The following is a 144,179-nucleotide window of genomic DNA, read 5'->3' as shown; positions in this document are numbered from 1 at the left end:
CTTGGAACTATGATGTAGTTGCCATTACAGAGACAGAGGGAAGGATTGGCAACTAAACGATCCAGGATTTTGATGTTTCAGGCGGTTTAGAGGGGGATGTAAAAGTGGTGGCGGAGTTGCGAAAATGGTTAGGGAAAATATCACAGCTGTCCTGCGGGAGGACACCTCAGAGGGCAGCGAGGAGATATTGGTAGATATCTGGAATAAGAAAGGTGCAGTCACAATGTACAGGGTTTATTACAGGCCTCCCAACAGCAGGTGGGACATAGTGGAGCAGATAGGTAGACAGATTTGGTGTGATAGGAGACTTTAACTTCCCCAATATTGACTGGGACTCACTTAGTTATGGGGGCTAGGAAGGGGCAGAGTTTGAACGGAGCATCCAGGAGGGCTTCTTAAAACAATGGCAGCACGGTAGCACAAGTGGCTAGAACTGTGGCTTCACAGAGGCAGCGTCCAGGTTCGATTCCCTGCTGGGACACTGTCTGTGTGGAGTCTGAACGTTCTCCCCGTGTCTGCGTGGGTTTCCACCGGCTGCTCCGGTTTCCTACCACAGTCCAAAGACGTGCAGGTAAGGTGGATCGGCCATGCTAAATTGCCCTTCGTGTCCAAAATGGTTAGGAGGGGTTACTGTGTTACGGGTTTAGAAGGAAGTGAGGGTTTAAGTGGTTGTGCAGTTTCTATGGACCGCATGGCCTCCTTGTGCACTGTATCTTCTATGCACTCTATGTAAATGGTCCAACTAGGTAAGGGGCTGTACTAGACCTGTTAGTGGGGAATAAGACCATAAGAAATAAGAGCAGAATTTGGCCACTTGGCCCATGGAGTCAAATCTGCCATTCAATCATGGTCAATATTTTGTCATCTCAATTCTCCTGCTTTCTCCCCATGACCACTGATCCCCTTATTCATCAAGAACCTATCGATCTGTCTGAAAGACACTCAGTGAATTGGCCTCCATAAAATTCTGCGGCAAAGAGTTCTACCTATGAGAACAGCCAAGTGGTAGAGTTTCAGGAGAGGAGCACATCGGGAACAGTGACCACAATTCATCAAGATTTTAAGTGGTGGTGAACAAGGATAATTGTGGCCTTGGATTGATTGTGCTATATTAGGGGAAGGCAAATTAGAACAATATTAGGCGGGAACTGAAGAACATAGATTGGGGGCAGATGTTTGAGGGTAAATCAACGTCTGACATGTGGGCGGCTTTCAAATGTCAGTTGAATGGAATTCAGGGCCGGCATGTTGCAGTGAGGAAGAAGGATATGTAACGCAAATTTCCGGATCCTTGGATAACGAAAGATATTTTAGGCCTTGTCAAATATAAAAATGAGACATTTGTCAGGGCGAGAAAGCTGGAATGTATGGAAAGTCGGAACGAACTTAAGCATGGTGTCGAGGGGGGGCTAAAAGGGGCCACGAATTGTAATTGGCAAATAGTGTGAAGGGAAATCCCAAGGCTTTTTACACGTACATAAAAAGCAAGAGGGTAGCCGGTGAAAGGGTTGACTTACTGAGGGACGGGGGCGGGGGGGGGGGGGGGGGGGGGCGGGGGAGGTAATCTATGTGTGGAGCCAGAGGGAATATGCGATGTACTAAATGAATACTTTGCATCAGTATTCACCAAACAGAAGTAATTGGTGGATGTTCATTCTCGAGAAGAGTGTGTAGATAGCCTGGGTCAGATTGACATCCAAAAAGACGAGGTATTGCGCCTACTGAAAAGTATTAAGGTGGACCAGTCCCCAGGGCCTGATGGAATCTTCCCCAGAATACTGAAAGAGGCTAGAGAGGAAATTGATGAGGCCTTGAATGAAATCTTTGGATCCTCGCTGTCTTCAAGTGATGTTCCAGAGGGCTGGAGTATAGCCAATGTTGTTCCTTCATTGAAGTAGGGGAGCAAGGAAAATCAATGGAACTGAAGGCCAGTGAGCTTTACGTCAGTGGTAGGGAAATTACTGGAGAGAATTCTTCGAGACAGGATCTACTCCCATTTGGAAGCAAATGGACGTATTAGCGAGAGAGAGAGCACGTTTTTTGAAGGAGAAGTCCTGTCTCACTAAATTGATAGAGTTTTTAAACGAGGTCACATTGACGATTGAAGCAGGTAGCTCAGTGGATGTTGTCAATATGGACTTCTGTAAGGCCTTTGACAAGGTCCTTCATGGCAGACTGCTACAAAAGATGATTTCACACGGGATAAGAGGTGAGCTGGCAAGATGGATACAGAACTGGCAATGTCATATAAGGCAGTGACTAGCAACGGAAGGGTGCTTTTCTTTTTTTTTATAAATGTTTTTATTCAGTTTTCATGTTTTATATTGAACAAATTACAAATTGTTAGAGAGAGAGAAAAAAAAAGAACTCGCAAAAATTAACATATATATTTACAGGTGAGCATCTTCGTAGTAATAACTGTGGCCTCCCCCTTTTCGCCGGCATACATATTTTACATTCCCCAACATGTTTATTGGCATTTATTTAGTTTGGTTTTGGGCCTTAGCTAGCCATCAAACCCCCGTAACGAGCCCGTAGCCCCCCCCCCCCCCTCCCCGCCGGCTACCTTCCCCCGACTATTCTTCCTCTTGTACGTTGGCCACAAACAGGTCCCGGAACGTTCTGTGGAAGCCGTCGTCCGACCCTCGGATGGCGAATTTAATTTTCTCCATTTGGAGAGAATCCGAGAGGTCGGACAGCCAGTCTGCAGCTCTGGGCGGTGCTGCTGACCGCCAGCCAAACAGGATTCTACGGCGGGCGATCAGGGAGGCAAAGGCAAGGGCGTCCGCCCTCCTCCCCAGGAATAGATCTGGCTGGTCTGAAACCCCGAAGACCGCCACTATCGGGCATGGCTCCACCCTCACCACTTTGGACATAGCCTCGAAGAAGGCTGTCCAGTACTCCACAAGTCTGGGGCAAGACCAGAACATGTGGGCGTGGTTGGCCGGGCCTCTTTGGCACCGCTCACATCTGTCCTCCAACTCCGGGAAGAACCTACTCATACGGTTTCTCGTTAAGTGGGCTCTATGTACCACTTTTAGTTGCGTGAGGCTGAGCCTTGCGCACGTGGAGGTGGAGTTGACCCTATGCAGTGCTTCGCTCCAGAGTCCCCACCCTATCTCCATCCCCCGGTCGTCCTCCCATTTCCTTCTTGTTGCGTCCAGTACGGTGTCGTCCCTATCTACCAGTCGGCCATACATGTCACTACAGTTCCCTTTCTCTAGGATACATGCGTCCAGTAAGTCTTCCAGTAGTGTCTGTCGTGGCGGTTGTGGGTACGTCCTTGTCTCCTTTCGTAGGAAGTTTTTGAGCTGCAGGTACTGTAGCTCGTTCCCCCCAGCTAGCTGAAATTTCTCTGTCAGTTCGTCCAGTGTTGCGATCCTGTCGTCCGTGTATAGGTCCCTGACTGTCAGTGTCCCCCCGTCCTGTCTCCACCTTTTGAAGGTGGCGTAAGTCAGTGCTGGTTTGAACCTATGGTTGTTGCAGATGGGAGCCTTGTCCGACATTTTGTTCAGGCCAAATTGCTGCCGCTGTTGGTTCCAGGATTGGAGGGTGGCTGTCACCACTGGGCTGCTGGAGTGTTTTTTGGGTGGGGATGGGAGTGCGGCCGTGGCGAGGGCCCGGAGGGAGGTCCCCATACAGGAGGCCTCCTCCGCACGCACCCACTCGGCTTCTGGCTCCTGGGTCCATCCCCTTACTCGCTCGGCTGTTGCCGCCCAGTGGTAGAATTGTAGATTCGGGAGGGCTAGCCCCCCCCCCCCCCCCCCGGATTTTGTTTTCTGTAGGACCTTCTTTGGGATCCTAGCATTATTACCCCCCCCCCTCCCCCATACGAACGCCATGATAAGTTTGTCCAGCGCTATGAAGAAGGCCTTGGGGATGTAGATCGGAATGGATCTAAACAGGAAGAGGAACCTGGGCAATACGTTCATTTTGATCGTCTGGACTCTTCCTGCGAGGGAGAGTGGGAGTGTGTTCCATCTTTGCAGGTCCTTTTTTACTTCCTCCGCCAGGCTGGTGAGGTTCCATTTGTGGATCCCTTTCCATTCATGGGCTATTTGGATCCCCAGGTAGCGGAATTTATGTCGGGCTTGTTTGAACGGCAGCCCCTTTAGTGCTGCCCCCCCCCCCCCCTTGCGGGTGTACTGGGAAGATCTCACTTTTGCTCATGTTGAGTTTGTAGCCCGAGAAGGCTCCAAACTCTTTCAGGAGCGCTATGATTCCGTCCATGCTGCTTTGTGGGTCCGAGATGTAGAGGAGCAGATCGTCTGCATAGAGTGAGACTCTGTGCTCTCTGCCTCCCCTTCGGATCCCCCTCCAATTTTTTGCTGCCCTGAGCGCAATTGCTAGCGGTTCGATTGCTAGTGCGAACAGCAGTGGGGACAGTGGGCATCCTTGTCTGGTGCCACTGTGCAGCTGGAAGTATTGGGAGTTGGTATTGTTGGTCCGTACACTCGCCATGGGGGCGTTGTATAGGAGTTTTACCCACGCGGTGAACCCTGTTCCAAGCCCGAACTGCTCCAGTACCTCTATGAGGTATTTCCATTCGACTCTGTCGAAGGCCTTTTCTGCGTCCAGGGAGACGATCACCTCTTGTGTTCTCTCCCCGGAGGGGGTCATTATCACGTTCAGCAGGCGCCTGATGTTCGAGGTGAGCTGTCTACCTTTGACGAAGCCCGTCTGGTCCTCTGTGACCACCTCAGGGGCACTGTCTTCTAGCCTTTTGGCTAGGATTTTGGCCAGTATTTTGGCGTCTGCGTTCAGCAGAGATATGGGTCTGTATGACCCACATTCCGTTGGGTCTTTCTCTTTCTTAGCTATCAGCGAGATTGAGGCCTGTGCTAACGTGGGTGGCAGTGTGCCCCTAGCTAGCGAGTCTGTGAACATCTCCCGCAGGTGCGGGGCCAGCGCTGTCGCAAACTTTTTGTAGAAGCCCGCCGGGAATCCGTCCGGTCCCGGCGCCTTCCCCATCTGCATGGAGCTGATACTGTCCATGATCTCTCTCAGTGCTAGTGGTGCTTCCAGGTCCCGTTTCCTGCCCTCTCCCACGACTGGTATGACCAGTCCATCAAGGAACCGGTTCATCCCAGCCGTCCCCGTTGGGGGCTCTGAGGTGTACAGCTCTTGGTAGAAGGCCTTGAAGGTTTTGTTAATCCTCTCTGGTTCTGTTTCCAACATGCCTCTGGTACCCCTGATTTGCCCAATTTCTCTGCTGGCTGCCTGCTTTCTCAGCTGGTGTGCCAACAGGCGTCTGGCTTTGTCTCCGTGTTCGTACAGGGTCCCGCGCGCCTGGCGGAGTTGGTGCACTGCTTTCCTGGTGGAGAGCAGGTCAAAGTTCCTTTGTAGCTCTTTTCTCTCCGCCAGGAGCTCTCCGGTCGGGGCCTCGGAGTATTTACGGTCTACCTCCAGTATGGAGTCGACCAGCTTCTGCCAAGCCACCCTTTCCTCCCTATCTCTTTGCGCTTTGAAGGCAATAATTTCCCCTCTTAGTACGGCCTTAAGCGCTTCCCAGAACGTGGAGGATGATACCTCCCCGTTTTGGTTGTTCTCCGTGTACTCCGCTATGGCCCGCGCTATCCTTTCGCTGAAGGCCTTGTCAGCTAGTAAGGCACCATCCAACCTCCATGTGGGGCGCTGGGCCCTTCCCGTCTCCAGCCGCACGTCCATGTAGTGTGGGGCGTGGTCTGATATCACAATTGCGGAGTATTCCACCTTGTCTATCCCTGGAAGCACCGTTTTCCCCACCACAAAGAAGTCAATTCTGGTGAACACGTTGTGTACTGGGGAGAAGAAGGAGAATTATTTCTCCCCCGGGTGGGCGAACCTCCAGGGGTCCACAGCTCCCATCTGCTCCATAAAGTGACCGAGTTCCCTTGCCATGTTTGAGGTTTTCCCCGTTTTGGGGTTTGATCTGTCCGTCTTTGGGTCCTGTACACAGTTGAAGTCTGCCCCCCCCCTCCCCCATGATTAGTCGATGCGTCGCTATGTCTGGGAATTCTGCCATGGTCTTTTGGATGAAGCTCGTGTCGTCCCAGTTGGGCGCGTACACGTTGACTAGGACTACCGGCGCCCCATTCGGGGCCCCGCTGACCAAGACATATCGCCCCCCTGGGTCTGTAACCGTCTTTGTCGCCCTAAACATTGTCCTCTTGCCGATCAGTATCGCCACCCCCCTGGCCCTTGTCCCATAGCAGGAATGGTAGGTTTGTCCCACCCAGCCCTTTCTTACCCGCAGTTGGTCCTGCTCCCTCAGATGCGTCTCTTGGAGGAAGTCTATGTCGGCCCTCATATTTCTGAGGTGGGTGAGGACTCTAGATCTCTTCACTGGGCCGTTAAGTCCCCTTACGTTCCAGGTGATTATCCTGGTGGGGGGCTTCTGCCCCCTCGTTCCTGTGGGATTAACCATGTTTGTCTGGTGGACGAGCCCCTGCCCTCCGGGGTTTCCCTTTGTTAGGGGGCCGTCCAGGATGGCCGCTACCACTGCTATCCCCATGCGTTCGGGTCTCTGCGCTCCGGGGTTTCCCCTTGTCTTGGGGGCACCCGCCATGGCCGTCCACTGTGTGTCCGCCACGCGGGTAGTCCCCTGCACTCTGGGGGGCCCCTTTGCCCACAGACCGTACTGGGTGGGTGCTTGCAGCGGTTCCTTGTTCCGAGCCCTTGGTTGTGGTACTTTGTAGCCCTGTTCCTTTTCTGGCCTCGTTTGTCCCTTTGACCCTACCTTTCCCCTCCCTGTGTGCCCCCCCCCCCCTGGTCTCTCCCTCTACCCTCCTCCCCTGTGTACCCCTCCTTTGCTCCTCTATACCCTATTCCTGTCCCCGTTTGCTCTCCCGACTTTGGTGGGTGATCTCCCCCCTCCCCTGCCTGGCGCCTTCCCCCCTGTTGGGGGTGCGCAGCGGCCCTGCTTTGTTGCGTGCCCCCGGCGCTAGCTTTCCTGCTATTACGGTGGCTCCCCTCTCGGAGGTTGTTGTCTCGCTTCTCCTCTACCTGGCCTCTACGGTTTTCTGCCTGCTCTTCCCCCATCCTACCCATTGGCGTGTCGTTGCTCCTTGCCAGGGGCCCCTCGTCCCTACCTCCCCTGCTGTTCTTCCAGCCCGTGCTCCTCGACGAATCTATTCGCCTCAGCAGGGGCTGTAAAGAAATATTCCTTGTTTTGGTATGTGACCCAGAGCTTCGCTGGGTACAGCATACCAAAACGCACTTTGTTCCTGTAGAGAGCCGCTTTCGCTCTGTTAAACTCAGCCCGTTTCTTAGATATATCCAATCCAAGGTCTTCATATATTCGGATGGTGTGCCCGTCCCATTTGCTGGCTCTATTTTCCTTGGCCCAGCGCAGGATTGCCTCCCTATCCCCGTACCGGTGCAGTTTGGCTATGACTGCTCTCGGTTGATCCCCTTCCCTGGGCTTCGGGCGCAGCGACCGATGTGCTCTGTCCAGATCCGGTGGTGTGGGGAAAGCTTTCCTGCCCACTAAGTTGCCCAGCATTGCAGCCACGTATTCTGTGGGATTTCTACCCTCGGTCCCCTCTGGCAGGCCCACTATCCTAACATTTTGCCTTCTCGAGCTGTTTTCTTGGTCGTCTACCCTGCCCTTCAGGCTCCCCTGTGTTGCGCCCAGTCTCGCCACTTCCCTTTCTAGGGCCGTGACCCGGTCGCTCATGTCTGTCGCGGCTTTCTCTAGCTCCTTAATGGTTGCCTCATGGGCTTCCAGTTTCCCCCCCTTGAGCTTCCAGTTTCTTCCCTTGAGCTTCCACTTTCTCCTCCAATCTGGTCAGAGCCTGCTGCACCCCTGACATGGCCCTGCCCACTGCTGCCTGTGCTGCGGCCTCTGCGTCTGCTTTCAACTCTGCCTTGATTGCCTGCAACTGCTCCCTCACCACCTCAGTAAAGGCTTCCTTCCAATTCACGCCCCCTCTAACCCCAGGGGAGAGGGCACCTGTCTGTCTGGCTCTTTTTGATGCGGCGGTACATCCGTCCCGCCGCTTCGTGTGCTAATCCGCTCGCGTGAGCTGGCTTACCTTTTGTCCCGTCTGCTTTTGGTGCCCCCTTTCCCTTGGCTCCCTTCTGGCTTTTTTTTCTCCCCCTTCCCTTTCATCTTTTCTTCTCCCCTTGTTTTTCTGTTCCCCCTTTTTCGATGCCCGATTTTTATTTTATTTATTTGTTTATTAATTATTTTCTCCCACCTCCTTTTATGCAACTCCCCTCAGGTGGGCTTGCTTTGATGGGAGTGGGTGTAGAAAAAGAGAAAATAATCTATATATCCCTCCCCCTTTTTCTTTAACAGTGTTCTTTTTTTTAAATAAAAGTCCTTCTTTTTTTACCCCCCCCCCCTCACTTTTCCCCTCCCTCTCTCACGCAGGAGAGAGAGAGAGAGAGTGAGAGGAGTCTGTCCAGTCCTTTGTTCTTGCCACGTGGTGGCTGCTGCCGGATTTTTTTTGGGGGGGTTGTATGTGGAGACTCCGCTCCGGGCCTGCTGGGGGGGGGGGGAGAGACTCCGCTCCGGGCCTGCTGGGGGGGGGGGGGAGACGCCGCTCCGGGCCTGCTGGGGGGGGGGGAAGAGACTCCGCTCCGGGCCTGCTGGGGGGGGGAGAGAGACTCCGCTCCGGGCCTGCTGGGGGGGGGGGAGACGCCGCTCCGGGCCTGCTGGGGGGGGGGGGAAGAGACTCCGCTCCGGGCCTGCTGGGGGGGGGGAGACGCCGCTCCGGGCCTGTTTGAGGGGGGGAGAGACTCCGCTCCGGCCTTGGGGGGGGGGGGTAGACGCCGCTCCGGCCCTTGGGGTGGGGGGGTATGGACGCCGCTCCGCTCCGGCCCTTGGGGGGGGGGGTATGGACGCCGCTCCGTTCCGGCCCTGGTGGGGGGGGGTAGGCGCCGCTCCGCTCCTTAGGGGGGGGGGGTGTAGGCGCCGCTCCGGCCCTTGGGGGGGGTGTAAACTCCGCTCCGGCCCTTTGGGGGGGGGGGTATGGACGCCGCTCCGCTCCGCCCCTTTTTTTTTGGGGGGGGGGGTATGGACGCCGCTCCGTTCCGGCCCTTGGGGGCGGGGGGTATGGACGCCGCTCCTTTCCGCTCCTTGGGGGGGGGATGTAGATGCCGCTCCGCTCTGCCGCCGCTTGGGCCCCTCCCGCTGCCGCCGCCGCTTGGGCCTCTCCTGCTGCTGCTGCCGCCGCCGCCGCCGCCTGGGCCTCTCTTGCTGCTGCCGCCGCTGCCGAGGATCCCTCGATGACCGGTTTGTTTGGGGGGGGGGGGGGTGTGCGCGTCCTTTCCCTTCCCTTCCCTGTTCTCCACCGCTACGGGAGCCCCTCACCTTGCGACCGCTCCGCTTGCTGACCGGAAGCCCTCCTCGGAAGGGTGCTTTTCTGATTGGTGGGTTGTGACTAGTGGTGATCCGCTGGGATCAGTGCTGGGACCATTGCTGTTCCTAGTATGTATAAATGATTTGGAGGAAAATGTAAACGGTCTGATTAGTAAGTTCCCGGACGGCACAAACGTTGGTGGAATTGTGGATAGCGTTGAGGACTGTGAATGGATACAGCAGGATTTTCATCGTTTGTAGACTTGGGCGGCGTGATGGCAGATGGAGATTAATCCGGTCAAATGTGAGGTAACGTATTTGGAATGCCTAATACAGGTAGGGAATATAGAGTGAGTCATGAACGCTCATGATTATTGATATTCAGAGAGACCTTGGTATACAGGTTCACAGGTCACTGAAAGGGTCAACACAGGAGGAGAAGTTAGGCAAGGGGGCATACGGTATGCTTGCCTTCATTGGCCGGGGCATTGACTATGAAAATTGGCAAATCATGGTGCAGCTGTAAAGAACCTTAGTTTGGCCACATTTGGAGTAGTGTTCAATTCTGGAAGCCAAACTACCAGAAGGATGTGTAGGTTTTAACGAGGGTGTAGAAGATATATACCAGAATTTTGACTGGTATGGAGGGCATTAGCTGTGAGAAAACGTTGAATACTCTTGGTTTGCTCTCATTAGAACTAAAGAGGTTGAGTGGCGTCCTGATAAAGGTCTACAAGATGATAAGTGGCATAGGCAGAGCGGTATAGTCAGATGCTTCTTTCTGCGTTAGAGGGGTGAATTACGAGGGGGCATAGGTTTACGGTGCGAGGCATAAGGTTTCCAGCAGATGTACGGGGCAATTAGTTTACACAGAGAGTAGTGGGTGCCTGGAAGTCGCTGCCGGAGGAGGTGGAGGAATCAGGGACGAGTTTGCCGGTTAAGGGGCATCTTTTGAAATACATGAATAGGATGGAAATGGGATTTATAGGACTCCGGAAGTGTAGAATAGTTTAGTTTCGAAGGGCAGCATTGTCGGCGCAGGTTTGGAGGGCCGAAGGTCCTGTACCTGTGCTGTACTTTTCTTTGTTCTTTGGAATCCAGTCATTGTTTTTTTGTAAATCTCCATCACACCTCCTCGAACGCCAAAACATTCTTCCTGACATGCGGTGCACAGAACTGTTCCGACTATTCCAAGTGAGGTTTAACGCTTGTGTTGTACAGCTGCAACATAACCCCTGTGTTTTTATTTTCCTCCTTCAGATATGTAATCTAACATCCCATTAGCCTATTTAATTATTCTCTGCGTTTGTTCCTGCAATTTTAAGGACAAATGCAACTGAGCCCCAAGTCTCCGGATATCCACTGTCCCCTCCTTGTATTGTATTGGAGTGCCCACCAGTGGATTCTAACGAGCTATTTCCCTTCGGAATTGTTCGCTGGCAGCTTTCTCTGTGCCTTGGAAAAGCAACCTCAAGTCCTCCTGGATATCAAATGTCCCAGTTATACACATAAAACAAATACTCCCTCTGCCTGCCGAATAAAATTAATAACCTCTCCTCCATTTTCGCCACTTTTCAACATGATACCCATGGATTTCACCAATTTGTACCTCTTTGCAGCAAGCTCACAGCGTAAATCCGATAAGGCTGTCATCAGATTTGGATATATTACTCTCTGTGCCGTGCTCCCAATCGCGGTTTGACGACTGATATTGAAATTAGTTCCCGTAAGTCAAGGATAAGGCATCGATGATGGCAGGAGTGAGAATCATCATTCACTATCGGCATTAATTCTCTAATCAAAGAGATCCCGTGAATCAATTAGAGTCAGAATGTGGTCTGGGGGTATGTTTTGTTATAATTTGGAACAGCTCGGGCACTTTAAAAGAAAAAAATATCAGTCCTCGCAATAGCCATATATTTTTCTTTAAATTTAGTGCCCCAATAATATTTTTCTCAATTAACTGTCAATTTAGCGTGGCCAATCCACCTAACCTGCACCTGAACTTTGGGTTGTGGGGGTGAAACTCACTAAGACACGGGGGGGGGGGGAATGTGCAAAATCCATACAGACAGTGACCCAGAGCCGGGATTGAAACTGGTTCCACGGCGCCGTGAGGCAGCAGAGCGTACCGCTGTGCAACCGTGCCGACCTCACACATTTTCTTTGAGCAAAACAACGGGAGCTAACAGACGGGGAGAGTAATGTTGTACTTCTCTTTTTCCCCAAAAAGGTTAGAAGGGTATTTACAGACTTCAAGAAGATTGTCCAGGCCAATTCATGAGGCCATGTTTCACTGATACGCGATATTCTGTTCTGGAGATCCATCCAATATTCTCGGGACAGGTGTTGCATTGCAAAATGTTGGAATCTCAATTCAATTGATATAAATTGCAAAGATAAGGATTTTGTTTGTAATGGTTAACCAGAAAGCGTTCATCTATTGCCTTAACTATCGTTCAGTGGATAGCAGTGCTGCCTTACGGCACTCCCGACCCGCGTTCAATGGTAATCGTGAAAGCTGTCACCAATGGCCGTTACTGCAGTTCAGTGGGTAGCAAAGCTGCCTTACAGCGCTGGCGACCCGGGCTCAATGGTCAACCTGAAACCTGTCATCAATGGCCGTTACTGTAGTTCAGTGGGTTGCAGTGCTGCCTAACATTGCTAGCGACCCGGGTTCAATGGTCAACCTGAAAGCTGTCACCAATGGCCTTTTCTGTAGTTCAGTGGGTAGCAGTGCTGCCTTACAGCACTAACGACCCGGGTTCAATTCCACCTTTGGCTCACTGTCTTTGTGTAGTTTCAACGTTGCCCCAACCACTCACGCCCCCCCCCCGCCTCGTGTCTGCGTGGGATTCCTCTAGGTTCTCTGGTTTCCTCCCCCATTCCAACGGTGTGCAGGTTAGGTGTTTCGGCCATGTTCCAATTACCACTTTGTGTCCAAAGGTTGGGTAGGGTAATGGTAATACGGTGGGAGACTAGGCCTGGGTGGGGTGCTCTTTTGGAGGGTCGGTGCACACTCGATGTGCAAATGGCCTCCTTCTGCAGTGTAGTGAATCAATGATTTGGTTCTCTGATACCCTGAATGAAAGACATCTGACACACTTACGTTTTCTGACCTAAACGTTTTTCGGGACAGGAAGTTTTGGAATGGCCTGGCCTTCCCAGCAACGTCGCATTATTTAAGATAATGCGGTAACACGCTGATTATCAGGAAATATTCTGCATAGAGTGTGGACTGACCCTGTCGATGACAACACCGATGAATCCATATCTCATCCTCAGAATTTCTATTTCATTGCCAGTTTGCAGTTTGCTGGCATTTCTGGTTCACAGCCTGTGAGGGAGAGGAAATCATTGATTATAGAACCAGAGCAGCTGCAGAGCTGATTTGCATACACGAAGTTTCCACTAGATGTTTGTGTCAGTGAATAACCTCCGCGGCCTTGAATGCAGCATAATTGATGACATTGTTATATTTATAAACGCTGTAGGTCGGAGGTTTCCATATTGAAGAAGTTTAGTTAAGGTCAACCAATGATCCGACAGAGAACGTGGGGAAGTGAAAGTTCTTGCGATGGTGAAAGGGTAACTGAAAGAACAACACACAGTTTGATCACATGCATCAGGCTGTGGGTTTTACAGACAAACTATAAATGCACACTGCAGCTGATTGTTTGCACAAAGTAGAATGTTTTTTGATTACGTTTGATAACCACAGATCCCACAGCTGATTGGAGTGGCTGCCTTGTTTTTCTAGCGTTGTTCACAGCCGCCCATTTTGCTGATTGAAACGATGAAGTGTTAGTAATGAGAAGTGGAATCTGGTGTTGGAGCAGTGCTTGGATCTGATCCTTATGCTCATTTCGATTGTCACTTCAAAGCTGCTGCTAAGATTTGAGGCCTTCGTTTACATTTTCTCTGACACAATTAAAAGTTGCCAGTGCAAATGAACAGCAAATATTGTGTTGTTCATTGTAGTATCTGTTTCTATTAGAAACGCCCGGTAATGATTTGAGATTAAATAATTTCCCAGTTTTCCGATTGAAGCGAGTAGACTTCAAAATGTGCTTCAAATGACAGGTTCGTCGGCCTGAAGTTTCTGGTATAGATAATGTCCCAACTGACTCATTCAGAAGCAATGCGCTATGTGCAATGTCGATTTATAATTTCAGGATTATTAAAGTGATAATACCTTCGTTAGAAATGGTTTACGCAGCAGAAAGTTAACCATGTCTGGGAGGAAGAAAATGGGCGACACGATGGCACAGAGGTTAGCAGTGCTGTTTCACAGCACTGAGGACACGTGTTTGATACCGGCCCACGCTGACTGTCCGTGTGGAGTTCGCACATTCTCCTGTGTCTGCGTTGGTCCCACCCCACATACCATCGATTTAGATGTTGGGGATTGCTCACCGTAAATTCCCCTGAATTGGAAATAATAAATAATTACGTAATTAAAATTTTAAATAACGAAAAAAAAACATTGCTGACTCAAAGCCTCGGGCGAATCTCTATCTGGGTGCAGTTTGCACGTCCTTGCGGAGTCTCGGACCACATACCAAAGATGTGCAGCTTAAAGTCGTCACTTGCTGTCTGAAAATATGCAGGTTATGTGGGTTACAGAGGAGTGGGACTAGTTACGGTGCTCTTTCGGCGTGCGGCTGAAGACTCGATGGTTGTATGGCCTCCTTCGGCATCATATGGATTGTATGATCAGAAACAGTAGGAGGAGGCAATTCTACCCTTGAGGCTGCACCGCCATTCATATACTTCTTTAATTATCGACTTGACTTTCATCCTGCCCATCAATCTCTGCACATCACAAATTCTGCCTATTCTGGGAGGCAATCACTACTGAAACCTGGGGCTTGGATTGAAACTTTTACGGCCATCTAATTTAAGAAAGTTCTCCACATCATCCTCTGATGTGGCCTTAGGCCACTCAATTCTGCATTCCTCCAAAGGGGAACGTTCTCTCCCTATGTTTCACATTTCAATAAGAGTACCATCAATTCTCCGAAATGAAAATAAAACGAACCTGCACAACCAATCTTCAAAATACAGGTCTTCCCCCTCTCCCCCCGCCGCCCCTCCCCGTGAAAATAACGAGTGAACGCTATTTTAGTTGCCTCAATTAACATTTATCCTTCAATCAGGAAGGGGAAAACGGAACGTTCGGTGTGGTTTCTCAATTGGCAGATGCCAGAGTTATAATACTGCTATTCTTTCTACCCCATCACACTTGCAGTGACCATTCTACTTGCCTTCATAATTTCTTTCTGCCCCGGTGACATTTAGCTATCTTGGAGGTGGAGATCCAATCCGTCTGCAAAATAATATTCGAGTGGAGAGAATCAGTGCAATGGTCTCATATTGTCTGGGCCTCTCAAACATCACATCTGTTCATGTAATCTTCTCTCGATTCTGTGTGTGACATGGAAGCATTGAATGTATAAGGCGGATTAGGTCATTCGGTACTTCCTGCCTTCTCCACCATTCAATATAAAGATGGTTGAATCTCGATATCAATGCCATATTCCTGCTTACCCCCCAAACCCGTGTATGCCTTTAGAATCTCAGAAAATCTGTCTCGTTACTGAATACAGTGACTCGAGATTCTTCTGCTTTCGGTAACTTCATCGTGACACCACCGGCCCTGTGAAGACGTATTTACTCACTGACACCTCTAAATACTGAGATTGTGTCCATTGTGTACAAGGCAGCTAATCTCTCCAGCTCTGTTGCATTGTAATATCTTTCAATCAGATTGCCTCTCATATTTCTAAATCCAATGAATCCATAAAATCTGACCCTGGAGATTCTTGCCAAACCCGATATCAGCCTGCTGAACGTGCGCTGCGCTGTCTGTGACAATTATATCCTTTCTTACAGAGCGAGAACAAAGCTGTGTGCAATACTCCCTGTGTTATCAATAGCCCCTGTATAACTTCACAAAGCATCCCTATTTTTGATATCAAAACCACTTGCATTAAAGGGCAACATGCCATTTCCATGGCATCTGCCTCTCCTCTTTCATTGACTCTTGCACAAGCGCACTTGGATCCCTTTTTATACATCCACATTTTCAAACTTTTCATCATTTATGTAATATATTTCCTTTCTGTTCTTCATGGGAAAGTGTATAACTTCAGATTTATACATGTTCTACTGCATCTGCCGTTTGTCTGGCCATTCCGCACCTTTGCATAAATTACAATTGCGCCACTTTTAATCCTCCACACCACTCACAATTCAGCCCAGTATTGAGTGGTCAGTAAATTTGGAAATGTTGCGTCATCTCGGCCTTTGGTATAAATCCTGAATAACTGTGGCCCAGGCTATGATCGCTGAGTGATCCCAACAGTAAGTGCCTGCCATTGGAAAAATACGCATTTAATCCTACTTTCTGTGACTTGTCAACTAACCAATTCGCTATTTTTGCCAATATATTTGTTCAGATCATATGTGCTTTTCCATCGACAAAGAACCAGTAGTGAGGGATCATATCAAAAGCCTTTTCGATGTCTAAATACTACACACCCAGTTGTTCTCCCTCATGTAATTTGCGAATCAGCCTTTTTAAGCTCCAGTAGATTTCTTAAGAATTATTTTCCTTTCGTAATTGCATAATTAATTTGACCCATCCCGTTAACCTTTACAAATGGATTTATAAAAATGGAAAGGTGATGCAGTGGGGAAGGTAACACTGACAAAGAAGAGTACTTGCAGGCAAGGAGATGGGTTGAAGTGTATATACTTAAACGCAAGAAGCATCAGGAATAAGGTGGGTGGACTTAAGGCATGGATACGTAATTGGAAATACGATGTGGTGGCCATCACGGAAACTTGGATAGAAGAGGTGCAGAAATGGTTGTTGGAGGTCCCTGGTTATAGATGTTTCCACAATATTAGGGAGGATGGTAAAAGAGGTGGGGGTGGCATTGTTAATTAGAGATAGTATAACAGCTGCAGAAAGGCAGTTCGAGGAGGATCTGCCTACTGAGGTAATATAGGTTGAAGTCAGAAATAGGAAAGGAGCAGTCACCTTGTTGGGAGTTTTCTATAGGCCCCCCCAATAACAGCAGAGATGTGGAGGAACAGATTGGGAAATAGATTTTGGAAAGGTGCAGAAGTCACAAGGTAGTAGTCATGGGTGACTTCAACTTAACAAACATTGAGTGGAAACTCTTTAGATCAAATAGTTTGGATGGGATGGTGTTTGTGCAGTGTGTCCAGGAAGCTTTTCTAACACAGTATGTAGATTTTCCGACCAGAGGGGAGGCCATATTGGATTTGGTACTTGGTAATGAACCAGGGCAGGTGATACATTTGTTCGTGGGGGAGCATTTTGGAGATCGTGACCACAATTCTGTGACTTTCACTTTAGTAATGGAGAAGGATAGGTGCGTGAAGCAGGGCAAGTTTTACAATTGGGCGAAGGGTAAATACAATGCTGTCAGACAAGAATTGAAGTGCTTAAGTTGGGAACATAGGCTGTCAGGGACGTGTCGCGTCTTTTCGTCCGACGTCACTTCGTCCAACGACACTTCGTCCACGTCTTTTGGTCCAACGTCTTTTTGTCCGCCCGTCTTTTGGTCCAACGTCACTTCGTCCAATTATCCAATTACAAATTAACTCCGTATAAAACCATTTAATTGATAAAATGCAAGTACAATACAGCAAGGGAATTTAATTGCTAAAATGCAAGTAATTGATAAAATGCAAGTAAAATGCAAGTTGAAAAATGCAGTTAAAAAGTTAAAAAATCTAAAAATGCAGTTAAAAAATCTAAAAGTTTACTAATTACTTAAAATTCCCGAAATTACTTAAAATTGATGTAAATTGTAAATTCCCGAAATTCCCTAAAAGTTAATAATACCTGCAATGTATGCCCCACATTCTCGAAATGTCTCCATTCTTTGTTTATCTGATGCCTCGTCTTTTTCAGGTTTAAAGCTCTTCGGATATATTGTAGAATATCCCGAAATTACTTAAAATTGATGTAAATTGTAAATTCCCGAAATTCCCTAAAAGTTAGATTTCCAGAACTGTACCCGAGAGAGAATAATGGGGAGAGGACAAGATGATTTGATATTCTACAATTCCGACAGACACAGATATAAGTGGGAGTCTAATTGGATTTAGACAATGAGTGCAGTTCTGAAAGAAGCAGATTTAAACTCGATTTTCGTCGAGTGATTAAAACCTCTGGTTGGCAGTGGGTTCTGACATTACAGGTCTGAAATGATCATATATTCCATCAGATACAATGGCTCTCATCACGCTGGAGCATACATGGGTGAATATCCTGCAGCTTATCTTAATAATGTCTGAAGATCAAGCAGCACAAATGCAGAACTCAACCTCAAGAGGCGAAATAGGTGGAGAGGATCCTTGAGCAGTAACATTGAAAAACTAAATTAAACTATTTGTAATTGGATAATTGGACGAAGTGACGTTGGACCAAAAGACGGGCGGACAAAAAGACGTTGGACCAAAAGACGTGGACGAAGTGTCGTTGGACGAAATGACGTCGGACGAAAAGACATAGCACCCCCTTCAGCGCCCTGTCTGAACATTGTTTCCTCAGTCTTACGTAAGTCTCCTTCTGCCTCTTAACAAGACATTCAACCTCTCTTGTGGACCATGGCTCCCTCACTCGACCATCTATTCACTGCCTGACAGGATATACCTATCAAAGACTCGCAGTATCTGTTCCTTGAACAAGTTCCACATTTCACTTGTGTCCTTCCCTGACGGTGCTATGTCTTTTCGTCCGACGTCAGGCAGTGAATAGATGGTCGAGTGAGGGAGCCATGGTCCACAGGAGAGGTTGAATGTCTTGTTAAGAGGAAGAAGGAGACTTACGTAGGACTGAGGAAACAATGTTCAGACAGGGCGCTGAAGGGATACAAGATAGCCAGGTTGGAACTGAAGAAAGGGATTAGGAGAGCTAAGCGAGGGCATGAGAAATCTTTGGCGGGTAGAATCAAGGAAAACACCAAGGCCTTTTAAACATATGTGAGAAATATGAGAATGACTAGAGCGAGGGGTAGGTCCGATCAAGGGCAGTAGCGGGTGACTTTGTATTGAGTCTAAAGAGAAAGATCTTGAGCAAGTACGTTCCTTCAGTATTTACAAACGAGAGGGGCCATATTGTTGGAGAGGACAGTGTGAAACAGACTGCTAAGCTCGAGGAGATACATGTTAGGAAGGAAGATGTGTTGGGCGTTTTGAAAAACTTGAGGATAGACAAGTCCCCTGGGCCTGAAGGGATATATCCAAGCATTCTATGGGAAGCAAGAAATGAAATTTCAGAGCCGTTGGCAATGATTTTCTAATCCTCGCTGTCAACAGGGGTGGTACCAAGGAATTGGAGAGTGGCGAATGTCGTGTCCCTGTTCAAAAAAGGGAATAGGGATAACCCTGGGAATTACAGGCCAGTTATTCTTACTTCAGTGTCAGGCAAAGTAATGGAAAGGGTACTGAGGGATAGGATTTCTGAGCATCTGGAAAGATACTGCTTGATTAGGGATAGTCAGCACGGATTTGTTAGGGGTAGGTCTTGCCTCACAAGTCTTATTGACTTCTTTGAGGAGGTGACCAAACATGTGGATGAAGGTAAAGCAGTGGATGTAGTGTACATGGATTTTAGGACGGCATTTGGTAAGGTTCCCCATGGTAGGCTTATGCAGAGAGTAAGGAGGCATGGGATAGTGGGAAATTTGGCCAGTTGGATAACGAACTGGCTAACCGATGGAAGCCAGAGAGTGGTGGTGCATGGCAAATATTCAGCCTGGAGCCCAGTTACCAGTGGAGTACCGCAGGGATCAGTTCTGGGTCCTCTGCTGTTTGTGATTTTCATTAGCCACTTGGATGAGGGAGTTGAAGGGTGGGTCAGTAATTTGCAGATGGTACGAAGATTGGTGGAGTTGTGGATAGTGAGGTGGGCTGTTGTCGGCTTCAAAGAGACATACGTAGGATGCAGAGCTGGGCAGAGATGTGGCAGATGGAGTTTAACCCTGACAAGTGTGAGGTTGTCCATTTTGGAAGGACAAATATGAATTCGGAATACAGTGTTCACAGTAGGGATCTTGGCAATGTAGAGGAGCAGAGAGATCTTGGGGTCTATGTTCATAGATCTTTGAAAGTTGCCACTCAAGTGGATAGAGCTGTGATGAAGGCCGATTGTGTGCTAGCGTTCATTAGCAGAGCGATTGAATTTAGGATCATTGAGGTGATGATGCAGCTGTGCAAACCTTTGTTAGGCCACATTTGGAGTACTGTGTACAGTTCTGGGCACCTCATTTTAGGAAGGATGTGGAAGCTTTGGAAAAGGTGCAAAGGAGATTTACCAGAATGTTGCCTGGAATGGAGAGAAGGTCTTACGAGGAAAGGTTGAGGGTGCTCGGCCGTTTCTCATTAGAACGGAGAAGGATGATGGGTGACTTAATAGAGGTTTATAAGATGATAAGGGAAATAGATAGAGTAGACAGTCAGATTATTTTTCCCCGGGTGGAACAAACCATTACAAGGGGACATAAATTTAAGGTAAATGGGGGAAAATACAGGGGGGGTTGTCAGAGGTAGGTTCTTTACCCAGAGAGTAGTGGGGGCATGGAATGCACTGTCTGTGGAAGTAGTTGAGTCAGAAACGTTAGGGACCTTCAAGCGGCTATTGGATAGGTAGATGGATTAGGTTAGAATAATGGTGTAGGTTAATTTCTTCTTCAGGGCAACACGGTAGCATTGTGGATAGCACAATTGCTTCACAGCTCCAGGGTCCCAGGTTCGATTTTGGCTTGTGTCACTGTCTATGTGGAATCTGCACATCCTCCCTGTGTGTGCGTGGGTTTCTTACTATTACTCTGGTTTCCTACCACAGTCCAAAGATGTGCAGGTTGGGTGGATTTGCCATGATAAATTGCCTTTAGTGTCAAAATTCTACGAACTATGATTAACCTTGGAAAAATGTTCAGCACAACATCGTGGGCGGAAGGGGCTTTTATTTGCTGTATTTCTCTTTAAAAATGTTCTGTTTTCACGGTTTTGATCAATGATACCTGCATCTTCCCTGCCACTGCTACAGTATAATTTTTCTTTGACTGTAAATTTTCCCACCCGCCCTTTTTAAATAGTGAGCTTACGTTTGCCCATTCATATCTGAAGGAACTGGGACCGATTTAATAATTTAAAAAAAATATCCACCATTGAATCCAGTATTTCCAGGGCCACTTGTTTTCCACTGTGAGATGCGGATTTTTCGGCCCAAGTGATTTGTGAGCCTTTAACCTCATTAGTTTATACAGCACCATTTTCTAATCTAACACTGATCTCCCACAGTTCCTTCATTTCACAAAGCCATTGCTTCGCTAATATTTCGGAAAGTTTTTTGCGCTCTGGTCAGTGAAGACAGAACCACAGGAGGTGTTTTATTCTTCTGCTATTTCTTTGTTCCCCATCATACATTCCACAGCTTTTGCGTTTGTCTGTACTAATCTTCTTCGCTTCAACGTTTTAACAGGGAACGACAGGTGCGTATTTCCGGTTGTTGGTGATTCTAAATGTGGGATACACAATTTAGAAAATAGCGCGCGACCGCTCAGGGCAGATTTTGGAAGAACCGCTTTACTCAAAGGGTGGTCGATGTTTGGAACCCTCTGCCAGAAATAGCAGCTGAAGAGAGATCAGTTAAATTTGAATATAAGATGCTATATTTCATTAACATTTTAAGGGATGTGGGTCAAAGGAAGGCACATAATGTTCGATCTCATGTCAGCCATGATATCATTGAATGGTGGGGTAGTCTCAAGGGACTAAACGGCCTCCACCTGATCAGATGATCCTCTGTTTTTTACATATTTTCAGAAGGTGTAATGGCCAGCATCCACCGACCGTTCAATTATAACCTCATTATCCATGTTATCTGCTCTTGATCCTTTTTGTCCTGTTTTTCTAAATTCTAAAATCGCCCAATTCTCAGGGTGCTGTTTTTTTCTGGCAAAGTTCAATGTCTCCTCCTTGGATTTGATATTGCCCATAATATCTTATGTGAGCCGTGCTTGAGCCACCTTTCCTCGTTAATTCTTTCATGGAATTTACAGTGCAGAAGGAGACCATTCGGCCCATCGAGTCTGCTCCGGCTCTTTGAATGAGCACCCTACCCACACCTCCACCATATGCCCATAACCCAGTAACTCCAACCAACACTGAGGTAAATTTTGGACACTTGGGTTTCCTCCGGGTGCTCCGGTTTCCTCCCACAGTACAACGATGTGCAGGATAGGTGGATTGGACATGCTAAAGGCAATCCACCTAACCTGTACGTCTTTGGACTGTGAGAGGAAACCAGAGTCCTGGAGGAAACCCACGCACACACGGGGAGGATGTGCAGGCTCCGCAGACATTGACCCAAGCCGGGAATCGAACCTGGGACCCTGGAGCTGTGAAGCAATTCTGCGAGACGCTATGCTACCGCGCTGCCTTATTTCTAATCTCTATGTAAATTGAAGCCACTCATGTGTATAGTCGTTCCCTTATGAATACATCTGTTTTATTAGTTTTCAGCCTCTCTCATACAAGCACGTTTGTTTGAGGGCATATTGCGTGTCGCCAGCAACGTGCTCTTCTCTTGGTGTTTCTAATGGCAAGCCATATAAATTCCACACCCTGATTTCCCGACGCAATAAGTTTTCTCACTATTGGATTCATGTTCTTCTTAACAAACAGAGCTAACCCACCTCATTGCCATTTATATCTGTCCTTCCTAAATACTGACCATCACTGGTGTTTTAGTTCAAATCCTTAGTCTCCTCGAGGCCACCTCTCTGTCATTGCAACTTTAGCATGACCTTTTATAACTATTTCCATTTTAAAATCAGCTACCTTATTCTGAATATTCTGCAAATTATGGCACGGATCATTCAGACTTGTTGTTTTACAGTTCTCCGCCGCCACCTCAGTATTATTTTGCGATATGGCCATACCATGTTTTTTTTAACAAATATTTTTGTGATTCAGACACGTCGTCGTTCTATATATCTTCGTTGATTCACTGTGTCCTTCTCATCACATAATCAGACCTTAAGGCACAGCAGCAGAATTAGGCCATCGAGTCTGCTCCGCCATTCAATCATGTCTGATATTTTTCTCATCCCCATTCTGCTGCCTTCTCGCCAAAACCACTGACGTCCTTATTTATCAAGAATCTATCTTATCTCTGTCTGAAAGACACTCAGTGAATTAGCCTCCACAGCCTTCTGCGGCAAAGAGTTCCGAAGATTCACCACCCGCTGGCTGACGACATTTCTCCTCATCTCTGCTTTAAACAATTGTCCCGTTCGTCTGAGATCGTGTCCTCTGGTTCTAGTTTTTCCTACAAGTGAAAACATCCTCTCCACGTCCACTCCATCTGACTTCGCAGTATCGTGTTAGTTTGAATAAGGTCCCCTCCCCCCACCCCCGCCCACTGCATTCTTCTGAACCCCAACGAGTACAGACCCAAAGTCCTCAAGTGTTCCTCATATGACAGGCTTTTAATTCCAGTGTTCATTCCTGTGAACCTCCTCTGATCCTTTCCAAGACCGGCAGATCCTTCCTCAGATATAGTGCCCAAAACTGCTCACAATACTCCAAATGAAGTCTGACCAGACTCTTATACATCCTCAGAAGCACATTCCTGCTCTTGTATTCTCGCCCTCTCGACATGAATGTTAAATAATAATAATAATAACAAGCTTTATTAGTGTCAACATTAAGTTTCCATTACACTGCAGTGAATTTTCTGTGAAAATCCCCGAGGTACCATATTCCGGCGTCTGCTCTGGTCGACGGAGGGACACTTCGGAATGTCCAATTCACCAAACAGCACGTCGTTCGGGACTTGTGGGAGGAAACTGGAGCATCAAGGAGGAGAACGTGTGAACATGGGAAGAACATCCATACACCAAACATATATTCACCCACGCCAGGAATTGAACCTGGGTACCTGGTTCCGTGAAGCAACAGTGCTAACCACTGTGCTACCGTGACGCACTTTTCAAAGACTAGCACAATTCAGGAGAAGCCCGTTGCCCATCAAGTCTGTACCGATACAAGGAAAACACCAATCCTACCTACCGAATCCCATTTTCCAGCGTTTACCCTGTGCTGGATTCACATTCCTAGAAACGATCCCAGTGATCCAGGCATTTTAAAACGTCTCTCCTGTGCCGACTCGTAAGCACACATTCCTCTGCACTTTGCCCTATTTTTGTGCTCGCTAGTACCCGGCTTTGGGACTATTCCAGAGATTTCCACGCTGCGTTTTAGTCTACTGCCTAGCTCTCTGAATTCGTGATGAAAAACCTCATCTCACTTTCTACCTATGTCATTGGTAACAACGTGCACCATGACCTCTGCTTTAGAATCTTCGCTCTTCTGGATTCGCTGCAGCCTTTCAGAGACACCCCGTATCCTGGCATCAGGGAAACAACGCAACACCCTGCGGGAACGCTGAGTGCATAAGTAGCGCCTCTCTTTTCTGTGGACTATAGAATCTCCTGTTTATATTTCTCTTCCTTCCCTCCTGTACGGACAGGCTGCGTTTCGTGCCTGCTGCGTGTGGTGCTAGTAACTTGGTTCTTTCTCAATTTCCCGGAGGAATGAGAGGTGATCAGCCTCCATAATGGAGGACGAAGCTGTGACAATGATCGCAGGCGCCTCCTCAACTGCCTAATTGTTAATGTTGGACGTCTGGTGCTCACCCATTCCTCGGTCGTAAAAAAAGCGTGGGCCAGTAACGCACTGAGCGATTGGTTCTATTTTTAAATAATACTGGATTATTGATTCTAATAGTGAGAAAAACCTGGAACTCGACTGAGTCAGATAGTGCGTTACAACGAACAATAACAATACAGCACAGGAACAGGCCCTTCAGACGTGCAATCCTGTAACGGTCATGATACAACCCTGAGCCAAAGCCCTCAGCACTTCCACTCCTAATCTTGAAGACCTCTATCAGTTCACCCCTCAATCTCCGACGTTGAATGAAAACAGTCCGAAACTGCTCAGCCTCTCCACATAGCCCTCGAGACCAGGCAGCATTCTATTAAACCTCCTCTGCACCTTCTCCAAAGCCTCCACATTCTTCTGGTCGTGTGGCGACCAGAATTGTGCGCAATATACAAAGTGCGGACTTACCAACGTTCTAAACAACTGTAACATTATTTGCAAGTTTTTATACTTGATGCCCCTTCCAGTGATGGTAAGCATCCCGAAAGCTTCCTTGACTATATTGTCCACTTATGTTGACAGTTTGAAAGACTTTACCACCTCACATCCGTGTGACTTCAACTTTTGTACCAGTCTGCCATGAAGCACATTGTCAAAGGCCTTACTGAATTCCATGTAAACAGCATCCAACGCCTTTCCCTGATCGATCATCTTTGTAACCTCGTCAGTAAACTCGCTCAAGGTAGTGAGGCACGACCTCCCCTTCAGAAATCCATGCTGTCTTTCGCAAATGAGTCCATTTCGTTTCAAATGGGTATAAATTATGTCCTTAATAATTCACCCGAATAGTTTACCTGCTAACTGCGTGAGGCTCGAGTGCCTACAGATCCCAGGATTATCCATGCTACTTTCTATAAACAGCGGTACCACATTTGCTATTCTTCAGTTCTCTGGGATCTCCCCTGTACCCAACGGAGATGCCCAATGCCAGTTATGGATCCAGCATTAGCCTCCCTTGCTTCCCTGAGTATTGTCGTGTAAATCCCACCCGGCCTCGAAGACATTTCTACCTTAATCTCTTATCATGGACCCAATAACTCCTCCTTTTAGATGTCGACATGAACCCGACTATCCAAACACCAAATCCAAGAATCATCTTCCCCAAAGTCCTTTTCTTAGTGATCACTGATGCAAAGTACTTATTTAGTACCTCGCCCATTTCCTCTGGTCCAACACAAATATACCCATCCCCACTATTCTTAAGTGATGAGAACCTTTCCCTGGCCACCGCCTTGCTTTTAAGTACCAATATACCGCTTTGGAATTCACCTTAATCCTACCAAGAATGTTTAATGAAACCTCCAAGCACTCTCAATATCAATTGTAACTACCATCCCACATTTGGTGGCGGCACGGTAGCACAAGTGGATAACACTGTGGCTTCACAGCGCATGGGTTCCAGGTTCGATTTCCCGCTGGGTCACTGTCTGTGCGGAGTTTGCACGGTCTCCACGTGTCTACGTGGTTTTCCTGCGGGGGCTCAGGTTTCCTCCCACAGTCCAAAGACGTGCAGGTTAGGTAGTTTGTCCATGCTAAATTGTCCTTAGTGACCAAAAAAGGTTAGGACGGGTTATTGGGTTAGTGAGGGCTTAAATGGGTCGGTGCAGACTCGATGGGCCGAATGGCCTCCTTCTGCACTGTACGTTCTATGTATGTTCTATGTCTCCTCTTTACACTCTTCAAGGGTTCGACTGCCCCCACCCTTCTCGACGTTGTAGACTTTCTGAATCCTAATCAACTGTCGCTTGATAGACTCCCACATGTCCGATTTTGATGTACCTTCCAAAAGCCTCACCCAATCCAAATTCTTGAATTCCTGTCTAATGTTATCGTAATTTCCCTTTCCCCAGTTTCGCACATTAACGCGATGGTTACAGTCATCCCTATCCACAAGTCCCCGAAAACATACGCAATTGTGGTCACAACTCCCAAAATGTTCCGCTACTGAAACAACCAACCATCCGTCCAGGCTCATACTTCTAAACCAGATCCAGTACTACACCTTCCCTGATTGGCTTATCTATGTATTTCATCAAGAAGGCTTCCTGGATACGGCTTACAAACTCTGCCCCATCCAAGCCCCCAACACGAAGTGAGTCCCTGTCAATATAGGGGAAATTAAAATCCTCTGCCACAACAACACTGTTACTTTAACACCTATCCTAATTCTCTCTAACTAACTGTTCATCTATCTCTCGCCAGTTTGTGGGCCTGTAATAAACGCCGAACATTGTGATTGCCCCCTTCCAGATCCTGAGCTCTACACAGATTGCCTAATTGTATGAGCCCTCCGAAGTGTCCTGCGGCAATACGGCTATAATATTTACCTTAACCAGTAATGCAACACCCGCATCCCTCTGACATCCCCCTCTATCTCTCCTGAAGCATCTACAGCCTCCAACGTTCAGCTGTCAATCCTAGCGCTCCTTCAACCACGTTGCATTTCGTGTCTCAAGATTATTAAATTGATGATTCAAGTAAAGATGATCATTCTGGTTAAAATCATTGCAGCCCTCTGAGGACATCTCGACATGCATCCTGGGAGTTGATCGCTACATTTGCCTTAGCTGAGCACACTTAGTGCCCTAAGTTAGTGGCGGTTATATCCCTTCAAATTCCCTATCTACCGTTGCAAATGTCACACACAGTAAATAACGTTTGACTGGTCTCCCCTGGTAAATAAACACCAGAGCAGTCGCAGCGAGACTCGTCTCTTCTTTAATGGCAGAGGGTTTGGTTGCAACAAATCCTAGTTGGAACAGCTGCAGGAATGTATGTAACACAGACTCCACCCATCCCCTTCTGAGAAGGCTGCAGTACAAACCTTGCAGGCAGAGTTTGCTAATCAGCTCGGGGGTGGACTCGCTCGATGCATCCGGTAGAATTTCCTAGTTTTGATCATGTGGTCAGCTCATCACGCCCGCGCAGTTCCCTCGGCGATGAGGAGAGATTTGCAGCAGCCCTGCTCTGGGACATCTGACTGAGCCTCGCTCTGCTCAATGCAAGAAAGTGCAGGTACTGAATTATTCTAAATCACTGCTTTTCTGTTTTACGCGATAATGGGATGCAAGTGCAAAGTGAAACCCGCACTGACATGGTACGGAACTGCGATCAATTGACTAAAACTGTAGCCTCAGTGCGCCAGGGATCTGAGTTCGTTTCGGACCTTGGGTAACCGTCAGTTTTGAATTTGCACTTTCTCCAATTGTCCGGGTGCTCCGGTTTCACCCAGATGTAGGCAGATTAGGATAGGTTAAGGGTCTAGGGCGTTTGCTCTTTCAGACGGCCAGTCGAGACTTGAAGGGCAGAGTGGTCTCCTTCTGCACTGCAGGAAATCTATGAGCCATCTTACAAAGTTCTGAGAAAGGCTCGATGAGCGAAATTCCTCATTCTTCCCCTCCTAAAACCATGATTCTGTTTGCCAGGTAACCCGGAGAGGGAGAGTTGATCTCAGTGTTGTTCGGAATTAAGTCCATCACTCTCTTCAAGATATTCTGTGAGTGACTGTCACAAATCAGCGTTATATTTTAACTGATTGAATTACCGCGAATCGCAATCAGATTTAAACTTTTCATTCTCGAACAGGGATGACAGACCGAAGAGGTTGTGAAAGGTAGATAACTAATCATATTGTACAGAAACATCGCAGACACTGGAAATGTGAAGTAAACGCAAAAATGATAAGGTGGTAGGACCTCAAATTTCGATAGAGTAAAAAACAGCATTTTGTCAGGTCGGTGACGTTGGATTTCAAACATCGACACTCACGTTCCGGATAGTGATGCTTAATTGTAACAAAAGCTCGAGCACTTTTAGCTTTAATTGATAAGTTCTAGTAAAAGCCGAAGCACTCACCCAAAATTGAAGCCTCCTTGAACACTGCGGGACCTAATGCTGTCATTTATTTGCGTTAATATTGCTAATTACCAAATTAACACGGTGGGCTCTTATTGGAAACGCAATAGAACAGTATAATATATAGCCTGCGAACAGGGTCAGGTCGGGGACCAGGATTCCGTCACATGTGTTTAAACAAGAGTTTCTTAAAGCCTGTCAGTCGTCTATTAAACCTGCACTGGAGGCTGGGAGAGACGGGAGCACGGAATTGCGCTCGTAACAACATCCACATGGAGTAACTGACAGCACCTCCGTAACCGGGGGTTTAAAGGCAAAACGGAGAGCAGCGAAGATCGGGATGGGACTATAAAACCGGTTTCGTCTGGCGTAAAAGTACCAAGCGCAACGGTGTTGCCTGGTGAGGGAGTTGTCGGACAGGAAGGGCTGTTCGACCGCACTGGGCCTGGGACACAAGAGGCAGATTAATTCTGGAGGAGAGGGGGAGACTGGAAGTTGGCAGGAATACTCGGCAGTGAGCATCGCTCTGCGATGGGGGTGAGTTCGGGGAGGGTGGGGATCATTTAGTAGGTGGCGAAGTGTACTGAATGGAGGCTCAGACGGGCAGGGGATTTCATTTTTAGACGGGGAGCCAGTCGTGGAGAGTGACGACAGTCTGGGAGGGTTTACTTAGTCCAGGAGGTGGTTAGAATTGGGATGGGAGGTGTGACGTCTGAGGAAGCGGCGGATGAAGGGGGAAACGTTGTGATGGAGTTGCGAATCACAACCGGGTGGCGGACCAGAGCAGGGGGAATCAAACTGATGTCGTCAGGTTGCCATGAACGGAGCGGGAGGACGGTGCTCAGAAAGGAGGGCGTTGCAGTTCAACCAGGAAGAGGAGTTTGAGCAGGGACTTGTGGTCGGACCTTGACGTGTGAGGGTCGGACTGTAGTGGATGAGCGGCAACGAAGTGATGGGGTCGGACGGGAGCGATGGCTCTCTGACCGGAATGAGTGTCGGCCAGGAGAGACAGAGACAGAGAGACAATCTCTTTCTCCTCCTCCTCATTCACCACCTGCTTCAGAAAATAGTGAGGAATTATTAAAAATGTTAGCCCAGTGGGTAGCACTGCTGCCTCCCAACCAATTGGTCCCGGGCTCAATTCCTTACTTCAGTGATTGGCTTTGTGAAGTTTTCACGGTGTTCCCGTGTTTTCAATGGTTTCCTCCGGATATTCCAGTTTCCTCCCACATGACAAACGTTTGCAGATTAGCCGGATTGTCTCTCCTAAATTGACCGTCAGTGTCGAAATGCTACTATCATAGCATCATAGAATATACAGTACAGAAGGAGGCGATTCGGCCCATCGAGTCTGCACAGGCCCTTACAAAACGCAGCCTACTGAAGCCCACGTATCTAACCTATCCCTGTAACCCAGTAACCCCATTTAACATTTTTTGGACACTAAGGAAAATTTAGCCTGGCCAATCCACCGAACCTGTACATCTTTGGATTGTGGGAGGAAACTGGAGCACTAACTTCTTCTTTACTGCGTGGATGGAAATATCAGATCAATACCCATTCAGTTGACTTGACCAGGAACTAATACACGAACTGAAAACGTGAAATCTAGATAATGGTCCAAAGTCTCGGCAGTTTGATATTGTTGAAGGGATAAATTATTTGCAAGCGATTGATTTGGAACCATAAACAGCAGCAATATGAGTAATTCGTCGATATTTGCAAGTCGATCGAAGCAGATAGCCCAGTGGCCTTGTGGTCAGAACTGCTCTCGCACAGCGCCAGGAACACGGATTCGAGCCAGACTGTGTGAAGTTTACACATTCTCCCGGTGCCTGCGTGGCTTTCCTCCGGGTGCTGCCGTTTTCTACCAATGGTAGACTATCCCTTAGTATCCGAATGGTATGTAGGGTTACTGGGTGACGGGAATCGGGTTGGGTATGGGCCAAGATCGGGTGCTGTTCGGGAAGGTCGGTGCACACTCGATGGACTTGAATGGCCTCCTTCTGGACTGTGATGATTCTTTGCCTAAAGAGGATGGCACTGATAATAATTTCTGTGCAGTTCCGTAACAAAGGAATCATTCAGAGGTCGGAACAAATAGTGTCCATTTGAAAATTACGACAGTCAGACCACTTGGGCAGTTTCTTCAAACATCCTATGCAAATGGAACATAGATAGAACATAGAATAGGATAATGAGGGTCCGGGGCGAGGGCAGTGCTGGTAAGATAATAAAATTATCAACATTGATGAGTCAAAAACATACTGCCATGAATGTACATGTAGTAAAGCTGTTATATCTGTTCATGATGTCAGTGAGAGAATTAATCGATTCATATCACTCACATCTAGTAACTGGAATATAACAATGCATATAAAATTACAAATCTAGTGCACACATGTTTCATCATATTGTGTGCAAAGCGTGGACCAGGCACGCACTGAGCGGCTGCATCTAGTTAAAATAATATGAGATCAATGTTTCCAATATGAGACAAATTTGGAACTGGACTGAGTCAGATGGCATGTTGCATGTGGTATCCCCACGTGAGTAAGTTGATAATTAAAGGTGATAATTCTGCTTAAAAATCATGATACCGGTCATCTCTGAAGCATTCTCAGATTACATCCTGGGAGTTGATCATTAATTTTGCCAGATTTAAACACATTCAGTGCCCAAAATTCATGACGGTTTACTCCCTTCAAATTCTCTATCTATCTTTGTGTAGGATACACACAGTAGACACAGTGTGACAGGTCTCCCCGGTCGTACATAATATCTCTATTTTAAAGCTGGACATTCTGGTGACAATACGTCAGAGATGGAACAGATGCAGGGATGTGTGTGGCCGAACCCACCGGTCCCCTTCCGATAAGGCTGCACCTCAAATCTTGCATGCAGAGTTTGTTTTATAGCTCGACGCTGGAGTCGGGTAGAATGTCTTCATTTTGCACTGTGGTCAGCGGTCATCGATTCACACCCGCGCAGTAACCTCGGGGCTCAGCAGTGAGATACGCCAGCCTGACCTGGGGCATCTGAATGAGCCTCGCTCTCCTCAATGCAAGAAAGTTCAGATACTGGATAAATAGGAATAATTTATGTTAGTTTCCTCGCGAATAATGGGATGCACTTGCAAAGAGCAACTTGCACTGAAATGGTACGGAACTGCGATCAATAGGTTGGCAATGCTGCCGCACAGCGCCAGGGACCTCGGCCCGTTTCAGAACTTGGGTGACCGTCAGTTTCGAATTCGCACTGACTCCACGTGCCAGTGCGCTCCGGGTTCACCCACAGTCCCAGATATCTGCATCTCTGGTTGGGTTGAGGGGAGTGGGTCCAGGGCATGTGCTCTTTCAGAGGGTCACTGCGTCCCCGACGGCAGAATGGACTCCGTCTGAACTGTAGGAATTGTGTAACACTGAATTTTTCAAAGTCCTTGGAATGACACGAGGAACTTAAATTCCTAAATCTTCCTCTCCTAAATCTATGATTCTACTTTTCAGGTAACCAGTAGAGGGAGCGATGATCTGAGAGTTGTTAGGAATGAAGTCCATCGGCCTCTTCCAAATCTTCCGTAAGTGATTGTTTCATTTACATAGAACATAGAACGATACAGCGCAGTACAGGCCCTTCGGCCCTCGATGATGCACCGACATGGAAAAAATCTAAAGGCCATCTAACCTACACTATGCCCTTATCATCCATATGCTTATCCAATAAATTTTTAAATGTCCTCAATGTTGGCGTGTTCACTACTGTTGCAGGTAGGGCATTCCACGGCCTCACCACACTTTGCGTAAAAAACCCACCTCTGACCTCTGTCCTGTATCTATTACCCCTCAATTTAAGGCTATGTCCCCTCGTGCTAGCCACCTCCATCCGCGGGAGAAGGCTCTCCACCCTATCTAACCCTCTGATCATTTTGTATGCCTCTATTAAGTCACCTCTTAAGCTTCTTCTCTCTAACGAAAACAACCTCAAGTCCAGCAGCCTTTCCTCATAAGATTTTCCCTCCATACCAGGTAACATCCTGGTAAATCTCCTCTGCACCCGTTCCAAAGCTTCCACGTCCTTCCTATAATGAGGCGACCAGAACTGTACGCAATACTCCAAATGCGGCCGTACTAGAGTTTTGTACAACTGCAACATGACCTCATGGCTCCGGAACTCAATCCCTCTACCAATCAAGGCCAACACACCTAAATGACCTAAATTCACAACCCTATCAACCTGGGTGGCAACTTTCAGGGATCTATGTACATGGACACCGAGATCCCTCTGCACATCCACACTACCAAGAATTTAACCATTAGCCAAATATTCCGCATTTCTGTTATTCTTTCCAAAGTGAATCACCTCACACTTCTCCACATTAAACTCCATTTGCCACCTCTCAGCCCAGCTCTGCAGCTTATCTATGTCCCTCTGTAACCTGCAACATCCTTCCGCACTGTCTACAACTCCACCGACTTTAGTGTCGTCTGCAAATTTACTCACCCATCCTTCTGCGCACTCCTCTAGGTCATTTATAAAAATGACAAACAGCAACGGCCCCAGAACAGATCCTTGTGGTACGCCACTCGTAACTGAACTCCATTCTGAACATTTCCCATCAACTACCACTCTCAGTCTTCTTTCAACTAGCCAATTTCTGATCCACATCTCTAATTCACCCTCAATCCCCAGCCTCCGTATTTTCTGCAATAGCCGACCGTGGGGAACCTTATCAAACGCTTTACTGAAATCCATATACACCACATCAACTGCTCTACCCTCGTCTACCTGTTCAGTCACCTTCTCAAAGAACTCGATAAGGTTTGTGAGGCATGACCTACCCTTCACAAAACCATGCTGACTGTCCCTAATCATATTATTCCTATCCAGATGATTATAAATCGTATCTTTTATAATCCTCTCCAAGACTTTACCCACCACAGACGTTAGGCTCACCGGCCTATAGTTACCGGGGTTATCTCTACTCCCCTTCTTGAACAAAGGGACCACATTTGCTCTCCTCCAGTCCTCTGGCAATATTCCTGTAGACAATGATGACCTAAAAATCAAAGCCAAAGGCTCAGCAATCTCTTCCCTGGCTTCCCAGAGAATCCTAGGATAAATCCCATCCGGCCCCGGGGATTTTTCTATTTTCACCTTGTCCAGAATTGCCAACACTTCTTCCCTAAGCACCTCAATGACATCTATTCTAATTGCCTGGGTCTCAGCATTCTCCTCCACAATATTATCTTTTTCTTGAGTGAATACTGACGAAAAGTATTCATTTTGTATCTCGTTTATCTCCTCAGCCTCCACACACAACTTCCCACCACTGTCCTTGACTGGCCCTACTCTTACCCTAGTCATTCTTTTATTCCTGACATACCTATAGAAAGCTTTTGGGTTTTCCTTGATCCTACGTGCCAAAGACTTCTCATGCTCCCTCCTTGCTCGTCTCAGCTCTCTCGTTAGATCCTTCCTCGCTTCCTTGTAACTATCAAGCGCCCCAACTGAAACACCACGCCTCATCTTCACATAGGCCTCCTTCTTCCTCTTAACAAGAGATTCCACTTCATTGGTAAACCACGGTTCCCTCGCTCGACCCCTTCCTCCCTGCCTGACTGGTACGTACTTATCAAGAACATGCAATCGCTGTTCCTTGAACAAGCTCCACATATCCAGTGTGCCCAACCCTTCCAGTGTTTAGTATTGTTATTTTAACTGTGTAATTGACCGCGAATCTGCCATCAACTTTTCGCTGCCGAACAGGGACTTACAGACCAAACTCGGATCCGTGTTACCAGCACTGCCCTCGCCCCGGATCCAGATTATCCTATTCTATGTTCTATCTATGTTCCATTTGCATAGGATATTTGAAGAAACTGCCCAAGTGGACACTATTTGTTCCGACCTCTGATATCTCATTGCACAGTGCTATTCCGGAAATATTGCAGATTCGGGAAATGTGAAGTAAATGCCCAAATGATCAGCTGGTACGTTCTCAAAAGCAGACTGGAGAGAACGGCAGTAGGAACGAGGTGAGCCTGGGTAGGAAGGACTGATCGAATCAGACAGGGTGCGTGTTGGACCATCGCGAATTGTCTCACCGGAGTGGCTGGGATTAAAAGGGAGATTTGGAGGTCAGACTGGAGAGAGTGCCGGCACAAAGTGAACGTTGTGAGTCCAGGAGTGTGGCTCAGTAAAAGAAGGGTGGACACTCCAATTGGAGGTGTGAGTTGAAGTGGAGAGGGCCAGTCCCGGAGGGAGACTGGCCAGAGGTGGGATATTCAGTCAGAGAGAAAGGGTCACTCACAGGCGAATGGTCAGAGTGGGAAGGGTAGTGAGTTCGCGAGAAAAGATCAGTCCGGGGACGGAGCTGATTCAATCCAAGAGAGGAAGGTGTGTGTTGTAAGGGTGTTCAGTGCGAGACGAGAGGTCAGTTCGGGAGGGTAATTGAGTCTGAAACGGGATGGTGTGTCCAGAGGTTTCCCTGGGAGAAGTCACTCCGTGAGGGTAATTCCGCCTCAGTGGGGAAGGTATGTGCTGTAAAGGAGTTCACTGGGAGAGAAGGCGTCTGTCCGGGAGGGTAATTCAGTCGGAGAGGGGGTGCTGTGTCTAGTAAGGGGGTACAGAGAGAGATGTCAATCCGGGAGGGAATTCAGTCTGAGAGGGGATGGTGTGTCTAGTAAGGGGGTTCAGAGCGAGACGTCAGTCAGGGAGGGAATTCAGTCTGAGAGGGGATGGTGTGTCTAGTAAGGGGATTCAGGACGGAGGTCAGTCCGGGAGGGCTGCTATGTCCGGAAGGGTAATTCAGTCTGAGAGGGGATGGTGTGTACAGTAAGAGAGTTCACAGAAATATGTCACTCAGGGAGGGTAATTCAGTCTGAGAGAGGATGCTGTGAACAGTAACAGGGTTCAATGCGAGAGGTCAGTCCTGAAGGGTAAGTCCGTCTGGAGGGGTGGTGTGTCTTGTAAGGAAATTCATAGCGAGAGGTCAGTCCGTGAGCGTAATTCAGTCTGAGGCGGGATGGTGTGTCCAGTAAGGGGGTTCAGAGCGGGAGGGCCAGGAGGGCCATTCGGTCTGCGAGGAGATGGCGTGTACAGTCAGGAAGGTGAACTCAGTCCGTGAGTGGGTTGTCAGTCCAAGAGAGGGTCAGCCCGGAAAGCGTGATTAGTTCTTGAAGACAGAGTTCTCCAGGAGGAGGGTTAGTCTGGGTGAGGTCCGTAAGCCTTGGAGTGGGACACAATCCCAGGGGGGCATGAAGCAAAGACGTGTGTTTAGTGCGATAGGAGGAGTCAATCTGAGAGGGCTTGATCTGTTCAGGAGGACAGTTCAGTCTCAGAGAAGATGTCAGTCCAAGAGAGTCAAAGTGCAAGTCACAAGCCAAGAGGCGGGAGAAAGAATACGTTAGACAGACTCAGATCGAGAGGGCTGGTCAGTCCACAGAGGAATTCAGTCCTAGAGAGTGTACCCAGTCCGAGAGAAGTGGGCATCCAAGAAGGCGCTGTCAGTCCCAAGTTGTGTGCCAGATCAAGAGAATGGGACCTCGTAGAAGGCGTTGTCAGTCCTAAATTGTGTGCCAGATCGAGAGAATGGAACCTCGTAGAAGGCGTTGACAGTCCCAGAGTGTACTTCCACTCCGAGCGAAGGGGACATCCGAGCAGGCGTTGACAGTCCCAAAGTGTGTGCCCAGTCCGAGAGAAGGGGACATCCGAGCAGGCGTTGTTAGTCCCAGAGTGTACTCCAACTCCGAAAGAAGGGGACATCCGAGCAGGCGTTGACAGTCCCAAAGTGTGTGCCCAGTCTGAGAGAATGGGACATCCCAGTAGGCGTTGTTCGTCCCAGAATGTACTCTCACTCCGAGAGAAGGGGACATCCGAGCAGGCGTTGACAGTCTCAGAGTGTGTACCGAGTCCGAGAGAATTGGAATCCCAGTAGGCGTTGTTAGTCCCAGAGTGTACTCCCACTCCGAGAGAAGTAGGCATCCGAGCAGGCGTTGACAGTCCCACAGTGTGTGCCCAGTCCGAGAGAAGGGGACATCCCAGAAGGCGTTGTTAGTCCGAGACAACAGTTCATTCCGGAATCGAGTCTGAAACTATTACGATGGATCAGACCGGCAGAGCGGGTGGTCAGTCCATGAGGAGGGCTGAGTGCGAAGAAGGGTTCACCCAATGAGGAGGGGTCAGTGTCTGGGGTCTGCCCATGAAAAGGGGACTGTGCGAGGTGCAATGTCAGTGTGAGGGGAGTTCTCCGTGTGAGAGGAGTCGGCAATGTGAGAGGAGAGTTCACTCGATGAGTAGGGGTCACTGTGATGCGAGGGTCACTGTGAGGGGAGGGCTCAGTGTGAGCGAGGGCTGAAGGTGAGGGGAGGCGTCAATGTGTGGAGAGTTCAGTCCATGCGTAGGTGTCAATGTGAGGAGAGGTGTCAGTGTGTGTTCAGTCCATGAAGAGGGATCAGTGTGAGGGGTCAGTCCATGAAGATGGGCAAGTGTGAGGGATCAGTCCATGAGGAGGGGACAGTGTGAGGGAACGGGTCAGTGTGTGGGGAGGGGGTCAGTGTGAGTTTAGGGGTCAGTGTAGGGGGAGGGGTCAGTGTGAGAGGAAGAATCAGTGTGAGAGGAGGGGACAGTGTGAGAGGAGGGGACAGTGTGAGAGGAGAGGTCAGTGTGGGAGGGGTGGTCAGTGTGAGAGGAGGGGTCAGTGTGAGAGGAGGGCTCAGTGAGAGAGGAGGGGTCAGTGTGAGTGGAGGGGGTCAGTGTGAGAGGAAGAATCAGTGGAGCGGATGCTTGTGTGAGAGAAAAAGCGTCAGTGTGAGAGGCGGAGTCAGTGTGAGGGGTCAGTTTGAGAGGCAGAGTCAGTATGAGAGGAGAGCTCAGTGTGAGAGGAATGGTCTGTGTGAGGGTAGATGTCAGTGTGAGGGGAGTGATCAGTGTGAGGAAGGGATCAGTGTGTGGGGAGTGGTCAGAATAAGGGGATAAGTGTGAGATGAATGGTCAGTTTGAGAGGTGACTGTGAGAGGCGGGGGCAGTGTGAGAGGAAGAATCAGTGTGAGAGGTTTCAGTTCATGACGTGGGGTCAATGTGAGAGGAGGAGTCAGTGTGAGCGGATGCTTGTGTGAGAAAAAAAGCGTCAGTGTGAGAGGCGGAGTCAGTGTGAGGGGTCAGTTTGAGAGGCAGAGGCAGTATGAGAGGAGAGCTCAGTGTGAGAGGAATGGTCTGTGTGAGGGTAGATGTCAGTGTGAGGGGAGTGATCAGTGTGAGGAAGGGATCAGTGTGTGGAGAGTGGTCAGAATAAGGGGGTAAGCGTGAGATGAATGGTCAGTTTGAGAGGTGACTGTGAGAGTCGGGGGCAGTGTGAGAGGAAGAATCAGTGTGAGAGGTTTCAGTTCATGATGTGGGGTCAGTGTGAGAGGAGGAGTCACTGTGAGGGGAAGGTCAGTGTGAGAGGAGGAGTATTTGTGAGCGGATGCGTGTGTGAGATAAAAAGCGTCAGTGTGAGAGGTAGAGTCAGTGTGAGGGGTCAGTTTGAGAGGCAGAGTCAGTATGAGAGGAGAGCTCAGTGTGAGAGGAATGGTCTGTGTGAGGGTAGATGCCAGTGTGAGGGGAGGGATCAGTGTGAGGGAGGGATTGGTGTGTGGGGAGTTGTCAGTATAAGGGGGTGTGTGAGACGAATGGTCAGTTTGAGAGGTGACTGTGAGAGGCGGGGGCAGTGTGAGAGGAAGAATCAGTGTGAGAGGTTTCAGTTCATGATGTGGGGTCAGTGTGAGAGGAGGAGTCACTGTGAGGGGAAGGTCAGTGTGAGAGGAGGAGTATTTGTGAGCGGATGCGTGTGTGAGATAAAAAGCGTCAGTGTGAGAGGTAGAGTCAGTGTGAGGGGTCAGTTTGAGAGGCAGAGTCAGTATGAGAGGAGAGCTCAGTGTGAGAGGAATGGTCTGTGTGAGGGTAGATGCCAGTGTGAGGGGAGGGATCAGTGTGAGGGAGGGATTGGTGTGTGGGGAGTTGTCAGTATAAGGGGGTAAGTGTGAGACGAATGGTCAGTTTGAGAGGTGAGTGTGAGAGGCGGGGACAGTGTGAGAGGATGAATCAGTGTGAGAATAGTGGTCAGTGTGAGGGGTCAGTGTGAGAGGAGGGGGTCAGTGTGAGTGGTCAGTGTTACAGGCGGTGCAAGTGTAAGAGGAAAGGTCGGTGTAAGAGTAATAGTCAGTGTGAGAGGAGGGGTCAGTGTCAGCTGAGAGGACATTGAGATGGGAGGCATCAGTGTGAGGTGAGGTGTCAATGTGAGAAGAAGGATCCGAGTGAGGCGAGTGGTCAGTGTGAGGTGTCAATGTGAGAGGAGGTTTCACTCCATTAGGAGGGGTCAGTGTGTGTGAAGGGGTCAGTGTGAGATGAAGTGTCAGTGTGAGGGCTGGCGTCAGTGTGAGAGGAGGGATCAATGTGAGAGGAGGAGTCAGTGTGAGAGGAGTGGTCAGTGTGTGGGGTCAGTGTGAGAGGCGGGGTCAAAGTGAGAGGAGAGGTCAGTGTGAAGGGACGGGTCAGTCACAGAGGAGGGGTCAGTGTAAGAGGAGGGCACACTGCGAAGGGAGGGGTCATTGTGAGAGGAGGGGTCAGTCTGAGAGGAGGGCTCACTGTGAGAAGTGGGGTCAGTGTGAGGGGAGAGGTCGGGGTGAGGGGAGGGTTCTGTGTCAGTGAATATGACAGTGTGATGGGAGGGATCAGAGTGAGGGGAGGGATCAGATTGAGGGGAGGGGTCAGTGTGGGGGGAGAAACCAGTGTGGGGAGGGGTCAATGTGAGAGGAGGGATCAGTGTGAGGAGAGGGGTCAGTGTGAGGAGAGGGATCAGTGTGAGGCAAGTGGTCAGTGTGAGACGAGTGTTCAGTGTGATGGGAGAATGTTGAAGGAGGGGTCAGTGTTGGAGAAGGTTTCAGTCCATTAGGAGGGGTCAGTGTATGTGGCGAAGTCTCTGTGAAAGGCGGGGTCAGTGTGAGAGGAGGGGTCAGGGTGCGAAGAAGGGTCCGTGTGAGAGGAGGGGTCAGTTTGAGACGATGGTTCAGTGTGGGAGCAGGGGACAGTGTGAGATGAATTGTCAGTGTGAGGGCATGCGTCAGTTTGAGATGACGGGTCAGTGTGAAAGGAGGTTTCAGTCCATGATGAGGGGTCAGTGTGAGAGGCGGCGTCAGTGTGAGAGGCGGCGTCAGTGTGAGAGGAGGACTCAGTGTGAGAGGAGGAGTCAGTGTGAGAGGAGTGGTCAGTGAGGGGTCAGTGTGAGAGGCGGGGTCAGTGTGAGAGGAGCGGTCGGTATGTGGGGTCAATGTGAGAAGCGGGGTCAATGTGAGAGGCCGAGTCAGTGTGATAGCAGGGGTCAGTATGAGGAGAGATGTCAGTCACAGAGAAGGTGTCAGTGTGAGAGGAGGGCTTAGTTTGAGGGGAGGTGTCAGTCAGAGAGAAGGTGTCAGTCTGAGAGCAGGCGTCAAAATCAGTCGAGTGGTCAGTGTGAGGGGAGAGGCCAGCGTCACGGGAGGTCTATTAGAGGAGGGGTCAGTGTGAGGAACCGGTCTGAGAGGAGGGCGTCAGTGTGTTAGGAAGGGTCAAAATGAGTGGAGGGGTCAGTGAGTGGAGTGGTCATTGTGAGAGGAAAGGTTCAGTGTGACGGGAGGTGTCTGTCAGGTAGAAATGTGAGAGTACAGGTCAAAATAAGTCGAGGGGTGAGTGAGAGTAGTGAGGTCAGCGTCACGGGAGGTGTCAGTATGAAAGGAGAAGTCAATGTGAGATGAGGGGTCAGTGTGCGAAGACGGAACAGTTTGATAGGAGGGTCGTTTGAGAGGAGGGGTCAGTGCGAGGGGAGGAGATAGTGTGCGAGGAGGATTCGGTGTGAGAGGAGGGGTCAGTGTAAGTGGAGGGGTCAGTGTGAGAGGAGGTATCAGTCCAAGATGAGGGGTGAGGGATCAGTGTGAGGGGAGCGGTGAGTGTGAGCGGAGGGTCAGTATAAGTGGAGGAGTCAGTGTGAGAGGAGGGATCAGTGTGAGAGGTGGGATCAGCGTGAGAGGTGGGATCAGCGTGAGACGAGGGGTCAGTGTGAGAAGAGGGATCAGTGTGAGAGGAGGGGTCAGTGTGATAGGAGGGATCAGTGTGAGAGGAGTTCGATTCCCGGCTGGGTCACTGTCTGTGTGGAGTCTGCACGTCCTCCCTGTGTGTGCGTGGGTTTCCTCCGGGTGCTCCGGTTTCCTCCCACAGTCCAAAGATGTGCGGGTTAGGTGGATTGGCCATGCTAAATTGCCCGTAGTGTAAGGTTAATTGTTGGGTTACAGGTATGTGGGTTTAAGTAGGGTGATCATTGCTCGGCACAACATCGAGGGCCGAAGGGCCTGTTCTGTGCTGTACTGTTCTATCTATGTAAGGGGTCAGTTTGAGCGGATGGGTCTGTCTGAGGGGTCAGTGAGAGAGAAAGCGGTCAACCTGAGAGAATGCGTCAATGTGAGAGCAGTTGTCAGTGTGAGAGGGGTCTGTTTGTGGGGCTAGAGTGAGGAGTGGTCAGTGAGAGTGGAGGGATCAATGTGAGAGGGGTCAATGAAAGAGTAGGGGTCAGTGTGAGAGGAGAGTTCAGTGTGGGGTGAGGGCTGAATGGCCTCCTTCTGCACTGTAAATTCTATGATATCTATGAGAGGGTCCAGTCTGACATGAGGGGCGATTTTGAGAGGTCAGTGTGAGATGTAGTGTCAGTAGGAGAGGAGGGGTCAGTGTGAGTGGCGCGGTCATTGTGAGGGGAGGGTTCAGTGTGAGGGGTGGAGTCAGTGAGTGAGGTCAGTGTGAGAGCGGGTGTCAGTGAGATGGGAGGGGATAGTGTGAGGGAATTGGTCAGTGTGATAGGAAGGGTCAGTAAGGGAGGTCAGTGTGAGAGGAGGGGTTAGTATTAGAGGAGGGGTCAGTATGAGTGGCGGGGTCAGTGTGAGAGCTTTGGTCAGTGTGAGATGTGGTGTCAGTATGAAAATAGGCGTCAGTGTGAGAGGAGAGGTCAGGGTGAGGAGAGAGAATAGTGCGGGAGGAGATCTCAGTGTGAGAGGAGAGGTCAGTGTGAGAGAAGGGTTCAGTGTGTAGGAGGTCTCAGTGTGAGAGGAGGGATCAGTTTGAGAGGAGAGGTCAGTGTAAGAGAAGGGTTCAGTGTGTGAGGACCTGTCAGTTTGAGAGGAGCGGCCAATATGCGGTCAGGGGTCATTATGAGGGGTCAGTGTGAGAGGAGGAAACAGTGTGTGAGGAAGTGTCAGTGTGAGAGGATGTCAGTATGAGGGGTAAATGTGAGAGGAGGTTCAGTTTGAGAGGATGGTTCAGTGTGAGAGGAGGCGTCAGTGTGAGTGGAGGGGTCAGTGTGAGAGGAGGGGTCAGTGTGAGAGGACTGTTCAGTGTGGTAAGGTCAGTGTGAGAGAAGGGGTCAGTGTAAGGTAAGCGGTTAGTATGAGAGGAGTGGTCAGTATGAGAGGTGATCAGAGTGGGGGGGGGCAGTGTGAGAGGATGGGGCAGTATGTGGAGGGGTCAATGTGAGAGGAGAGGTCAGTTTGAGAGGAGAGGTCAGTGTGAGGGGAGATGTCAGTGTGAGAGGAGGGGTCAGTGTGAGTGGAGTGATCGGTGTGACAGGATGGGTCGGTGTGAGTGGAGGTGGCAGTGAGAGGAGGTGTCAGTGTGTGAGGTGGTGTCAGTATGAACATAGAACATGGAACGATACAGCGCAGTACAGTCCCGACAGCCCACGATGTTGCACCGACATGGGAAGTAAAAAACTAAAGGCCATCTAACCTACACTATGCCATTATCATCCATATGCTTATCCAATAAACTTTTAAATGCCCTCAATTTTGGCGAGTTCACAACTGTTGCAGATAGGGCATTCCACTGCCTCACCACTCTTTGCGTAAAAAACCTACGTCTGACCTCTGTCCTATATCTATTACTCCTCAATTTAAAGCTATGTCCCCTCGTGCTAGCCACCTCCATCCGCTGGAGAAGGCTCTCATTGTCCACCCTATCTAACCCTCTGATCATTGTGTATGTCTCTATTAAGTCACCTCTTAACTTTCTTCTCTCAAACGAAAACAACCTCAAGTCCATCAGCCTTTCCTCATAAGATTTTCCCTCCATATCAGGCAATATCCTGGTAAATCTCCTCTGCACCCGTTCCAAAGCTTCCACGTCCTTCCTATAATGAGGCGACCAGAACTGTACGCAATACTCCAAATGCGGCCGTACTAGAGTTTTGTACAACTGCAACATGACCTCATGGCTCCGGAACTCAATCCCTCTACCAATAAAGGCCAACACACCATTGGCCTTCTTCACAACCCTATCAACCTGGGTGGCAACTTTCAGGGATCTATGTACATGGACACCGAGATCCCTCTGCTCATCCACACTGCCAGAAATTTTACCATTAGCCAAATATTCTGCATTCATGTTATTCTTTCCAAAGTGAATCACCTCACACTTCTCCACAAGAGAGGAGGAAGTGTGAGAGGAGAGGGTCAATGTGAGTGGAGAGGTCAGTCAGAGATGAGGGGTAAGTGAAGGGAGGGGTCAGTATGAGAGGAGGGGTCAGTGCGAGATGGGTCGGTGTGAGAGGAAGGGTCATCGTGAGTGGACTGGTCAGTGATAGGGGAGGGGATAGTGTTAGAGGAGATGTCAGTGTAAGGGGAGGGGTCTGTGTCAGAGGAGGGATCTGTATGGGAGGCGATGTCAGTGTGGGGGGCAATGAGGCAATGAGTGGTCTGTGTGAGAGTAGTGTTCTTTCTGAGGGGTCAGTCTGAGACCAGGGGCCAGTTTGAGAGGAGGATCAGTGTGAGGAGTGTTCTGTCTGAGACGAGGGGCCAGTGTGAGACGAGGGGTCAGTCCATGAGGAGGGGTCAGAGAGAGGGGTTAGTATGAGACGAGGTCTCGGAGTATGAGGGCACACTGAGACGAGGGGTCAGTGTGAGAGGAGGGTCACTGTGAGTGGATGGGTCAGTGCGAGGGGATGGGTCAATGTGAAGGCAGATGTCGGTGTGAGAGGAGAGCTGTGTGATGGGAGGGTTCAGTATGAGAGAAGGGATCAGTGTGGGAAGGGGTCAGTGTGAGAGGAGGAGTTATTGTGAGAGGAGGCGTTATTGTGAGGGTAGAGGTCAGTGTGAGAGTAGCGATCGGTGAGAGAGTAGGAGTCAGTGCGAGAGGAGCGTTCAGTGCGAGGTGATGGGTCAGTATCAGAGGAGGGGCCAGTGTCAGATGAGGTTTCAGTGTGACGGGAGTAGTCAATGCGATGGGAGGGGTCAGTGTGAGGGGAGTGGACAGTGTGAGAGGACGGGTTAGAGTCAGAGGAGAGGTTAATATGAGGGAGGGGTCAGTGTGAGCGGATGGGTCAGTCTGAGCGGCCAGTGAGAGAGAAAGGGGTCAGCCTGATAGAATGCATAACTGTGAGAGCAGTGGTCAGTGTGAGAGGAGGGGTCTGTTTGAGGGGTCAGTGTAAGGAGTGGTCAGTGAGAGTGGAGGAATCAATGTGAGAGGGGTCAGTGTGAGAGGTCAGTGTGAGAGGAGTGTTCAGTGTGGGGGAAGGGTCAGTGAGGGAGGTCAGAGAGAGAGGAGGGGCCAGTGTGAGAGGAGGAATTAGTGTGAGAGTTGGGGTCAGTGGGAGGTGAGGGGTCACAGTGAGAGGAGGGTTCAGTGTGAGAGGAGCGATCAGATTGAGAGGACGGGTCTGTGTGAGAGGATGGGTCAGTGTGGGTTGCGGGGCGAATGTGAGAGGAATGTCCAATCTGAGAGGAGGGGCCAGTCTGAGAGGAGGGAGTCAGTATGAGAGGATGGGTCAATGCGAGGCAAGGGCTCGGAGTGCGGGAAGGAGTTCGTGAGAGAGGAGGGGTCAGTGTGAGTGGACTAGTCAGTGAGAGGTGAAGGGATTGTGTTAGAGGAGTGGTCAGTGTAAGGGGAGGGGTCAGCGTGACGAGAGTGTCCAGTCTGACAGGAGGGGCGAATTTGAGAGGTCAGTGTGAGATATGGTGTCAGTAGGAGAGGAGGGTTCAGTGTAAGTAGCGCGGTCATTGTGAGGGGAGGGTTCAGTGTGAGGTGAGGAGTCCGTGAGTGAAGTCAGTGTGAGGCCGGGTGTCAGTGAGAGGGGTGGGGATAGTGTGAGGGGAGGGGTCAGTGTGAGAGGAAGGGTCAGTAAGCGACGTTTGGTCAGTGTGATACGTGGTGTCAGTGTGAAAAGAGGCGTCAGTGTGAGAGGAGTGGTCAGTGTGAGGTGAGGAGATAGTGCGGGAGGAGGGATCAGTGTGAAAGGATAGGTCAGTGTGTAGGAGGGTTCAGTGTGTAGAAGGGCTCAGTGTGAGAGGAGGGATCAGTTTGAGAGGAGAGGTCAGTGTAAGAGAAGGTTTCAGTGTGAATGGAGGTGTCAGTTTGAGAGAGCGGCCAGTATGAGGTGAGGGGTCATTATGAGAGGATGGTTCAGTGTGAGAGGAGGGGTCAGTGTGAGAGGAGGGGTCAGTGTGAGTGGACGGGTCAGTGTAGCAAGTAGGGGTCAGTGTGAGAGAAGGGGTCAGTGTGAGGGGAGCGGTTAGTGTGAGAGGATGGGTCAGTATGAGATGCGGTGTAAGAGTGGGGGGGGGGTCAGTGTGAGAGGATGGAGAAGTGTGTGGGGGTCAATGTGAGTGGAGAAGACAGTTTGAGAGGGTGGGATAGTGTGATAGTAGGGGTCGGTGTGAGAGGAGGGGACGGTGTGAGAGGAGTGGTCAGTATGAGAGGAGATATCACTGTGAGCGGAGATGTCTTTGTGAGGAGGGGTCTGTGTGAGTGGAGTCGTCGGTGTGAGAGGATGATCAGTGTAAGTGGAGGTGGCAGGCAGAGGAGGCGTCAGTGTGTGAGGAGTTGTCAGTACGAGAGGAGGAGTCAGTGTGAGAGGAGGGGGTCAATGTGAGTGTAGAGGTCAGTCAGAGAGGAGGGGTGTCAGTGAGGGGAGGGGTCAGTATGAGAGGAGGGGCCGGTGCAAGAGGGGTCGGTGTGAGAGGAAGGGTCAGCGTGAGTGGACTGGTGAGGGGAGAGGGGATAGTTTTAGATGAGGGGTCAATGTAAGGGGAGGGGTCAGCTTGGGGAGGAGGTCAGTGTGGCAAGGAGGGGTCAGTGTGAGAGAAGGGGTCTGTGCTAGGGGAGGGATTAGTGTGAGAGGGGTCAGTATGAGAGGCGGTGTTAATGTGGGGGGTCAGTGTGAGAGGATGGGGCAGTGTGTGGGGGTCAATGTGAGAGAAGGGGTAAGTGTCAGAGGGTGGGTCAGATTGAGAGTAGGTGTTGGTGTGAGAGGAGGGAACGGTTTGAGAGGAGAGGCGAGTTTGAGTGGAGAGGTCAGTGTGAGACGAGTCGTCGGTGTGAGAGGATGGGTAGTGTGAGTGGAGTGGTCGGTGTGAGAGGATGTGTCGGTGTGAGTGGAGGCGGCAGAGGAGGCCTCAGTGTGTGAGGAGGGGGTCAATGTGAGTGGGGAGGTCAGTCAGAGAGAAGGAGCCAGTAAGGGGAGGAGTCAGTATGAGAGGAGGGGTCAGTGTGAGAGAAGGGGTCAGTGTGATGGGAGCGGTTAGTGAGAGGAGGGGTCAGTTTGAGAGGCGGCGTCAGTGCGGGGGGGGGGTCAGTGTTAGAGGATAGGGCAGTGTGGGGGGTCAATGTGAGAGGGTGGGCCAGTGTGAGAGGAGAGGTCAGTGTGAGTGGAGTGGTCGGTGTGAGAGAATGGGTCGGTGTGAGTGGAGATGGCAGTCAGAGGTGGCGTCAGTGTGTGAGGAGCGGTCAGTGTGAGGGGGCGGTCAGTGTGAGAAGAGGGGTCCTTGTCAGAATATGTGTCAGTGTCAGCGGAGGTGTCAGTATAAGAGGAGGAGTCAGTGTGAGAGGAGGGGGTCAATGTGAGTGGAGAGGTCAGTCAGAGAGGAGGGGTCAGTGAGTGGAGTGGTCGGTGTGAGTGGACGGGTCGGTGTGAGTGGAGGTCGCTTTCAGATGAGGCGTCAGTGTGCGAGGAGGTGTCAGTATGAGAGGAGGAGTCAGTGTGAGAGGAGAGGGTCAATGTGATTGGACATGTCAGTCAGAGAGGAGGGATCAGTGAGGGGAGGGGTCAGTATGAGAGGGGTTAGTATGAGAGGAGGGTTCAGTATGAGTGGTGGGGTGAGTGTGAGATGTTCGGTCAGTGAGAGACGTGGTGTCAGTATGAAAAGAGGCGTCAGTATGAGAGGAGGCGTCAATGTGAGGGGAGGGGATACTGCGGGAGGAGGTATCAGTGAGAGAGGAGAGGTCAGTGTGAGAGAACGGTTCAGTGTGCAGGAGGTATCAGTGTGATAGGAGAGGGCAGTATGAGGTGAGGGATCATTATGAGAGGAGCGGTCAGTGTGAGAGGAGGGAACAGTGTGTGAGGAGGGGTCTGTTTGTGAGGATGTCAGTATGAGGGGTAAATAAGAACATAAGAACATAAGAACTAGGATCAGGAGTAGGCCATCTGGCCCCTCGAGCCTGCTCCGCCATTCAATTAGATCATGGCTGATATTTTGTGGACTCAGCTCCACTTTCCGGCCCGAACACCATAACCCTTAATCCCTTTATTCTTCAAAAAACTATCTATCTTTACCTTAAAAACATGTAATGAAGGAGCCTCAACTGTTTCACTGGGCGATGAATTCCATAGATTCACAACCCTTTGGGTGAAGAAGTTCCTCCTAAACTCAGTCCTAAATCTACTTCCCCTTATTTTGAGGCTATGTCCCCTAGTTCTGCTGTCACCCGCCAGTGGAAACAACCTGCCCGCATCTATCCTATCTATTCCCTTCATAATTTTAAATGTTTCTATAAGATCCCCTCTCATCCTTCTAAATTCCAACGAGTACAGTCCCAGTCTACTCAACCTCTCCTCATAATCCAACCCCTTCAGCTCTGGGATTAACCGAGTGAATCTCCTCTGCACACCCTCCAGCGCCAGTACGTCCTTTCTCAAGTAAGGAGACCAAAACTGAACACAATACTCCAGGTGTGGCCGCACTAACACCTTATACAATTGCAACATAACCTCCCTAGTCTTAAACTCCATCCCTCTAGCAATGAAGGACAAAATTCCATTTGCCTTCTTAATCACCTGTTGCACTTGTAAACCAACCTTCTGTGACTCATGCACTAGCACACCCAAGTCTCTCTGAACAGCGGCATGCTTTAATATTTTATCGTTTAAATAATAATCCCGTTTGCTGTTATTCCTACCAAAATCGATAACCTCACAATAGTCAACATTGTATTCCATCTGCCAGACACGAGCCCATTCACTTAACCTATCCAAATCCCTCTGCAGACTTCCAGTATCCTCTGCACTTTTCGCTTTACCACTCATCTTAGTGTCATCTGCAAACTTGGACACATTGCCCTTGGTCCCCAACTCCAAATCATCTATGTAAATTGTGAACAATTGTGGGCCCAACACGGATCCCTGAGGGACACCACTAGCTACTGATTGCCAACCAGAGAAACACCCATTTATCCCAGCTCTTTGCTTTCTATTAATTAACCAATCCTCTAGCCATGCTACTACTTTACCCTTAATGCCATGCATCTTTATCTTATGCAGCAACCTTTTGTGTGGCACCTTGTCAAAGGCTTTCTGGAAATCCAGATATACCACATCAATCGGCTCCCCGTTAGCTACTGCACTGGAAATGTCCTCAAAAAATTCCACTAAATTAGTTAGGCATGACCTGCCTTTTACGAACCCATGCTGCGTCTGCCCAATGGGACAATTTCTATCCAGATGCCTCGCAATTTCTTCCTTGATGATAGATTCCAGCATCTTCCCTACTACCGAAGTTAAGCTCACTGGCCTATAATTTCCTGCTTTCTGCCTACCTCCTTTTTTAAACAGTGGCGTCACGTTTGCTAATTTCCAATCCACCGGGACCACCCCAGAGTCTAGTGAATTTCGGTAAATTATCACTTGTGCATCTGCAATTTCCCTAGCCATCTCTTTTAGCACTCTGGGATGCATTCCATCAGGGCCAGGAGACTTGTCTACCTGTAGCCCCATTAGCTTGCCCATCACTCCCTCCTTAGTGATAACAATCCTCTCAAGGTCCTCACCTGTCATAGCCTCATTTCTATCAGTCGCTGGCATGTTATTTGTGTCTTCCACTGTGAAGACCGACCCAAAAAACTTGTTCAGTTCCTCAGCCATTTCCTCATTTCCCATTATTAAAACTCCCTTCTCATCCTCTAAAGGACCAATATTTACCTTAGCCACTCTTTTTTGTCTTATATATTTGTAAAAACTTTTACTGTCTGTTTTTATATTCTGAGCAACTTTACTCTCATACTCTATCTTACTCTTCTTTATAGCATTTTTAGTAGCTTTCTGTTGCCCCCTAAAGATTTCCCAGTCCTCTAATCTCCCAGCAATCTTTGCCACTTTATATGCTTTTTCCTTCAATTTGATACTCTCCTTTATTTCCTTAGATATCCATGGTCGATTTTCCCTCTTTCTTCCGTCCTTCCTTTTTGTTGGTATAAACCTTTGCTGAGCACTGTGAAAAATCGCTTGGAAGGTTCTCCACCGTTCCTCAACTGTTCCACCATAAAGTCTTAGCTCCCAGTCTACCTTAGCTAGTTCTTCTCTCATCCCCTTGTAATCTCCTTTGTTTAAACACAAAACAGTAGTATTTGATTTTACTTTCTCACCCTCCATCTGTATTTTAAATTCCACCATATTGTGATCGCTCCTTCCGAGAGGATCCCTAACTATGAGATCATGAATCAATCCTGTCTCATTACACAGGACAAGATCTAGGACCGCTTGTTCCCTCGTATGTTCCATTACATACTGTTCTAGGAAACTATCGCGGATACATTCTATAAACTCCTCCTCACGGTTGCCTTGACCGACCTGGTTAAACCAATCGACATGTAGATTAAAATCCCCCATGATAACTGCTGTACCATTTCTACATGCATCAGTTATTTCTTTGTTCATTGCCTGCCCCACCATATCGTTACTATTTGGTGGCCGATAGACTACTCCTATCAGTGACTTTTTCGCCTTACTATTCCTGATTTCCACCCAAATGGATTCAACCTTATCCTCCATAGCACCGATGTCATCCCTTACTATTGCCCCGATGTCATCCTTAAATAACAGAGCAACACCACCTCCCTTACCATCCACTCTGTCCTTCCGAATAGTTTGCTACCCTCGGATATTTAACTCGCAGTCGTGACCATCCTTTAACCATGTTTCAGTAATGGCCACTAAATCATAGTAAGTTACGATGATTTGTGCCATCAACTCATTTACTTTATTCCGAATACTACGAGCATTCAGGCAAAGTACACTTATGTTGTTTTTTTTACCTCTGTTTTGAATCTTAACATCAAATGTGAGAGGAAGTTCAGTTTGAGAGGATGGTTCAGTGTGAGAGGAGGGGTCAGTGCGAGATGTGGTGTCAATGTGAGAGGGGGCCAGTCTGTGAGGAGGGGCGAGTTTGAGAGGACGGGGTCAATGTGAGAGGATGGGTCAGTGTGAGGGGAGGGTTCAGTGTTAGGTGAGGTGTCCGTGAGTGAGGTCAGTGTGAGAGCGTGCGTCAGTGAGAGGGGAGGTGATAGTGTGAGGGGAGGGGTCAGTGTGAGGGGAAGGGTCAGTAAGGGATGTCATTGTGAGAGGAGGGGTTAGTATGAGAGGAGGGTTCAGTATGAGTGGTGGGGTCAGTGTGAGAGGTTCGGTCAGTGAGAGTCGTGGTGTGTAGCCATCTAAGATGGACACTGGGCTACAAAATGGAGAACTGCTAAGACTACAGGGAAAAACAGTCATAGTGAGGACAAACAGCTTGCAGAAGACTGTTTTGCATTTTGCACGTACAGAAGCCAGGTGCAAAGTTTCAGCCAAAGGTGCAAATGGGAAACAGACCTGCATAGTAATGAGGTGATCCAGATCCAGACCCCGAACAATAGAAACATTTAAGTATCGATGGACACTTTTCCATAGACGCCCAGACAGAATGGCGCCAAAGCAACCAACACAAAGAGCCGTAGGGACCGCCCCACCCATCGAGGAACGACCCTCAGATTGGGGAGTTTGAAAGATATCGATTGGGAAAGACCCAATCGATGAGGGAGCCGTCCCAAGGGGGCCTGAACCTCCTGGGACCTATAAGAGTAGGTCCCGCACATGGTTCGGTCTGTTTTGCCCCAGATCACCGGCCGTTGAGCATCAGCCATCAAACTGTAAGTGCCAACACAACGATCGCTACGTGATCCAGACCTTACTAGATCTTGACATCTTTGCCGAATCAGTAAGTTACAGACCAAGAACGGGACGAAGGACTTGCTCCCTGACCTTGCCTGTTCCTGTCTAGATAAGTATTTAGTTGTTTAGTATTAGAAGTAAGTTAGTCTATTTAGCGTATGCATGAGTATTTATTATATTTGTTATAATAAACACCAATCGTTTGGACTTACTAATCGGTGTACGGATTTATTACTTTGAACCTGACCTTGATATGCTTGTGACGGTGCCTCAATAAGCACCTGGCGACTCCGAGCATAATTACACATACAGAGCCATAGTGGTGTTAAGCACACGGCCTTTAAACGGAGGCGTGTTAAACACACTCCAGTAAAACGAGCAACAGGTGTCAGTATGAAAAGAGGCATCAGTATGAGAGGAGGCGTCAATGTGGAGGGGATACTGCGGGAGGAGGGATCAGTGAGAGGACGGGTCAGTGTGGCAAAGAGGCGTCAGTGTGAGAGAAGGGGTCAGTGTGTGGAGAGCGGTTAATGTGAGAGGAGGTGTCAGTATGAGAGGCGGGGTCAGTGTTGGTGGTCAGTGTGGGAGGATGAGGCAGTGTGGGGGGGTCAATGTGAGAGGAGCGGTCAGTGTGAAAGGGTGGGTTAGTGTGAGAGTCGGGGTCGGTGAGGGAGGAGGGGACGGTGTGAGAGGAGACGTCAGTGTGAGAGGAGAGGTCAGTGTGAATGGAGTGGTCGGTGTGAGGGGATGTGTCGGGGTGAGTGGTGGCAGTCAGAGGAGGCGTCATTGTGTGAGGAGCGGTCAGTGTGAGAGATGCGATCAGTGCGAGAGGAGGTGTCAGTGTCAGAGGAGGTGTCAGTGTCAGCGAAGTTGTCAGTATGAGAGGAGGAGTCAGTGTGAGAGGAGGGGGACAATGTGAGTGGAGAGTTCAGTCAGAGAGGAGGGGTCAGTGAGGGGAGGAGTCAGTTTGAGAGGAGGGGTCAGTGTGAGAGGTGTCCCTGTGAGAGGAAGGGACAGCGTGGGTGGACTGGTCAGTGAGAGGTGAGTGGATAGTGTTAGAGGAGTGGTCAGTGTAAGGGGAGGGGTCAGTTTCAGAGGATGGGTGATTGTGAGAGCGGTCAGTGTCAGAGGAGTGGTTAGTGTGAGATGAGGGGTCATTGTGTCAGAGGAGGGTTCAGTGTAAGGGAAGGGGTCAGTGGGAGGAGTGGTCAGTGAGAGAGGTGGTGTCAGTGTGTGAGTAGGGGTCAGTGGGAGAGGTTAGAGGTAGAGGAAGGAGCAATCTGAGAGGATGGGTCAGTATGAGGGGTCAATATGAGACGAGGGTCAGTTTGAGTGGATGGGTCAGTGTGAGAGGAGCGGTCAGTGAGAGAGGAGGGGTCAGTGTGAGGGGAGGGGTCAGTGTCAGGAGAGGGTCAGAGTGAAAGTAGGTTCATTTTAGTTGATCTGTCAGTGCGAGGGTTCAGCGCGAGAGAAGTGGTCAGTGTTAGAGGAGGGTCCAGTGTGAGGGGAGGGTCAGTGAGAGGTGGGCTCAATATGAGAGGAGGGGTCAGTGTGAGAGAGGGGCCAGTGTGAGGGGAGGGGTGTGTGAGTTCAGTGGTCGGTGTGAGAGGAGGGGTCAGTGTGAGAGAGGGGCCAGTGTGAGGGGAGGGGTGTGTGAGTTCAGTGGTCGGTGTGAGGGGAGGGGTCAGTGTGAGATGAGTGGTCGGTGTGAGAGGAGGGGTCAGTGTGAGGAGGAATCAATGTAATAGTAGGGGTCAGGTTGATTGGAGCAATTAGTGTGAGGGGAAATTTTAGTCCATGAGGATGGTTCAATGAGAGAGGAGGGGTCAGTTTGAGAGCTGATTTCAGCGTGAAAGGAGCGGCCAACATGAGGTGAGTGGCCCGTGTGAGTGTAGGGGTCAGTGTAAGAGTTGTAGTCACTTTGAGAGGAGGGGTTAGTGTGAGATGACGGGTCATTGTGTCAAAGGAGGGTTCTGTGTAAGGGGAGGGCTCAGTGAGAGAGGAGTGGTTAGTGTGTGAAGAGGGGTCAGTGTGAGAGGTTAGTGTGAAAGGAAGGAGCAATCTGAGTAGATGGGTTAGTATGAGGGGTCAATATGAGACGAGGGATCAGTGTGAGAGGAGCGGTCAGTGAGAGAGGAGGGGGTCAGTGTGAGGGGAAGGGTCAGTGTCAGGAGAGGGTTCAGAGTGAAATTAGGTTCTATTTTATTTGATCTGCCAGTGTGAGGGGTCAGCGTGAGAGGAGGGGTCAGTGTGAGAGGAGGGGCCAGTGTCAGGGGAAGTGTCAGTGTGAGAGGAGGTGTCTGTGTGAGTGGAGGTGTCAGTGTGAAATGAGGGGTCAGCGTAAGAGGAGGGGTCAGTGTGAGGGGAGGTGTCAGTGTGAGAGGAGGGTTCAGTGTAAGTGGATGGGTCAGTTTGAGAGGAGGGGTCAGTGTGAGAGGAGGGGCCAATGTGAGATAAGGTGCCAGTGTGAGAGGAGGTGACAATGTGAGTGGAGGTGTCAGTGTGAGAGGAGGGGTCAGAGTGAGGGATCAGTGTGAGAGGAGAGGTCAGTGTGAGAGGAGACGTCAGTGTGAGAGGAGGTGTCAGTCTGAGAAGGACCAATTTAGAGATGCGTTCGTGAGTCCCAGAGAAGTGATATGTTCAGACAGGGGACTGAGTCCGAGTCCGGGGGGTCAACCTGACTGGAGGCTCTGTACATGAGGGGACTTACTGCTTGGTTTTCCGAGAGGAGGAGTCATCCCCTCATGAAGCAGTCTCGGATGGAGGATCGAGACAGATCACACTGTGATGGGTGTGGTGGGGCAGTTTAGGGTTATTGGAGCGGGAACGAGTTCCGCTCTTCCTGGACGTAAGTGTGCCATGATGTGTCAATGTGAGTGTTGGAGATGGGGTCGAGTTATGGAGTCGGCGGGTTGGGGTTCGTGTTGATTTCCGGAGTTGGGTTTGCATCCGTAGGGGTTGGCTCGATCAGGGTCGCTTAGGTCTGGCCGGTGATAGTGTAGGTCGGGACTGTCGGTGAAGTGATGTGTCCCTTGGGTGGTTGTGTGTCAGTTCCTGGGCTGGGTGGCGGTGTAGAAGACAGGCAGTGGGTAGTGGGAGGCTGCATCTGGCGTCTGGGGAGTTAGAACTCTCTTTTCCCCCAAACTCTTTCAGTGTAAAACTGGCAGCCATGTCCCAAGTTAATGTTGACCATGATGTGGAGATGCCGGCGTTGGACTGGGGTGAGCACAGTAAGAAGTCTTACAACACCAGGTTAAAGTCCAACAGGTTTGTTTCAAACACGAGCTTTCGGAGCACGGCTCCTTCTTCAGGTGAATGGAAAGGCTTGTTCCAGAAATGTTTATATAGACACAGTCAGAGATGCCCCGGAATGCGAGCACCTGCAGGCAATCAAATCATCAAAGATGCAGAGAGAGAGGTAACTCCAGGTTAAAGAGGTGTGAATTGTCCCAAGCCAGTTCAGTCGGTAGGCCTCTGCAAGTCCAGGCTTGTTGGTGGGGGCCGAATGTAATGCGACATGAATCCCAGATCCCGGTTGAGTCTGCATTCATGCGTGCGGAACTTAGCTATAAGTTTTTGCTCAGCAATTTTGCGTTGTCGCGTCTCCTGAAGGCCTCCTTGTAGAATGCTGACCCGGAGATCAGAGGCTGAATGTCCTTGACTGCTGAAGTGTTCCCCAACTGGAAGGGAACAGTCCTGCCTGTTGATAGTCGCACGATGCCCGTTTATTCGTTGTCGCAGTGTCTGCATGGTCTCGCCAATGTACCACGCTTCGGGACATCCTTTCCTGCAGCGTATGAGGTAGACTACATTGGTCGAGTCGCACGAGTATGCGCCGCGTACCTGGTGGGTGGTGTTTCCACGTGTAATGGTGGTGTCCATGTCGATGATCTGGCATGTCTTGCAGAGATTACCCTGGCAGGGTTTTGTGGTGTTGTGGTTGCTGTTCTGAAGGCTGGGTAATTTGCTGCAAACAATGGTTTGTTTGAGGTTGCGCGGTTGTTTGAAGGCCAGTAGTGGGGGTGTGGGGATGACCTTGGCAAGATGTCCATCCTCGCTGATGATGTGTTGGAGGCTGCGAAGAAGATGTCGTAGTTTCTCCGCCCCAGGAAAGTACTGGACGACGAAGGGTACTCTGTCAGTGGTGTCCCGTGTTTGTCTTCTGAGGAGGTCGGTGCGGTTTTTTGCTGTGGCGCGGTGGAACTGTCGATCAATGAGTCGAGCGCCATATCCCGTTCGTACGAGGGCATCTTTCAGCATCTGTAGGTGTCTGTTGCGCTCCTCCTTGTCTGAGCAGATCCTGTGTATACGGAGGGCTTGTCCATAGGGGATGGCTTCTTTAATGTGTTTCGGGTGAAAGCTGGAGAAGTGGAGCATTCGTGAGATTATCTGTGGGCTTGCGGTAAAGCGAGGTGCTGAGGTGACCGTCCTTGATGGAGCCGAGTGTGTCCAAGAATGGAACTGAATTTGGAAAATAGTCCATGGTGAGTTTGATGGTGGGATGGAACTTATTGATGTCATCGTGTAGTCGTTTCAGTGATGTCTCGCCGTGGGTCCAAAGGAAAAAAATGTCATCGATGTATCTGGTGTATAGCATCGGTTGAAAGTCCTGTGTGGTGAGGAAGTCCTGTTCAAACTTGTGCATGAAGATGTTGGCATATTGAGGTGCAAATTTGGTCCCCATGGCTGTTCCGTGCGTCTGGACGAAGAATTTGTTGTCGAAGGTGAAGACGTTGTGTTCTAGAATGAAACGGATGAGTTGCAGAATTGCGTCTGGAGATTGGCAGTTGTCGGTGTTGAGGACTGAGGCTGTTGCAGCAATGCCGTCGTCATGGGGGATGCTGGTGTAGAGTGCCGAGACATCCATTGTGACGAGGAATGTTCCTGGTTCAACTGGTCCATGGGTGCTGAGTTTCTGTAGGAAGTCCGTCGTGTCGCGACAGAAGCTGGGTGTACCTTGTACGATGGGTTTCAAGATGCCCTCGATGTGGCCAGAGAGGTTCTCACACAGGGTCCCATTGCCTGAAACGATAGGACGGCCTGGTGTGTTGGCCTTGTGTATTTTCGGGAGGCAGTAGAGATCTCCAATGCGGGGATTACGTGGGATGAGAGCACGTAGGGTGTTCTGAAGGTCTGGATCTAAGGTCTTGATCAGTCTGCTGAGTTGGCGGATGTGTTCCTTGGTTGGATCTGGCTTTTCCTCATTTGTCTTCACGTGGAATCATCCTTCAGAGATTCCCCAGCCCATTATCTGGAGACCCGACACATGTGACTCCTGGAATACAGGAATTTATGGGACAATGTAAAATGTGTTGAGTTTTCTGATGAGAGATGGAGAGCTTCCGTGCCATGTAAACTCTTACCGAGTGAGAGAGAGAAAGGAGGCAGTGGTTTTCAGAGAGACAGAATCATTCACCTCCTCCTCTTTTACCACCCACTTTTTCAATGGGTGCGGCGTTATTGTAAATCGCTGAGTTAAAACGTTGTCCTCGCTCACCGCATTAAATGCATTAATATTCTATGTCATGGTCACATCAGCCGCGGGAAACATGTTTTCTTTGGCTTCTGACCTAAAATCCACGCACCCACTCTGGCTTAGACATTTCTAACCCTTTGACTAACGTCCACATGTTTCCGAACGGGTGTTGACAAGAACTGGGCACCATGGTCTGACTGAGAATGACTTTCTCGCCATGTTGCCCAACTGCTCGGTTCACTTTTTTGAATAATAACATTCTAATTAGGATGTACAAATCGCCCATTGCTTCCTTCCTGCAAGCTCAATGTTATCTTTCCCCTTCTAACATAAAACCACAGTCCTTCATACCTAAACATTCCTCGACTTAAAATTGATAAAATGAACAAAATATGCATTTCAACTCCTTCTGTTTTCCAGTTCACGTGGGATATCAAGGGACCAGCCAAGGTAGGATCAAATAAAAATTCCTCATTGATAAGAACTGATCTTGTTTAATGATTTCCTACTATTAATTGCTGGGTTAAATAGAGGACAATGCATAGATTTGGCATCGGCTTTGTGGCGAGTCACAACATATCGGATTGTCCTGGCTGGAAGAATGGCCACCTATTAATTTTCTATTGAAAACGTGACAGGTAAATCAAGTGGTATGGGCCTTCATGGACGAATTTGCACGGAGTTTTCAATTCACTGCTGTGCAGTAAATGGAAAATGAATTTCAATTGAGGTGTGAAAAGATTGGCGATGAGTTCTAATAGCTGGATTAATAATTCCCAGTCTGGATATGCAAGGCTATGATTATGAAGTAATGTACAGTCGCCATGGTCCTCGAGGACCATTGGAAGATTTAGCTTCGTCCGAGGAGAACTGGCAGGTGGTGTTTTGATGGAGAGATGGCTGCACCTCAGGCAAGGGGCAACGTCGAGGAGGCGCAAACTTCATGAATAACGTAGCCAATCCTCGAATTCAACCCGCATCATGAACCAACTTTATTTGCCAAAAAGGGAGGTGAAACCAGTTAATGAGTTCTTTGCTGTGTGCACGAACTTTAAGAACTCAGAGGCCAAAGCTTCAGTAAATGTTGTGGGAATTGTCGTGAAAAGGTATTGCTAACGAGGGTTAAACAAACGATTTGGAAGAGGTCCTAATTTATATTTAACATATTTCTTTTCGAAGAGACCACTCAACCGGGATCTGCGATGTGGTCGCCACTTTCACAAATGAAATTTCAGATAAATATTGATGATGTTGTGCAGCTTATTGAATATAATTCCGACTGCAAGAGATAATATATGCTGCATGCGGACTGATTAATCGGTAATATTAAAACAAACATTACGGGCAGCACGATAGCACAGTGGTTAGGACAGTTGCTTCACAGCTCCACAGCCCCAGGTTCGATTCCCGTCTGGGGTCACTGTCTGTGTGGAGTCTGCACGTTCTCCCCGTGTCTGCGGGGGTTTCCTCCCGGTGTTCAGGTTTCATTCCCCAGTCCAAAGATGTGCAGGTTAGGTGGATTGCCATGCTAAAATTGCCTTTAGTGTCCAGAAAAGGTTGGCTGGGATTACTGGGGCACTGTTGCTGTGCGATTGGGTGGGTTGCTCTTTCCAAGGACCGGTGTAGACTTGATGGGCCGAATGACCTCCTTCTGCGCTGTAAATTCTGTGATTATATGAAACTGTTGCCTGCTGCGAAAGGACGGAATGGATAGGCATAGGAACATTAATGTTACCATGGGAATGTTCAATAAGCCATAATGAACATTTGACATTGTCATGCATCTGCTGAGTAACAATAGCAACACAAATTTCACAAGTCAGCATAGAACTAGATATCTGTTGATTGACAGAAGGAGTACAGTGTACAGGGTCAGATGGGAATCTCCCAGCATTAAGATTAGCAGGCACTGAGGAGGTGTCCGGTGTAAATCGAATTATCAGAACAAACAACTGCTCAAGTCGATTGTGAGATCTGTGGAGGTAGAGGTATGCTTATCTGTGGTGGTAGACAGATGCTGATTTCTATATTCAAGCTGTTTCAGAGATGAAGACAGCCAAGCGCACATATCGAAGATTCAATTTGGAAAACTGGTATAATTGAAAGAACCCTCAGAATCATGCAAAGTCTGACAGCCAGAGAGGCAAGTCTTCGTGTAAATGTCCCAGAGGTCAGTCCCCAACTCACAGACAGAAGGCGAGGCCCATTTTAAAAAGTGGAGACCAGATACCTTTATACATGGTGACTAACTGATCACAAAGAAGCTTGTTGGGATGGGGGTTGGGGATTAATTTGCATGCCTTTACAGTGTAGATTTACAAGCATGATACCAGCACTGCAAGGGTTCAATTGCAAGTTGGTGAAATAACAGAAACGACGGTTGCCTTTGTTGGAATTTGCAAGGATCACGAGACGAGTTGATAATGTTTTCAGAATAATCATGGAAACTGGTAGTTGTATAAGAGCATTAACATCTCCTCCAATCCTACCTTGGGGTGAACGGTGGTTAAAACTTCTTCTTCACAGCGATAGAAAATTCGATTGCACTCTCGGGTGACTGGATTTTTAGATTCTCTCCGTGTATGCACAGGTTTCCTCCGCATACTGCGGTGTCCTCCCACAGTCCGGTGATGTGCAGGTTGGCATTGGAGTGGAAGGCATTAGGCCACTCAGCCCATCGTGTTTGGCGCACCATTCAATCAGGGATGATTTTTTTTTATCCCTTCACCCTGATTTTCTTATTACTCAAAAGCTTATCCATCGCTGTCTTAAAGACACTCAGTGATTCGGCCTCCTCAGCATTCTGCGACAACGAGTTCCACAGATTCGCCGCCGTCTGGCTCAAGAAAACCCTCCTGATCACAATTTTAAAGGAACGTCCTTTTAGTCGTAGATTGTGTCCTCTGGATCTATTTTTTTTCCTGCAAAGTAAACATCCTCTCAACGGCCACTCTATCTAGGCCTCGCAGTATCCTGTAAGTTTCAATAAGATCCTCCCTCATTAATCGAAACTCCACCGAGTACGGACACAAAGTCCTCAAACATTGCCCATACTACAAGCTTTTTATTCCAGGGATCATTCTTGTGAACCTGCTCTGGACCCCAAGCCCGGCACTCCCTTCCTGAGATACCGGGCCCAAAACCGCTCACAATACTCAAAATCCGGTCTAACCATTGCCTTATACAGCCTTGTACTCTTCTAATCTAGTACTTTCGGCAATAATGCCAACATTGCATTTGCCTTCTGAACTGCCGACTGCACGATATTCTGAGAGAATCTTTCACATGGTGTCTTACGACCCTTCTGCTTCTGATTTCCTATGTATTTTCTCATTAAGAAAATAGTCGAGGCCTCCATTCTTCCGAGCAAATCTGAAGAGCTGGTCGTTGACGTCAGGAAGCAAAGTGTTGTACACATCCCTGTCTGCATTAACGGGGCAGAGGTGGAGATGGTTGACAATTTCAAATTCTTAGGGGTACAAATCTCCAAAAATCTGTCCCTCCACCCACTTCGTAGCTGCCACCAAGAAAGCACAACAGTGCCTATAGTTCCTAAGGAAACGAAAGAAAATCGGCGTCCACATTCGTTCTAATCAACTTTCAGATGCGCCACAGAAAGCATCCTCTCGGGCTGCATTGCAGCCGGATATGGCAACTGCTCGGTCCAAGACAGTCAGAAACGTCAGAAAGTCGTGGAGACAGCCGGTCCCATCAAACGAACCTGTTTCCCACCCATTGAATCCATCTACATTTCCCGCTGCCTGGGGAAAACGGGCAGTATAATCAAAGACACCTCCCACTCGGCTTACTCACTTTTTGAACTTCTTCCTTCGTTGCAGGAGATACAACAGCCTGAGAACACGCACAAACAGATTCACAAATAGCTTCTTTCCCGTTGTTAGCAGACTCCTAAATGACCCTTTTATGGACTGGCATGATTAATATTACACTCCTGTATGCTTCCCCCGATGCCAGTGTCTGTGAATTTACATTGTGTACCTCGTGTTGTCCTATTACGTGTTTTTTTTTTCATGTACTTAATGATCTCTTTGAGCTGCTCGCAGGAAAACACTTTTCACTGTACCTCGGTACACGTCACAAGAAACAAATCCCATCCAATAACTACTTACTGTTCCACGTTGCATTCCTTCTGACACGACTTTGCCCACTCTCCAAGTCTGTCCAAGTCATTGTGCAGCCCGCCGCCCGCCGCCCACGTCCACAATGCTACCTACGCTCTGCATATTTTGTATCATGTGAAAAAGAGCAACAGTTCCTTCTTCCATTTCGTTATTTTTTTTCTTGTGACAAGCTGTGGTCCCAAAACCGACTATTGAGGCACACCACTAGTCAGTGACTGCCTTCCTGAAAAATATGCCTGTATCCCCACTCTCTTCTTAGAACGTAGAACATAGAACATCACAGCGCAGTACGGGCCCTTCGGCCCTCGATGTTGCGCCGACCTGTGAAACTAACTGAAGCCTATCTGACCTACACTATTCCATTTTCATCCATATGTCTATCCAGTGACCACTTAAATGCCCTTAAAGTTGGTGAGTCTACTACTGTTGCAGGCAGGGCGTTCCACACCCCTACTACTCTCTGAGTAAAGAAACTGCCTCTGACATCTGTCCTATATCTACCACCCATCAATTTAAAGCTATGTCCCCTCGTGTTGGTCATCACCATCCGAGGAAAAAGACTCTCACTGTCCACCCTATCTAACCCTCTGAATATCTTATGTATCTCCATTAAGTCACCTCCCAGCCTTCTCCTCTCTAACGAAAACAACTTCACGTCCCTGAGCCTTTCCTCGTAAGACCTTCCCTCCATACCAGGCAACATCCGAGTAAATCTCCTCTGAACCTTTTCCAAAGCTTTCACATCCTTCCCATAATGTGGTGACCAGAACTGCACGCAGTACTCCAGGTGCGGCCGCACCAGAGTTATATACAGCTGCAGCATGACCTTGTGGCTCCAAAACTCAATCCCCCTGCTGATAAAGGCTAGCACACCATATGCCTTCTTAACAGCCCTATTAACATGGGTGGCAACTTTCAGGGATTTATGTACCTCGATGCCGAGATCTCTCTGTTCATCTACACTACCAAGAATCTTGCCATTAGCCCAATAGTCTGCATTCCTGTTACTCCTTCCAAAGTGAACCACCTCACACTTTTCCGCATTAAACTCCATCTGCCACCTCTCAGCCCAGCTCTGCAGCTTATCTATGTCCCTCTGTATCCTATAACATCCTTCAGCACTATCCGACAACTCCACCGACCTTCGATTCATCTGCAAATTTACTAACCCATCCTTCTACACACTCTTCCAGGTCATTTATAAAAATGACAAACAGCAGTGGCCCCAAAACAGATCCTTGCAGTACACCACTAGTAACTGAACTCCAGGATGAACATTTGCCATCAACCACCACCCTCTCTCTTCTTTCAGCTAGCCAATTACTGATCAAAACCGCTAAATCACCTTCAATCACATACTTCATTATTTTCTGCAATAGCCTACAGCGGGGAACCTAATCAAACGCCTTACTGAAATCCATATACACCACATCAACCGCTTTACCCTGATCCACCTGTTTGGTCACCTTCTCAAAAAACTCAATAAGGTTTGTGAGGCATGACCTACCCTTCACAAAACAGTGTTGCCTATCGCTAATCAACTTGTTCTTTTCAAGATGATTATAAACTCTATCTCTTGTAACCTTTTCCAACATTTTACCCACAACCGAAGTAAGGCTCACAGGTCTATAATTACCAGGGTTGTCTCGACTCCCCTTCTTGAACAAGGGGACAACATTTGCTATCCTCCAGTCTTCCGGCACTATTCCTGTCGACAAAGACGACATAAATATCAAGGACAAAGGCTCTGAAATCTCCTCCCTGGCTTCCCAGAGAATCCTAGGATAAATCCTATCTGGCCCAGGGGACTTATCTATTTTGACATTTTCCAAAATTGCTAACACCTCCTCCTTTTGAACCCCAATTCCATCTAGCCTGATCGACTGAACCTGAGTATTCTCCTCGACAACATTGTCTTTCTCCAGTGTAAACACTGACGAAAAATATCCATTTAACGCTTCCCGTATCTCCTCTGATTCCACATACAACTTTCCACTACTATCCTTGATTGGCCCTAATCTTACTCTAGTCATTCTTTTGTTCCTGATAGACCTATAGAAGCCCTTAGGGTTTTCCTTGATCCTATCCGCCAACGACGTTTCTTGTCCTCTCCTCGCTCTTCTTAACTCTCCCTTTAGGTCCTTCCTGGCTAACTTGTAACTCTCAAGTGCCCTAACTGAGCCTTCATGTCTCATCCTAACATAAGTCTTGACAAGTGCTTCAACTTCCTTAGTCAACCACGGTTCCCTTGCTCGACAACTTCCTTCCTGCCTGACAGGTACATACTTATCAAAGACATGCAGTAGCTGTTCCTTGAAAAAGCTCCACATTTCGATTGTACCCATCACCTGCAGTTTCCTTCCCCATCCTATACATCCTAAATCTTGCCGAATAGCATCATAATTACCTTTCCCCCAGCTATAATTCTTGCCTTGCGGTATATACCTATCCCTGCCCGTTGCTAAAGTAAACATAACCGAGTTGTGATCACTATCACCAAAGTGCTCACCTACATCTAAATCTAACACCTGGCAGGGTTCATTACCCAGTACCAAATCCAATGTGGTCTCGCCCCTTGTTGGCCTGTCTACATACTGTGTCAGAAAACCCTCCTACACACACTGTACAAAAACTGACCCATCTATAGTACTCGAGTATAGTATAGTATAGTATTTCCAGTCAATATTTGGAAAGTTAAAGTCCCCCATAACAACTACCCTGTTACTCGCTTCTGTCGAGAATCATCTTTGCAATCCTTTCCTCTACATCACTGGAACTATTCGGAGGTGTATAGACAACTCCCAACAGGGTGACCTCTCCTCTCCTGTTCCTAACCTCGGCCCATACTACCTGAGCAGACGAATCCTCAAACGTCCTTTCTACCACCGTAATACTTTCCTTGATTAACAATGCCACACCCCCCCCCCCCTCTTTTACCGTCTTCTCTGTTCTTACAGAAACATCTAAATCCTGGAACCTGCAACAACCATTCCTGTCCCTGCTCTACCCATGTCTCCAAAATCGCCACAACATCGAGGTCCCAGGTACCAACCCATGCTGCAAGCTCACCCACCTTATTCCGGATGCTCCTGGCGTTGAAGTAGACAAACTTGGGGCCTCACGGTAGCCTGGTGGTTAGCATCAATGCTTCACAGCTCCAGGGTCCCAGGTTCGATTCCCGGCTGGGTCACTGTCTGTGTGGAGTCTGCACGTCCTCCCCGTGTGTGCGTGGGTTTCCTCCGGGTGCTCCGGTTTCCTCCCACAGTCGAAAGATGTGCGGGTTAGGTGGATTGGCCATGCTAAATTGCCCGTAGTGTAAGGTTAATGGGGGGATTGTTGGGTAATGGGTATAGGGTGGATACGTGGGTTTTAAGTAGAGTGATCATTGCTCGGCACAACATCGAGGGCCGAAGGGCCTGTTCTGTGCTGTACTGTTCTATGTTCTAACTTCAAACCAGCGTCTTGCTTGCCGGTGCCCTCTTTCAAGCTTTTAACCCTATTCCTGACCTCACTACTCTCAACATCCTGTACACTGGGACTACAATTTAGGTTCCCATCCCCCTGCTGAATTAGTTTAAACCCCCCCTAAGAGCCCTAGCAAATCTCCCCCCCCCCCCTCCCAGGATATTGGTACACCTCTGGTTCAGGTGAAGACCATCCTGTTTGTAGAGGTCCCACCTACCCCAAAATGAGCCCCAATTATCCAGGAAACCAAAACCCTCCCTCCTGCACCATCCCTGTAGCCACGTGTTCAACTCCTCTCTCTCCTTATTTCTCACTTCGCTAGCACGTGGCACGGGTAACAACCCAGAGATACAAACTCTGTTTGTTTTAGCTCACAGCTTCCACCCTAGCTCCCTGAATTTCTGTCTCAAATCCCCATCTCTCTTCCTACCTATGTCGTTGGTACCTATGTGGACCACGACTTGGGGCTGCTCCCCCTCCCCCTTAAGGATCTCAAAAACACGATCAGAGACATCACGAACCCTGTCACCTGGGACGCAACACACCAACCGTGTGTCTCTTTCGTTCCCACAGAACCTCCTGTCTGTTCCTCTAACGTCTGCCAGTCTGTCGACCCTGCAGCCATACCAGTGTATTCCCCTTGAGACCATGGGATTTTAACTGATTTATTAAACTCCTATATTGTACCTTGTCAAATGCCTTCTAGAAATCTAAATAGATCACACCCAGTGGTTTCCAGTCTAACGTCCTTCTTACATCCACAAAGAACTGTAACAGGTTGTCAGACATGACGTCGACTTGACCGAGCCGGACCGACTCAATCCTATTTTCTGATGTACTTCAAAGTGCTCCTCAGTCTCATATTTAATTGTTTTTAAATAAATTCAGAGTCCCTAAATATTCTTTCAATTAACAGGGAATTTAGCGTGGCTAATTTACCTAACCTGCCACAACTTTGGGTTGTTGGGGCGAAACCCACGCAGACATGGGGATAATGTGCAAACTCCACAGGGACAGTGACCCATAGCCAGGATATAACCTGGGACCTCGGAGCCGTGAGGAAGCAGTGCTAACCGCTGTGGCAGTGCTGCAAGTCTCATTTTTAATAATGAATCCTAAATATTCCCAGTAACAGAAGTCAGGCTAACCGACCTGTAATTTCCGTCACCTGCCTCCATCCCTTCTTAAAAACCGGTGTTTCTTTAGCCACTTTCCAGTCCTCTGGGACCATTACGGCCTCCAGTCATTCCTGAAAGATCGTTGCCAAAGCCTCCACAATCTCCTCACCTATTTCTTTAAGGACCCTGGGTTGTCGTTCATCCGATCCAGGTGATTTATCCACAGTCCGACCTTTCAGTTTCCATAAGACCATAAGGTTCCCCAGAACCTTCTTCTTAGTGATGGCCCCTACACCCAACTCTACCCCTTGATTCTTTTGAAGATAGTTGGAATGTTTTTGGAAAATTGGACATTCGGTTGGTGATGCAGTAAACAGGCTTCTGTTAGATCCTCGGTAGTGTCGTTGTTCGATGGGTCGGCGAGAATCGATTGGCCGTATGATCAATTCCTGAAACGTAGGCATTATCTGCTTCTGTAAGGGTTGAACATCACGACAACTTCATTCTGAGTAAGCAAGATGGCCGTGTCACGACGATGTTGGTAAGTTGCATGATTGGCGACTCTTCACGCAGGATGGAAGAATGCAGCTGTGTTTTCAGGAATTAGTCCTTCGCAACATACAGGTGGGCAGATATTTGCTGTTAACGGAATGGTAAGTCAACCAATCCTCTCAGACACTGTTACCACCCAAAAACCATTGAAGATGAAATCGCTCCTTAAATATGAAATTGTATCTATGGATCAATATGCAGTATTGTGTTTTATGGTGTTCAGATACATTCAGGCTCGTTGTTATTATGCACAGGAAATAAACGTCATTATTCTCTCTACTTTCATTTTGCAGCCCACAGAGAACTCCAGGTAATTTCTCCCAGGAGTGATGTCATTCAGGAAGGAGATACATTGAAATTACAATGCGGATACACTGCTACACGGACATGTTATTGGTTAAAGGATGATGCCGACATGAAGACGTTTACGACCAATAATTATGAAATTATAGTGAATCAATACAGTGGAGGACGTTACCAGTGCAGTTGTTTTTTCGGCATGTTGAGTAGTCATCGGGAAGTGGTTATCACTGGTAAGTAAACTACGACATGCATTAACACAGAAATCAAAAAACGGATTCAGGTGCTCTGAATTTCTGCTTCATTGGTACGGCCTCCGGCATTTTAAAGTGAAATATTCATGTATGGTTAGTTACAAATTTGGTTATGCGGCAGTGAAATTTCGTCAACAAGGTGTTAGAATGTCTGTGGTGTTGATAACCGGATATACTTAGTTGCTATTGTGAGGGAGTGTTCTTCGATTAAGTTGGTCGGATTTATTTAAAAGTGCAGTTGAAACTCAACTCAGAGCGACATTTAAACAATGGTCCTCGTACAGAGGTGCCTCTTGGGACGATCGGATTGGAGCTGTGAGCCATTGTGCTTTTCATGGTCAAATGGACTTGTGGTCGAGGTCATGATTCGGTGCCTAGCTGCGGCTGTGATTAGATATAATTCCAACAGTAAAGCGTCTGGAATTGAACAGCGTCAGCAGGTGACATAATAGGCGGAACTACTATGCATTTGCCATCACAGTCGGATGGATGCTAAACTCCCCGCTACTTACCCTGAAATGCAGCCTCACACATCACAACCGACCTTTCAATTCGTGTTCCAAGCAAAAGCAGCGGCTTCTGGAGACTTACAGTCGTGACCAGCTGAGTTGTGGCGAAGGGAGACACCTTTCAGTTTATTCGCATCTTTCCGCTGCTGCCTTAAAACCAATGTAAACTTCACCTTCAGATTGAGTAGCCAGTTGCTAAGTTAAGTGGGTAGGAGCTGGGAAATGTCATTGGTCGCAGAGTTGAGGCGGCGGATTGTGGTAGATTTCACGGCTTTAGCAACCGAATGGGAAGCAGTAGATGAGGTATAGTTCTGCGTTGGAGGCTGTGGAGGATATTTGGGATGTGCGACAGGTATTCGGGACTTGGATGGCTCGTGGGGCTCAGGGGTTTGGCTGAAGTTCCGCAGTTGTCAGTGCTCTCGCTACATAATTGTGACAAGAGCAATTATTTCTTGAAACATTACCTCGGTAACAATTTCTGTAAGACAGTTACAACCATTCCAAGTTTGCTATCTTGATAGTCCGCAGGGCAAGATACTGTGGAGGCTTCAGTGAAGATTGGATTGGGTGTATTTTGGGTATCTGGATATCAGTCGTTGTGCTCTAATGTATATTCGGCTTCTCGTCCTCTTTATCTCTGTGTCTGCCGTTCCATAGTCTTCACACAAAATTAGCCAGTCATTTACCAGTTGTTGAGCAAAGAGCGCTCAGAGAGCAGAATATCCAGCAGATACATAAGCATATTATATAAGTACTCAGGACAGGATCGTTACCTAACTATATCAAGAGAGACAGAATAATTCACAAGATGGCGATGACGTGAAGTCAGCAATGACGAATAAAGGAGGATATCTTTATTTCATAGATTTTACAGTGCAGAAGGGGGCCATTCGGCCCATCGAGTCTGCACCGTCTCCTCGAAAGAGCAACCAACCCCAGGTCAACACCTCTACCCCATCCCTAAAACCCGGTAACCCCACCCAACACTAAGGGCAATTCTGGATACTATAGAACATAGAACAGTACAGCACTGAACAGGCCCTTCGGCCCTCAATGTTGTGCCGAGCAATGATAACCCTACTCAAACCCACGTATCCACCCTATACCCGTAACCCAATAACCCACCCCCCTTAACCTTACTTTTTAGGACACTACGGGCAATTTAGCATGGCCAATCCACCTAACCCGCACATCTTTGGACTGTGGGAGGAAACCGGAGCACCCGGAGGAAACCCACGCACACACGGGGAGGACGTGCAGACTCCGCACAGACAGTGACCCAGCCGGGAATCGAACCTGGGACCCTGGAGCTGTGAAGCATTTATGCTAACCACCATGCTACCCTATGGGCAATTTATCATGGCCAATCCACATAGGCTGCACATCTTTGGACTGTGGGAGGAAACCGGAGCACCCGGAGGAAACCCACGCACACACGGGGAGGATCTGCAGACAACACACAGACAGTGACCCAAACCGGAATCGAACCTTGGACCCTGGAGCTGTGAAGCGATTGTGCTATCCACAATGCTACCGTGCTAAATAAACGATACAGATTCTGAATATTGGAAGGAGCAACATTTTTCTGAGCTTTAAGGAAGCCTTTGGCTGAGCAATTAATAAACGCATATCCTTATTTTCACATCAGAATATTTATAGAATCATAGAATCCTGACAGCGCGGATGGCGGCCATCCGGTCCATTGAGAGTTCACCGACCCTCCGAAGGTGCGCTCTACAATGGCCAAGCCTCAGTCCTAACCCCATAACTCTGCGGATTTATCATGGGTAATCGACGTGACGTGACACTAAGCGAAAATTGAGCATGAACGATACGCATAAAGTGCATTTCCCTGGATACTAAGCGTAATTTAGCATTGGCTAATCCATTCAACATGTACATTTTTGGACTCTGAGAGGAAATCGGAGCACCCAGATGAAACCACGGTGACACGAAGAGAACGTGCAGACTCCACCCAGTCGCCTCAGTCCGGAATTGAACCCCGCTCCCTGACGTTGTGAGACACTGCGCCTGCGTGAACCCCTTTCCTTAAATGACGCAGTCCAGGTAATTTTAGTTTGTAACTCACAGTGGGGAGGTGGGTGAGTTGGAACGATGGAACAATAGAATTCCGTGAGTGCAGAATTAACCAATTGGCTCCATCGATTCGGCACCGACGCTTTACAAGAACACGCTGACTCGGCCCTTCCCCAACAAATTGGCAGGTGGATTGCAACCTGAGTAAGTGTGAGGCTCCGAAATTTCAGGGGGAAATTAGAAAGACATAGTATGCCTTAAGTGAAGGTTCTTGTGATACAGCGGTTAAAAGGGGAACATTGCCCTGAATGCAACCAGTGTTGGAGTATAACGAGGAATTTAATTCCATAATAAATGGAAAATTGCTGAGACCATATATCGAGCATTGTGTGCAGAAAGGATATTCGCGCATTTTTTGATACTTGGAAATGAGAATGTTCGTCATACAGATTCCTGGGATAATGGGTTCCTTTTGAGGAAAGGGGCAGCATATCCTTGAGAAGAATAGAAAATGATCTTATTGAAAATGATAACATTCTGAGGTTGGAGCCTGGGTAGTTGTTGGGAGGATAGCTTCCTGCCTGCGCAAATCCAGTTAAGCTCAAAGTGTGTTGAAAAAACGAAGCTCCCAATTAAGACGGAAAAAACGGGGATTTTATTCTTTGTTGTTTCTTTATTTTTGTAACATGAGAGGGCGGTTTTGTACCACTAAATCACGGGGTGGGGTGGTTGGTAGAATCATCCTTACCATTTACCAATTAATAATTAAATACATTATTCCTCTCCACTCACGTTCACGTTTTTTTATTGCCACTGAAAGTGCACTTTCCATGGATAGAACTAAGATTTCTCGGAGAAGCCATGTTCAATTTACGTTACTCTTTACGTTCATCCGTAACGGCATCACCCCACTTGCGGTCAATCACGTTTATATGTAAACCGCCCACTGTTCCTGACCCTGATCAGGTGCCCCATGAGTCTGAAGCCCTTCCTCCTGGACAATGCCTCCAGCTTGCTATGGTCCTCTGCGGATTCCTCTTTCTATCCTCGCGGTCCTAAAGCATTCAGGAAAATGAAGGTATCGCTGCCTTGGTGTTTAAATTCCTCCCTTCCTAGTAATGCATATTTCACGCCATGGTTTCAAATGAATGATCTTGTTAATTTCACAGCATTACTTGCACTTTTTTTCCAGCTGCTGACACCACGAAAGTTAGTCTGCAAATTGAACCACGAGCCGCTCTGATCGGTGACAGAATTCGCATGAAATGTGCGGTCTCTGAACCAGGAAGGCGATATGACTTCTTGTGGTACAAAAATGGAAATGCAATGACTGACAGTCATGAAGCTGAGAAGACAATACGGTGGGCAGCAAGTACAGACGAGGCACAATACCGCTGTGGTTTCAAAGTCAACTATCGGCAATGGCTCTCTCCCGTAATAAATGTCACGGTAACAGGTTGGTAACTCGTTCTGTAAACGTTATTTGTAAGGTGTTGAAATTTAAGTTGGCTTGAAATCCTTTTTTGCGGTCATGTTGCTGAACTTCATAACTGTCTGCGAGAATTGTGAAAGTGTCCCGAGGTGAGAACTATGTTATTCCCTTTTTGTACCAGGCAGATTTCAACTACTTAATGAACAAATGGACTTTGAATGGAGAACGAGGTTGTATGAGGGATCTCGTTCTCGTGAATTGTTCCTGCGAGACAGATAACGGTGCCATTAAATTGACTTTGTGATTGATCTCCGTTCCACGAAATCTCTGTTTACGTTATCCCATTCTAACATTATGTTGCTTGGAAATATCCAGGTAATCAAAGACTGGCGGAAACGAAATAGCTGCTCCAAAGCTACGAATGGAGGCAAACACAATATATGTGTTTAAAGTCCATCCGGATCTGCAACTATGTGCGGGGATTGTCACGGAGGGTGCAAGGGAATGAGAAGTGTTTTCTGTTTGTACTAGACGTTTGGTTGTATATACGTGAGATGCCTGATTGCTTGCATCATGGAGAAAAGGATTCGCTGTGGTGAGATGGGTAAAGTGAAAGACCTTAAAACAGCAGCAGAATTAGTACATTTTCCATATCGAGTCTGTTTTGCCATTCAATCTTCGCTCATATATTCCTCATCCCCATTCTCCTGCCTACTCCTCACATCTGATCCCCTTGTTAATTATTAAACTAGTTATTCCTTTTTAAATATATTCTGTTACTTGGCCTCCATCGCCTTCTGCGGCCCTGGAATCCACAGATTCACCATCTTCTTCCTATTTTACATACATAGATACACAGATACATGGAAGATAGGAGCAGGAGGAGGTATTTTGGCCCTTCGAGCCTGCTCCGCCGTTAATTACGATCAGGGCTGATCATCCAACTCAATAGCCTAATCATGCTTCCTCCCCATAGCCTTTGATCCTATTCTCCCAAACTGCAATATCTAGCCGCCTCTTGAATAACATTCAAAGTTTTAGCGTCAACTATTTCCTGCGGTAATGAATTTCAGAGGCTCACCACTCTTTGGGTGAACAGTTATCCTTATACCTATCCGAAATGGATCACCCTGAATCCTCAGACGGGTACATCATTCGTAACATCTTCCCTGCATTACCCTGTCTAGTCCTGTTATAATTTTATAAGTCTCTATGACGTCTCCCCTCATTCTTCTGAACTCCAGCGAGAACAATCCCAACCTAGTCAATCTCTCCTCAATTGATAGTCCTGCCATCCCCGGAATCTGTCTGGTAAACCTTCGCTGCACTCCCTCGAGAGTAAGAACATCCTTTCTCACAGGAGAGCAAAACTGCACACAATTCACCAGGTGTGCCCTCACCAAAGCACTCTACATTTGCAGCAACATATCCCAGCGTCTATATTCGAAGCTTCTCTCAATGATGCAAACATGCCATGAACTTACTTTATTACCTGCTGCACCTGCATGCTTACTTTCAGCGATTGGTATACAAGGACATCCAGGTCCCGCTGCGCACTCCCCTTTCTCATTGTACAACCATTCAGGTTGTAATCCGCCTTCCTGTTTCTGTTTCCAAATTAAACTGCATCTGCGATTGGTTAGCCCACACGCCTTGCCATGCTGACTCTGACTGTTCGTGACTCAGTCCTTGCCACGCTGACTGTGACTGTTCCTGAAAAGGTTCCTTGCCAATCTGACTCTGACTGTTCCTGACACTGCTCTTGCCATGCTGACACTGACTGCTCCTGACACATCCCATGCCATTCTGACGCTGACTTCTCCTGACACAGCCATTGCTGACACTGGCTGCCCTGACAGTCCTTGCCATGCTGACTCTGACTGCTGCCGACACAGTCCTTGCCATGCTGATTCTGACTGCTCCTGGAACAGCCCTTGCCATACTGACTCTGACTGTTCCTGACACAGACCCTGCCATTCTGACACTGACTGCTCCTGACACAGTCCTTGTCATGCTAACTCTGATTGCTCCTGATACAGTCATTTCCATGCTGACTCTGACTGCCCCTGATACAGTCCTTGTCATGCTAACTCTGATTGCTCCTGATACAGTCATTGTCATGCTGACTCTGACTGCCCCTGACACAGTCCTTGCCATGCTGACACTGACTGCTCCTGACACATCCCATGCCATTCTGACGCTGACTTCTCCTGACACAGCCATTGCTGACACTGACTGCCCTGACAGTCCTTGCCATGCTGACTCTGACTGCTGCTGACACAGTCCTTGCCATGCTTACTCTGACTGCTCCTGACACAGCCCTTGCCATACTGACTCTGACTGTTCCTGACACAGACCCTGCCATACTGACTCTGACTGTTCCTGACACAGACCCTGCCATTCTGACACTGACTGCTCCTGACACAGTCCTTGCCATGCTGACTCTGGCTGCTCCTGACAGTCCTTGTCATGCTGGCTCTGACTGCTCCTGATACAGTCCTTGCCATGCTGGCTCTGACTGCTCCTGACACAGTCTTTGCCATGCTGGCTCTGACTGCTCCTGATACAGTCCTTGCCATGCTGACTCTGACTGCTCCAGACATAGTCCTCGCCATGCAGACTCCGACGGCTCCTGACACAGCCCTTGCTGACTCTGACTACTCCTGATACAGTCCTTGCCATGCTGACTCTGAGTACTCCTGATACAGTCCTTGCCATGCTGACTCTGACTACTCCTGATACAGTCCTTGCCATGCTGATTCTGACTGCTCCTGACAGTCCTTGATATGCTGACTCTGATTGGACACAGTTCAGGCCCCTGCCAAACAAAGACCTCAAAAAATACATATCGAAAGAAGGGTTTTGGAAGATGGCATCATCAGAAATGAGTTCGAGCTACTGGGAGAATGCAGGCTACAAGTGCAGACTCGATGGGCCGAATGGCACTGTAAATTCTATGATCTGTGATCCATTTTGACACAGAGTGGTAGCTGTGTGAGCCATCTGTGAGATTTTCTGCTGGAACTAAACTAGGCTCATCCGCGAACAGTCTCTAATCATCCCAACACTACTGTCCAGGGCTTTAACAGAAACAAACACCTGGGGGAAAGGCACATTGCTATGTTTGCTCTGCTAAACAAGGCTTGTTTTAGAATTATTTCTAGTTACATCTGCGATAAACTAAAGCACACCAATTCGCTTCCAACAGCAGATTTGTCGTTACAAGCCGACCCACCTGTCGTTTTGGAAGGAGATTACGTGAAACTGACTTGTCGACATCGTACCTATTACAGGTCAACGTACATCACATTTTATAACGGCGACACGCAAAGGAGCAGGGTCTTTGCAAATAATGGGGAAGCGCTTCATACATTTAAAGTCAATGGATCAAATGATAGTGGATTTTACTATTGTAAACGATACAACATGCAGTCAAGAGGTGTTCGTATTCAAGTCAACGGTATGTATAAGATGCTTCAGTCGCTGATGAATGCATCCACAGATCTGACGTGCAAGTCTAACACGATCTGAATCAGTAAACAATTATTTCTGTCTGCCTCGCATCTAAAAACGCGCAGCCTGCACGACTTGTCTAAGCACCTGATATTTAAGCAATTTAAGATCCACAGCCGCTTGACACCTTGCCATCGTCAGCCCCCAACGCACAAGCGCATAGATGCGCAACACACTCTCACACGCATATGCCACACTAAATCCCAAATGCAACTTATGCTGTTAAATTAGGACGATAAATCAACTACAGTGCAGAAGGATGCAATTTTACCCATCGATTGTGCACTTATTTGCTGAAAGAGCAGCCCTAACTCGGCCCACTGCCGTCGCTATCCCCTGAACCCCTAATTTGTTGTTTAGAAAATAAATTGAAAGAGAGAGAGCACCCAATAGATTTTTTTTCCAATTCATGAACAATTTAGTGTGGTCAATCCACCAACCCTGCACATTATTGGATTGTGGGGATGAAACCCATGCAGACTCGGGGAGACTGTGTAAACTGCAAACGGACAGTGACCTGGGGCCGGGATCGAAATCGACCCACAATCCTGAGCCGGAGGCAGCAGCAATAAGTACTGTGCACCGTGCCGCCAACCTGCACATCTCTAAACATCAAGAGCACATTTACTATGGCGAATCAACCTAACCTGCATATTTATAAACACCAAAGGGAATATTTAGCATGCCCAGTCAACCGAACATACAGATCACGAAACACTAAGGGAACATTTAGAATGCCCATTGGACCTAACATGCAGATATCGAAACACTAAGGGCACATTTCGCATGGCCAATCAACCTAACATGCAGATCTCGAAACACTAAGAGCACATTTAGCATAGCCAATCAACCTAACCTGCACACATGTAAACACCAAGGGAAACATTGAGCATGGATAATACACCGAATCGGCACATTTCGAAACACCAAGGGAAACATTTAGCATGGATAATCATCATAATCTGCACATGTCTAAACATCAAGGGGAACTTTGAGCCTGAATAATCAACCTAATATGCAGATCTCGAAACAGCAAGGAAAACATGCATTTCAGTCGTAAGGGGAGTAGACAGGCGTTTCTGTGGTCGAAAACAAGATTCCCAAATGGTATGTTGCCTCCCGGGTGCACGGGTCAGGGATGTCTGAGATCGGCTGCAGGGCAGACTAAAGGGGGAATGTGAACCGCCAGTTGTCGTGGTGCGTATAGGCACCAACGATATAGGTAAAAAATGGGATGAGGTTCTACAATCAGAATTTAGGGAGATAGGAGATACGATTAAAATGTAGGACCTCAAAGGCAGTAATCTCAGGATTGCTACCAGCGCCAAAAGACAGTCAGAGTAGTAATTCAGGAATAGTCAGAATGAATACGTGGCTTGAGAGATGGTGCAGGAGGGAGGGTTTCAGATTTTTGGGACATTAGAACCGGTTCTGGGGGCGGTGAGACCATTACAAATTGGATGGTCTACATCTGGGCTGGACTGGAAGCAATACACTCTTGTGTGCTTTTGCTAACACTGTTGGAGAGGTTTCAAACTAATGTGGCAGAGGGTTGGGAACCAAATTAGGAATTTAGAGGTCAGATGGAGGCAGCAACTCAAGCCAAAATGGTACCAGATAATACACAATGTGACGAAGGGGAAGAGTACACAGGGAAGAGATGATGAACGCAAAGGGACCGTTGGTCTGAGGAGAATTTGTTTAATGCAAGAAGTGTAGCTGGTAAGGCACATGAATTTAGGGCTTGGATTGGTACCTGGGATTATGATGTTATTGGTATTACTGAGACTTGGTTTAGGGAAGGGCAAGACAGGCAATTAAATATCCCAGGTTATAAATGCTTCAGGAGGGATAGAGCCGGAAGTAAAAGGGGTGGAGGAGTTGCATTACTTGTGAGAGGTGATATCACAGCTGTAATTAAGGAGAGCACGTTGGAGGATGTGAGCACTGAGGCAATATGGATAGAGCTAAGAAATGAAATAACAGTCGCTTATTGTCAGGAGTAGGCTCAATGAAGTTACTGTGAAAAGCCCCTAGTCGCCACATCCCAGCGCCTGTTTAAGAAGGCACGGGGATCGAACCGTGTTGCTCGCCTGCTTTGCTCTGTTTTTAATGCCAGTGCGTTAGCCCAGTGTGCTAAACAGCCCCTACGTAATAGGAAGGGTGCAGTAACATTGTTCGGATTTTACTAAAGGCCTCCCAGAAGCGAGCGTGAAGTAGAGATACAAATATGTAGACAGATTAGTGAACAGTAGAGTAGCAATAGGATGGTTGTGATGGAAGATTTTAACTTCCTCAACATTGAATGTGACTCCTGTAGTTTTGGAGGTGTAGATGGAGCAGAATTTGTAAGGAGCATAAGGAGAGTTTTTTAGAGCAGTATGTAAATAGTCCAACTCGGGAAGGGGCCATACTGACCTGTTATTGGGGAATGATCCCGGCCAGGTGGTTGAAGTTTCATAGAACATAGAACAGTACAGCACAGAAAAGGCCCTTCGGCCCTCAATGTTGTGCCGAGCCATGATCACCCTACTCAAACCCAGGTATACCACCCTATACCCGTAACCTTACTTTTATTAGGACACTACGGGAATTTAGCATGGCCAATCCACCTAACCCGCACATCTTTGGACTGTGGGAGGAAACCGGAGCACCCGGAGGAAACCCACGCACACAGGGGGAGGACGTGCAGACTCCACACAGACAGTGACCCAGCCGGGAATCGAACCTGGGACCCTGGAGCTGTGAAACATTTATGCTAACCACCATGCTACCCTGCTGCCCTAAGTCGGTGATTACTTTGGAAATAGCGATCACAATGCCGTAAGTTTTATCATACTCGTGGACAAAGACGAGAGAGGTCCTGAAGTAAGAGTGCTAAATTGGGGAAAGACCAAGTATGACAAAATTCGGCAGGCGCTAGGGAATGTGGATTGGGAGCAACTGTTTAAGGGTAATTTCACATTTGTAATGTTTAAGTCTTTTAAGGAAAGTTTGATTAGAGTGCAGGGCATACATGTCCCTGTGAAAAGAGAGATATAAATGGCAAGATTAGGAAACCATGGATGACGGGTGGAATTGTGAGACTAGCTCAGATGAAAATGGATGCAGGCATAAGATCAATGTGGTTCAAAACTGATGAAGCTTTGGAGGAATATCGGGAAAGTAGGAAAAATCTCAGACGCGCAATAGAGGGCTAAAATTGGTCATGAAATATCTTTGGATAACAGGGTAAAGGAAAATCCGAAAGCCTGGTATTCGTATATAAGGGCAAGAGGGTAACTAGAGAAAGGATTGGCCCACTCAAAGACAAAATAGGGAATTTATGCATGGAGTCAGAGGAAATGAGTGAGATTCTTAATGAGTACTTTGCATCGGTATTCACCAAGGAGAGGGACATGACGGATGTTGATGCGAGGGATGGATATTTAAATACTCTAGGTCATGTCGGCATAAGGAAGGGGGAGATTTGGGGTATTCTAAAAAGAATTAAAGTAGACAAATCCCCAGGACCGGATGGGATATGTTCCAGGTTTTGAAGGAAACGAGGGACGAAATTGCTGGGGCCTTAACAGATATTTTTGCAGCATTCTTGAGCACGAGTGAGGTCACGGAGCACTGGATAATGGCTAATATTGTCCGTGTGTTTAAGAAAGGTAGCAGGGATAATCCAGAGAATTATAGACCTGTGAGCTTGACGTCAGTGGCAGGCAAACTGTCGGAGAAGATACTGAGGGATAGATTATATTCACATTTGGAAGAAAATAGATTTATCAGTGATAGGCAGCATGGTGTTGTTTAGGGAAGGTCATGTCTTACAAACCTAATAGAATTCTTTGAGGAACTGACAAAGTTAATTGATGAGGGAAGGGCTGTAGATGTCATATATATGGACTTCAGTAAGGCGTTTGATAAAGCTTCCCATGGCAGGTTGATGGAAAAAAGGAAGTCGTATGGGGTTCAGGGTGTACTAGCTAGATGGATAAAGAACTGGATGGGCAACAGGAGACAGAGAGTAGTCGTGGAACGGAGTGTCTCAAAATGGAGAAGGGTGACATGTGGTGTTCCACAGGGTTCCTTGCTCGGACTACTGTTATTTGTGATGTACATAAATGATCTGGACGAAAGTATAGGTGGTCTGATGAGCAAGTTCGCAGATGATACTAAGATTGGTGGAGTTGCAGATAGCGAGGAGACCTGTCAGAGAATACAGCAAAATATAGACAGATTGGAGAGTTGGGCAGATAAATGGCAGATGGAGTTCAATCCAGTCAAATGTGAGGTGATGCATTTTGGAAGATCTAATTCAAGAGCGGACTATATGGTCAATGGAAGAGTCCTGGGGAAAATTGATGTACAGAGAGATCTGGGAGTTCAGGTCCATTGTACCCCGAAAATGGCAACGCAGGTCGATAGAGTGGTCAAGAAGGCATACAGCATGCGTGCCTTCATCGGACGGGGTATTGAGTACAAGAGTCGGCAGATCATGTTGCAATTGTATAGGACTTTCGTTAGGTAATATTTGGAATACTGCGTGCATTTCTGGTCGCCGCATTACCAGAAGGATGTGGATGCTTTAGAGAGGGTCCAGATGAGGTTCGTCAGGATGTTGCCTGGTATGGAGGGTGCTAGCTAGGAAGAAAGGTCGAGTGGATTAGAATGCTTTTCGTTGGAAAGACGGAAGTTGAGGGGGGACCTGACTGAGGTCTACAAAATTATGAGAGGTATGGAGAGGGTGCATAGCAACAAGCTTTTTCCAAGAGTGTGGGTGTCAATCACAAGGGGTCACGATTTCAAGGTGCGAGGGGGAAAGTTTAAGGGAAATGAGCGTGGAAAGTCTTTTACACTGAGGGTGGTGGGTGCCTGGAACGCTTTGCCAGCGAAGGTGGTAGAGACGGGCACGATAGCTTCATTTCAGATGCATCTGGACAGATATATGAACGGGCGGGGAACAGAGGGAAGTAGATCCTTGGAAAATAGGCAACATGTTTAGATAAAGGGTCTGGATCGGTGCAGGCTGGGAGGGCCGAAGAGCCTGTTGCTGTGCTGTAATTTTCTTTGTTATTTTCTTTGTTTGCATATGTCTAAACACCAAGGGAAACATTGTGCATGGATAATCAACCTAAACTGCTAATTTTTAAACATCAAGGGGAGCATTTAGCACCTGAAATCGATATAATCAACACATTGATGACTATGGGACAGAAGGAGCGTGCCAATACACGGAACCTAGATATCTTTGGATATTAAGTAGCAATTTAAGCATGAGCAATTCACCTAAACTTCACATCTTTGAATTTTGCGAGTAAACCAGGTCGCCTGGAGTAAACCGACACAGACACGGGGAGGTCTGAAAGCCCCACTCAGTCACACAATATCGGAATTAAACACGGTAACTAGAACTTTGCGATGGCAGTGTCAACTATTGCTAATGTTTATCTTGCAGGTTTTTGATGGCTTCCATGTTAAATAAATATTTCTCCAGAATATTGAGGGCCGAAGGGCCTGTTCAGTGCTGTACTGTTCTATGTTCTATGTAATAATGTTTATTCTGTCATAGGGTTTAACTCTTGTGTCCTCAACCTAAATTTCCTTTGAACTCCATGTATTGCTGGGCTATTGCAGACAGGCAGTTTGCTGATGCCCCCATTTCTCTTAGGTCCCTGCTGTTGCATATTGGCCATCCCGGGTCACGGTGACGGATTACCCTCCAGAAAGAACATTATTGACCCAGATGTGTGTTTTTTTCTTTCAATGGTCCGTTATACATTCATTGTCACCTTTGGTGAGAACTTCTCGAGAGCATATTAATTTTAATCAATCCCGTGTCTCAAAAACATAAGCCTGACACTTTGCATCATAAGCCTCAATGCCGCTGCCAACCCCGCCCCCGACATGCTCCGAGACAACTTGTTCTATTTCAGCACTTTATTCCGTTTATGTCCAGTATCCACATCACATCGTTTTTATGAATATATCTTGCCCTTCATGAATTTTCCATTTGACTGGATAATGTTGCATTGCCTTCAGGCAGTTCATTGCGAAAACATCTAAAACGATACACTAAGTTACCTTTGGGAGTTATACTAGAGACTTGTTATTTGTCAATGGGAAAATTAATACTGATACTCTTTTGGTGCAAATGATCACTTAACAACGCGTATTTATTTCAACAGAATTGTTTTCCCAACCGGAATTGAACGCTGACGCTGAGAATATCGAGGGACAGTACTTGAGCGTGGAATGTAATGTGAAGACATCTCATTCCGCAATTTCTTTTCAATATTCATTTTGGAAAGATAATGAAACAGTGGCTTTAAATCAAGTTCAGAAAGTTATGTTCAAAACGTCAGCTTCTTTGAGTGACTCGGGCCTTTACCATTGTGAAGCGAATGCTTTGAGCCGCGGTGTGAGAAAGAAGAGCGAGGACATGTATATTTATGTAAAAGGTGAGGAATGACATGCATCATTTTTTAGAACAATAATAATATGTTATTGTTACAAGTTACTGTGAAAACTCCCAGTCTCCACATTTCGGCGCCTGTTCGGTTAAGCTGGTACAGTAATTGAACCCGGACTGCTGGGCTTGTTCTGCATTACGAACCAGCTGTCTAACCCACTGTGCTAAACCAACTGTCATTTTTGCGACATATCTTTATTGCCAAGTAATTCGATTCTGTGCGGCATTGGGGTTGGGGCGTCTGGGCTTTCACTAAACGATTACTTTTGCTTCGAAGAAAAGGAAAACTTGTTTATATCGTATAATGATTGAATCCAGCAGTTTAACCGCAGGCCATTTGGCCCATCGAGACAGCACCTGCCCTAAGAGCCACCTCCCGAGGCCCACACACCAGCAAAACCATAACCCTACCAAACGTTTTGGACACTACGGGACACCTTAGCATGGCCAATCCATCTAATCTGCACATCTTTGGACAGACGGGGCAAAATTTGCTTGACTAATCCACCTAAGAGGAAATTGAAACACCTGAAGGAAACCCAGCAGATATATGGGGAGAATGTGCAAACTCTTCTCAGTCATACAAGTATGGAATCGACACCGGTCCCGGGAGCTGTGAGGCTGCAGTGTTAACCATTGTGCCACTGTAAATAGCAAATGGCGCCTCACTGAACTTCGCCGATTCTGAGCAAAGACCATTGAGACATTTATGTGTCTTCGTTCTGACTTGCTTAGAAGAAAGCGCGGAAACCTTCCACGATGTAGCCAATTACTTCATCAAACGATTGATTGTTTACACCCCTCACACCCGCGGAAATTAGTTGCGTTCAGTTTTGGAATGGGTTCCTCCTGAGTTCCTGACAAAGAATTGGCTCTCCTTTTTGCATGTTTTTCTTCAAATATTTGCATTACCACAATCCTGTAACACACTGAAAGATTAAAATCCTGAGGCCATCGTCACTAAAATGGAACAATCCCCTTTTTCAAAACAGTCACTGTGAATTCCCTCTGCCGTGCGGCAACCCTGCCTGGGTATATCGGAACATCAGAAAGTGATATAGTTGTAACAAAATAACTGAAAGTCGAATGCCTGCCTCATTTTGAAAATAGCTTTAGTCATGCAGATTAGTAATTTACAATAGTGCATGACGATCAGGACATTCTGTTGCACTATTGCATTATTGCCATGCAGGTAAATTTATTGTCAGACCTGATATATCTGCTGTCACAGATAGAACTACCGAGTGATAGCCCTTTACATTGTGTTTTCAATCTATGAGAGTGGTGGGCAGATTCCCACAATGCCCACATTGTGGGAATGCGAAAAACCAGGTTTTTCGGCAGGGTCATTGGGAACCAGTGGCGATCAATTGACTGACTTAAATTAGAAACAAAAGCCAAATCACTAACAGCTGTCTTGCACTGTTTCCTTTAATTATAGAATGCATTGGCTGCGAGGGTGGTGAAATCATACTCACTCTATCACCCAGGGATTTATTCAATAATTATATGAACAAAAAGATGAAGTGGTACAGCACCTAGCCCCGTGCCATGCTAGATCTTCGGCTGTTTGATGGGGACGGTGCAGAGGGAGCATTACTCTGTATCTAACCCCGTGCTGTACCTGTCCTGGGAGTGTTTGAAGGGGACAGTGGAGAGGGATCATTACGCTGTATCTAACCACGTGCTGTACCTCTCCTGGGAGTGTCTGATGGGCACAGTGTCGAGGGAGATTTACTCTGTATCTATCCCCGAGCTGTACCTGTCCTGGGAGTGTTTGATGGGGATAGTGTCGAGGGAGCTTTACTCTGTATCTAACCCCGTGCTGTACCTGTCCTGGGAGTGTTTGATGGAGACAGCATAGATCGAGCTTTACCCTGTATTTCACCCCGTGCTGTACCTGTCCTGGGAGTGTTTTGTGCAGACACTGAAGAGGAGATTTACTGCAGAGTGAAAACGGATGTGACGTTTGTATCTGTGCGTGTGTGGAGGGAGGGGGGTGGAGGGCTAAGGCACTGGGGCACAGTGGTTGCCATTGCTGCCTCACAACGTCACAGACCCGGGTAAAGTCCGACCTGGGATGACTGTCTGATGATCTCCCCGTGTATGCGTGGCTTCCTCCAGTTTCGCCCGTTTCTTCCCAAAGTCCAATGTTATGCACATTCGGTCTATCGGCAATGAAATAACGCCTCCAAACGTCCTAAATGGAGTTACAGGATAGTGCGGAGCATTAGGCCCCATTTCGGTGTTCTTCCAGAGAGTTGTTCCAGGCACGATGGGCCGTGTGGCCTCCTGAACTTCAGTGCAGGTGAGTGGCCTCATTTGCTCTAAGCGTTATAAATATAGTGGAAATGTGGGAAGATATATTTATTGTTTGCTTTCAAAGCGTTGTCTCATTCAGTCCACGACTACCTTGGTATTGGCCCAGTAATACAAAATCTGAAAGCAGCCAGTGGTTTGTGAAGTGAATAATTTCGGCCAAAACTGCCTGCATTCCCAGCTACGTCGGATGTTCCCAGAAAGTAATGGAGAGTGTCCATTTGAAGTTCACAGATTATCGGTTTCCCTGGAAATTGTCCACAATAGTTAACTTGTCCAGTTGAACCGCGCTGGGCTGCGAAGCATCCGACCATGTCATTTCCATCAGTTAACTTCAGATGCTTTTGCCAGTTTTATACATACGCTTACTCTGAATGCGTTAGAAGGGAGAAGAGCTGTTGTAACGTTTTGCGTAACAGTGCCAAACGCGCAGACGGATCCGTGCAATATACACCACACACCTAATTCCAGGGAACTCACACACCTCCCCAACTGAGCATTCTCCCAATGATGTAATTACCCACCTCAGCGGACTTCCCAACTTCCCTCAGACCTGATCCCTAAATATATTAGCCTGAACTCTCCCGCCGCATCGACCCGCATGTCTGATCGGCCCTGCATGTGTGACCGACCTCCCCCTATCCTTACCCTCCTCTCCAACGCCCCCCCCCCCCCCGCACATTAAGAACGCCAGAACCCCATGCCCGACCATTCTCCTCCCATATCTGAGCTAACAACTCGCTCTCCGGATTTCTCCCCAACCTCTCATTCCCGGGGATTACAGAAGCTGACGCTCCGACTTAGAAGCTGGGCATAGAAGCTTATTGTCTACATTTCGAGGGGACCGGTACGATCACCTGCATTGCGGCAACGCGTTACTCAACGAAGAGATTGGGCAGACGTGTCCATTCCTTCATGCCCCGTGATTCTCCGGCCTTGCTGCAGCAAATTGCTGGGCGCCCCATTTTCCGTTCCCGCTCACAGCAGAAGCTGCGGACAATTGCAGTGTCGTCCTCCGCCACGCCCATTTTTACATCCCACTGGAGCCAGTTTTGAGTGCCACGTGTCCTTAAGTTTAGGGCCAGACGGGTACTTCATCACTGAAGTCCACGGAAGGCGGTGCAGACAGACAAATTGCTGCTGATTGATACTCTGAAGAGGCCACGGATCACGCTACTCTGTCTAACAAATGACCATAATTAATATCCCTCCTTATTAAGCAATTATATTTGTTCAGTACTCTACCAACAGCTGTTATTCATCAAATAATGTTATGCGTTTTACAAATCCTCTCGTGACTGTGCCTGAACCTAAAATATTTGAGGGCGAACAGTTCAGATTCATGAGTTCCCTTGAACTAATTTAAGCCACGGCCGGCTTCAATAATCGATTTAAAACCAAATGTTGAAGAGCTGAACTCTGATGGCCATTGACAGTGAAGTGTTCATGAGGCGTGACTGCTTCTAAACGTTACCATCCCTATTGATGTGAAACTACAGGAAGATCACATAATGGAACATGGGCTTTAAATACCTCAGCTTGTGCCGCTTAATAGAAACCACAGATGAACATAGTTTCTGGAAGGCCAACACGCATTCAAGGAGGCCCCTCTCTCTGCCTGACCCCTATCTTCACAAATACACTATTGATTTATGGATATCACTGGTAACAAGATACACCTGACGCTGTAAACTCTCGGCAAAGAGGCAGTCCCTTTAAGTCCACAGCATGACTGTGGCTCAATGCATTCCACAATGAAACCGAGAGATAGATGCCACGAATGTCATTCACGAATGATTGATACTTAAATTCCACCCACCCCCAAGATAACTGTTTCACCGTGAGTCCACTTCTCTCACTGGACAAGACTCACAACTGTCAGTCTAAACTCAGCTGTCACGAAGAAACCTTCGGCTTCTTATTTCTCACATTGCTTTCTCTCATTTGACTGAGCAAGGATCCAATTCCAAGCGCCACCACTTTCCAGTCTACATTCATTTTTCTTGAAGGATTTTTCCATTTTACAGGAGCCCTGCGCTGTCACCGAAATCTTCTCTGCGACACCTACCATTGGACAGCCAGTGGTAAGGTATCACACACTTTAGGATCATTTCCATAGATAAATAGAAGAGAGGAGCAGGAGGAGGTCTTTAGAAACTTCGAGCCTTTTCCATAATTTATCACGATCATGACTGATCATCCTACTCAATAGCCTAATCCTGCTTTTCCACCATAACCTGCGAACCCATTCACCCCAAGTGCTATATCTTGCCGCCTCTTGTATAAATTCAGTGTTTCAGCAAGAAACTACTTCCTGTGGTAATGAATTCCACAGGCTCACCACTCTGTGAAGAAATATCGTCTCATCTCTGTCCGAAATGTTTTACCCTGAATCCTCAGATTATTACCGTTGGTGTTCGACACACACACCATTGGTAACATCTTCCCTACATGTACCCTGCCTAGTCCTTTCAGAATGTTATGTGTCTATGAGATCGCCCTCATTGTTCTGAACTCCAGCGAGAACAATCCTAACCTAATCAATCTCTCCTCATATGACAGTACTGCCTTTCCAGAAACCACCCTGGTAAACCTTCCCTGCACTCTCTCGAGAACAAGAACACACTTTGTTAGAATAGGAGACCAAAACTGCACACAGTATTCTAGGTGTTTGCTCGCCAAGGCCCTATATAATTGCGACAACACATTCCTGCTCCTGTACTAGCAATTTATCGCAATGATGGCCAAACTACGATTAGCCTCTTTTACCGCCTGTTGCACCGATATACTTACCTTCAGCAACTGTCGCAAAAGGATATTCTGCTCCCGCAGCAAACTCCCCGCTCCCAATTTACAACCATTCAGGTAGTGATATGCCTTCCTGTTTTTGCTTCCAAAGTGAATAAACTCACACTTATCCAAATTCTACTGCATATGCTATCGATTTGTCCATTCGCCCATGCTGTCCAGGTCATGGTGTAGGATCCCTGCATCCTCGTCACAATTCACCCTCCCACCAAACTTGGTATCATCTGCAAACCTGGAGATGTCACATGTTGTTCCCTCATCCAATTCATTAATGTTTATTGTTAATAGCTGGGGTCCCAGCACCGATCTCTCTTACTGCCTGCCAATGTGAAAATGACCCATTTATCCCTACTCTTTGTTTCCTATCAATCAACCACTTTTCTATCCAACTCAATACACTTCCGCAAATCCCATGAGCTTTAATCTTGCACACTAATCTTTTGTGCGGACTTTCATAAAGGACTACTGAAAGTCCAAATATACCACATCGACTGGTTCCCCTTGATAACTGTGCTAATTGCACCTTCAAAGAATTCCATCAGAATTGTACAACATGATTTTCCCTTCATAAATCTATACTGACTCTGACTGATCCTGCCCCTGCTTTCCAAATGTCCCGCTCTGAAGTCCTTGATGATGGATTCAAAAATATTTCCAACTACCAGTGTTAAGTTTACTGGTCTATAATTTTCTGCTTTCTCTCTGCCTCACTTTTTGAATATTGGAGTGACATTGGCTACCCAGTAATCTGCAGGGACTGTTTCAAACACTTTAAAATCCGCAAGATGACCACCAATCGATCCACCATTTCCAGAGCCACCTCCTTGAGCACTCTGCGACGCGGATTATCAGGTGCTGGGGATTTATCCGTCTTTATTTCTATCAATTTTCCCAGCACCGTTTCTCTACTAAAGTTGATTTTCCTCAATTCTTCTTCTCACTAATCTTTTCATTCTCAAACATTCCTGGTGTCTGAATTATGCCGTATTTTGTGAAGACAGAAGCAAAGTATATATTTACTTGCTCAGCCATTACTTTGTCCCTTATGCATTCCCCGGTTTCTGTCTGCGGGGTGTCTACATTCGTCTTTAACAATCTATTTGCGTCATATTTGTGGCTTTGGGTCACATGAATACTAACTTAATCCAATTTCCTTGGCTCATTTAACATCATGCTACTTGATAACTTGTCATTATTTCTCTAATTTCCCTAAGGAACTCTTCTGGCATTTCTGGCATTCGCCTCCTTGTTCCTTTGTCCATCGATGTGAGAGGTATTACTTCTATCAACGGAAAGTTCCATATACTCTGCCTTCCGGTTCTTACTAAATTCAAACATGCCGTTTTCCTAAATGCGTCCAGGTTGCTAAGAAATAGGTAATTTCAAAAAATGTATTTTGTTATCTTTCACGCCATTAAATTCTCAGCGCAATAGAAACACACTTTCAACTGAAATTGAAAACCGCAGTGATGTAGACAACTTTGTCCAACATAGATCTAAGTGTGGTTTTATATCAACAAATACGAAACCCCTCAATGAGACTAATGTACATCACGACGTATTTACGATATATAACAATGCAAAAATGGAAGGCAGTAGCGTATGGCATTGTTGTTGGTCTTGTAATCAAGGGGCCCAGAGAAATGCTACGGGAACCGTGTTAGAATTCCGCGAAGGCAGGTCGTGAAGTTGTAATTGTATAATAACTAAAACTTGGAATTAAACGTCTAATGATTTACCATGATGCCCCTGCTGACTGTCGTAAAACAAATCTGATTCTCTAATGGCCTTTAGAGAAGGAAATCCACCGTCCTTTGTTGATATGACCTACACGTGGCTGCAGATGCACAGCAATATGGTGGACACTGAAATACTTTCTGGGATGAACAATAGATGCTGGGCAAGACAGTGACACCCACTGGCAATACGCAGATAGAAAATACTTAAACCTACCTATGTATATTGGAAGGAAGTGAACGATCAAAATTGTACCCAGAAATTCCTTACCTTAAATTAATCATGCAAAGAAACATTGCTGCTTAAAATCAATTATTAACTCGGTGTCACAATGTTCATGGAAAATTCGATGCATTTAATGGGATCCACCTTTTCACAACGCATAAACAATGAGCACTTTTCGGGGCTTTCTGTAATGATCAATAGGGTTTGCTCGTATTCCATTTTGCTGCCACTGTCTGTTCTACATTCCCTTCAAAGAAAATCAATAACAAACCTGAAAATATCATCAATGAGCCTTTGTTATTTACGACCATGGCGCAATGCACAAACGTAGCGACGTCATGTTTCATCAACATCTATATTTTTTGTGTTGCGAGAAACGCCCTTTCGAGAAAGAAAAGTTGTTTCCCGCCCAAATTTCAGTTGAAGTGAATGATTAGAACTAATTCCCAGGAATAAACAACGTTGCTCTGTTTCTGAACCCAGAGAAGCAGGGCCGGTTACGTAAGGCTGGTTAAATTTGCTCACAAAAGAGTAAACCAGATTTGTTTCCCTCACAGTAATCGATGGTCATTTCAGTGTCACGATTATGAGACCTGTTGTCACATGCCATTCATTTTAAATTGAACTGTAGCCAATCTGTTCTGAGGATTAAATTGGTCCGATAGATTGGTGGTCCTCTGCAATTTCAACTCTCCCCACACACATTAAAGTGACCACCGTAAAACTCTGCTTCGGCAGCTAGTTAAGCTGGAGGCGTCAATTGATCAATGTTGGCGCAGAGATAGACTGAGAAAATATTCCTTTATCAGGGAAAATGTTGGTGATGGAATAATCCGACAAATGATGCTGAGGAAATCAGTCAGAGCATTTATTTTTGAAATACCAGAATCATGGGTAGAAGTGGATATGCAAAGAGGCCATGTAAATATGTATGCAGGATTGTTGCATTAAAATATTAAATTGACCACACATCTATTCACGAGGCTAGTTAGACTTTCAGTTTCTCGCATATCGCAAAGTGCTGATTCCATTAATGCCGTCTGCACAAAATCGTTCTTGCAAAGATCCATCCTTTGGTAGTTTCGGAATTTTACTGAACTGGCCATTGTCACTGTGTTCTCCAACCCCACAAATTGTTCAGTCGAAAATATAGTTTGTGGTAACAAAAGTAACATGTGTTATTTATTTTCTTAGAAGCCTTCAGCAAACCGACGTTGTCCGACAATGGCCAAATATTTGTGGGTCAACAGTTGAACGTCACCTGTGAGGTACAAATAAATTCCTCCCGTTCCTCTTTGAGATACGTGTTTTTCAGAAGCGGACAGGCTCTCAATTTGCCAACAATCGGTAAATTTTATATTGTGGAGCAAGCACAGCCTGATGACTCAGGGACTTATCTGTGTGAAGTAACGACTACTGAGAGATCAGTGAAGAAACGGAGCGATCCGATTTCGGTGAAAATACATCGTGAGTACAAGTTCTTGCAGCTGTTTCCCTTCTCTGGTTCAGGAAATAGTCGGCCATTTATCTCAGCAATACGCTTTATCATTGGGGCACAAGGATTATGAGTGCCGATAAACAAACCCATAGATTCGAGGCAACATGTGCTGTTCTGGTGCGACCTATTTGGAAGACCGTCAATTCAAAGGGAATGGGCAGTGTTGTTTCGAGCTATTATCACAAGAAGCGAATTATCGGGATAGACCTGGGCCACAGATAATAAGGAAGAACAACTGTTGTATTCGCAGTTTGTTGCATGATAACGGTGAAGAAGGAGCAATGCAGAGTGAGCGAATAGGACTATGTCTTTCTCCTGATTCTGAAGACAATAACGTAGACAGTCAATTTATGTTAATGGGATGAAGGATGTGATTGCACTGGAAGGTGTGCAAAGGAGATTGACCAGGATGTTGCCTGTAATGGACGATTTATGTTTTGAGAAGAGATTGCATATGTTTAGTCTTTGGAGAAGGTAAGATTGGGCAGGGACAGTATTTAAGTGTGTCAGATTATGAGGGCCATGGTAGGGTGGGGAGGGAGCAGCTGTTCCCCTTAGTTCAGAAGTCAATCGGGAGGGGATAAATGTACAAGGTGAGATGCTGGAGGTTGAAGGGGTATGTGAGGTAAACCGTTTTTACCCAAAGGGTGGTCGCGGTCTAGAATGCACAGATTGGAAGGTGATGAAGATTTGGCCCATCATAACATTCAATGTTGTGGGCCAAGTGCTGATTAATGGTATTAGACAGCAGGCCAGGTCTTCTTTCACGTGATGATGCAGACTCTATGTGCCGAATAGTCTCCTCCGCACTGTCTGATTCTGTGATACCGAGAACCGTCTGACGGTTTTCGGCAAGAGGGAAGGGGAAACAGGTGAGACTATCTCAATTCAGGCAGGTAACTGCTGGGAGATGGATACATTGAAAAGTTGAAGGCCATTGCAGCCCGTTTTTTTTGCTATACAAGCGTCGCAGCAATGAAGACCATATTGGAAAAGGTTGGCATAGACATAGACATAGAACATAGAACATAGAACAGTACAGCACAGAACAGGCCCTTCGGCCCTCGATGTTGTGCCGAGCAATGATCACCCTACTTAAACCCACGTAACCCGTATACCCGTAACCCAACAATCCCCCCATTAACCTTACACTACGGGCAATTTAACATGGCCAATCCACCTAACCCGCACATCTTTGGACTGTGGGAGGAAACCGGAGCACCCGGAGGAAACCCACGCACACACGTGGACAACGTGCAGACTCCACACAGACAGTGACCCAGCCGGGAAACGAACCTGGGACCCTGGAGCTGTGAATCATTGATGCTAACCACCATGCTACCGTGAGGCCCATGTCGGACAGAATTAATGCAGACGGAAACAAAGTTAGTCAGTCAGGTCGAACACCCGAATTTCTTTCTCATGAGGGTTTTTGCCAGACTTTATCAGCATTTATTTCAGTTATCCGACAATTACAACACTACATACCCATATATTGCAGAGTTGTTATCGTTTTGGAGGAGCAGACTCGGAAAAGGTTCGTGCTGATCGGATACAATGGGGTGGACTATATGAGGAAGAGATTCCAACAATACGCCTTCGTCCATTGATCACATTAGCTGTCAAAACAAATGAACGAGGGGAAATCTCTACTTGGGAGTATAGTGAAAAAATATTTTTGTGTGCAACCTGATGACGGCCCGCAAAACGCCAGGGAGCTTGGGTCGTCGGCCTTGGGTGACTGTGTGTGTGGGGTTTGCACGTTTGCCCCCGTATATGTGTGGGTTTCCCAGGTGTACCTGCTTCGTCCTACAGTCCAAGCATCTGCAGGTCCGGCGCATTAGGTACAATCAGTGTGCGGGCCGAAGGGGATAGGACGAGGGAGAAGGCTTCGGAAGAGTGCTCTATCGGAGGATCTTTGTAGTCTCGATGGGCCGAATGACGTCCTTCTGTATGGTAGAGATTCTAGGTTTCTATGAGAATCGCACCTCAATTCCAAAACGGCACTATTAACATAGAACATACAGTGCGGAAGGAGGCCCATCGATTCTGCACCGACCCACTTAAGCCCTCACTTGCACCCTATCCCCGTAACCCAATAACCCCTCCTAACTTTTTAGGATACTAAAGGCGATTTATCATGGTCAATGCACCTAACCTGCACATCTTCGGACTGTGGGTGGAAACCGGAGTACCCGGAGCAAACCCACGCAGACACGGGGAAGATGTGCAGACTCTGCACAGACGGTGACCCAGCGGGGAATCGCACCTGGGACCCTGGTGCTGTGAAGCCACAGTGCTATCTACTTGTGCTACCGTGCCGCCTCATGCTGTCCCGATTTTTTGATTTCGTTTGACTCTGATGTATTGTCATGTGTACCCAGGTGCAGTGAAAAGTCTTGTTCTGAGTACAGTCAAGGCAGATCATTCCATACATGAAAAACATCGCACATACGATAAATACACAATTTTAGCACATGCTCGAGGCATTGGATGAATCACACAGAGTGAGGCACTGCACAGCAGAGAAGATGTGTTCAGAGATCAGTTCAGTCCATGAGTGGGTCATTCGGGAGTCTGGCAACAGCGGGAAGAATCTGTTTTTGAATCTGCCAGTGCGTGTTCTCAGATTTCTGTATCTCCTGCCCGATGGCAAAGGTTGGAAGAGTGAGTAAGCCGGGTAAGAGGGGGCTCTGGTTATGCTGCCCGCTTTCCCCTGGCAGCGGGGGATGTTGATGGAGTCAATGATGGGAGGCAGGTTCTTGTAATGGATTGGGCTGTGTTCACGACTCTCTGATATTTATTGCGGTCTTGGGCCGAGGGGTTGCTGACGCTAAATATCTAAGATGTGGATATATTTTACAGCAAATCCAGTGTCAACGCCGCAGCTGATAATACATCCCAGGAGTGATGCAATAGAATGGGAGACTGCGTGGTTAAGCTGTTCAGTGCCAAGCGGGACTCCACCAATTAATTACCGTTTCTACAAGGAACCCAGTTTGGACATTTACCAGCAGATGTCCAACCTGACCAGCTTTACGTACGAAATTGGTAATGTCAGCAGATACGATGGAGGGAGTTACTATTGCCTGGCTGTAAACCAGGCGACCGAGCATCCTCTACAAAGTGAACAGATTGTGCTATCAGTGATCGGTGAGTTGCTAAAATTGCCTTAGCAGAATAACAAATCTAGTGATTTGAAGAAATATAGTCATGGACATAGCGTCAAATCGATTTTCTGATTTCTCTGTCGGTTCGAAATAAAGCACTCACTATATTAGCAATTATATAGAATGGAGGGAGGGGCAGCATGCTTGAAACCCGCGAATGTGACAAAAAATAATAAATTGCAGGAGCACTTTTGAGTCTAGACAACATAAGTGGCAGCAGTCATTTCACTGTTAAATAAGGTAATCTGGTGAGTATTAATATAGCACCATCATGGGAGGAAGCTTTTGTGGAAATATGGCTCTTTTATTTATTTGGACGTGAACATCAAGGTAATTTACCCCCCCCCCCACCCCCGATTCACAATTCCCCTAGATCTGACTGAATCTGTGTCATCTCAGAGAGCAGTTGAGCGTAATTCAGAATTTTTAGTCTGAATTACATCGACGGTGGCAAAACAAGCATGTTTTCCGAATCCCATCTTGCCATTCAGGAGGCGGTGATAAGCTCCCTTCCTTCACCGCTGCGGCCCTGAGATGTTGGTACACCCACAGGACTGTTACAAAATACAATGCAGGATTTTTCCCAGCGACAGTGATGGAAAGTCCAAGTCAGGGTGGGGAAAGATTTGGAACGGGAACTTCCAGGCGATGGATGCCCCATGCATCTGCTGCTCTTGTCCTTTTAGATGGTTCATAGGTTTGGAAGGAACTGTCTGAGAAACCTTGGTGTGTTTGTGCAGTGCCCCGTATAACTGGCAAACATGGTTGCTACTGTTCGTTAGTGGTGGTGGAATTTCATTTTTGCGGAAGCAGTAGCAATGCTGTCGAGTTTCTTGAAAGTCTTTGGAGCTACAGTCATCCATGCTGGTTGAGAGCATTCCATTATATCCTGTCGTGTGACTTGTCGATGGAGGGCGGACTTTGGAGTGTACTGAAAAAATCTACTAGCAACATGATTGCTCGTGTTCGAACTGCTCAGGCAGCTATAATTTCCTATCGGTAATTGAGCTCAATTTATGGTCAATGTTTACCTTCAGGCGTTGGTAGTGAGGTACTCAGCGATGGAACTGCTACTGAATGAGTCTTCAGGCCATCTTTCCTTCCTTAACAATCTTATCGTACACACGTCGTTTTGACTTAAATGCATCGTATGAAAAATAATGTGAGAAATTATAAGGGTGTGTTATGGTCGAGGGTGTAGGGGGCAACTGTTCTTGCTCGTAAACCGATCGAGAACGGGAGGGAACAGATGTGAACTGATTTACAAAAGAAGCAAATTTGACTTGAGAAAAGGAACAAGTGATTCGAGTGTGGAATTCAGTGCCAGGAATTGTGGTGGAGACAAGTTCATTAAGTCATTCAAGGCTGGATGATAAATTTCTTGGAACAATGTGCGGGGAAAATGCATGAAACCACCAGGCTCGTTTGGAGAGCTTGAGCAGACACGGTGGGCCAAATGGCCTCCTCCGTGACACAACGGTTATGTGTTTCTATGGTATATCGGGAGCTCAACACATTTTTCTGATTACCATAATTCAGATCCGATTCATATGCGAGGTGATATTGAGCAATCGAATTTATATTCCTCAATAGTATCGGTAGGAACTCAACCTGTGCCCCAAGGATATTAGAACTTTCATTTTGAAGATGAATCAGGTGATATTACGACCAGCCTGTGCTTTAACTCTGACTGTCCAGCACTAAATGTAGATCTTTGGAGGAAACTAGGTATGTTTTGTCGTTTCCAGAAATTGAACGACAGATAGTACCATTCAATATTAGAGGAATAGTGCGTGAGGTGTCCACGCCGATAAAATTAAACGTCGGCATTTTTTTCTGCGCCGACCTAATTCGTTCACTCGATTTATCGTCATTTGTTTACAATTCTGATCCCAGATTTGGTCTGATGCAGTAAGTTCACTCATTCAGTATTGAACCTCGTTTGTTCTTCTGCAGTCCCTGTAGCCGGAGCTTCTCTTGCTTCCAAGGACAACCTGACAGTGATTGCAGCTGGGCACCGCCTGGTTCTGCAGTGTGTATTGAAGGAAGGGACCACGCCCCGCTTGCTGTGGTATAAAGACAATCTCCAGTTAACAAACAATAGCGAATCTTATCACTTAAATGCGGAGGGGAACGAGCTGGTTGTCGATTCATTCGAGGCGCACCATGGAGGGCGATATCACTGTGTTGCGATCAACAGAGGGATTGATGAGATGATGTTTAACACAACCAGCAACTATTTCGAAGCGGCTCTCTCAGGTAACTAATTTATTGATATAAAAGCAAATTACTGCTGATGCTGCAATTTGAAACATAATTAGAAAATATTGGCAGCAGATCTTCAGAGAGTAGACAACAAATCTTTCGAGTCTGGATGCCTTTTTCCCAAGGTTGGAAGGAACTGGAAATACGGTTCGAATTACACTACAGTAGAGGTGGGGCGCGAGAGGAGAGGAGCGGTGGAGCGGGAGTGGGGGACAACGGTAGGTGAAATTAACAAAGATGTCGAGGACAGAACGACAAAGGGAATATAAATGGTGATCATTGCGACAGAAATTGGGCTATCACCTCACTTTTGTCAATCTCCACCTATCGCTGGCCCTCTATCCAGCACTTCCGCTTTACCGCGCCACGCCCATAACAATAGAAATATGCCCCTGTTCTCAGGTCTCACCAGCTTTGAGAAACTGGCACATTAAGCTCAGCCTGCTTTTTATATCCCATTTAATTTATCAATTTAAATTGTAGATGCGGTTTACTGATTTCTAACTCACGGAAGGCACAGCGTCTGCCATGTTTAACTTGATACGGTTCTGAAGAGGAATGTAGCAAGTTGCAAGCACCCTCCACAATTCAGCAATTTAGCGGAGGGAATGGCGTAGTAGTATTGTTGCTGGACTACTGATGACCTTCAGAGAAGGAGATCTATCGTCCGTACCGAGCCTGGCATAAATGCGTCTACAGATGCATAGCAATCTGATTTATCTAAAATTCCCTCAGGGATGGCCAATACATCTTGACGCCCACATCCACGAACAAATACAAATAACTTATTAGGACAAGGCCTTAAGGAATAATCGGCATGGATCTCTCAACAGCACTTTCGCAGCTCTCGCTGGCTGATGAATTTCAAAGTTTTTCCACGAACTGGCGGCGACAAATTTCTTCATTCCAGGCGTGAGAGATGAACTCGCCATCATGAGAATGCTGTGTCGTGTTTTCGGCCTCTCAACCATGGGGAATACCCTTGCGACATCTGCCCTATTCAGAAAATTCCGGAAGTTAAATCTCATGTGACTCATATCACTCTCTCGCTTTAATTATATTAATTCTACCTCTCACTGTCATTCTTCTTCGCGCTCTCTGTCTCTCAATGCATAGGAACAGATGTAGATCATGCCTTCTCTGGTATAATCCTCAACTGCACTTTCCTACTTTATCCCCATGACCTTTGATTATCGTACTGGTAAATATATATATACATATGTCTCAGCCTTGAACAGACGTAACAATTCGGTCTCCACAGCTCTCTGCGGTAATAAATTAAATAGATTCACTAATTTCTGAGAGAATACATTTCTCCTAATCATCCCTAAAATGGGCGACACCTCGCGCTGAAATGATGCCCTGTTCTCCTAGACTTCCTCTGAAAGGGAGACAAAATCTTAGCTTCCACCCTGTCGAGACCCCGAAAGATCACATATGTCCCAATTAGGTCGTCACTTATTCTTCAAATTCCAAATGAGTCTATGCTCAACCAACGCAACATCTCCTCGTAACCAATTCCCTCCATACCCGGGATCAACCTTGTGCACTCACTCTGGAATGCCTCCAATAACATTAATATTTCCTTTAAAAAGGGGCAAACTCTACTAATATAATTCCACCTGTATCCTACCGGTGCATGATACATGTTTTGCACGATTGCCATCTTTTTATACTCCATTTGCTTGGAAGTGAAGGTCACCATTCCATTTGCCTTCCCAATCACCTGCTGTATTTGTATTCTGCCGTTTTCTGACATGAAAACCAAATCCCTCGATGATTACAGCAGTCTTTATCAATTTAAAGATATTCAGCTCTTTTATTTTTCCTACCAAAGTGCTTAATTGCACAGCTTCCTACATCACATTGCACCTACCAAGTTATTGCCCCCTCACCTAACCGGTCTTATTTCCTCTGCAGACACATGTTGTCATCCTCATAATTTGCCTTCCCACATATCTCTGTTGTCTGAAAACTTGGCAACAGGTTTTCAGAAAAAAGCAACTTCCTTTTTTCCAAGTCATCAATATATATTGGAAATAATCGTGGCGCAAAGGTGTGACACTGGATTAGTTTCAGGCAGTCATATTGAAAATGACTCTCTTATCCCAACTCTCTGTCTTCCATCATTCAGCCAGGCCGCTATCCATGCTAATATTCTACTCCAAAAAACATGGGCGCTAAAATATTACATTTACTGGTTCCATGTTACAAATCCTGCTCATTACCACTTCAAAGAATTCGAGTTATGGTTCACCCTACACGGAGTTCTGATGACTCTATTTTAATATATTACGCATTTGCAACTGATTGCTGTTACATCTTTCAAACGGTTTCTATCATTTTTACCAAATTCGGCTAAATGGCCACTGGTCACCTGTATTTTTTGTCTCCCTGCGTTTTTGAGTAAGGGCATTGGCAGTTTTCAAGAATTTAAGGGTTCTTGGCAGATTCGAACGAAGATCTTTGTCGATGCTTCTTTCACCATTCAGCGATGCAATCGATTATGCTCTCGGTACTTATCGTCTGTTATCACCATTAGTTTCCAGACTAGTTTTTACTTCAATATTAGTGGTTGTATTTGTCCCACCCACCCCATGTATGAGCATTTTGACACTTTATTAGTGTCTTCCACCGTGAAGACTGTTGCAAAGACTTTGTTTAACTGCTCTGCCATTTCCAGAATCCTCATTATGATTTCGCCCGTCCCATTCACTGAGGGGCCTACATTCATCTTGGCCTGCGTTTTTGTTTCGTTTTTATATAGTTAAAATACTATCCGTTCGATATTACTTGTTAGTTGAGAGTCATATTTTTTCTTCTCACTCTTCCTTATTTTTAATGATCTTCTGTTGGTTTTTGAAACTTTCCCAATCCTAAGTTTCGCCCACAAATTTTGCCACAGTCTTTGTTAACCATGGCTGATTAGTCGCCTTCCCAAAATCCTTCTTACTCGCTCGTAGTTCTAAGTCATGAACAATTCAGGGTCAATCGCATTTTCTGTCAATTCATTTCCCAGTCCAGTCCAGCCAATTCTGAATCAATTTTTTTGAAATTATCCTGATGTAAGTGCAGAACATTTGTTTATGTTCCACAGTTCGACGGAAGGTGAGCATCCAGCAGAGGGCAGCAGAGCAGAGCTTCTGATTGGCTGTTCCGGGGAGATTTGCATACGTGCAGTGCGGTCAGCGTAAGTTGAAGGTGCACCTGCATCAGTGACCCGAGGAGTTCGACGGAAGGTGAGCATCCAGCAGAGGGCAGCAGAGCAGAGCTTCTGATTGGCTGTTCCGGGGAGATTTGCATACGTGCAATGCGGTCAGCGTAAGTTGAAGGTGCACCTGCATCAGTGACCCGAGGAGTTCGACGGAAGGTGAGCATCCAGCAGAGGGCAGCAGAGCAGAGCTTCTGATTGGCTGTTCCGGGGAGATTTGCATACGTGCAGTGCGGTCAGCGTAAGTTGAAGGTGCACCTGCATCAGTGACCCGAGGAGTTCGACGGAAGGTGAGCATCCAGCAGAGGGCAGCAGAGCAGAGCTTCTGATTGGCTGTTCCGGGGAGATTTGCATACGTGCAGTGCGGTCAGCGTAAGTTGAAGGTGCACCTGCATCAGTGACCCGAGGAGTTCGACGGAAGGTGAGCATCCAGCAGAGGGCAGCAGAGCAGAGCTTCTGATTGGCTGTTCCGGGGAGATTTGCATACGTGCCGTGCGGTCAGCGTAAGTTGAAGGTGCACCTGCATCAGTGACCCGAGGAGTTCGACGGAAGGTGAGCATCCAGCAGAGGGCAGCAGAGCAGAGCTTCTGATTGGCTGTTCCGGGGAGATTTGCATACGTGCAGTGCGGTCAGCGTAAGTTGAAGGTGCACCTGCATCAGTGACCCGAGGAGTTCGACGGAAGGTGAGCATCCAGCAGAGGGCAGCAGAGCAGAGCTTCTGATTGGCTGTTCAGGGGAGATTTGCATACGTGCAGTGCGGTCAGCGTAAGTTGAAGGTGCACCTGCATCAGTGACCCGAGGAGTTCGACGGAAGGTGAGCATCCAGCAGAGGGCAGCAGAGCAGAGCTTCTGATTGGCTGTTCCGGGGAGATTTGCATACGTGCAGTGCGGTCAGCGTAAGTTGAAGGTGCACCTGCATCAGTGACCCGAGGAGTTCGACGGAAGGTGACCATCCAGCAGAGGGCAGCAGAGCAGAGCTTCTGATTGGCTGTTCCGGGGAGATTTGCATACGTGCAGTGCGGTCAGCGTAGGTTGAAGGTGGTTTGTGAAGGGGCTGTTCTCGAGTGACAGCTTTACCCGTACTGTCTCCCATCCATCCTCCTCCTCTAACCAAAAAAAAAGCTCTGTCCGTTGGATTGCTAAACTAACAAGTTTTTTATTTTTCATTAGTTGGGAAGTTAGTTCAGTGGGAATGGAGGCTAGGGCAGTTGAATGTTCCTCCTGCAGAATGTGGGAGGAAAGGGTCACCTCTCGTGTCCCTTCTGACTACATCTGCGGGAAGTGCACCCAACTCCAGCTCCTCGAGAGCCGCATTAGGGACCTGGAGCTGGAGCTGGATGAACTTCGGATCATTCGGGAGGCGGAGGAGGTTATTGAGAGGAGTTATAGGGAGGTAGTCACACCTCAGGTAAAAGAAGAAAGTAGATGGGTTACCGTCAGGGGAGGCAGACGGAACCGGCAGGCAGTGCAGGGATCCCCTGTGGTCGTTCCCCTCTATAACAAGTATACCGTTTTGGATACTGTTGCGGGGGACGACTTACCAGGGGTAAGCAATAGGGCGCAGGTCTCTGGCACAGAGTCTGTCCCTGTTGCTCAGAAGGGAAGGGAGAAGAGGAACAGAGCACTTGTCATTGGGGACTCCATAGTTAGAGGAACAGACAGGAGGTTCTGTGGGAACGAAAGAGACTCACGGTTGGTGTGTTGCCTCCCAGGTGCCAGGGTTCGTGATGTCTCTGATCGTGTTTTTGGGATCCTTAAGGGGGAGGGGGAGCAGTCCCAAGTCGTGGTCCACATAGGTACCAACGACATAGGTAGGAAGAGAGATGGGGATTTGAGACAGAAATTCAGGGAGCTAGGGTGGAAGCTGAGAGCTAGAACAAACAGAGTTGTTATCTCTGGGTTGTTACCCGTGCCACGTGCTAGCGAAGTAAGAAATAAGGAGAGAGAGGAGTTGAACACGTGGCTACAGGGATGGTGCAGGAGGGAGGGTTTTGTTTTCCTGGATAATTGGGGCTCATTCTGGGGTAGGTGGGACCTCTACAAACAGGATGGTCTTCACCTGAACCAGAGGGGTACCAATATCCTGGGAGGGAGATTTGCTAGTGCTCTTCGGGGGGGTTTAAACTAATTCAGCAGGGGGATGGGAACCTAAATTGTAGACCCAGTGTACAGGATGTTGAGAGTAGTGAGGTCAGGGATAGGGTTAAAAGTTCGAAAGAGGGCACCGGCAAGCAGGACGCTGGTTTGAAGTGTGTCTACTTCAACGCCAGGAGCATCCGGAATAAGGTGGGTGAGCTTGCAGCATGGGTTGGTACCTGGGATCTTGATGTTGTGGCGATTTCGGAGACATGGGTAGAGCAGGGACAGGAATGGTTGTTGCAGGTTCCAGGATTTAGATGTTTCTGTAAGAACAGAGAAGATGATAAAAGAGGGGGGGGTGTGGCATTGTTAATCAAAGAAAGTATTACGGCGGTAGAAAGGACGCTTGAGGACTCGTCTACTGAGGCAGTATGGGCCGAGGTTAGGAACAGTAGAGGAGAGGTCACCCTGTTGGGAGTTGTCTATAGACCTCCGAATAGTCCCAGAGATGTAGAGGAAAGGATTGCAAAGATGATTCTTGACAGGAGCGAGAGGAACAGGGTAGTTGTTATGGGGGACTTTAACTTTCCAAATATTGACTGGAAATACTATAGTTCGAGTACTATAGATGGGTCAGTTTTTGTGCAGTGTGTGCAGGAGGGTTTTCTGACACAGTATGTAGACAGGCCAACAAGGGGCGAGGCCACATTGGATTTGGTACTGGGTAATGAACCCGGCCAGGTGTTAGATTTAGATGTAGGTGAGCACTTTGGGGATAGTGATCACAACTCGGTTATGTTTACTTTAGCAATGGGCAGGGATAGGTATATACCGCAAGGCAAGAATTATAGCTGGGGGAAAGGCAATTATGATGCTATTCGGCAAGATTTAGGAGGTATAGGATGGGGAAGGAAACTGCAGGGGATGGGTACAATCGAAATGTGGAGCTTTTTCAAGGAACAGCTACTGCGTGTCCTTGATAAGTATGTACCTGTCAGGCAGGGAGGAAGTTGTCGAGCAAGGGAGCCGTGGTTTACTAAGGAAGTTGAAGCACTTGTCAAGAGGAAGAAGAAGGCTTATGTTAGGATGAGACATGAAGGCTCAGTTAGGGCACTTGAGAGTTACAAGTTAGCCAGGAAGGACCTAAAGGGAGAGTTAAGAAGAGCGAGGAGAGGACACGAAAAGTCGTTGGCGGATAGGATCAAGGAAAACCCTAAGGCTTTCTATAGGTATATCAGGAACAAAAGAATGACTCGAGTAAGATTAGGGCTAATCAAGGATAGTAGTGGAAAGTTGTGTGTGGAATCAGAGGAGATAGGGGAAGCATTAAATGGATATTTTTCGTCAGTGTTTACACTGGAGAAAGACAATGTTGTCGAGGAGAACACTCAGGTTCAGTCGACGAGGCTAGATAGAATTGAGGTTCAAAAGGAGGAGGTGTTAGCAATTTTAGAAAATGTCAAATTAGACAAGTCCCCTGGGCCAGATGGGATTTATCCTAGGATTCTCTGGGAAGCCAGGGAGGAGATTGCTGAGCCTTTGTCCTTGATCTTTATGTCGTCTTTGTTGACAGGAATAGTGCCGGAAGACTGGAGGATAGCAAATGTTGTCCCCTTGTTCAAGAAGGGGAGTAGAGACAACCCTGGTAATTATAGACCTGTGAGCCTTACTTCGGTTGTGGGTAAAATGTTGGAAAAGGTTAGAAGAGATAGGGTTTATAATCATCTTGAAAAGAACAAGTTGATTAGCGATACTCAACACGGTTTTGTGAAGGGTAGGTCATGTCTCACAAACCTTATTGAGTTTTTTGAGAAGGTGACCAAACAGGTGGATCAGGGTAAAGCTGTTGATGTGGTGTATATGGATTTCAGTAAGGCGTTTGATAAGGTTCCCCACGGTAGGCTATTGCAGAAAATAAGGAAGTATGGAATTGAAGGTGATTTAGCGGTTTGGATCAGTAATTGGCTAGCTGAAAGAAGACAGAGGGTGGTGGTTGATGGCAAATGTTCATCCTGGAGTTCAGTTACTAGTGGTGTACCGCAAGGATCTGTTTTGGGGCCACTGCTGTTTGTCATTTTTATAAATGACCTGGAAGAGGGTGTAGAAGGATGGGTTAGTAAATTTGCAGATGACACGAAGGTCGGTGGAGTTGTGGATAGTGCTGAAGGATGTTATAGGATACAGAGGGACATAGATAAGCTGCAGAGCTGGGCTGAGAGGTGGCAGATGGAGTTTAATGCGGAAAAGTGTGAGGTGGTTCACTTTGGAAGGAGTAACAGGAATGCAGAGTACTGGGCTAATGGCAAGATTCTTGGTAGTGTAGATGAACAGAGAGATCTCGGCATCCAGGTACATAAATCCCTGAAAGTTGCCACCCAGGTTAATAGGGCTGTTAAGAAGGCATATGGTGTGCTAGCCTTTATAAGCAGGGGGATTGAGTTTCGGAACCACAAGGTCATGCTGCAGCTGTACATAACTCTGGTGCGGCCACACCTGGAGTACTGCGTGCAGTTCTGGTCACCACATTATAGGAAGGATGTGGAAGCTTTGGAAAGGGTTCAGGGGAGATTTACTAGGATGTTGCCTGGCATGGAGGGAAGGTCTTACGAGGAAAGGCTCAGGGAATTGAGGTTGTTTTCGTTAGAGAGGAGAAGGCTGAGAGGTGACTTAATAGAGACATATAAGATAGTCAGAGGGTTAGATAGGGTGGACAGTGAGAGTCTTTTTCCTCGGATGGTCATGACCAACACGAGGGGACATAGCTTTAAATTGAGGGGTGAGAGATATAGGACAGATGTCAGAGGCAGTTTCTTTACTCAGAGAGTAGTAGGGGTGTGGAACGCCCTGCCTGCAATAGTAGTAGACTCGCCAACTTTAAGGGTTTTTAAGTGGTCACTGGATAGACATATGGATGAAAATGGAATAGTGTAGGTCAGATAGGCTTCAGATGGTTTCACAGGTCGGCGCAACATCGAGGGCCGAAGGGCCCGTACTGCGCTGTAGTGTTCTATGTTCTATGTTCTATTTCTGACTGTAAATCTGCATGCTCAATGTTAGCAAGTAATGATTACTATTTCCCAGAGATTCGATTACACTGAGATCTGTTAATTAAAAATACGTCATTAGTCATTAACCTGTCAAAATCGCATCATATTGATCGATGAAACTGTACCGAATACACTGAATAAAATTTTTCTCCTGGCTGCCTCTGGAATTTAATTTTACGAATCTGCATGAAGGTTAAAGTCAACCACGTATAAATCCCATCCATTTTTACATGCCTTTATTATCTCCTGGTTTATTTGATTTACTACAATATAGCTACTGTGAGGAGCCACATAGACTACGCCCACCAACAATTTCTTCAACGTGTTGTTTCTTACCGCCACCCATGTGGATGCATTATCATTCCTGCCCACCCTCCTCTACCCTGCCCTGCTAACGAAGTTACCCACCCCCATTTTAATCCCGCCTTCCATTAAAAAAGCAACAGATCCCTGAACGTTTAGTTCACTGTTTCGGACACATTTTAAATACGTCGCTGAAAAGGTTATAAAATTATGCCCATTAATCTCCATTTATGCGGTCGATGCATTTTAATTCTGCTGAATACACTGTCTATTTAAAAAGAGCCATTATTTTGTCTTTTTACATATTCTGTCCCTTCGAGATCCGACCTGTTGTTTTTTTATGTGTATACACCCTGTCTCTTCTTGCCTAATTCTTGGTCCTTTTACCTAAATATCTGCCTGATAATGTTGTATTTTGTTTCTTTTGAGGCCGAAATATTGCCTCTCCAGGATCATTCCCCCCCCCCCTCAATTAACTTTGCATATGTCTCTCCTTCCCTGATTTGGGGTTTGCAAGAGCACTGGTCCCAGCACGGATCAGATATAGACCAACACAACGGAACATTCCCCATTTACTCAAGAACTGATGCCAATGCCCCGCGAACATAAACCCACTGCCACCCTCCACCCCCCCCCCCCCCCCCCCCCCCCCCCATATTTTGGGCCAAGACTTCATAAGACCATTAGACGTTAAGGTATGGAGCAGGATTAGATCGAATCTTCTCCGCCGTTCCATCATGGCTGAAATGTTCCACATCCCCATTCTTCTGTCCTCTCCCCATGACAGCTGATCCCCTTATTAATCAACAACACCAGATGTGTGCTTGAGGTGCTGTTAACTACTGGGCTTCAAATGAAGAATTAAAATGTAGAGTTAGACAGAATATTGATTTTTCAGAACATAAGAACAAGGAACAAGAATAGACAATTTAACGTCTCGAGTCAGACGTTCATTGTGATATTTTCTGATCTCATCGTGCTCTCAACTCCACTGTCTTGCCCGTTGTCCATGGCTGGATACTCCACATGAGCAAATACCTACCTCTGGCACGCGACAGGAACACAGCGCCTGGACTCTCGCCCTTTTCCACAGAGAACCTTGCCAATGCCCCTCACTATATTGGCACGGATTACCGCGACCTGCTTATATGCTCCCAACACCAGCTATGGCATCATGTACCCAGCGGCATGATCAGTCAGTTCAGCCACACTCATCCAAACAAGATGAAATAACGTCAAACTTGTTAGACAAATGCAATTGCTGACACATCTGCACTCATTTCATCAAAGCGCATTTACCTGCCTCAGCTGCCTTCAAACACCCGTGCCCAGGACTACTTTCCAAATCAAATGATTACATTCTAACGCACGTGACCGCCTCCGGAAGCACAACATCCAGATACAATTCGCCAACCCTGGTGTTTTGCCGTTTCTGAAGCTCATCCTCCAGCTCAATGATTGAATCGAAGCTCTTTGAGCCGTAGACACACGACAGATGGCACTCCTATGCGCTGAAACATAACAGGTCCTTCCATATTTAGGATATTGACTAAATAATTAATTACGTAATTCAATTATTTGATTCCTCTTGGATATTAATTAACAATATCATAAACTGCAGGGCATTTACAAGATTCGGAATATAGACCTTGACCAGATATTCACTCGGAACTCAGAAACAGATCACATGATCGCTTGGATAGAAGCAGAAACCAATCTGTTTTTATTTAAAAATTGCAAAGGCGAAGGAGTGCCGCCATCACTCCTGCCCCCTTCAACGAACTCCCTCTTCTCATAGAACTGCCAGACTCCGTCCAAAGCCGCAGGCAGTGCTGGTCGGACAGAGTGTCTGGATTTATATATTATGAACAAAGAGACGAGCTGAGCCCGAGTACAGCAGAGGCCTGTTTATGCCCGTTTTCGGAGAAATTATCTATTTCAGTTGCTGCCAGCAGAGTTCTCACCCCCCCATTTACGCCGCTGGGTGAGACTCACAAGTAACACGATTCTTTCAGTTAAATGGGAAACATAAATACAAACAATATAAATCTTGAGAAAAGTATCTAAAATGTCGCTCTTCTTTCCAGACTCAAACTGCAGTATGCATATGGAACCACCCCGCTGAGGTATCTTCATGTCTAACAGCCGACTCCACTTGTAAATGTATCGAATGTAACTTTTGCTCTTTAGAAACTTTAGAATCCATGGAATGGGATCCCTACAGTGCAGACGCAGGCCATCCAAGCCATCAAGAGTGCTTCAAACCTCTCAATTAGCACATTGTCTAAGCCTACCCGAAAGCCCTATCCCCATGAAAGCACGTCATCTGCACATCGCTAAACTGTGGGAGGAAACTGAAGCACATGGAAACATAGAAACGTAGAAATTAGACGCAGGAGGAGGACACCCGGTCCTTCGAACCTGCTCTCCCATTAATTATGATCATGACTGATCATCAAGTTGAATACCCTGATCGCGCTAACCTCCCATATCGGTTGATCCATTTAGCCCCACGAGCTATATGGAATTCTTTCTTGAAATTACACAATGTTTTGGTCAGACCTACTTTTTATGGTAGCGAATTCTAGAGTTCACAACTGTCTAGGTGAATAAATTTCTCGTCACCTCCGTCTTAAAATGTTTATCCTTTATCCTCAAACTCGCACCCAGAGTTGTGAACTCCCCCACCATCCGGGACATTCTTTCTGAATCAACCCTGTCTAAATCTGTCAAAATTGTGTAAGTTTCTTTGATATCAACTCTCAATCTTCTTAGCTCCAATCAATATTGAGGACAATTGAGGACATTACCAGTGCAGTAGATAACGGGGAGCCGATGGATGTGGTATATCTGGATTTCCAGAAAGCCTTTGACAAGGTGCCACACAAAAGGTTGCTGCATAAGATAAAGATGCATGGCATTAAGGGTAAAGTAGTAGCATGGATAGAGGATTGGTTAATTAATAGAAAGCAAAGAGTTGGGATAAATGGGTGTTTCTCTGGTTGGCAATCAGTAGCTAGTGGTGTCCCTCAGGGATCCGTGTTGGGCCCACAATTGTTCACAATTTACATTGATGATTTGGAGTTGGGGACCAAGGGCAATGTGTCCAAGTTTGCAGATGACACTAAGATGAGTGGTAAAGCGAAAAGTGCAGAGGATACTGGAAGTCTGCAGAGGGATTTGGATAGGTTAAGTGAATGGGCTCGGGTCTGGCAGATGGAATACAATGTTGACAAATGTGAGGTTATCCATTTTGGTAGGAATAACAGCAAACGGGATTATTATTTAAACGATAAAATATTAAAGCATGCCGCTGTTCAGAGAGACTTGGGTGTGCTAGTGCATGAGTCACAGAAGGTTGGTTTACAAGTGCAACAGGTGATTAAGAAGGCAAATGGAATTTTGTCCTTCATTGCTAGAGGGATGGAGTTTAAGACTAGGGAGGTTATGTTGCAATTGTATAAGGTGTTAGTGCGGCCACACCTGGAGTATTGTGTTCAGTTTTGGTCTCCTTACTTGAGAAAGGACGTACTGGCGCTGGAGGGTGTGTAGAGGAGATTCACTAGGTTAATCCAAGAGCTGAAGGGGTTGGATTATGAGGAGAGGTTGAGTAGACTGGGACTGTACTCATTGGAATTTAGAAGGATGAGGGGGGATCTTATAGAAACATTTAAAATTATGAAGGGAATAGATAGGATAGATGCGGGCAGGTTGTTTCCACTGGCGGGTGACAGCAGAACTAGGGGGCATAGCCTCAAAATAAGGGGAAGTAGATTTAGGACTGAGTTTAGGAGGAACTTCTTCACCCAAAGGGTTGTGAACCTATGGAATTCCTTGCCCAGTGAAGCAGTTGAGGCTCCTTCATTACATGTTTTTAAGGTAAAGATAGATAGTTTTTTGAAGAATAAAGGGATTAAGGGTTATGGTGTTCGGGCCGGAAAGTGGAGCTGAGTCCACAAAAGATCAGCCATGATCTAATTGAATGGCGGAGCAGGCTCGAGGGGCCAGATGGCCTACTCCTGCTCCTAGTTCTTATGTTCTTATGTTCTTAATATCGAAACCTGAGAACCGTGACGTGGAGAAAATTCAATCTCAAAAGAAACGATCACTCAAGGCCGGAGCTGAACCGTGTCCCTGATGCTGTGAGGCAGCAGTACGAACCATTTATGCTACCATATCTCCCGTTTGTCTACGTGGCTGCTACCAGCCTTCAATAATGAAGTTAAATATACTTCACTACAAAAATAGGCGATTTCATAATTCACAATTGCACATTCCAAGGGCAAAATTCTTGAGCAGAAATATTTCTTTCTATGTCCAATCCCAGATTTTTGTTTCTCCTATTTCCTCACCCATAACCTAGACTTCCACATTTTGCATCGTTGGAAAACTTTGACATTGAAGACATAGCCCCTTCATCAGTATAAGGGAGCGAGACTCGTGGATCAATTTTCACGACAGCACACGATGTGCAATCCACCAAAGGATGGCACTCCGACCAAATATCTGTTCTCTCCCTTTTAACTATTTTAATCTTCAATCCATGTTATTTCAGTGTTCTGGTCCAACCGAATGAACGCGAACAGTGAGCGATAGGATCTTTACGAATATTTTCATTACACCTTCCCATTCCATATTGTTACAATTCATTGGAAATCTTAAATAAATTGCAAATAAAAAGTCGCAATCTTTGCCAGATGCGATGTATCGTGATTGGAGATGTGACTTGCTTTCACTTTCATTATCTTTACCAACCTGTTGCGTTTACAACTTTGGAAAAGGATGGTTAACTTTCCAGAGTGCTGGAAGTTCAGGTACATCAATACGATACATTACAACGCCTTAAAACTTTGGTATATACGGCAGCACGACAATGGAATTTCTAGGCTCTCTGTCCCATTGAGTTCCAGTATCATTGCACAACGAATACTAATTTCGTTATGATCCTCAATGCCCGGAGAGAGGTTATTCCTCACGTTTCCCAGGACGCCATGGCGCCTTCAACCATGCAAACAGACACAAGTAATTGATTTTTCCATACCCTATTGATGCTATTATTGCACCTTCTTTTTAGGGTTTCAACTAGACTATGGTTAATCTCTTCAGCCTTATGTATCTATTGAAACAAAGTTTAAGGGTAAGCATCTGGGATGCGCGAATATAGTAAGAACATATATGAAAGTAGGCTTGCAACTGGAAGGAGATATGAGACAATAGATTTCCTCCAGTGCAGAAGGAGTCATTCGAGTCTACACCGACCTTCTGAAATATCACCCCCCCCCCCCCCACCGCTAGACCCGTCCGTAACACCACCTAATTTGCATATATTTGGAAAGCCACCCAACGTCAGAATTGAACCCGAGTCCCTGGCGCTGTAAGTCTGCAGTTCTAAGCGGTATGTCACTGCAAGCCCCGTGACAGTGTGATGTGATTTATGATCTTGCAGACAGACCCTGATCTTAATATTGTAGTCAGAAAGGGGTAGTTGGTGCCGATTACGTTTCAATCAACTGTCTCAGAGTTAGAAACGTTCCTGTCAATTTAGTGACAACCTGTATTAAATAGGGTGCTGTGAGTACTGATAGATTTAACTTCATATTCCGTCAGGCGGTGAGTTGCAGGAGCACTCCGTTGAATAGGACTTAATTTGGGTAGTTCTCTTTGAAATAGGTGAGCTCTCAAAATAGTCAACTGGTGAGTATAGAAAGGAAAGTATTGGAATAATCGAAAGTGTGCTGAAAAAGCCATCGATGGACCTTGCAGGGCTGAGGGACTGAAATGGTGATGGGCGGGGTTATTAATCTACAGCTGCTAATATGCAATGGAAGGAATATGAGCATGCACAGTTGAATTTCTGGTGAGTGTCACTGTATTATGTAATTCATTTGATTAATTTATTGGTCTGCAGTGCGAAGTTATTCAACCGAGGTCACAGCATCAGTTCTCCCACTTCTTCTTATCGCCGGTGTTATTGCAATAATCGGCTTCAAACTGCGAGAAAATAAGCAAGGTGCGTAATTTCTCATGAACAGCTGATTCGTTATATATTTACGTGTGTGACTTCCATTCCTTCCGGATTCAGCGTTGCATGCTTAACACCATGATTTTGGAAGAAGGCGATTACTTTAGTTTAGAACGATGAGATCATTACCATGAGAGTTTGGACAACTCATAATCTTGGTATGATAGGTTAAACAAAGGATATTCTTCTTAAATTCTGTAAGGGTATGCAACTTCTGGTGACAAAGGAAACAAAGATGTTTTCATAAGTTGCCAGAAATCGGAAAGGATAATTTTAATGTTGCATCTTCTTCCGTTCTTTGAATATTAGGATTATGATATTTCAGTTGGACAAGTAAATGCTTTCATGTGTTTATAATTGTGATCTGTTCAAACGTAGTATTAGTAAATCAATCATAGAAACATAAGCAAGTCTATTAACAACATGTATTTTCTGCACCATTCCTTATGTTTCTTCTTATCTTGTCCAGGCAATTCTTCAAAGGTTTTACAGCCCCAGAGGTAAGTCAGTAGAACGTTCTTTGCAACTGATGCCCGTTCTTTTTGCTCCATATCAGTTATTGAAGTTAATATGAAAGTTAGCTTACAGTCTTAACAAACATCGCCAACTGCTTCTCAACGACAGTGTTGCCGAGATCTGGTCAAGTAACCCCAACTTCAGTTGGTTTAATCAATCAACTCCCGTCCACCAAAATGTGGCTAAAGTTTAACATCAGCTGTGCCTCTTCAGATAATGAAGCAGTCCATGCACACCTGCATTAACACCTGTAAAAAATCCGGGGTTTGCTAATATGGGGTGACACACATTCGCACCACATTAGTTCCAGCGATTAATCACCTCCAAAAGCCAATAACATATTCATCGCACTTTGATGTTCAATGGCATTGGCATCCCTGATTACCCTAACTGTCAACATGATGGCTTGTAGCATTGAGAATAATCTGAGTTGAAAATTGGGCATCTTTACACCCTAGCGCCAAAAGCAGCAGGAATCTGCGACGAATAACTCAACATACTACCTGTTCACATTCTTCATCATACTCGTCACGCATGTAATTGACTATTTCCCACATACTTGGAGGAGTGAAGCTCCAACAGAACTTCAGAAGGTCGACAGATCCATGGAAAAGCAGCCGGGTTGGCTAATGCTCCATCCACAGACATTCTTTCGTTCCACCACTGAATCATATCAGCATTAGGGTGCACCATATCCATGCTGCACTGTAAGAACTCATCATGTTTTCTGAAACAGCACTATCCAACCATACAACAGGCAATATCTTAATGTAGAGGGTCACAGACACAATGAAATACTGGCACCTGTGATTTCATCTCTGAGCGACCTGATTTGAACATCTGTTGGGATGACTCCACTGTCGCAGGTTCAAAATCCTGGAACTCGCTACTGATCAGCACTTTATGTGCTCCTACACCACGTGAACTGCAGTGCTTCAGAAGGCAGCTCACCACAACCTTGTGAACAGCAATTTTGAATCTGCAACAAATGGTGACCGAGCCAGTGATGTCCACGTCGCTTAGATGACTTATGGTAGTATTTTAGTATTATTGCTATTATTGGGAAGTCTAAGAATATAACAAAAAGATCGAGATAAAAGGAATGATCCCAGAATGAGTGCAGAATAAATTTGGGATAATATCACCAGTGCTAGAGGAGCTATCACATCCTATATCGCTGGTCTCGTATGCAAGGCGCATCACAATGATGCGCTGGGTTTTCCTTCTGGATGGTCCAACGTATTTGTTCACCTGCAAGTAAACCAAAAGTGCTTATCTCTTCAGCATAATTGCAGTGGGCTCTCAACCACCGATAGAAACGACTTGGGAAGCTAAATTTAGATTGTTCTACCAGTTTACCCCGATTGCCAATCTGCTTAAAGTAGGCGCCAAGATGTTACAGTAGAGTCACGGGGAGAGATCACTGTCCTGGGCGAGGGTGCGTGCTCCTTCGTAGGATCGTCGCACAGCCGATGGGCGGAATAGTCCCCTTCTACACTGAGGGAATCTATGAAAATGATTGTTATTCTCCCTGTAAGAAAAGTGGTTTATATGTTTCTTCTGGAATTTTTGCAAGAGGATTAGATGTTTTACTGAATCACGCAGACGGCATTGATCGTCATTGAATTTGGGTCAACACGACAAGCATTATATTGAAAATGTTTCCATATGCACCTTCAATACAGACATAGAGAACGATATTTCGCTCAGGGACTGTTGAGGGACATTTTGTGGTATTGGACTATGAAGTCAATTACAGGTGGCTCTGTAACTAGATTTGTGCTCCTATATTAATTTTGAATAGTTCTGATGAGGTAAAAGGTACTAATTGGCTCAGTTGACTGTTTAGAAGAGGCAATTTGTAGAAATATAAAGTGTATACACAATGCTTGTTAATATCAGAAAGGACACAAAATGGCTGTTAGCTATTAAAGCAATACAAAATACACAAAATGGCTGCACTGCTAGCCGGTTTCTTGAACAATAAGTTCCAAACTGTGTAAACTACATCACTAGTACCAAGCGTGGCTACTTATAGGGAGTACCTCAACCGCTGCTGATGACACCTTCACAGAACAAGGAATGCAATGTATCCATAATAGATCAAGTTCCCGAGCTTCAGAGAGGACATATCCATGTGTCAATTTTGAATGACTTCTGTATGAAGTTAGGGGCGGGTAAGACAACGCCCACTTTAACCATGTATATGATAACTTGGATGCTAAGACAATTAATTGACTACATGTAATGAATTGTGACGCGAATATAATTGACTGATTGTATGTAAATGAGAATACAACTAATTCCGCTCCGTGAATCTGTATATTAACCCGTGTGAGCTTCAGCTCAAGTGAGAAAGAGTGATGTCCAGATGCTGCGGAGCCTCAGGCCTTTCTCCCATAATTCTGATATAATAAACTGCTTCTATCCTCATCCTCAGACCTTCGGGTGAATATTTTCACCTCTGATAGAGACTTCGAGATATCCATCAAATCTCTACATTTAAACGTTGCGGAAGTTGTGTACATAATCAATTTTCCTGATGACTTGAACAACTATTTCAGGACAATAAAACTGCAGAATTCAATCGAAAAGCTGGAATGTGATTCCCAGCACGACGGCCTATACATGAATTCTAATTTTGTGTAGCTAATGCTGCACTTAATATGCTTCAGTAACATTTGTTTATACCCATTGTCTTTGTGCCCATTGTACATTTTCGGTTAAATCTCTTTGTTTCTCAGTGGGACACCTGAAGCTCGACCTCAGCCCGCGAGTCAAGAACTTTCACCGACCAACTTTGAGTATGCAGTGATAGGATCATCCCTAAATAGAGGTAAATGTGATCGGATCACTTCTTGTTAAATGGGTTATGGTTTGCAGCATTTCACTGGTTAACGTCTGGCCATTTATAAATATTTCGGAATGGATATTTCGTGGAAGTTATGACTGAACATTGGAAGGATACACAATTGAACCCTTCATTTGCAAGCAACTTGCCTAATTTGGGATAGCATTTCTCTCCCTTATATGTAGGTGTTTAGTCTTGGCTGCGTGGGAAATTGGAAGAACAATGAATGGGAAGGTTCAAGTAGCCGTATAATGTAATGCAAAAGAAGTCTGAGAGGATCAAAGATGCATACACGTATTGCTACCGTCGTATTTAGTTTGTCCACGCACCCAACCATCCATTCAGCAACTCATCCATCCTGCAGTATCATCCATCCAGCCATCCATACATCCATACATCCATCCAAATCAATCCTTCCATCCATCAATCCACTCGCCCGTCCATCCATCCATCTGTCTATCTGCCTGTCTGTCTATCTAACTCCGCCCCTCTCTCTTTCTCTCTCTCTGTATATATATTGATATAAACATATATATATATATATATATATATATACACATATATATAATAGAGACCGAAATATATATATAGGGACGCAGAGAGGCAGAGATAGATTACATACCTTTTGGCTGCAAATATATACGTGTCTGTCTGTCCATCTATTTGTCTAAATGCATGCGCATATATATAGATAGATATGTATGTCGGTAGATTTAGAAAATTGGATATATAGATAGATATATATTACAGATAGAGATAGATAGATAGATAGATAGATAGATAGATAGATAGATAGATAGATAGATAGATAGATAGATAGATAGATAGATAGATAGATAGATAGATAGATAGATAGATAGATAGATAGATAGATAGATAGATAGATAGATAGATAGATAGATAGATAGATAGATAGATAGATAGATAGATAGATAGATAGATAGATAGATAGATAGATAGATAGATAGATAGATAGATAGATAGATAGATAGATAGATAGATAGATAGATAGATAGATAGATAGATAGATAGATAGATAGATAGATAGATAGATAGATAGATAGATAGATAGATAGATAGATAGATAGATAGATAGATAGATAGATAGATAGATAGATAGATAGATAGATAGATAGATAGATAGATAGATAGATAGATAGATAGATAGATAGATAGATAGATAGATAGATAGATAGATAGATAGATAGATAGATAGATAGATAGATAGATAGATAGATAGATAGATAGATAGATAGATAGATAGATAGATAGATAGATAGATAGATAGATAGATAGATAGATAATACAGTTTAAACTTGGATCCGTTTGCGGAGAATGTGGTTCAATTGCTTTAGTAATTCACCATCAGTAAATTCTCCGAGATATCGATTGAAATACAACTATACCACCTGTTGGAATGTAATTTTGATTAACCAGTCTGGGCTCACCAATTAACATCAGTAATGATGATCGTGTTGGTCAAATATAAACAGGAAGTCAACTGGCTCATGTCTGCCGTTTCCGGAATTAAATCATCCGCCTTTCCATAATCTGGCCTACATTCAACTGAAGACACGGTGCAAGTGCTTGACATTTAACTGCCTCAGCAATGCCCTCCCACGCTACATAGTTAAAGGGAACTAGCGCCTCCGTTAGCTCAGTTGGCTGCACGGTTCTTCGTCATTCGGAGAGATGCCAAGAGATTCGCTCAGTTGCCATATCAGCTGAGGTTAGCGAGGAAGGCCCTCCTTCTCAATCAGGTAAATGCTGAGAGTATGTCTCTCCTCATGGCAGAGTCTCGGACCAGATAGCATAATCTAGGGATAAAGGGGTGCACGTTTAAGACTGTGATTTCGAGATTGTCTAGTCTACCAGGGTTGTGATTCCTTGGAACTCCTTGCCACAAAGAATTAAAATTAGAACAGTACAGCACAGAACAGGCCCTTCGGCCCTCAATGTTGTGCCGAGCAATGATCATCCTACTCAAGCCCATGTATCCACCCTATACCAGTAACCCAACAACCCCCATTAACCTTATTTTTTAGGACACTAAGGGCAATTTAGCCTGGCCAATCCACCTAACCCGCACATCTTTAGACTGTGGGAGGAAACCGGAGCACCCGGAGGAAACCCACGCACACACGGGGAGGACGTGCAGACTCCACACAGACAGTGACCCAGCCGGGAATCGAACCTGGGACCCTGGAGCTGTGAAGCATTTATGCTAACCACCATGCTACCGTGCTGCCCCAAAGAAGTATGGGGAGGCGCCAATATGTACATAGAAGACTGAGATATATACATTATTGATCAGTAAATGAATCAATAGTATCGCGTTAATGGCAGGAACGTGGACGTCAGAAATATCGGATCGGCCATCATCCTATTGAATGGAGGAGAAGGCGAGAGGGACCGAACGGTCTTATCCTGTTCCTCATTGTTGTAGTCATGTGGTTTTTCCCATCGCTTGAGTTGCAGTGACACTAACGTCAAATAAAACTTCAGTCAGTACTCTCCCAATAATGGAAACCAGCATGTGGTCATCGGGGAACATGGCAACTTGCATGTCAATAATGTTTGCATGCAAAATGCGTACAGGCATAGCATAACAAAGAACAAAGAACAGTACAGCACAGGAACATGCCCTTCGGCCCTCCAACCCGTGCCCACCATGCTGCCCGACTACAATCTTCTACACTTCCTGGATCCGTAAACATCTATTCCCATCCAATTCTTGTATTTGTCAAGGTGCCCCTTAAATGTTAATATCGTCCCTGCTTCCAACACCTCCTCCGGCAGCGAGTTCCAGGCACCCACCACCCTCTGTGTAAAAACCTGCCTCGTACATCTCCTCTAAACCTTGCCTCTCGCACCTTAAACCCCCTTACTAATTGACCCCTCTACCCTGGGGAAACTCCTCTGAGTATCCAATCTGTCCATGCCCTTCGTAATTTTGGAGACATCCATCAGGACACCCCTCAACCTCCGTTGCTCTAGTGAGAACAAACCGAGTTTAGTCAACCGTTCCTCAAAGCTAATGCCCTCCATGCCAGGCAACATCCTGGTAAATCTCTTCTGCAACCTCGCCAAAGCTTCCACATCCTTCAGGTAGTGTGGCGACCAGAATGGAACACTATACTCGAAGTGTGGCCTAACTAAGTTTCTAAACAGCTGCAACATGACTTTCCAATCATTATACTCAATGCCCCGGCCAATGAAGGTCCCAGCACTGATGCACGCGGAACACCACTAGTAACAGCCCTCCAATCAGAAAAGCACCCTTCCGTTGCTTATCTCTGCCTTCTATGACCTTACCAGTTCTGTATCCATCTTGCCTGCTCACCTCTGATCCCGTGTGTCTTCACCTTTTGTACCAGTCTGCCATGAGGGACCTTGGCAAAGGCCTGACTGAAGTCCACATTGACAACACCCACTGACATACCTGCTTCAATCATCAATGTGACCTCATTTAAAAACTCTATCAAGTTCGTGAGACACGACCTCCCCTTCCCAATGCCATGCTGTCTCTCACTAATACGGCCATTTGCATCCAAAGGAGTAGATCCTGTCTCGAATAATTCTCCAGAAATGTTCCTATCACTGACATAAGGCTCAACGGCCGGTAGTCCCCTGGATTATCCTTGCTACCCTTCTTAAACAGGGGAACAACATTGGCAATATTCCAGTCCTCCGGGACATCACCTGAAGACACTGAGGATCCAAAGATTTCTGTTGAGGACTCAGCAATTTCCTCTATCGCCTTGTTCAGTATTCTGGGGTAGATCCCATCAGGCCCTGGGGATTTATATGCCTTCATATTTTTCACGACGCCCAACACCTCAATGTAACCCAGGCTATCTACACACCCTTCTCCACACTCAACATCCACCACACTGACAGAGCAGAAGGCCTTTCGATCGATCGAGTCTGTACCGACCATTTGAGAGGCAGCACAACCTAGTCTCACATCCCTGTTTTATATCCATAATCACACCTAATCTGGACAGCTTTACACACTGAGGGACAATTTAATGTGGCCAACGAACTAACCTGAACATTTTTGAAATTTATGGGACAATGTTGGTGTGGCTATTTCACTAAGGGCGGCATGTCACACTATGGCTAGCAGTGTTGCTTCACAGCTCCAGGACACGAGGTTCGAATCCCGTCAGGGGTCGCTATCTGACCATGTACACTGAGCGGGAACATGGAAACTCGACGCAGTAAGTTACACGAGGCCAGAGTTAAAATATTCATTGGTGGCCTTGGCAGCGAAGTCCAAATCCCGTTATGTTATTTAAATCTGCAAATAAATGCTACTCACGTCCAATGAGCAATGTTTTGTTCGTTGGCTTGTTGAAGGGTTTCATCCATGTAACGTTTATTTACAGATAACCACGTGTGACCCGAACGATTATTACATCACATACGCCACACTTAATCACAAAATCACGACAGAGAGGTTGGACACAATGGAAATGGATGACGGGAGCGGCGCCGATACCAATGTCTATGAGAACCTGCCAAGAAAGTAAGAGTGATGCCAGACGAAATCTCAATGAAAAAAACATAATGTGCTGTTAAAATTAATGACAATTTGGGAGAGGACCCTTATCTTCCCACAAGAACCAAGAATAATTCTAAAATAGGCATAACTTTCGGAAACTGAATGAATACCTTACACCGGAATAACGGACCATTGGACAATTTATTTTCGTGCCATTTTCTAGATATCGGTTTCAGACTTGTCACTCTGCTGGTTGACTGTTTTCCAATGAGATCATTATATGAGCATCTGCCAACTGGCGAACGTCTGGAACATTTCACATCAGAAATCTGGGAGTAATTGGAGTCCTTCGTTTTGTTTGAAAACTGCAACATTCTGGCAGATCAATTCTCGGCCGGGAACTTCCTGAAGGTTTTTGTTTCCATATGGACACCAAATTCATTCCAATCGAAATTGAGAAGGAACTCAGAAGCATTACTAGTTTGAAGCTGGATATGAATCACATGTCACTTATTTGGCTGACAAATATCCTTTGTTTCCGAATGAAATATGCAATAGTATTCCCGTCATTCAATGTGTCGAATGGAAGAGTCATCACCTATAGAAAGTACTCCGATAGACAAAGGCAATGAACCTCTCTATGGACAACAGTTTTAGAATGAACAAAGCCGTTGAAATGAGTTTCTGTTACATTTGCGCAGGTTGTGACAGATGAGCATTAATGTTTCAATGTGTGACATTGCAAAGGTTTTTAATTTTAAAACAGCTTTAAAAAACTTTAGAATGTGGAAACGAATGCGTTCAATGTCCTTGGCCGGGAATTCGTCACCTTTCGCACAGACGTTGACTAAATTAAAGCAACGGGACTGAATCCTTCTAGATTTTGTAAATCAGTCCATTATCACACTCACAAAGTTATTCGATGTCCACTATATGTCTTCCGGTAAATGTAGAATAGTAAAAACAAGTTATACATGTTCCGAGAATCATGATGTAAGGTTAAATAGGGCCTCACGGTAGCATGGTGGTTAGCATCAATGCTTCACAGCTCCAGGGTCCCAGGATCGATTCCCGGCTGGGTCACTGTCTGTGTGGAGTCTGCACGTCCTCCCCGTGTGTGCGTGGGTTTCCTCCGGGTGCTCCGGTTTCCTCCCACAGTCCAAAGATGTGCGGGTTAGGTGGATTGGCCATGCTAAATTGCCCGTAGTGTAAGGTTAATGGGGGGATTGTTGGGTTACGGGTATACGGGTTACGTGGGTTTAAGTAGGGTGATCATTGCTCGGCACAACATTGAGGGCCGAAGGGCCTGTTCTGTGCTGTATGTTCTAAATAATCTTTATTTTCGGGCTGATAGCGATCCCCAAAAACCAGTATTGGTATTCATGTCCTTATTGATTGGTGGATAGTGCAGTATTCCAAAAGGACACTTGCCTGTAATGGCGAAACATGTGGCAGGTGAAGCAAATTGCAGAGTGATATGAAGAAAATAATTTTGATAAATTAAATGGTGAATAGCCGAATGCAGATGCAGGAGCTATTTGTGCATTGGTTATTAAAATGGCAGGAAAGGTTAAAATAGAGACTATTGTAATATATGTAATCTCGCCTGGTTTTATTAATATTGTGATGGAGTACATGAGCAGTGAGGTTATTGCTGAGTTGGATAACTTCGTAGTTCGGCCTCAACTGGCATGATTGGTTCATTTTTCGTTTGCGAGATTTAGGAAGCATGCTAATGCATTGAGGCTCGTGCACTAAGCTTTTGAGAGGGCGACAGGGCCGCATGGGGCACAGTGTTTAGAATTGCTGCTTCACAGAGCCAGGGACCCGAGTACAATTCCGGCCTGTGTGGAGTTTCCACTTTCTTCCCATTTCTGCATTGGTATCTTCCGGGCGCTCCGGTTTCCTCCCACATTTCACAGATGTGCAGGTTATGTGGATTGGTCATGATACGGTTAGATGGGGTTACCTTTCCAGGACGGAAAAGAGTTAGGTCGATATTTAACTTTTTCGATACAATTCAATAGGCCGAATGGCCTGCTTCCGCACTATCGGGAATCTATGCATTCGAAGTATTTTCCAGAGATGAGCAATTGCTTGATACCGGCCTTTGTAGCAGAACTTAGGACTGTGTTCTTTCGTTAAAAGAAGTATGAGATGGGATTTCGACAGCGATATTCAAAATCCAGTACAGAAAACGCTCTCACTCCTCAAACGATCCAGATAGAGCGCCCGCAGCATGGAGATATTTGCTTGGTTTTCAAAAAGAGAGTGGTTATCATTCGATGCTATGTCTGAGAATATGGCGGATACATTTGAATCATTCACAAAGGAAGTTCTCTGTAATATTTGAAGCAGAATATTGGAAAGTGGTGGAGTGACTGTGTGGAAATAGCAATAGGTGAATAGCTCATTGGGAGACCCTGAGCAGACGGTGAGCAGAAATGGCCCCTTCCCACGTCTCGACACGATCCTGTGGAGCTGGAGTATGTTTGCAGATAATGTTGCAGGAGAATACCTAGTGAACGCCCACAGATTAATATTCTGTTATCTATATACTGTGGGAGTCGCTAAACACGGTTGCTTATCTAGCCAGCTTACGGTGCGGAAAGAGAACGATGGTGTGCGTTGCGGTCTGCATGGGCTGTGGAAATTCATCCAGGACTCATATTCTCGCATGACCATATGTTGGGTTGGAGCCCATTTCAAACTACGAGGAGATAAATTGTATATCTTTAATTCAGAGAGATGCCGAGAATCAATCGGGCGCACAGTAAGCACAAGTGGCTAGCACAAGTGCTTCACAACTCCAGGCTGCTAGGTTCGATTCCCGGCTTGGGTCACTGTCTGTGCGGAGTCAGCACGTACACCCCGTGTCTGCTTGGGTTTCCTCCGGGTGCTATGGTTTCCTCCCACAGTCCAAAGATGTGCAGCTTTGGTGGATTGGCCATGTTAAATTGCCGAGTGGCCACATAGGTTGGGAAGGGTTATTGTGTTACGGGGATAGCGTGGAAGTGAGGGTTAAAGTGAGTCGGTGCAACCTCGATTGTCCGAATGGCGTCCTTCTGCACTGTGTGTTCCATGTATGCTCTATGACTGGGCTGCAGATAATGATATTCATTCAGAACATGTTAGTTGTGCCATGTTTTTCAGAGGACAATATTGTGTCTCTGTGTGCGTCTGTGTGTGTGTGGGCGGGGGTGGGGGGGGGTGGTACGAAGCATGGGCCTGGAGGCATCTTTGTACGGAAGCTTTCATGTTTCGGGCGATGGCTTTGCATCAGAACGTAATGTGCATTACCTACAGAGCACGTCCAACACTTTATTCTTACGTTTTATGCACTGAGGATTATGTTTATTCAAAGGCAGGTGATGTTCGAGTACAACCTCAAGTATCCATACACACCGCCAGTGAGATGAAGGGAAAGTACACCCAAAAATAACTGTTCCGGCTGTATGACCTTGGCAAAGGGAAGTAAGACTATTAGTTTATACTTGATATTAGTTGATATATCTCATGGTTATTTGTATTTTCTGGTTTTATAATGGCCTTATTGCTGGGGAGCACTATCGTCTGCACGATGATTGAACAGCTGATCAAGAGATCCTAAATTTAGGATGATATTTGGTTATCTCTAATTGGGCTATGCACAACTGAATGTCGATATAATCTCAATGCAACCATGTTGGAAGAAACACATCATGCAAACGTATCATTGTAATGTCATAGTGTTTTTTATTGGTTGTTATCAGGTTGGAGCGGCAGATGTGTAACCAATCAATGTACGTGACTGAAGCTTCAATTTGACAATGATATTGAGCTTTTTATCAGTCGTGAGTTAATATGTTATTTTCATTTGCTTATCATGCTTATCATCCTTCTCCTATTATTAAATAGGAATAATGCAAAGGACGAAAATCTGTTCATTTCTACCGCTAACGAGGAAATTAGCAAGTAGCTTGATGATAGTTAAAGCATGTCTCTGCGTTGATTTGATATCACTGAATTGTTAGTGATCAATAATCTATTAGAAACTTAAAAGCACATAATGCATTAAATGTTCGACTACGGTCATGTCAGAAACGTACATTTTGTGTTTCACACCAATAAATTGATGCGTCCGAGATCAGATCCTATACTTTTAATTAATTTCCTAAATTTTAGCGTCGGTGGCAAGAACATAAATTGTTGCTCTCCCTAATTTCCCTTGAATTCCATGACCATTGCAGAGAGCAGTGAAGATACAGCTACACTGCTGTGGGCCTGGACACACGTATATTCTCGACTTCACAGGGGCTAGCTAAGCACACTGGTCTAAATCGCTGGCTTTGAAAGCAGAACAAGGCGGGCCAGCAGCACAGTTCAATTCCCGTACCAGTCTCCCCGAACAGGCACCGGAATGTGGCGACTAGGGGCTTTTCACGGTAACTTCATTGATGCCTACTCGTGAAAATAAGCGATATTCATTTTCATTTCACATGAATTACAGATTGAAATTCCCAAAGGATATCAATGTACTCAGTGGGTTCTTAAAACAAGAGTATATACCAGTGTCATTTTCACTGTTTTACCGAAATATTGCTTTCCAAATTTCGCTAATTCCATTCAAATTCCACCCGCCATCGTTGTTGAGATTTTAACCCAGATCCACATAATGTGAGCCCAGGCCTTCGGGGGACAGGTCCATTGGCACAATCAGCTTTGAAATGTTACAGTAGTTGCTGTAGAAACATATTCCTCCACTTGCTAAACATTTGAGATGCTAGTGATATGTTTTGTTTTTGTAAAAGCGCAGAGTTGTTTATTAATAGAGAACAGGGCCTTTAGGATTGTTCGTATCCTGGTTAAAAAAAGAAGAAGTGTGCACCAGTATGGCAGTGCCCCACCCAATCTAAGACCTATCACCGTTGTAAAGAACGTAACAGATTTTTCAAGCAATACACATGGTTTTACGAACGTTCACCCACCGATATTATGCAATTTACCTGTTGCTCAGTTGAAAATAATTGCTGCTAATAATTTCTTGTAACAACGAAGGTAATTCTCAGAAAAATAACATCAAGAACATTGATTTACACCCAAAAACAATCGAATTCTGATCAAGTTTTGGGACTGGGTTGATGGTTACTGCACATGCAGCTCCGAGGTGTCTTTGTTGCTGGTATTTTCGGAGTTTAGCTCTTTTAATAAAACACTTTAGCCAGCCATATGTCAATTTCTTTTCTATTGATCCGCAGGTGCAATAATGAATTCCTTGGGATGATTTAACTTAATCATTGAATCCCAGTGCAGGTGTAGATCATTCAGCCGTCCATGCTACACCCACCTTCCGAAGGAGGACATCCCACCCAGACCCAGGACCCTTTCCTGCACCATAAACACACTAAACCTCCTCTTTGCACAGACAGAAATATTAAAACGTCCAATCCACCTGCACAGCTTTTCACTCTGGAAAGAAACCAGAACATACCCCGGCAGACAATGGAGAAAACACGAACTCCATACACTCACCCAAGGCCGTACTCGAACACAGCATCTCAGCCGTTAGGAATCATTGCTAATGACTGTGCCACCCACTCATGAAAAATAAAAAATGAAAATCGCTTATTGTCACGAGTAGGCTTCAATGAAGTTACTGTGAAAAGCCCCTAGTCGCCACATTCCGGCGCCTGTCCGGGGAGGCTGGTACGGGAATTGCAGATCTAATATTTGCACACACACACCCCTCATCGTAATCTCACCAATTCACAGGAAAGAATATTCTTTGCACACTGACTGTCTGCTCCCTCCCGATGTGATTCAGCCAGAACAAAACAGCTTGTCTTTTGGTAATGCTGAAAGATTTGATGACTCTGCATTGGAGAGCACTGCAAAATTGGTGACCTGAACGGTCAGATATGTACTCATGAATCGTGGCACACAGCGAAAATGGCTGTAATTCGAAATTCATCGCAAAGCCACCGGGCAGTATCCTGAGAAAACAAACTTCAGAAACCTCCTGCTTCACCCGAAGCGCCAACTTGATATATTACCGCGCGCATTTCGTCAGTCCGAGTTTTGAGAGTGTCAAATTTTGCATCAAAAACTAATTGTCTGTCACAGTGAACCCAACGTTCGAAAATTTGATGATCCCTTCCACGGGGATGTTATTTTCTTTGACCAATTGTAGTGCTGTATCGGAGAGATAATTTTATCCCGGTTCTGGATTTGTGTCACTAATCCTGGAGGCACATATGGCGATGTTGTGATGATGTTGCCGGATAAATAACATCAGAAGTCAATACTGCCGTTCGAAGCACATGGGTTCACATGCTGATGGAACGCATATTCGAAAATTAAATCCGGAATTGAGAGCTAGTCTTTGTAATAGTGCCCATGAAATGATGATATACTGTTGTAGGAGGGTAGAAACAAAACCTTAACCCTTTGGGTAAGGAAACCATCCAGCCTTCAGTGATATGGTCGACTGATGACTGTATTTACAGTCTTCGTGGGCCGAAGGGCCTGTACTGCGCTGTATCGTTCTATGTTCTATGTTCTATATAAAGAGGAAGTTATCACATGGGTTGAGAAATTGTCACATAGATATACCAGCAGCCATACAGAGTTTGCAAGAAAATAGAAACGCAGGCTGATCTGTACGGGAACAGAGAAGAAAAAGTGGAGAAACAGTGAGGAAACAAGGAAGAAATATGGTTTCGGAAAGACTGACGCAGATTCAGTTGCAATAAACGTCACCTCTTCACAGGGAAAGTGTGAAGAAAATCAAGCAATTCCCGTTTAGCTAGCCTCACGGCAGTGCGGGGTTAAGTGTTGGAATACATTATTAAGCACGTGGCTGAACGGATCCAGAAAACGATTACATCAGCGTTTGCTGAAAGATCAAATGTGTTTCATTAGAAATTTTGCGGAGTTGACACGCAAGACTCATGAAGTACAAACAGCAGCTTCCACTCATTTTTATTTGGAATCGTAGAATTGCTACAGTGCAGAAGGAGGACATTCGGTCATCGGGTCTGTGCGGACCCTCGGAAAGAACTAAACCCCTGCCCTGTCTCTAAACCCAATTTTCTTTCCAAAATGGTTTCCAATATTGTACATTATGCATTGACCGAGCTTTCAGAGACGGTTGGTCAATCATTTACGACTAGTGACGCCACACCTGGAGCACTGTACGGTTTTGTATCATTACCTGAGCAAGGACGTACTGGCACTGGAGGTTGATCGGAGGAGATTCACTCGGTTGATTCTGGAGTGGCGAGGATTAGATTATGGGGAGCGATTAAGTAGTCTGGGACTGTACGCATTTGAATTCAGAACAATGAGGGGGATCTTATTGACACCTCTAAAATTATGAAGGGTATGTATAGCATAGAAGCAGAGAAGGTGTTTCAAGATCAACCATGATCTTATTGAATGGTGGAGCAGGTTCGAGGGCCCATACCGCCTACTCCTGCTCCTAGTTCTTTTATCATTTGCTTATGATTTGGATGAAGGCACTGAGTAAAGGTGTATTGCAACCAGGTTGCTGAGAATACCTGGATAAGTGAGGAAAAAACATGTAAATTATATACATACACAGTTTGCAATGTGATATAATTGTTGAATTATTTGGAAAAACAAGTGACAGATACGGCAGAATTCGGGGACATTTCCACATTTATTCGGACTAATAGGAAGACATAGTAACGTGTTTAAGTCGTGAGACACTACAGAATACTGCAATGCGGAAGGTCATGGGTGTATTGGCAGATGAAAGTATAGATCTCGCACACATGTGCAGAATGAACGAGGACGATATATTGAATCTTGATCTTTGCTGCTGGGATGGTGGATTGTAACGTAGGGGTTTCAGGCTGCATATTTACAGGGTGGAGACACAACTAACATACAGTTTGTGCATTTAGTGTTTATTTAAAGAGTTGTGAAATCCAATTGTAGGCAGTTCAAATCAGATTCAGAATTGTATAACGAGGAAAAGTGCGGATCTTATAAGAAAAGGGTGAAGAGTTTGGCCTTCTGCTCAATCGCGTGCAAATTATCTATCAATGGTCGTGTTTGGTAATAGATTATTTTTTTAATTCATGGGACGGGGACATCTCTCGCCAGGACCAGCAGTTATTTCCCATCGCTAACTGCCTCTCGGAAGGTGTGATTAGCTCCTGAACCCCTGAAATGTTTGTCGGGTATATACACCTGCAGTACTGTTCGGAATGGGGTTTCAGGATTTTCACCCACTGAAATGGTGAAATATTTCGCAGACAAGATGGGGAGTGGTTCGAAGGATAACTTCCAGGTGATGACGAACTCCTTTGCTGCCGATATTTACAATTCTAGATATTGTGGATTTGCCAGGTCCCACCGGAGGAGCGCTTGATGTGCTCTTGCAGTTTACCTTGTAGATCGTACACGCTGCTCAGACTGTGTAGGGAATGCAAGAAAAAAGGTTGCACATGTGTTGACTGCAAAGCGGGCTGATTAATTTTCTGTAAACGTCTCGAGATTCTTGGGTGTTAATGCAGCTTCACTCGCCCTTACAATTCGACAGTCTTCCAGCAGACCACCGAACAATGCCTGACAGCTGCTCGAGAGACTTCAGATGGTCTGGTGTCTGACATTTGTGACAGTGGCCGGATGTTCTCCCTGGCTGGTTATTTTCACATGACGTCACAGGGTTCCTCCAGGGGATTCATAGATGAATACAACACTCCCATCCAATACACCGGTGCCTTTATTTCTATACAGATTCAGCTTCGACCAATAAAGATGGAAGCATGGAGAAATGTTAGCTCTCATATGCTCAATATTCTTTGCAATGTTCTTCCCAACAGAGCTGGGCCGGCTCATTGTTTTGTTCAGCATTCTGACCATGTTAGATGAAATGGTATCTCAAAAGACAGGAAAGTAACATGGGATACGGGTTCATCGTCTTGTATATTTCAAATTTGGTATAATATGAAGAAACATACGCAAACCAATGCGGAAAGCCAAGTCTTGCTGCAATGAATCCTAAAAGACTATTTATTAATTTAAAAGAAACACAATAGGAAGACTACAATACAAGATGTGGTTACACATTGTGGAACATTACAACGAAAATCGAGCATATGAGAGCTAACAATCCTCCATGCTTTCATCTTTAGTGGTCGATATATATCACACATATATGTGTATGTGTGTCGCAAGGTGATGCCTCGTCGGTCCAGGGGCATGTTCTCGCTTTGGGAATTTCAGTATAGCAGCATGCGAGATGTGCAAATCCCGGGCGATCCCTTCACTGTTGTTGGCGGCACGGTAGTACCGTGGTTAGCACTGTTGCTTCACAGCTCCAAGGTCCCAGGTTCAATTCTCGGCTTGGGGCACTGTCTGTGCGGAGTCTGCAAGTTCTCCTTGTGTCTGCGTGGGTTTCCTCCGGGTGCTCCGGTTTCCTCCCACAAGTCCCAGAAAACGTGCTGTTTGGTGAATTGGACATTCTAAATTCACCGTCAGTGAACCCGGACTGACGCTGGGGTTTGGCGACTCGGGGCCTTTCACAGTAACTTCATTGCAGTGTTAATGTAAGCCTACTTGTGACAATAATAAAGATTATAAGTTTTTTATTCTTGTACACAAACTCCAAGTTATAAAGTTAGCTCCATTCCTTTGTAACTTCGTTTGTGATCTTTGAAATATGAAATGCGTCATAAAAAAAACATCCCGCGTAATTTAGCTGAGTTGAAACTGGTCAACATTTGGTCAACTATGTCGCTTTCTTTCCATTTGGGAATATGTTTCGCACGTTCAGCAGAGTTATTCCCTGAGGTATTTACACTAAATAGCAGGTTGAAGACTTGATTTCGGGAGAGAGTTTGGAAGGGTTTTGTTTACCAGCTGTTTCTTTCTCGCTCCCTCCTATTGTGGAAAGAATCCCCCCACCCCCCTCACCGTAATGATATTATGTCTGAATGACTCCAAATCAAGGCTTTCAGCATATATATGTAAATTGTACCCTTATCTCTCCACGTTTACTCACCTCTTCTACGGTTCTAACAGCTACTTCAGACGCCATTGCTCACACCCGAATCTCTTAGGTACACAATGGGATTTCTGCTGTTAAACTAAATCGCATATCAAAGCCCCTTCAAACATATTTCTCTTGAATGTTCTTCTTTTAACCCACTAGTCAAGTTATGACAAGCAAACCATTAAAACAATAGTTTATCTTACATTATTCTTAGACCTTCATTTTCTTCAAATGCTATGAGCAGTTTTGATGCATTCAAAGTTAAAATGGGTGTCATTTTTGAAATATAGCACAGTCAAAAGCAATGAGGCCAATTGTAGCCAAATTCCTAACTTCTGTGATTTTACTGAATGGAGTAGCAGGCTCGAGTAAACTTTTTACTGGCATTTCTACCAACAGACCATACCTGTTTCAGTTTTGTATGCTGATGATGTTAAAATAAAGGGGCAGTGTTTTTCTGAAGTCGCCTTTACACTTTAACTGTGTTAATCTTCAACGTATTTTGGGTGTCGGGCAGGTACTAGTGTAATAATAACTAGTGTAATGAATGTAGGAATTTCCGATTTCAGATATTATATTATCGCCATTTGTGCAGAAAGGGTTAAACGCCTGTGTTATTTGTGCTTTTCAAACATCCTTAGTTAAATATGCTGGGGCCTACGGTGAAAATGAACCATTGTATATCCAAATGGAATGTTGTTTCGATTAAAGAGATTGTGTATGGAGTTAATTAGATTGCAGCTTTGTAAGAGGATGCATTTATTGGATCCTATAAAACAGAGGAGAGGGGGAATTTCTTCTGCCAGACGGTGGTGAGTTTGATTAACTCATCGTTGCAGAAATTTGTGGAGGCAATGTCACTGCGTGGATTTAAGGCAGAGATAGATTCGTTTATGGTCAAAAAAGCTATCGAGGATTATAGGGAGCTGGAGAGTGGTGATGAAAAATATATCTGAATGATTGAATGGCGGAGCACATTTGATGGGCCATGTGGTATAATGGTCTTATGGAAGGATAAAATATCCAGGCATTTTGCAGAAAAGAAGGGTTACTTGAGATTTCGATGCAGATGTGTGCAGAGGTCAAACCTCTCAGTTCAGTTACAATAAATATACGTAACCAAATTCGCAGGTTCTTTCCAGCCAGTTCAGAAGATTATCGTTGGACGGTGAGCTTAAACCAGCTGAGGCAGCTTCTAAATAAATACAGACAGAGTGCTGTCATGGTCCTGAAACTGTTCTGTCGAATGGTAACGAAATGTCTTCTCTTCTGTAAGTAGAGTATCCAGACATCTATAGGTATTCCTCAGTGCTGAATTTATATTCCATAAGTGGATATAGAGCTCAGGTGGCAATTCCTGATGTCTGACTGGGAGAAAATTGTTACTTCACTGTATTGATAAGCCATCTTTAAGGTTGTAAATGTATGCTATTTTATAGTCTGCTGTTAAATATTTTTTGATGCATTCTTCGGAATAATTTTAATGTACCACATACCAATTTCTTTGCGAATTTACTCCTGAGGTGGTATCCTTTCCTCACAGACTTACATTATTGAACTGATTTTTTATGATATCTGGCCAGTATTCGAGCCACTGTTGAAGTCTGGACTGGGATCATAATACTAGCTCACAGGTCATGATTTCACGTGCCATGATAACGATCATGCAGCTATATACCAAGCGTATACCTTTGTACATTTCGTACAAGATTGAGGCTTAACTCACCAGAGACGAAGATCGCACAAAGGAATATGAAAGGAGATGCGAACTGTCGAGCAGATGATACACTGAGTTCAGTAGAAAAACGAACAGTAATAGAGGAAAATAATAAAGTAAGACACAGTGAGACAATATAAGTAATGAAATAGTAAACGATACGTCAAAGAGAAACGAGAGTTCATGAGAACCCAAAAGGGGGTTGTTATCATGTAGGTAGAAGAATTCATGCGGGGCTAAAAAGGGTATTTTATTTTGCAAGGAGCAGACCTGTCAAAAGGCCACACGTATTAAGGTGGATCCTTCTACCATGGAGATCAATATATTACCAATGGTATTAGCGATGTTCCATCGCATAAAATATAAGATTGTTGTTGGAGTAGAAAAGAGAATATCATCAAGTCCAGCTCTTACTCACCCCCATCACTCTTCCTGCCTATGTCATCATTACGTTTGTGTACTACGACCTCTGCTATCCACGCTCCCCTTCAGGATGTCCTGTGTTCGTTCACAGACGTCCTAGACCCTTGCACAAGGAAGGCAGTATGCATCCTGGAATCTGATTGACGTCCATATAATCACCAAACTGTGTCTCTCACTGTAGTGTCTTCCATAACTTTAGCTGTCCTGAACTTTGCTCTCCCCTGCTGAGCAACAGAGCCAGTTGTGGTGCCACTGTTCTGGCTGCTGTTATTTTCAACTGAAAGTCTATCTCCCCCACCGGTATCCTAAAAGGTATACTTGTGAGAAAGGGGGACAGCCACAGGGGATTCCTGCACTGACTGTCTGCCCTTTAGAGCAGTCTGCCTGCACCTTGGGTGTGACCAGGTCTCTATAACTCCTATCTATGATGCTTTCCGCCTCTGCATGCTCCGATTTGCATCCAACTAACTGTTGCTCCAATCGAACCAAGCGGCCTATTAGGAGCAGCCATTGGTTACAATTGCTGCAGACGTAGTCGCCCGGAATACAGGAATCGTCACAGATCTCCCACATCTTACAGTTGGAGCACAGCACCCCGCTGAGTGACATTTATGCACTCGTTAATTAATTCAAAATAATCACTTGAATTGTTATCGGATTAAGTTACAATTAACTATATGGCCCCGGCCGCTTGAATTCTACTGTGAAATTAAATGTTAAATACTAATCTCTGCCCTCAGGATTAGTTAACCCTCTACCAAGTAAATTAATTAGTTGCTGACGTTGTTTGGCACCTTAATTAGTACATACCTAGTGCGTAGTGTTCAATTCTGGTCGCCACATTACCAGAAGAATGTGGAGAGTGTATAGAGTCGTTTTTCCAGGATATTGTCTGGTATGGCGAGGATTAACTAGTAATGTAGGTTGGATAAACTCGGTTTGTTGTCACTGATACTTCATAGGTTGAGAGGCTATCTGATGGAAGCCTTCAAAATTATGGGCAGCATGGACAGAGTCGATAGTCAGAAGCATTTTCACAGGGTTAAAGAGTAAATTATGAGGGGACATAGTTTTAAATTTGAGGGGGGAGGGGCAAAAGTTAGAGGAGATGTGCGAGGGAGATTTTTTTTTACATAGAGTGCAGTTGGTGAACTCTGCCGGAGGAGGTTATAGAAGCAAGGACGATAGTGACGTTTCGGGGCGTCTTGACAAATACATGTATAGGATGGGAATAGAGGGATAAGGACCCAGGAAGTGTAGAAGATTATAGGTGAGATGGGCAGCATGTTCAGCACATTCTTGAGGGCTGAAGGGCCTGTTCCCATGCTGTCCTTTTCTTTGTGCATTGTTCTAATCATTTATATCAGGTATTGTTGAGCCAGCTTCACAAAATCGTCATCAAAACGATATAGTTCAAGTGTTTGTCTTGAACAACGAACGGTAATGAGACTGAGAGACTGGAGGAGGTAATTCCACACATTCTGAGCCAGACAGCTGAAGACGAGGCTTCATGTGTTGCACTATTAATAAAATAATAATCTTTATTAATAATAATCTTTATTCTCGCAAGTAGGCTTACATCAACATTGCAATGAAGTCACTGTGAAAAGCGCCTTGTCGCCACACTTCGTCGCCTGTTCGGGCAGACAGAGGGAAAATACAGAATGTCCAATTCACCTAACAGCTCGTCTTTCACGTCTTGTGGGACAAAACCGGAGCACCAAGAGGAAACCCTGGAGACACGGGGAGAACATCCAAACTCCGCTCCGACCCAACCCGCGAATCGAACCTGGGACCCTGACGCTGTGAAGCTCGAGTGGTAACCACTGTGCTACCTTGCTGCCCTTCATATCAGGAATCCTCAAGAATTTGGAGTGCGTCAGTATCATGGAAATCTATGAATCTGCTGTGCAATGCTGAGAAATAAATCAGCAAGGCCATGGCAGTGTTTGATTCTCCTACAATCTGCGAGCTCCAATCTTAATCATCACATTAGATCCCGGCATTGATTAGTGCATTAAACCTGGGCAACAGACTATAATTGATAAAGAATGAATGGAAACAATGGTCGATCACTCTTTTATTGTGAAACAGTCACTATTTTGCCGAGGAGAAATCCAAGAGGATACAGAAGGGGACCAAAAGGACCAGTCTCCCCAAACAACAGTAACTGGAGCTTGCAGTTATCCAGTTGCAGTAGTCCGAAAGCCTTGAATAAATATGTGACACAATATATACTTGTTTTTCACCCGATTCCTTCCCCGCTTCATCATTTACATTTCTGAGACGTCTTCAGTAGAAACAGGCAAAGAGATCACATGGTATTCCACCACATAGCGGCGATATTTCTAGTAATTAATTAATTTAAAACCTGAAAGATAATTACTGGTACTCATTGACATTTCTAAATGCATATTATCGTGAAAAGTATAAAAATTTCGAGATATATTCAGTGATCATTTGACTGCAAATAATCAGACTCTTGTCATGTTGAATCGAATGAGAAATAATCACTGTTCAGTTAATTGTAAGCTAAGATGCGCTGCTCACTTTATTGTACTATTAATGTAAGGTCAGGAATTATAGACTATTTTTGAAAGAAAGAATCTTATCATGATTATTGTCTGAACCATATTTATAATACACCTGTGATTATTGGAAATCATAGTGAAAGATGCAATGAAATGTTTTTAGTTATTTACTGTGTTTCATGGACTGAAAACAATTTTGGCATTTTCTATAAATGTTGCTCAAATAATAAATGGCTGTGTAATGTTTGTTGGACTTTAACATAATGAACTATTACTTTTAACAACGCTTGAATGAATGAGATGATTGTTCATTCGACCAAACAATCAATTCAAGTTCACTCTGATTATTGAACTATGTGAACAGGTGGCTAATCTTCGACAGAAAGTCATTAAATAATTCAAATAAAAAGCACGAGATCCGTCATAATTTCACCAGTTTAAAGATATTTAATGCTCGGGCTCTGGTTATCAGAGATTAAAATATTCGGAGTCATTTTAACAGATAGTTCTGAACATTCGCTTTGATTATTGGGTGTAGTGTTTAAAAGTTAGTTACTTTGACTCTTGGACAGACAAAACATTTTCTGTTCAATTTTATACTAACTAACTTTTAACCATTACACCCAAGCAGTGAAAATGTCTTGGCCCCCAGGACAATGTCAACACAATTCTCCATCCCGCCAGCCCCGTTTTCCAGCATTGCGTGCCTCTGCTGGCAAGGGGATTCTCCATTCACACAGCTGTTCAATGATTAGAAAATATATTAGCGATTACTCTGAACCTCGAACACCAGTTATGCAGTCTCGCAGCAAGAGATTTCATTAATTACTTTGCTCAGTCAGTACATTTAGATCTTTAGGCACGTGTAACGAGATATTGAAAAATATGGTCTGCATACACTGCAGAAAGATCGGTCCACACATGAAAAAAACAGACATACAGTTACTCAGCAATGTAAATACATAGACATTGAAGGCGGGCGCGATTCTCCGCGAACATCTCGGACCTGCGACCGGAAGTCAGGGGCGCGTATCGGCAGGCGCTGCTGAGTGGTGCATTCCAGCGCCGTGCTGGTCCCATCTGGGCCATTGAATCGCTGGGCGAAGAGGCCCAGTGACGCTGACCTGAAACGCTGGCGTCCACACGAAGCCGCCGTTTTTAAGAATCCCAGCCCAGAGGCGGGATTCTTCGACCCTCCTCCGGGTCGGAGAATCGCCAGTGAGCAGCATGAATCCCACCCCGCCGCTCCCACGATCGCTGCCGAAATCTCTGGCTCTGGTTTTCGGGCCGGGCCGTAGTTTACGCCGCGCCGGTCGGGGACCGATGGCAGCGCCCCACGCCCGGCAATTCTCTGAGCCCCGATGGCCGAGCGGCCGTTCGTTTTAGGTCAGTACCGCCAATGTGAATTCGCCATAGTCCATCGAGCCCCACCGATCTGCGGATGGACCTGTGGCGTAGGGTCACACTATCCTTCCGTGCCGATCATGGCAGAGCCTTTAGAGGACCACAATGGCTGGCGCAGAGAAGAACCAACTCCGCATGCGCGGAAAACCCCTGCTGTTTAGAATTTAGAACAGTACAGCACAGAACAGGCCCTTCGGCCCTCGATGTCGTGCCGAGCAATGATCACCCTACTCAAACTCACATATGCACCCTATACCCGCAACCCAACAACTTCCCCCATAACCATACGTTTTAGGACACTACGGGCAATTTAGCATGGCCAGTCCCCATCTTTGGACTGTGGGAGGAAACCGGAGCACCCGGAGGAAACCCACGCACACACGGGGAGGACGTGCAGACTCCGCACAGACAGTGACCCAGCCGGGAACCGAACCTGGGACCCTGGAGCTGTGAAGCATTGATGCTAACCACTATGCTACCGTGCTGCGCATTCACCAGCTCGCACCCGCCGTTTGCCGCAGGTTGGCACGGCGCCATCCCCTCTGGCGCCTGCCTATCTCCCAGAAGTACGGAGTATTATGCACCTTCGGCCCGATGACGAAGTGGCGCCGCATTTGGCACCGGCGTCCTATCACCCGGCCAGTTGAGGGAGAAAACCGGGATGATGTCACGTCCTTTGGATATCAATTCCTACCCTGGTATCACACTCCGGCAAATATCACCCCTCCCAACAAGATATCAAACCGCGAAATATAACCACCCCTTCAATATCAGTCCCCAGATATAACAAGCATTGATATCACCCCTTGCCCCGGTTATCACGCACAATCCCCGCATATCCCCAGCCAGTATCACCGCACCCATACCGGGAGGGTGTTGATATCCGGGGGGTGGTATGGTAGGGGGTCTGGGGCGGTGCCTGAGGGGGGGGGGGTGGAATCTGACGGGGAAAGATTATATCCGGCGAGGGGGCTGATATCGGTAGGGGGGAGAGGTAATATCCGAGGGGTGATGCGATGTGTGAGGGGGTTGATTTCCGGCGGGGATTGATATTTGGAGGGAGTGAATTTTTTGGGGGTGTTGATATCCGGCCTATGATAATTGGAAGGGTGGGTGTAATATCTGATGGGGTCATATAACCGAGGGGGTTATCATCCGAGGGGGGAGATGATGGGGTGATATTGTTTGGGTGATATTCCGGGTTGAGGTTGATATGCTGGGTGTAATATCAGTGGGAGGGGAGATATCTTGAAGGGGGTGATTTCTGGGAGTTCATGTAATATCCGGGGGTGGAAGATATTGGGGAGGGGGTGTAATCCGGGAGTTGGTGTAAAATCTGGGGGTGGGAGGTATCGGGGAGGGGGTGATATCCTGTTCGGGGGATGATATTCGGATTTGGGGGGTAATATCCGGGTTTGCGGGTTGAAACCCGAGTTTGGGGATGGTATCCCTGTATGGTGGATGGTATCCAGGTTTCGGCGGGTGATATACAGGTTTGGGGATGATATCCGGGTTTGGGGATGATATCCGGGTTTGGTGGATGATATCCAGGTTTCGGGGGGTGACATCCGGGTTTGGGGATGATATCCGTGTTTGGGGATGATATCAGGGTTTGAGGCGTGATATGCGGTTTGGGGATGATATCCGGGTTTGAGGATTCATATCCGGGTTTGGGAGATGATATCCGGGTTTGGGGGTGATATCCGGGTTTGAGGGATGACATCCGGGTTTCGGGATGATATTCGAGTTTCTAGAATGGTATCTGGGTTTGACATGATATTTGGTTTAATGGGGTGATATCCGGGTTTGGTTGGGTGATATCCGGATTTGGGGGTGAGATCAGGGTTTGTGGGTGATATGCGAGTTTGGGGACGATATCCATGTTTAAGGACTCATATCCTCGTTTGGGGATGATATCCGGTTTTGGGTATGATATCTGAGTTTGGGGGTGATATCTGGGTTTGAGGGATGATATCTTTGTTTGGAGGTAATATCCGTGTGTGGGGGTGATATCCGGGTTTCGGGCATGATATCCGGGTTTGGGGATGATATCCTGGTTTGGGGGTGATATCCGAGATTGGGGATGAAATCCGGGTTTGAGGATAATATCCGGGTTTGAGGATGATATCCGTGTTTGAGGTACGACGTCCGGGTTTGGGGGGTGATATCCGGGTTTGGGGATGATATCTGGGTTTGGGGGGCGATTCCCGGGTTTGGTGGGTGATATCCGTGTGTGGGGGATGGTATCCAGGTTGGGGGATTATATCTGGGTTTTGGGGATTATATCCGGGTTTGGGGATGATATCCGGGTTTTGGAATGATATCCCGGTTTGGGGTGATATGCGGGTTTGGGGGATGATATCCGGTTTTGGGAAGGGTGATATCCGGTTGTGGGGGATGATATCCGGGTTTCGGGATGATTTCCGGGTTTGGGATGATAACCGGGTTTGGGGATAATATCGGGGTTTGGCGGATAATATCCGGGTTTGTGGATGATATCCGTGTTTGGGGTGATATGGGGGTTTGGGGGATGATATCCGGTTTTGGGAGTGGTGATATCCGGTTGTGGGGGATGATATCCGGGCTTGGGGATGATATCTGGTTTTGGAGATGATATCGCGGTTTGAGGACTGATATTCTCGTTTGGGGTGATATCCGGGTTTGAGGGATGATATCTTCGTTTGGGGGTAATATCCTGGTTTGGGGGATGATATCCGGGTTTGGGGATGATATCCGGGTTTGAGATATCCAGGTTTGAGGATGATATCCGTGTTTGAGGGATGGTATCTGGGTTTAGGGGGTAATATCTGGGTTTGGGGGTGATATCCGTGTGTGGGGGATTGTATCCAGGTTGGGGGATGATATCTGGATTTGAGGGATTATATCCGGGTTTGGGGATGATATCAGGGTTTGGGGATGATATCCGGGTTTGGCGGATAATATCCGGGTTTGTGGATGATATCCGGGTTTGGGGTGATATGCGGGTTTGGGGGATGATATCCGGGTTTGAGGTATGATATCCGTGTTTGGGGGTGATATCCTTGTTTGGGGGGTGATATCTTGATTTGGGGAAAGATATCTGGGTTTGGGGGGTATCCGGGTTTGGGGGATATATCCGGGTTTGGGGGTGATATCCGTGTGTGCGGAATGATATCTGGGTTTTGGGGATGATATCGGATTTGGGGTGTAATACCCGGTTTGAGGTATGATATACGTGTTTGGGGATGATATCCAGGTTTGGGGATGGTTTGGCGGATAATATCCGGGTTTGTGGATGATATCCGGGTTTGGGGTGATATGCGGGTTTGGGAGATGATATCCGGTTTTGGGAGGTGTGATATCCGGTTGTGGGGGATTAGATCCGGTTTTGGGGATGATATCCGGGTTTGTGGATGATATCGGGGTTTGGGGTGTAATATCCCGGTTTGGGATGATATCCGGGTTTGGTGTGTGATATCCGAGTTTGGGGCATGCTATCCGGGTTTGGGGTGATATGCGGGTTTGGGGGATGATATCCGGTTATGGGAGGGGTGATATCCGGTTGTGGGGGATAATATCCGGGTTTGTGGATGATATCCGGGTTTGGGGTGATATGCGGGTTTGGGGGATGATATCCGGTTATGGGAGGGGGATATCCGGTTGTGGGGGATGATATCCGGTTTTGGGGATGATATCCGGATTTGGGGATGATATCGGATTTGGGGTGTAATACCCGGTTTGAGTTATGATATCCGTGTTTGGGGATGATATCCAGGTTGGGGGATGATATCCGGGTTTGGCGGATAATATCCGGGTTTGTGGATGATATCCGGGTTTGGGGTGATATGCGAGTTTGGGGGATGATATCCGGTTTTGCGAGGGGTGATATCCGGTTGTGGGGGATGATATCCGGTTTTGGGGATGATATCCGTGTTTGTGGATGATATCGGGGTTTGGGGTGTAATATCCCGGTTTGGGATGACATCCGGGTTTGGTGCGTGATATCCGAGTTTGGGGCATGCTATCCGGGTTTGAGGGATGATATCGGATTTGGGGTGTGATACCGGTTTAAGGTATGATATCCGGGTTTGGGGGGTGTTGTCTGGGTTTGAGAGGATATCCGGATTTGGGGGTATATCCGGGTTTGAGGGTATAATATCCATGTTTGGGGATGATATCCGGTTTGGGAATTATATCCGGTTTGGGGATGGTGTCCGTGTTTGGGGGCTGATATCCGGGTTTGAGGGATGATATCCGGGTTTGGGGATGATATCCGAGTTTGGGGAATGGTATCCGGGTTTGACGGATGATATTTGGGTTTATGGGGGAGATATTAAAAGTAAGGTTAAGGGGTGGGGGGTTGTTGGGTATAGGGTGGATACGTGGGTTTGAGTAGGGTGATCATGGCTCGGCACAACATTGAGGGCCGAAGGGCCTGTTCTGTGCTGTACTGTTCTATGTTCTATGTTCTATATCCGAGTTTGGTTGGGTGATATCGGGTTTGGGAGTTACATCCGGGTTTGGGGGTGATATCCGAGTTTGGGGACGATATCCGTGTTTGAGGGGTGATATCCTCGTTTGGGGATGATATCCGGTTTCAGAACATAGACCATAGAACGATACAGCGCACTACAGGACCTTCGGCCCACGATGTTGCACCGACATGGGAAGTGAAAAACAAAAGGCCATCTAACCTACACTATGCCATTATCATCCATATGCTTATCCAATAAACTTTTAAATGCCCTCAATGTTGGCGAGTTCACTACTGTTGCAGGTAGGGCATTCCACGGCCTCACGACACTTTGCGTAAAAAACCTACCTCTGATCTCTGCCCTATATCTATTACCCCTCAATTTAAGGCTATGTCCCCTCGTGCTAGCCACCTTCATCCGCGGGAGAAGGTTCTCCCTGTCCACCCTATCTAACCCTCTGATCATTTTGTATGCCTCTATTAAGTCACCTCTTAACCTTCTTCTCTATCAAAAACAACCTCAAGTCCATCAGCCTTTCCTCGTACGTTTCTCCCTCCATACCAGGCAACATCCTGGCAAATCACAACCCTATCAACATGGGTGGCAACTTTCAGGGATCTAAGTACATGGACACCGAGATCCCTCTGCTCATACATACTAACAAGAATTTTACCATTAGCCAAATATTCCGCATTCCTATTATTCTTTCCAAAGTGAATCACCTCACACTCCTCCACATTAAACTCCATTTGCCACCTCTCAGCCTAGCTCTGCGGCTTATCTATGTCCCTCTGTAACCTGGAACATCCTTCCGCAGTGTCTACAACTCCACCGACGTTAGTGTCGTCTTCAAAGTTTCTCACCCAAACTTCTGTGCCCTCCTCTACGTCATTTATAAAAATGACAAAAAACAACGGCCCCAGAACAGATCCGTGTGCTACGCCACTCATAACTGAACTACATTCTGAACATTTGCCATCAACCACCACCCTCTGTCTTCTTTCAACTAGCCAATTTCTGATCCACATCTCTAAATCACCCTCAATCCTCAGCCTCCGTATTTTCTGCAAGAGCCGACCGTGGGGAACCTTATCAAACGCTTTACTGAAATCCATATACACCACATCAACTGCTCTACCCTCGTCTACCTGTTCAATCACCTTCTCAAAGAACTCAATAAGGTTTGTGAGGCATGACCTGCCCTTCACAAAACCATGATGACTATCCCTAATCATATTATTCCTATCTAGATCTAGGGGCAGCACGGTAGCATGGTGGTTAGCATAAATGCTTCACAGCTCCAGGGTCCCAGGTTCGATTCCCGGCTGGGTCACTGTCTGTGCGGAGTCTGCACGTCCTCCCCGTGTGTGCGTGGGTTTCCTCCGGGTGCTCCGGTTTCCTCCCACAGTCCAAAGATGTGCGGGTTAGTGGATTGGCCATGCTAAATTGCCCGTAGTGTCCAAAAAAATGTAAGGTTAAGGGGGGGTTTGTTGGGTTACGGGTATAGGGTGGATACGTGGGTTTGAGTAGGGTGTTCATTGCTCGGCACAACATCGAGGGCCGGAGGGCCTGTTCTGTGCTGTACTGTTCTATGTTCTATGTAGATGATTATCAATCGTATCTCTTATAATCCTCTCCAAGACTTTACCACAACAGACATGAGGCTCACCGGCCTGTAGTTGCCGGGGTTATCTCTACTCCCCTTCTTGAACAAAGGGACCATATTTGCTATGCTCCAGTCCTCTGGCACTATTCCTGTAGTCAACGATGGCATAAAAATCAAAGCCAAAGGCTCAGCAATCTCTTCCCTGGCTTCCCAGAGGATTCTAGGATAAATCCCATGAGGCACCGGGGACTTATCTACTTTCACCTTGTCCAGAATTGACAACACTTCTTCCCTACGCACATCAATGCCATCTATTCTAATAGCCTGGTTCTCAGCATTCTCCTCCACAACATTATCTTTTTCCTGAGTGAATACTGATGAAAAGTAATCATTTAGTATCTAGCTTTTCTCCTCAGCCTCCACACACAACTTCCCACCACTGTCCTTGACTGGCCCTACTCTTGCCCCAATCATTCTTTTATTCCTGACATACCTATAGAAAGCTTTTGGGTTTTCCTTGATCCTACCTGCCAAAGACTTCTCATCTCCCCTCCTTGCTCGTCTGACCTCTCTCTTTAGATCCTTCCTCGCTTCCTTGTAACTTTCAAGCACCCCAACTGAAACTTCACTCCTCATCTTCACATAGGCCTCATTCTTCCTCTCAATAAGAGATTCCACTTCTTTGGTAAACCACGGTTCCCTCGCTCAACCCCTTCCTCCCTGCCTGACTGATACGTACTTATCAAGAACACGCAATAGCTGTTCATTGAACAAGCTCTACATATCCAATGTGCCCAACCCTTGCAGAATATTTCTCCAACCTACACATCCTAAGTCATGTCTAACGGCATCAAAGTTTCCTTCCCCCAGCTATAACTCTTGCCCTCAGGGGTATACTTATCCCTTTCCATCACTAACGTAAAGGTCACCGAATTGTGGTCACTGTCTCCAAAGTGCTCAGCTACCTCTAGATCTAACACCTGGCCTCGTTCATTACCCAAAACCAAATCCAATGTGGCCTCGCCTCTTGTTGGCCTGTCAACATATTGTGTCAGGAAACCCTCCTGCACCCATTTAACAAAGAACGACCCATCTAATGTACTCGAACTATATATTTTCCAGTCAATATTTGGAAAGTTAAAGTCTCCCATAACAACTACCCTGGTACTTTCGCTCTTTTCCAGAATCATCTTCGCCACCTTTCCTCTACATCCCTAGAACTATTAGGTGGCCTATAGAAAACTCCCAACAGGGTGACCTCTCCTTTCCTGTTTCTAACTTCTGCCCATACTACCTCGGAAGAAGAGTCCCCATCTAGCATCCTTTCCCCCACCGTAATACTTTCCTTGACTAGCAGCGCCACACCTCCCCCTCTTTTGCCCCCCCTTCTCTGAGATTACTAAAACACCTTAACCCCGGAACGTGCAACAACCATTCCTGTCCCTGCTCTATCCATGTCTCTGAAATGGCCACAACATTGAAGTCCCAGGTGCCAACCCATGCTGCCAGTTCCCGTACCTTATTTCGTGTACTCCTGACATTGACGTAGACAAACATCAAACCACCTACCTGAACACTGCCCCCCTCCTGCGAAGTCAAATCTGTGCTCCTGACCTCTATACTCTCAATCTCCCATACCCGAAAACTACAATCCAGGTTCCCATGCCCCTGCTGAATTAGTTTACCCCCCCCCCCCACCAAAGAGCACTAGCAAATCTCCCCCCAGGATATTGGTGCCCCTGAGGTTCAGATGTAGACCATCCTCTCTATAGAGGTCCCACCTTCCCCAGAAAGAGCCCCAGTTACCCAGAAATCCGAATCCCTCCCGCGTGCACCATCCCTGTAGCCACGTGTTTAATTGCTCTCTCTCCCTATTCCTCGTCTAACTATCACGTGGCACGGGGAACAACCCAGAGATAACAACTCTGTTTGATCTCGCTCTGAGCTTCCATCCTGGCACCCTAAAGGCCTGCCTGACACCCTTGTCCCCTTTCCTACCTATGTCGTTCGTGCCAATGTGGACTATGACTTGGGGATGCTCCCCCTCCCCCTTATGGACCCGGAAAACACGATCCGAGACATCACATACCCTTGCACCTGGGAGGCAACATACCAAACGTGAGTCTCTTGCTCCCACAAAATCTCCTATCTGTTCCCCTGCCTATTGCGTCCCCAATTACTAATGCTCTGCTCCTCTCCCCCCCCCCCCCTTCCCTTCTGAGCAGCAGGGACAGACTCCGTGCCCGAGGCCCAACTACGTTCTGGTTAACAAATATGAAATAAATAACAAATAATAATATAATATAGCACTTACCTGCACACACTAATGGGTCTTATTGTTAGGTTAGAGGAGGTGGGCGTGTGGGAGACATTATACGTATAGTGTCTCTGGTTTCCTCTCCACCAGAATTTATTGGCTAGGGGAAAAAACCTTCCCAGAAGTCCGCGGGCCGTACTTCCGGTTTCCGCCTTATATAAAAAAGAACAGGATCGGCTGCCTCTCCCTCTCGCGCTCGTTTGAAAGCCCCAGCTGGCTCTCCCTCTCGCGCTCTCTTGAAAGTCCCGGCTGGCTCTCCCTCTCGCGCTCGTTTGAAAGTCCCGGCTTTTATAGAACAGTACAGCACAGAACAGGCCCTTCGGCCCTCGATGTTGTGCCGAGCAATGATCACCCTACTTAAACCCACGTAACCCGTATACCCGTAACCGAACAATCCCCCCATTAACCTTACACTACGGGCAATTTAGCATGGCCAATCCACCTAACCCGCACATCTTTGGACTGTGGGAGGAAACCGGAGCACCCGGAGGAAACCCACGCACACACGGGGAGAACGTGCAGACTCCACACAGACAGTGACCCAGCCGGGAATCGAACCTGGGACCCTGGAGCTGTGAAGCATTGGTGCTAACCACCATGCTACCGTGAGGCCCCATTGAGGCTGGCTCTCCTTCACGCGCCGTTTTAAAAGTCCCGGCTGGCTCTCCCTTTCGCGCCCTTTTGAAAGTCCTGGCTGGCTTTCCTTCTCGCGCTCGTTTGAAAGTCCCAGCTGGCTCTTCTTCTCGCGCTCGTTTGAAAGTCCCGGTTATCTCTCCCTCATGCGCCGTTTTTAAAGTCCCGGCTCGCTCTCCCTCTCGCGCCCTTTTGAATGTCCTGGCTGGCTTTCCCTCTCGCGCTCGTTTGAAAGTCCCGGCTGGCTCTCCCTCTCGCGCTCGTTTGAAAGTCCCCGCTGGCTCACCTCTCGCGCCCTTTTTAAAGTCCCCGCTGGCTCATCTCTCGCCCTCTTTTGAAAGTCCCGGCTGGCTCTCCCTCTCGCGCCTTTTTAAAGTCCCGACTGGCTGTCCCTCTCGCGCTTTATTGAACGTATCGGCTGGCTCTCCCTCTCGCGCTCATTTGAAGGTTTTGGGTATGATATCTGGGTTTGGGGGTGATATCTGGGTTTGAGGGATGATATCGTTGTTTGGGGGTAATATCCGTGTTTGGGGGACGATATCCGGTTTAGTGGATGATATCCGGATTTGGGGATGAGAAACGAGTTTGGGGGATGATATCCGGGTTTTGGGGGTGATATCCGGGTTTGGGTATGATATCCCGGATTGAGGATGACATCCGGGTTTTGGGGTGATATAAGGGTTTGGGGGTGATATCCGGGTTTGGGGTGATTTCCGGTTTTGGGGGAAACATCTGGGTTTGGGGATGATATCCCTGTTTGAGGGATGCTATCTGGGTTTAGGTGTGATATCCGGGTTTGGGTTGTGATATCCGGGTGTGGGGGATGATATCCAGGTCGGGGGATGATATCTCGGTTTTGGGGATTATTTCCAGGTTTGGGGATGCTATCTGTGTTTGGGGGGGTGATATCCGTGTTTGGGATGATATCCGGATTTTGGGGGTAGTATCCGGGTTTGGGGGGTCATATCCGGGTTTGGGGGATGATATCCGGGTTTGGGGGATGGTATCCGTGTTTGGGAATGATATTCGGGTTTGGAGGGTGATATCCGGGTTTGGGGTTTATATCCGGTTTTGAGGGATGATATCCGGGTTTAGGGATTTCGGGGTTTGGGGGCTGGTATCCAGGTTGGAGGATGGTATCCGAGTTTGGGGGATATCGGGGTCTGGGGGATGGTATCCAGGTTGGGGTATGATATCAGGGTTTGGGGGATATCCGGTTTCGGGGAGTGATATCCGAGTTTGGGGATGATATCCGGGTTTGGGGGATGATATCAGGGTTTGAGGGATATCCAGGGTTGGGGTGTTATATCCGGTCTTGGGGTTGATATCAGGGTTTGAGGATCATAGCCGGGATTGGTGATGATATCCGTGTTTCAGGTCTGACATCCGGGTTGAGGGGGGTGATATCCGTGTTTGGGGATGATATCCGTGTTTGAGGGATGATATCCAGGTTTGGGGGTGCTATCCGGGCATGAGGATGGTATCCGGGTTTGGGGATGATATCCGGGTTTGGGGGATAATATCCGGGTGTGAGGGATGATATCCGAGTTTGGAGGATGGTATCCGTGTTTGTGGGATGATATCCTTGTTTGGGGATGATATCCGGGTTTGGAGGGTGCTATCCGGATTTGGGCTTGATATCCGGATTTGAGGGATGATATCCGGTTTTGAGGGATGATATCCGGGTTTGGAGATATCCGGGTTTGGGGGCTGTTATCCAGGTTGGGGGATGATATACGGGTTTGGTGGATATCCGGGTTTGGAAGATGGTATTCAGGTTAGGGTATGATATCAGGGTTTGGGGATATCCGGGTTTGTGGGATATTTCCGCGTTTAGGGGATGTGGGTTTGGTGGGATATCCGGGTGGGAGGTGATATCCGGGAGTAAGTGATATATGTATGAGGGGTGATATCGGGGGGAGGTATTAGTGGGATACTCTGCAGTGGGGGAAGATATCCGGAAGGTAATATCAGATACGGGGCGATAACAGGGAGGGGAGCTGGTATCCCGGCGTTTGATATCCAGGGATAGTGGAAATATCCGTGGTTGGTATCGGGGAGGGGTAATAGCCGGGGTTCGGGGTTATATCCGGTGAGTGGTATCGGTGTGGGACTGATATATATAGAGGGGATGTTAGCCGGGATTAGGGGTAATATCCGAGGTGTGATATCGGTGTGGCACTGATATCTAGGGTAGGGGTGATATTCAGGGTGGGGGTGATATCCAGTGTGTGGATGGTATCAGGGTGTGGGAGGTAATACCGGGATGTCATTTCGGCGATGGTATAAATATCGCCGGCGTAATATTGAGCAGGGGGAATAATATCGAGGAGGGGTTGATCTCGAGGTATGGTATGATATCCGGTGATATCAGTGAAAGGGGATATCCGGGGTGCGGTATGATATCCGGAGGGTGATATCAGACGGAGGGTCTGATATCCGAGAAGGTGGTGATATCCGGGAGGGGGTGATCTCGGGAGTGATATCGGGGAGAGGGTGATATCGGGGAGGGGATGATATCGGAGGGGGGTGATATCGGGGAGGGGGTGATATCGGCGAGGGGTAATTTCGGGGAGTGTGTGATATCGGGGAGTGTGTGATATCGGGGAATGAGTGATATTGGGGATGAGGTGATATCGGGGAGGGGATAATATCGGGGAGGTTATGATATCAGGGAGGGTGTGAAATCGGGGAGAGGGTGATATTGGGGATCGGGTGATATCGGGAGGGGGTGATATCGGGGAGGGTATGATATCAGGGAGGGTGTGATATCGGGGAGGGGGTGATATCGGGGAGGGGTGATATCGGGGAGAAAGTGTTATCGGGGAGGGGCTGATATCGTGGAGGTGGTATCGGGTAGGGGGTGATATCCGGGGTGTGGGTCCGCGGCAGTGCTCTGGTTTCTATTCAGACACAATCCGAAAGGCCTCAATGGGGAGAATAGGCAGCAGAGGGCGCCATTGCGCCTGTGCCACGTCGATATCAGCATCCACTGTATTCCGGTGACAGCCATCTTGCTTTGCAGGGGAGACTTCTGACAGCCACCTTGCATTGCCAGGAGAGATTCCTGGCGGTCATCTTGTGTTGCCTGTGCGTCTCCAGATGACCATCTTGTG

The 144,179-nt window shown here is 46.7% G+C and overlaps 1 protein-coding gene across 3 annotated transcripts; it reads left to right on the top strand.

Moving 5' to 3' along the window:
- Positions 1–26,973: 26,973 nt before the first annotated feature.
- Positions 26,974–116,846, top strand: LOC119961240 (hemicentin-1-like). Of its 3 annotated transcripts, none has more exons than XM_038788686.1 (14): positions 26,974–27,076; positions 31,423–31,493; positions 56,056–56,085; positions 65,206–65,445; positions 69,205–69,468; positions 72,656–72,904; positions 79,134–79,406; positions 87,701–87,973; positions 90,870–91,157; positions 93,131–93,433; positions 107,988–108,089; positions 108,571–108,601; positions 111,362–111,453; positions 115,860–116,846. In XM_038788686.1, the coding sequence occupies exons 2-14, from the start codon at positions 31,463–31,465 to the stop codon at positions 115,871–115,873; spliced, it is 2,190 nt and encodes a 729-aa protein (XP_038644614.1). In that variant the 5' UTR covers positions 26,974–27,076; positions 31,423–31,462; the 3' UTR covers positions 115,874–116,846. The 3 variants fall into 3 exon arrangements, with proteins under 3 accessions (XP_038644614.1, XP_038644613.1, XP_038644615.1); XM_038788685.1 differs by having other exon boundaries at positions 72,653–72,904; XM_038788687.1 differs by lacking the exon at positions 56,056–56,085 and having other exon boundaries at positions 26,983–27,076; positions 72,653–72,904.
- Positions 116,847–144,179: the final 27,333 nt, after the last annotated feature.

Source organism: Scyliorhinus canicula, unplaced genomic scaffold, assembly GCF_902713615.1.
Source record: "Scyliorhinus canicula unplaced genomic scaffold, sScyCan1.1, whole genome shotgun sequence".
NCBI classification, from domain to species: domain Eukaryota; kingdom Metazoa; phylum Chordata; class Chondrichthyes; order Carcharhiniformes; family Scyliorhinidae; genus Scyliorhinus; species Scyliorhinus canicula.
This window is presented reverse-complemented; position numbering and strand designations above follow the sequence as displayed.

Coding starts and splice junctions, on each gene's coding strand:
- LOC119961240 (XM_038788685.1), top strand. CDS start 31,463: ATGAAGTCCATCGGCCTCTTCCAAATCTTCC. Junction 31,494..56,055: donor CGGCCTCTTCCAAATCTTCC/GTAAGTGATTGT, acceptor TCTGTTTTCCAG/TTCACGTGGGATATCAAGGG. Junction 93,434..107,987: donor TTTCGAAGCGGCTCTCTCAG/GTAACTAATTTA, acceptor ATTGGTCTGCAG/TGCGAAGTTATTCAACCGAG.